The sequence below is a fragment of the Amblyomma mixtum genome, chromosome 2, assembly GCF_055824585.1.
Source record: "Amblyomma mixtum isolate Tamu chromosome 2, ASM5582458v1, whole genome shotgun sequence".
Lineage (NCBI taxonomy): Eukaryota > Metazoa > Arthropoda > Arachnida > Ixodida > Ixodidae > Amblyomma > Amblyomma mixtum.
Window position 1 is genome coordinate 137551996 of NC_143013.1, and position 144179 is coordinate 137696174.

General features: G+C 47.6%; 1 long non-coding RNA gene and 4 pseudogenes across 1 annotated transcript; 4 read left to right on the forward strand and 1 right to left on the reverse strand.

The window, feature by feature from the left end:
• Positions 1–15437: 15437 nt before the first annotated feature.
• On the forward strand, positions 15438–44618 carry LOC149361052 (uncharacterized; annotated as a pseudogene).
• A 1014-nt stretch (positions 44619–45632) lies between these two features.
• On the forward strand, positions 45633–46619 carry LOC149361053 (uncharacterized; annotated as a pseudogene).
• Positions 46620–54836: 8217 nt separating this feature from the next.
• LOC149361054 (uncharacterized) lies at positions 54837–69140 on the forward strand. Its single transcript, XR_016288372.1, has 3 exons — positions 54837–55181; positions 56264–56337; positions 68993–69140. It is a non-coding gene; the product is annotated as an uncharacterized LOC149361054 (long non-coding RNA).
• Positions 69141–73905: 4765 nt separating this feature from the next.
• Positions 73906–81425, forward strand: LOC149361055 (uncharacterized; annotated as a pseudogene).
• A 4126-nt stretch (positions 81426–85551) lies between these two features.
• LOC149361056 (uncharacterized) lies at positions 85552–88181 on the reverse strand (annotated as a pseudogene).
• Between the last annotated feature and the right edge of the window lie 55998 nt (positions 88182–144179).

Consider the following 144179-nt stretch of genomic DNA (forward strand, 5'->3'; position numbering starts at 1 on the left):
CCATGCTACACATGCATATTTTAATACTGGCCTGACATTTGTTAAATATAATGTTTCTTTCAGCACCTGGGGAGAGCCTTTGAAATTCCATTGGAAAAAATACAAAAGACGAGAGGCTTTGGCAGTTATCATGTCAACGTGGGCTGTCCAGTCTAGGGATGCTGTGAGTATAACACCAAGATATTTAACCTGATCAATAGTTTGGATAGTGTCATGGTTTAAAAGGTACGATCCAAGAATTTTGTCTTTTTTTTGTAAATTGCACATGGAAACACTTAGAAACCTTTAGTGCCATGCCCCACTTCAAACACCACTCGCAAACTCTGTCAAGGTCAGCCTGTAATACGCAAAGATCATCAAGACACGTGACAGGGGAATACAAAACGCAATCGTCAGAATACAGTATGACAGTGGATCTGAGGCCGACTGGTATATCATTGATGAATATGAGGAACAGTAATGGTGCGAGCACCGAACCCTGTGGCACTCCAGGTAAAACGTCCACAGGCGAGGATGATGCAGCACTGATTACCACCTGCTGCTTGCGTGTGCTTAAATAATCTTTTAGCCAACCGAACAGATAGACAGGAAGACCAGGGAATGATATTTTTTGCAGAAGAAGGTGGTGCGGCACAACATCAAAGGCCTTCTTAAAATCTAGAAATATAGCGTCTATCTGAAAACAGTCGGTTATCCCGGATGTAATGTCATGAATGAACTCAGTTAGCTGCGTTGCACATGACAGCCCTGATCGAAAGCCATGCTGCACTGATGTGAAAAAACTGTTGTCTTGAAGGTGTTTTACAAGTCCAGAATAGATTATGTGCTCCAGGGTTTTGCAGCAACCAGATGTCAAAGATATGGGGCGGTAACTGGAGACCTGGCTGCGATCACCTTTTTTGGGAACAGTGGTGTAACATTGACTATTTTCCAGTCTTTAGGTAGTTTCGCGGTCTGTAGTGGCTTGTTGAATAAAGTAGCCAGAAAGGACTAACATTCTTGCGGGAAAGAATATATTTACAAATATTTACAAATAGAAAAGAACAGCTGCGAGCGGCACCGAGAACACCGTCCGAATTTCGTTGTCGTCTCCTACTCCTGCCACTCGTGCCATCGCACTTTTTCGTCGTCGTCTACCCGCTTCACGACCCCCGGCTGCTGAAACGCCGTCTCGGCGTTAGGGCGGCGACGTATGAGCGTCGTGATAAGGTTTAAGGCGACAGACGTGGACGATGTCAGTGGTGGCGCCAGAGGACGATGGCGAGGTTTCAAGGGGAGCAATTTCATAGTTCACGTCGGTAACACGGTGCACGACACGGTAAGGGCCACGGTAGTGCGAAAGGAGCTTCTCGGAGAGACCGACGCTGCGAGAGGCCGTCCAGAGAAGGACGAGTGATCCTGGGGTATATTCGACTGCCTGGTGACGGCGGTCGTAGGCTGACTTCTGGGAAACTTGAGAGGCTTGGAGCCTACTACGTGCTATGCGGCGCGCCAGCGTGGCCTGGGAGATGGCGTCCCGAGCGTAAGCAGTGGTGGGGACTGAAGAAGGCGGCACGAGTGTGTCCAAAGGCAAGGTGGGATGCCTACCAAACAAAAGGTAGAAAGGAGAATAGCCTGTTCTCTCATGAAGGGAAGAGTTATATGCAAACGTCACATAAGGCAAGGCTGCGTCCCAATCTCGGTGGTCTGGCGAGACGTACATGGCTAACATGTCGGTGAGCGTGCGGTTGAACCTTTCCGTAAGCCCATTGGTTTGTGGGTGGTAAGCTGTCGCGAGCTGGTGCTGCGTGTCACACGAACGAAGAATGTCGTGAACTACTTTGGATAGAAAATAACGACCGCGGTCGGTGAGCAGTTGACGAGGGGCGCCGTGGTGAAGGATGACGTCTTGCTGAAGAAAATCGGCGACATCGGTAGCGCAGCTGGACGGAAAAGCACGCGTGATGGCGTACCGAGTCGTATAATCAGTTGCGACAGCGATCCACTTGTTGCAGGGAGATGGACGTCGGAAAAGGGCCAAGAAGGTCGAGGCCAACGCGGTGAAAAGGTTCCGGAGGTATGTCGATGGGTTGCAGAAGACCGGCAGTCCTTTTCCGACGTTGACACAGGTCGCAAGCGGCCACGTAACGCTTGATGGAACGATACAGATCAGGCCAAAAGAAGAGGTGCCGCACCCGAGCGTACAGAGGGCAAAACGCATGTCTAGAACACGCTCTGAGCGTGTTTCAGGTGTAACACGCGATAACTAGCGATAAGATTTGGTTAAAAATGGTCTGTATGTAAACATGTGCAGTAAAACTCATAGAATTTCATCGTCATTTTTTGCCTTCTTGGTCGCAGCGGCTTTGGGAGCTCCGGAACACACAGTTTGGTTGTTCTAGACATGTGTTTTGCCCTCTGTACGTGCGGGACACGCCAAGGTGACTGGCTGTCGGCAGATCGTGCAGTTCTTCAAGGACAGAAGAGCGTAGACGTTGTGGTATCATGAGCAGGAGCGGAGGGCATCGGAGCGTAGGTTGCGGCGATACAAAATGCCGTTCTGGAGCCGTTCAGAGACGGAGATCGGTTTGCAGAGCGGATGCCATTCAAGATAGGTCGTAAAGATGAGTCGTGGCGCTGTTCGTTGGCAATATCGGTAAGATCAGAGATAGCTAAGAGGCAGGGCAGGGTCTCAGCGCCCTCTAGGTCAGGTGGTTCCGCAGGGTATCGGGATAAACAGTCAGCGTCCTGGTGATGGCGCCCTGATTTGAACACGACGGAGTATGAGTATTCTTGGAGGCGCAAAGCCCAGCGACCAAGGCGACTGGTGGGATCTTTTAGTGAAGACAGCCAACAGAGAGCGTGGTGATCGGTGACAACAGCGAATGAACGGCCAAACAGGTAGGGTCTGAATTTAGCTACTGCCCAGACAAGGGCGAGACACTCGCGCTCATTAATGGTGTAATTTTGCTCTGCGGCTGAAAGTAGGCGGCTAGCATAAGCGATGACTCGATCATGACCCCGTTGGCGTTGGGCTAGCACGGCGCCGATTCCATATCCGGAGGCGTCGGTGCGAACCTCTTTGGGAGACGACGGGACAAAATGTGCTAAGATGGGTGGAGTTCAGCAAATGGACGAGGGATGAAAATGAGTTCTCTTGAGCAGGGCCCCAGATAAAGGGGGTGTCGTTCTTAAGAAGATCGGTGAGGGGACGAGCGATGCCGGCGAAATCTTTGATAAAACGGCGAAAATACGAGCACAAGCCGACAAAGCTGCGCACATCTTTCGACGACCTTGGAAGAGGAAAGCCCTTCACAGCTTGAATTTTGACGGGATCTGGGCGTACACCAGAAGCGTCAACGAGGTGTCCGAGAATAGTGAGTCGGCGGCGACCGAACTTGCATTTCGACGAGTTCAGCTGAAATCCGGCGTTACGAAACACTGTCAGAATATTGGAGTGGCGCTCGAGGTGCGTGGCAAAAGTAGGCGAGAAAACCACAGCAACGTCTAGGTAACAGAGGCAGGTGGACCATTTAAAGCCGCGAAGAAGGGAATCCATCATTTGTTCGAAGGTAGCCGGGGCGTTACAGAGGCCGAACGGCATGACGTTAAACTGCTATAAGCCATCAGGCGTCACGAAGACTGAGGAATAGCTATGTGTGCGGCAGTTATGATACAATTAGTGAACTTTTCATTTATTTGGTCCATGGTGAGATTTTCTAAAACTATAAGTTCTAAGGTTGCCTTTGCTTAACAAGTGACCAGTCAGCGAGGTGAAGCTTCCAGCACCGTGTCCTTGTGGGGATTATTTCCGGTGGGGATGTTAAAGTGATTAGTATAGGGAGGTGATCGCTTCCATATGGGTTGTCCATGACGTCCCAGTTAAAATCGTTAAAAACAGAAGGCGAACTAAAAGACAAATCTAAGTAGGTCATTTTCCCTGAGGCAGGGGAGCAGTATGTGACTTTTTCTGTATTTAAAAGGCATACACTATTTGTGAGGATAAAATATTCGATTATTTGACCCCTAGAGCCACAGCGCTCACTTCCCCCCCAAAATTACCGACGATTACGTTACTTCCTAATGCGAAATTTGAGCGCAGCAAATAAGCTGTTTCACCTTTTCGATAGATTGAGGCAAAGAAATCGAGCAACACATGTATGCGCTATCACAGAATTTTTTTTTTATTTTTCACACGTATTCCTTTAACAAAGACTCCACTAACAGTTCTTGACAGTCATGAAGGAAGCTTTGTGGTCGGAGAAATAGACTGATATATGTTCGACTTGGTACACCAATGCTTGATTCTCAAAGACGAGATCTATACAAGTGCCTCGCGAGGTTGTCACAGCCGTGGGACGCGTTACGAGCGAGAGGAACGGGATGTTCTCCCGCATAAGTGTTAAGAAATTGCTGTTTGTCTTTATGTCAACATTAAAGTCCCCCACTACTAACATCGGTGTGGATCGATGGACGGTTAATGCGAGTTGCAGGAAGTGCACGACGTCTTTCGTGAGTGCGGTAGGGGCGAAGTAGGCAGCTACTACCAGCAAGCCGTTGGGCAACTTTGCGGCGCACAGTTCGCCAACTTCATGTGACGTGCCAAACATTTCGACTGGTATTGCAGAGAGACCTGTGCGCAAGTAGATAGCGACTCCCGCCGCTCTGTTGTGGTCTCTGCGAGCACCACAGCAGTATAGGAAATCTATGATTTCGAGAGGCTCTTTGGGATCCATCCAGGTTTCAGCAAAGCAAAGTACAGAGGAATGGCGCAGAATGTGATCGTGGTGTACGTCCTTGGCATGTGCGGCAAGGGAGCGTACGTTAAGAATGTGGTTGTTAATGATGAATCAAGTGCTGCCAGCGAATGACGCGTCCATTGGCTGTCTGCGTGTGTTACTGATGTGTGGTTAACATGTTAAGCTTCGCCTGTAAGAGTGGAACGCGACAGCGTCTTGCAACGCTGCCAGGGAGTCCACAGAACGCCATCGCCAATTCGGCTGTACGCTTTGCTGGACGGTAAATTTATTTTCTGAGGAAAGGAAATGTATCTCTCTCGCATATCTGGGTGGACACCTGCACCTCGCCGTAAGGGAAAGGGGGAAGATGGGAGTGAACGAAGACGCCGTATTAGCTAGACGCGCCTTTGTTCATTCCAAACCATTCAGCTGGCATTACGGAGTGGCTAGCGTGCTCGTATCGCACTCCGGAGACCCTGGTTCGATTCCCCAACTCGACCAATTTCGTTCTCGGTTTTATTGATTTATGCGGTCTAACTAGAAAGGTTAATTAGGCTATTTCATATTTATATTATTGTATTTCTATCCATCGTGTTCTGTCATTAACCTGTCAATTGTTGGAACTGTCTAGGATGTTCGACTTAACGTATATGAAACGAGCAACGTCTTACTGAGTGGGGAAGTGCGTGGTGGTGGAGGGAACGCGGCTTCGTACTTATCTGTTTTTTTTTCAGCAGCGTCTCCTTCCGCGGACGCTGTTGTCGCTGCGGCGCGCGTCTTTCTTTTCTTTTCTTCTGACCTCTTCATTCTCCTCTATATTAATTAGGCTAATTGATTAATTAAGCAATTAACCAAACTCAGTCCAACTTAGTTGCAGCATCACTATACGATCCCTTTGATTGGTTGCATGGTTACGAGCCAAAGTACAATTGGCCCCATTTGAAATTCGCGCACTGTGACGTCACGAGCATTTCGACCAATTGAAAAGCGTAACATTGGGGGCGGAGCTGGTTACGAGGCCGACGCCGACGCCGACGACGACGCGATACCCAGGAACGGACGCCAAAGAGCTGCGCTCTAAAAGGGGAGTGAGCGTTAAAATCCCCGACTACTAGATATGGTTCTGGAAGTTCATCAATGAGGCCTTGTAGATCGTGGACTGTTAGTGTGAGATGTGGAGGAATATATACAGAGCAGATTGTAATAGTTTTGTATCTGACAATGCTGACTGGAACTGCCTCAACTTTCGTTTTGAGTCTGATCTCTTGAGCATGGATACCGCTTTGTACGACAATCGCGACGCCTCCCGAGAGTCTATTTGCCTGCTCACGATCGCGTCTAAAACTTTTATAATGCATCAGGATGTTCATATGTTGTGGACCTAGATTGGCTTCCTGGAGACATAAGGCAACAGGTGACATTGACCCTAAAATATTTTTTATGTCATCGTAATTTCTCAATATTCCTCTACAGTTCCACTGAACTAGAAAAGCCATGTTTATGTTTGGGGTATGAACGATTGGGGGTTTACTTATGTTCTGGGGCCGTTATGGTGGCCCTGCCTTTTTTCCGCTCAAGAGAGCTGTACCGCCGCTGTAAAGCAGGCGGTCTGGGAGTTTGGTCCATCACCTCGCAAGAGGTGCTGGACGACCGCGGAGATGCCGCGGGTGTGTGGGTGTCAGGCCTCCCCCGACGGGAGGAAGTCCTGCGGGATGCTGACCCGTGGGCCGGCACTCCCTGGCTTGGGGTTGGCAGAGCAGCTTTCGCTGTCTCTGCCTGGGGCGTGGATGGCCCTGCCACAGGCATGGTGGAAGTGGCCGCGGCAGGTGCCGGAGTTCTGTGTGGTGCTACGCCCCTGCGCACCATATCAGCGAAGTTTGGTTTTGCTGTGAAGGAAAATGTATTGGTAAGCGCAAAACGCCTTCTGGCTTCTTGAAATGAAATGTTTTCTTTGGTCTTTATGGTGATGATTTCTTTCCACTTTTCCAGGACGGACACACCCTGGAGTATGCAGCTTGGTCTCCTTCATAGTTCGCGCAGCGTAGGGCTACGTCACATTCCTCAGAAGGGTGGTCCTTCGAAGCGCATTTAGCGCAGGTTTTGCGGCCGTGGCAACTCTGTGAGCCGTGGCCAAACTTCTGACAGTTAAAACATCGGCGGGGATTGGGTATGTAGTGTCTGACGGTGATTTTGCAAGTATCCAACATCGATCGTTTCGGGCAAACTGCTGGTGTTAAATGTGAGGACTATGTGTTTGGTGTCTATTTCTTTGTTGCCCTTGCGGATTTTGATCCTGTGCACGTCAATTACATTTTGATCAGAGAGTCCTTGAAGCATTTCGGTTTGTTTTAGATGGATGAAGTCAGCCTCTGAGATAACGCCTTTAACTGTGTTAAGAAATCGGTGGGGAGTCACGGAGACAGAGATGTCCCCTATGGAAGCAATGTTTTAGAGTTTCGAGCACTGGATGCTCTTGCGCAGTTCAAAAAGTAGAATACCGCTAGCCGTTTTTGATACCTTATAGCCAGGCCCTAAGGTATCTGTTAAACATTTGGTTACAAGAAATAGGGATATTATTCGGGGTTGCTTTTCGTCACTGTTGCTGTGCATCACAAGAAACTTTGTGAATGTCGGTTTCTTTTTCGAAAAAAAGTTTGCTGCCTCGTTCCGCCCTCTTTTAATAGAGCGATCTGGTTTGGAAAGGGGGGAGGCATAAAAAAATTTAGTTTTTCGGTCATGGTGCCAGCCATCCACAATGGAGTCCAACAAGGGGACGCGACAGGAACTTGAAAGCAAGTGCTGCCCACGCCAGCTGTACACCTAAACTATAACCAAATATAACGCAACTCAGGGTAGTTGGCCACACAAGGTTAACCCTCGCCGCCAGGAAAAAAGGAAAAAACTAAGAAGGGCGAAGTATACAGGAAAGTTGTAAGAAAGGAGATAGGAAAGTGAAAGATGGAGAGGAGAACAGGAAAAGGCGACTGCCGATTTCCCCCGGTCGGGTGAGGCCGGAGATGCCGTCTACAGGAAGCTGGCTCCAAAGTGGTGTGTTGCCTCCGCCGAGGGGCCTTAACGGTCCAAACGCTCGGAATCGGCTCAACCACCAGGATCCCCTTTACCCCGGACACGGCGATGCCACGCACTGCTAAGCGCGGGTGCTAGGGTGCGCGGTGGCGCACTGGTCACCATCATCCCCCTGCGGGATGTCCCTGCGGATGCTCAGGAACCCGTGGTGTCGCAACTCACCATCGTCTGCATGAATCAGACGCCCCTGCGGGGGGAAATGTTTTTAAATATTTCTTTTTTGTGTGGCCAGATGTGAAATTTCTACCACACTGACAGATTATGCTTCATGAAACACACAGGTACAGCTGCGTGCATCTGTCTGTCCAACCGTCCACCCATGACATAAGTTTTAAAGCGAAAGCTTTACTGCTTGCACTTTCAGCCTTTGCCGTGGCGCGGCGGTGCCACCACCACTAGAGTCACTGGAAAAAATTTCAGAGTACCGCAAAGGTCGGAATTTGACTGGCAACACTGAGCGGCCACTGCCATTTACCTTCCAAGCCGACTGCATCGAAGGAAGGTCGCCGTGTTGAAAGAGCTTGATATTCGGTGACATATCGGGTTGAGTGTTCACTGAAGCGCAAATACTTCGTGCTCGGAGACAATGGTTACTCAGAAGAGAAAAAAATATTGTTATTTTGTGCGAAGTAATGCAGCCGGCGGTTGTTTTACTCCGCGGTTGCGTTTACTGCAGGAACTGTACTATGATTGTGAGCAGCATCTTAGCGCTGCTATCGGGAGCTTGTGCACGCCTCTTTTTCCCCTTCCGCGGAGCAAGCTACGAAGGAAACATTTCGCCGCTCCGAGCAGCAAAGAGACAAGCTCGTGCTTTTGGGCAGTGAGCATCGTGGACCGTCATGGGACCGCCGTCTCGTTCAAGCAGGACGAAACTACTTGACATTAGCTTCTTCTTCCCATCCACTCTAGGCTTCTCGAAGTCTTCAGCGCAAAAGGGGTCCTGCAAATGTTTGTTGTACAGTTAGAAGAGTGATGCTGGTCACCCCAACGCTGGGCTGCCCAAGGAGGCTCCCAGGGCTTTTTCGAGTGAAGCCCTGTTTCAAATATGTGGAACAAGAAAAAACATGGAATATAGCTGTAATAATAAGCTGGAACACTCAAATAAAGAGGCGAAGAAAAAGAATACGTTTTAAAGGTTTCTAAGTTTACGCAGTGACACTTAAAATAGCTTATTTGGGATGTAAACACGCATGTCGCCGCAAACACGCAGCTTCAAGGATTGCTAACATTTGACCCATTTCTATTTTTCTACCAGTCCCAACACAACTGAACAGAAAGCGGCCGTTACGTGAACGTAAGACATGCCCGACCATGCTTTTATTGACTGCGATCGTCACGGTCCGCGAAAAACAAGTGCCATGGCTCGAATGACTCGAGGCGCGGAAAGATCGTGCGAGTGCTTGGTGCACGTTAGGACGCGGAATTCTCGCGCGACAAATGTGCCTTCGCGTGCCACAAGCACGGAATAGTCGGAAGAGCCGCGTGTGTTGAGTAACAAGCGCGTACACGTGTACCCGCGTCAAGCGGGCAAGCTGCGAACGATCGCTGCACGACATGCGCGACGGTCTTGCTGTGAACACCTATTTTCTTAGTATCCTATCGCTAACACCGCGTGCACTGCGCTTACATACCTTCTAAAACAGCACCAAAAAGCACAAGCAAGGTGCACTTACCTCGCACAAGCGTGTGTTTTTTTGAAAAATTGAAGTTCTCCCGGCCGATTCTGTCCAACTACGCAGAACGACGCTCTCGGTCATTTTTCCCGGTCGGAATCGAGAAAAAAGTCTTTCCGGACTCGGTTCGGTTGCTGCATCCGAAGGCGCAGCAGCCAGGCATGATTTCTTCAGTATCAAACACGAGAGCGACAGTTGCAACACGAGAAACGTCGGGAACCTGCGCTCTTCTCAGCCGGCCCGACCGGCGCTTGGAAGGTATATGGCACCCCAAGACCACGTGGTACGGTTGGGCCAATGACCGCGTCGGCGGCGCGGGGAAAAGAAATGCGGTGCTCTGAAATTTTTTCCAGTGACTCTAACCACCACCGGCGCCTAACGCCTGCGCTCTCCGCTAGGAGCGCAACAGGTGCTTTGTGACGTCACGCCGAAGAGAAGGGCGACCGACTCGCGCCGTCGCAAGCCGCGGCGGTGCCACCACGGCGTGGCCTCCGCGATCGAAGCGCGCTTTTGAGCAACGGCGCGCGCCGCCGCCGGAGCAGATCGCGGCGGCCACGACCACGACCACGGGCGCATAACTCCTGCGCTCTCCGCTAGGAGCGCGATTGTGGCGTTACGCTTAGGGTGCCTCGATGCCTGCCCGCCGCGCCGCCGTTCAGGGTGGTGACAGCCCCGCGGCGCCGCCATTTTGGTTTGAAGAAGCGCCTCGCGCGCCCGCCGAGCTATGGTTCCAGAGGGCAGGATTCTCATCAATCGCATCGGAAGCTGAAAATTTCTGGCATGTGTGGAATTACGCTTTCGTGCTGAAATGCAGAGCTCATATTCTGTTGTAAAAAAGCACAGTAGTCATGTTGGCAGAGCGCTGCGGTGTTACGAGGAGAGGCGATTGGCGAGTCGGAATGTTAATTGAGTTTTCACTGTCGCAATATTATTGCGTTTGGACGCTGGAAAAATTTTTGACAAAACCGTTTGTGAAATTACACAACGCTTTTCTGTTCACGTGTTGGTAGGCTCCCTCGAAAATTTGAAGCACATGTTTCGTTTACTGCGTTTAACAGCAGTTCACGGCCTTGTATCACAGATTTGAAAGGTTGTGCACTAAAAAGACGTACACAGGAAAAAGATAGAGACGACAGGAAATCTTATCGTTACACAGAATATCTTTTTCCTGTGTACGTCTTTCTAGCGCACAACCTTTCAAATATGAATATGTACCAACTAGCCCGTCAAAAAGCTTTACTATATCAGAGTCCCGGCAGTATTTTTATTTCACAGTGATCCTGTACACGATGAGTCTAGATTACACATAAGCTACAATTTTGAGCTTCCAGTTAGTGTATTGGTGGCATAATAGCACTCTGCATAATCATATCTCTAAGGCAAATGCGGACGTTTAAATGTGTTTTTAATAACAGCGGTCGTTTCATGCACTCAGTGAGGTTTACAGAAAACAGGTAGCTTGCGAAAATTTATATAGACTTTGCAAAATAAATTTTATTCAAGGTTAGCACCAGCGACTGTCTTGCTGCCATATCCGTCACATGAATCATCAGGCTGCATCAGCCAACGCAAATAGATGCGTAGCCTCAGCGTTACAAAGCGCTCAAGTAGTCTTTTGTTTAGAGTGGGGTGGTCACTGCAGTGCACCGAAAAAGGAGGTACACATTCTTCCAAGATGCGCCTCAAAGTTTTCATGGGGCTTTTCAATCGGCATATGTCACTTTCCTCAGAAAACTTTTTGAAGGCACTCTCCCAGCTTTCAACGAGGCTCAGTACTCCGCGACTAACGTAAGTAAGGTTCCTTCCACCACTCACATATTCCTTCATTTGCACAAGAGCATGTTCATCTCCTACTTCTTCTGCAGTAAGCGCCTTTGTGCACACAGCACAAGAAGTTACAATTGACAGCAGTGGCCTCACCAGAAACCCTGCTAGATGGGCCACAATGTTGCTTTCAATATGAGAAAGAGGTTCAAGATCTTCAAAATCAAAATCATTTACGTCAACTGGGACTTCTTGCTGTACGTGCCTAATTTCCGCAGAAAAAATGTCTACCAGGTACTCACTGTCATCAGTGTCATAACTGGTGGATTTTGGCACTTTCAAGAACTGGCTCACGGAAAGAATCTTTATGGCATTTTTCACGTCATATGGACTCGGGACTGGTTTCAGCATTCTTATAACAGAGAATAAGTTCTCCAGGCAGTCCTGTGCAAACCGTCCTGTTAATACAAACTTGTATCCACATTCCTTCAGGAGAAAAATGTGCAGCTGCAAAATAACATTCGTCGACATAACAACACCTGCCTGGCATGGCTTCCATACCTTCTTCACACCAATGCTTAGGCTATTAATTACCTCAACAGTGAGGTTTAGCACTGAAATTGCTTCCCTGTATTTCTCTTCATTCATGAAGCTAAGAGCCACAACTGGGTGGCGAGCTGTCATCAGGGAGTACCACTTTGAGATCAGTTCAAGAAACCACGCAGTTGTCTCAGCCTTAGGTGGTAGTAGCCGCTGCTCGATATAATACCGAATAGCTGCAGGCGACTCTCTAAATAATTGTACAGCTATTCCTACTTTCATTTTTGTAAAGTGCCCAGTGGACACATGCACATGGGTTAAATTAGGTGCAACTTGTAGCTGATCGCTATCTAAGTTCAAAAGAGCCTCAACGTGTTCGACTGTTATTTCAGTTGTCGGTAAGTTGAACCGTGAAACTATCTCGCTACTCAGGTGCATCGGATCTTTCCGAACAAAATGTCCCCTCACGTTCTTCAGCACATGGGCAGGGTCTGGCATAAAATGTAGTGTCTCGTTGCTTATGAAGGGATGCGGCACACTGGACACTGTTACAGCGTTGCGAGAGCTGCTTAAGTTCAGTGACCTCCACATCGCGCGGTTGGAGCTTCCCATGTCAGAAGTGACACACCGCACACGAAGGCCAATGTCTGTGCAGAGCTTGATAAGGTGGAATACGAAGTCCTTGAGCACATCTCCACTGACGTAAGCACCTGTGTAATGAAAAGCAATTACTTGTTTCCAACGGGTATTTGTGCCACCCACCATAAAGACAAGCGCATGCTTTGCTGGCTGGTCAGATGAAGGCAATGTTATCATTCCAAGCAGAGTATCGTTGCCACGGTCAAGTTCTATCCCACTCCGGATTTCCATCTCATCAAGAAATAGTATGCAATCTTTTTCGATATCTTTCATTGAAGATATTTTTGTTTGCATTGCAGACAATATTTCATGCAGCCCGCCAGGCTTGAAAGACAGATGCTGCAATCTTCTACATAGTGTGCGCCGTGATGGCAGGGGGTAGCCTTGCTCTATGAGGAGGTCATAACCTGTACTTCCACAGGCGAACTTGAGTTGCAGTGCCTTTTTTACTGTGTCGGCACTCCACGTGCGGCATGTTCTATCCTGCCTTTCTAGAGCTGTCTTCTGGTCTTCGTTCAGATATTTCAAGTTGGCAGCCAACATTGTGACCTTTGTTTCTAGCTTGGCTGCTTGCCTCGTAGCAGTCCTCATCTTCTTTTTAGCGACAGACAGACTTTCCTTAAGCTGAGAGTTTTTCTTCTGCATGTCCTGGAGAGCTTTCCGCATTTCGCTCGTTGACAGTGAGTCAACATCCAGGATGTCACAGTGCTCCTTCTGTTCCTCTTCTTCTGTGCTATCGCTAATGCAGAGTTCACCTGTGTCTAGCTCCTGATCGTTGGGAGATGAAGGTCCGGGTGAGGCAATATCTGTCGACTGAAATGATTCGGTAGCTGAAGTTGCAGAACCAGCTAAACTTCGTCGCCTCACAGGAGGTTTCCTGCGTTTCGGTTGCGCTGCATGGAGAAATAAAGGCATTCATATTCAATAAGCATAACGCTTGTAATTGGAAGCAACACTGTGACTCACAAGAAATCATTACTTACGTCTAAAATCAAAGAGAGTCGGAACTGCAGTAGACTTCAGCAGCCGCCGCCCGTCTTGTCTGGCATTCTCGTATTGGTCAGGCTCAAAGTGACGCTAGAAAATGTTAACACGGAAGCAATCTTAGAGACAAGCAGGCCACACATGCAAGCACACAGAGTAAGCGGGACAGGCTCTTCTGAACTATCATGCAGAGACACTTATATTCACGAAAGCGTCATTGACACCACCGAGCTGATCACTGCTAACATTTTGGTTATTTACTGGGATGCTGAAACAAATTCGCATCATCGAATTTTCGGCTTATACCACCTCGATTATTCACGTACCGCTATCAGGATCGCAGTGAAGGTGCACTGAGTCGCGACACGTTGCGCGCACTAAGTAGAGCGACATAAGCATGCGCACCTGCAGCTGCAAACAAACAAGACAGAACAGTAAAGGGAAAACTACCGAAGGCACCTAAGTCTCCCTACATAGGCTTTCCAAAAATATATGACTAAATAATGCAGCGTAAACAGCAATTGAATTACAATTAACTAGCAGTAATTAATTGAAACCTCTAATGAGCGCAGCGTAGTTATACTGGACATAAGCTATCCAACGATATAACACTTGCGGCTGTATACTAAACATAGGCTGCACAGCCACCGCGGACACATTCTGTACACGTCACGTATGAAGAAGAAATGCTACGCGTTAAACGACGGCCGACCAACTTAGACAACTTCCCTATCAAACTCCGAGTCACAAGCAAGCTTCGATCACATACCTCGCATATCTTCGATGTGTCAGTCGCTTTCCACTTCTCCCGCTTCACTTGAGCCTCCCACTTCTTTCTTCTCTCAGGGTCTCGGGGAAACCGAAAAGTCCGCAGTCCTTTTTTCCATGAGCCGCTGCACAGCGGAACGCAGCAGCCCGTCATTCTCTTATCTTGTTCACCCACCCACGGGCGAACGATAAGAATACTGTTACACTGCAAGAACGTGTGCGAAAATGTGTTCAATGTCGGTTCGGTTGTTCAACTCGTCGACCGCACGGGAGACACGTGCAACGGGCAGCAACGTCGAACCAAAATGGCGGCGCGTCTGCCGAACGGCGGCGCGGAGCGTTACAAAGGCTGTCACCACCCTGAACGGCGGCGCGGCGGGCAGGCATCGAGGCACCCTAGTTACGCTGAAGAGATTTAGGCTCGACTCACGTCCCTAGAAAGCAGTAGCTGTGCCAACCACCAGCGCCCTAACATTGCTTCGCGGCGATTCCGCCTACCACTAGGGAGGTTCGTCGTAATGCGCGTAAAAGAGAGCGGCGAGCTACAGAGACAGAGGAAGAGCGTGAAACAAGACTCGCTAAGCGACGTGCCCAGTATGCGGCTCGGCGAGAGCATGCGAGCTACATAGATTAGCCAAGTGATCACCTCAGCAGCACCAAGGTATACAACAAGTTTCACACAAGCACCACAACAGCACGACTATCATGTGAGCGAGGGCGTAGCCATGGGTATTGCTTTCGCGATTTCCCGGCTTAACCAAGTTGAGCCACAGCCATTTTTTTTCTTCACTAGAAATACTTTTTGGAAGAACCATTTTGGCTGGAATGACATGGCCATTTTGAGGTGTTCCTCAACATGCTTGGTTTTTTTAATAAAGTTACTCATTTTTCTGAGTAGTACTTAAATTCAACTTGCACGAAGTGATAAATACAATATGCCAAATTTGTAATTATTGTGATTTGAGGTGTGAAATCCCTAGGGCAGTTCTGTTTTTGCAGGATGGTCTTACATAAGGCATGGTGTTGTCAGCACCACCACAGGAACAAGACTTCTTCTCAGCGAAGCACTGGCTGCCCTGCAAAACTGCATATCAAGATCAAAAAAGTCAATCGGAATATAATGAAGAATGACCAGTTCCTCTGCAGGGAAGTCCCTCTGCCTGGTGTAATTAGGTTAACATCAAGCCATAATCACAGTACCGAGTCAGCCGATGCACTCAGACTGCTTCGCGCCAGCCCCGGAACAAAGGCCACATTTCATTCTTACTTTGAAGGCGGAATGACACCCTCTCAGGCTGTGAATCACCATGACAGTCTCCTCACTGTGCAGCCAAATGGGCCACAACTTCTTGCAAGCGGTCTTGTGAACCCGCCTAAAAGGACCGTGTGCTACTGGCACGAACATTGGCGGACCGCCAAGTATGGACCATGCGGGAGTCCACAGGTCCAGCTCCAGGAAAAGATGCCACAATATGCAGCCCAAGGTATGCCAGGTGATTCCTAAAATTCAGTGTAATATGTTTGAACCCTATGCAGCGTGCCAAATTGGTGTCCTTATTGCTGCTCGTACAGAAAAATAAGGGCACCACATGCAGTGCGAGGCATTTCCTTAGTCTTTACAAGCTGAAGCACGAACTTAATAGTGCAACTGCTCTGCAGCCCAGTAGGTTGCTGCAGAGTTTGGCAGCAGCTCTCGGCTGGCATGCTGCGCTCGCTTCAGTGCCGAAGGCAATGTGAAAACCAACTGCACCTTAATATGCACTGTGATTACAATATTTATAGTGCACCGGTGGCAGGATTACACTTCTTATATTAGGCAGTGGCTAGCTACAAAGCACGGTGTGCTGCGTCTCCGATGGAAAGCACATTATGTCTAACAATGCCTAATGAGTGGTGTGCTACCAGTGCACCGGTAAACAGCGCTTCGCTGCAAGTAGCCCGCCGCTAGAGTGAGTGCAATGCATTCTTGCTTTTAGGTTACAGATAAGCTCATCTCTTGCCATTTTGTAGAGATTGAATTATTAAGATATTGCCACAGAAGCAGGTAGGCAGGTTTATATTTGCCACAACGTCCCAGCACCAGCGGAAACGGCCCGGCCGGCTAACCGACTCGCGAGCGAGCTCTCGGGCTAAGAAGAGCGCGTGCCAGCCTCCTGAGCGCGACTACTAGGCGGCGCCAGTAATGGGTTGCGGCATTACCCCTCCCGGCGGAAAAAGCGTCGTCCCGATGCTGCGTGGCGAGGTCAAGCAGAACCGTAGGCTTGACCTAGCGGGCGTGGAATGGCTTCATCCGGACAACGTGTACGACTTCCGACTGTGTTTGCCGTCGGGACGTACGAACAGTTCCTTGCGGAATCACTTCGTAGGTGACGTCGCTGAGTTTGCGCAGCACTTCGTACGGGCCGAAGTAGCGGCGCAGAAGCTTCTCGGAGCGACCCCGCTGGCGAACAGGAACCCACACCCAGACTTGATCGCCAGGGTTGTAAATTACCTCCCTGTGACGAAGGTTATAGCGTTGAGCGTATTTAACTTTCTGCGTCCGGAGTCTCATTCGAGCTAGCTGACGGGCGGCCTCAGCGTGCTCGACGAATTGGTCAGCGCCGGCAACTGATGGGAGGGCGACATCGGGCAGTAACATTGCATCCAGCATGGTAACGGCTTCGCGACCGTACACCAAACGAAACGGTGTGAAGCGGGTCGTTTCCTGGACTGCGGTATTATACGCAAATGTTGCATACGGTAGTACCTGGTCCCAGTTCTTATGGTCTTCGCCGACGTACATTGAAAGCATATCGGCGATGGTCTTATTGAGTCGCTCAGTAAGGCCATTCGTCAGAGGATGGTAAGCTGCTGTTCTGCGATGACAAGTACCACTGAGCCGCATAACTTCCTGGGTTAGAGCTGAAGTAAATGCAGTGCCTCTGTCAGTTAAAACGACCGCAGGGGCACCATGACGAAGGACTACGTTAAAGATGAAAAAGTTCGCAGTATCAGTAGAAGTGCCGCTGGGGAGAGCTTTGGTTTCACAATAGCGGGTGAGGTAATCAGTGGCGACTATAATGTAGCGGTTGCCCAATGATGACGTAGGAAACGGCCCGAGCAAATCCATACCGACTTGGTGAAAGGGTACTCGTGCAGGACCAATAGGCTGCAGTATAGGCCGGCCGGCTTGAGAGGCGGCGTCTTCCGACGTTGGCAATCACGGCACGTCTTAACATAGCTCTGGACAATAGCAGCAAGCTTGGGCCAGTAGTACTTTTGTCGTACGTGAGCCAAGGTCCGTGAGAAACCGAGATGGCCGGCAGAAAGCTCGTCGTGGCATGCCTGCAAAACGTCGGGACGGAGCGGCGTTGGGACCACCAGCAGGTACTGAATGCCTGTGGAAGCATAGTTTTTCTTGTAAAGGACGCCGTCCCGCAAGCAGAACGACGACAGGCCACGCGTAAAAAGGCGAGGTGGCGATGAGGCGGTTCCCTCGAGGTAATCGATGAGGGGCCGCAGTTCAGTGTCATCTCGCTGTTGTTGAGCGAGATCAGGCGTCGTGAGAGCGCCGAGAAAAACGGAGTCATCTGTTTCAAGTGAAGAACACGGGATAGGGGCTCGGGATAGACAGTCAGCGTTACTGTGTTTCTTGCCGGACTTGTACACAATAGTGACGTCGAACTCCTGCAAGCGGAGACTCCAGCGGGCTAACCGGCCAGAAGGATCTTTAAGGTTGGCTAGCCAGCAGAGAGAGTGGTGATCACTGTCCACTCTAAACGGCCGACCATGCAAATACGGCCGAAATTTTGTCACCGCCCACACAATTGCAAGGCACTCCTTTTGGATAGTTGAATAATTCGCTTCGGCACGAGAGAGGGTGCGACTGGCGTAAGCAACGATCCGCTCAGCACCATCTTGCCACTGAACGAGAACTGCTCCGAGGCCAACGTTGCTGGCGTCGGTATGCAATGCTGTATCCGCATCCTCGTCGAAGTGGCCAAGTATGGGCGTTGTTTGAAGGCATGTGCGAAGCTCCTCGAAAGCCCTTTGCTGCTCATCGGCCCAGATGAAAGGTTGGTCGTCCTTTGTTAGACGAGTCAGTGGTTCGGCTAACCGGGAGAAGTCATGGACAAAGCGTCTGTAATATGCACAGAGGCCCAAAAACCGTCGAACCGAACTTTTATCAGTAGGAGTCGGGAAAGCAGCTACGGCAGCCGTCTTCTCTGGATCAGGGCTAATACTCTCAGCGCTGACGACATGGCCCAGAAACTTCAGCTGTTGGAATGCAAAGTGGCATTTTTCCGGTTTTAGTGAGAGACTGGCCGCGCGGATGGCATTTAGGACGGCCATCAAGCGCTTGAGATGCTCGTCGTAAGTCGCAGAGAAAATGACGACGTCGTCAAGGTAGACGAGGCACGTCTGCCTTTTGAGGCCGGCTAGGACAGTGTCCATCATTGTTTGGAAGGTCGCGGGGGTGGAGCACAAACCAAAGGGAAGCACCTTAAATTCGTAGAGGCCGTCAGGAGTAATGAACGCCGTCTTTTCACGATCACGTTCATCGACTTCGATCTGCCAATAGCCACTGCGTAGATCGAGCGATGAAAAGTATCGGGCATGGCGGAGTCAGTCGAACGAGTCGTCGATTCGAGGCAGTGGGTAGACGTCTTGTTCTGTAATTTTGTTGAGCCTCCCGTAGTCGACGCAGAATCTGAGTGTTCCATCCTTTTTAGCGACCAGCACAACAGGCGAGGCCCATGGGCTTGTGGACGGTTGGATCACATCACCGCGAAGCATTTCATCAACTTGCGCCCGAATAGCCTCGCGTTCCTTAGTCGATACTCGGTAGGGGTGTTGGCGGATAGGGCGTTCGGTGGGGTCAACTATACTGCGATGCTTTGCTACTGACGTCTGTCTCACTTTGGACGTGACGGCAAAGCAGTCATGGTAAGAGTCAATAATTGCTTGAAGGCGGCGTTTCCGCTCAAAACGCAAAGCAGGATTCACGTCAGTTCGAACTGTATGGCCAGTGCTCTCGGGAGGGTTCTTGTTGAGCAACGATAGGGCGCAGTGGGCTGAGGGCTCGCCGAGTACATCAAAGTAAGCGATGGCTGCCCCTTGGGGTAAATGGCGGTATTCGGCGCTAAAGTTCGGTAAAAGCTGTTCAGTTCGCTTATTTATTTATTTATTTATTTATTTATTTATTATACCCTCAGGGTACAAATGTACATTATAGAGGGGAGGGGCGGATGCAGAGGCATACACAATTTACACAAAAAGTTATTAGTAAAAAAATATACACAAACTCTGTAAAACCAGTACAAAAACGAAAGTAAGCATACAAATAGAATGAAAAAGAACAAAGGTACAAAGAGTAAACTACGACATCAGTAACGGTGTTAATAAATACAGAAAGATATGGCAAGGAAAACAAATAATAAACAAGGAATGCAGTTCCCAATAAACAAACAGCCGTATTGGGAATATGAACACCATCTATGAACGCCATGATGATGATATGAGCACTAGCTATGAAAAGAAACTGTGTAATGCTGATTTAAAGTTCTCAATTTCAGATATACTTGTTAGTGATGCTGGTAGGTTATTCCAGTCATTGCTTGTCCGAGGAATAAACGAGTATGAATATGCAAGCGTATTTGAGTGTGGAATATGTACCTTTTTGCTGTGGTCACGGCGAGTTGAAATGTATGACGGTGGTTGAACCCAAAGATAGCGCAAGGTTGTGTTATGATGGTATATTTTATGAAAGAGAGTCAGGCGAGATAGCTTTCTTCGTGTCGATAAAAGTGGCAGTTGTAAGTAGGTTTTCATATTAGTAACACTAGCGGTCCTTTGGTAGTTGTTTAAGATAAACCGGGCTGAGCGATTTTGTATTGCCTCAAGAGAATGTATGAGTGTTACGTGACCGGGATCCCAGACAGATGACGCGTATTCAAGTTGTGGACGAATGTAAGTTGTGTACAATAGTAATTTTAATGATGATGGTGCAAGGCGGAAATTACGGCGTATATATCCTAGGGTGCTACTGGCTTTAGAAGTGATATAACTGACATGCGATTTCCAAGATAGATTATTGGTAATAAGAACTCCCAGATACCGGTATGATGTCACCGATTCTAATGAGACGTTATTAAGCATATAAGTGGGACTTATGTGGTTAGTGCGAGATACCCTCATTGATTTGCATTTGTTAATATTTAATTCCATGCACAATGTATTACACCATTCCACAATATTATTGAGGTCATTCTGAATTAAAAAAGCATCTCAAGCATCAGTCAGTTTACGGTATAACACACAGTCGTCTGCAAAAAGACAAATTTTGGAAGAAACGTGAGAAGGTAAGTCATTTATATAAATCAGGAATAAGAGAGGACCTAGAACCGACCCTTGCGGAACGCCGGATTGAACTGGGACCGAGGATGAGTTCACTTCATTAGTGGTTACAAACTGAACGCGGGATGCGAGGAAAGCATTAATCCAGTCAATTATTGCAGGGTCTATGTTTAGGAAGCTTAGTTTATGAAGAAGTAGTGTATGGTTAACTTTGTCAAAAGCTTTGGAGAAATCGAGGAATATGCAATCAATTGAAAAACCACAGTCTAGATAGGCATGCAAATCATTAGTGAAAGAGACTAGCTGAGTTTCACAGGAGAAATTTTTACGGAATCCATGCTGCACACTGGAAAAAAAGTTATCTTCAAGAAAGTTAACTAGATGCGTGTATATAATGTGTTCCATAATTTTACATGGTACGGATGTAAGGGAAATGGGCCTGTAGTTGAGCGGATTATGTGTTGGACTTGACTTGTGGATGGGGATTACTTTTCCAGTTTTCCAATCATGAGGTATACTGCCAGAGTTATACGACTGAGAAAAAATGCACTGTAGTATGATTGAACAGTATTCCACGGTATGTTGCAAAAATTTAACATTGATCTCGTCGACTCCACAAGATAATTTGGGTTTTAATTTGTTTATTATGACTTTGATGCCAGTTGCTTCAAATATTATGGGTTCCATGAGGTGATAATTGGTAGTATTTATAGCTGGCATCTGATTGGTAAGCACAGGGGATGAAAATGACTGAACGAATGTGTCGTTAAGTACTTTGGAACAAAGGTGAGGCTGTACTGATTCCCCGGAACTTGTGAGTAGTGATATGCCGTCCTTATTAGTACTTCCTCGTATAACATTCTAAAAACGTTTTGAATTAGTCTTTAATAATTGTGGAAGAGTAGTGTTCAAAAATGAAAATTTAGCTGACCTTAAGGAAGTATTATAAGACTTTTCCGCTTTTTTGTAGGCTAGCCAAGCTTTCGGTTTTGAAGACTGTTTAGCTGAACGGAATAAACGCTTTTTGTTTTGTTGGATAACCTGTTTAAGTATGTGTTATACCAAGGGGCTTTACTGTTGGTGTAGGCGGTTCGAAGGGGGACGTGTCGGCTGATTAATTCTGAAATTTTTTCTTTGAACATGCGCCAGTTAGTTTCTATGGGCCGATCCTGACAGAGCGGCAAAAAAACATCTAAAAATGAGCAGAGTTCACTGTTGATGGTGGTGTAATCAGCTTTGTTATAATCACGAAATTTTCTTTTCTGTCGGCTAATTTTTGTTTGAGTCACAGTTAGCATGAAGTGTAATATATCATGATCGCTCAGCCCAGGCAGGTGTGAAACCGCGGATAAGTTATCCGCTGATGACGTAAGAATAAAATCAAGCAGTGGTGATGTGTTTTGCGTTACACGTGTGGGAAGACTAACAATCTGTGATAGGCTGAAGTCTGAACAAATGGAAAGAAACAAGTTGGATTCAGCTGACCAAGGGGTAGAAAAGGGATTGTTATGTGACCAGACAATATTCGGAAAATTGAAGTCGCCTAAGAGCAAGATTTCAGCTGCAGGGAAACGGGTGATAATCTGATTTAAGGAATCGTGTAGGTTATCGCAAAATGATGTGTCCGTCGAGGGGGATCGGTAACATGCACCTAGGATTACTTTTTTAAAATTAAGATTTATGCAGCATCAGATTAGCTCTAAATTCGTAGCAATAGGTACTAGAAAGCAGTCAATACACTCATTAACAGCAATTAGGACACCGCCACGAACTCTGCCTGTTCGGTCACTCCGGAAGACAACATACCGCTTTTCACATTTAAACAATTCATTATTCGTTATTTTGCTATTTAGCCAAGTTTCTGCTAATACAATGATATCAGCGTTGCAGTCATCGATCATAGCGCATAACTCATCCTTTTTGGGATAAAGACTACGAATGTTCGAGTACAGGAGAGAGTAGTCGAAGCTTTTCGAAGCGCCTCCCCTCTCGTGGTCCTATCTTTTCGATCGCGCGCGACCAGACCGGAGAGGTCGGTCATGAGCCTCGCTTGAGTTTTCAGTAGTGTTTTCAACTGTGTCTTCAGTTGTGCCTTCAGAGGAATTACCGATTTCGCGGATAGTACCCCGATTTTCGTCATATGTGTAGCATTTTCCACCCAGAAAAAGTTTTTTATACCCAAGTTTGAAAGATGTGCTGCCCTTGGATTTACCATACTCTATTAATTTTTTTCTGATATTGCGCGTGGCTTGGCAGAAGTCTCCACTCATTCCTTTTCCTGTATTCTTCAACAGATCACGTTTTGAAAAGACTCGTTCTTTTGTTTTGTAGTTTTCAAAACTTGCTACAAGCGGACGGGTTTTCCCGGTTACGAAACGCCCAATTCTATGCGCGCGCGAAATGTCTGACTGACTGATATCAGTGTTCATGGTATTGTTTATTAAATCTAGAAGTTGTTCCTCCGACTCAGACCACGTTTCTTCTGCGCTGTCAGATATACCATAGAAAACCAGATTGTTCCGCCGAGATCGGTCTTCTCCGTCATCAAGACGGGATCGAAGTGCGATATTTTCATTCTCGAGGCGCTCTACTGTGGCACGCAAAGCGTTCATGTCCTGCTGCCAGTGCTCGAAAACTGATGTCTGATTTTCCACTTTTTGCAATCTTTCTTTTATATCTGACATCGCTTCTGAAACGGATTGCTGCTGTAGCTTGAGCTCCGACATACTTTCCAACATAGTGTTTTGCGCTACTTCCACTCTTTTGGAACGTTCGTTCATTTCCTTCATGGTTCGTAAAATCTGCGCAAGATCATCAGGACCAGGATTACTCACGACGTCCCCACTGAGAAGGAGTAACAATAAACACAAGGACAAGAACACTGCTTCTGGGCACGGAAGCACGATGACAAAGCGGTCGTCTGACTTCAAGCAGGGAAATGGTAATTTGGAAAAATAACTAACCTGCAGGACGAAGAAAGGTGTGCATAAGCTTTTCATTCTTTCCTTCATCGCGCCTCCGCGCCCACTGACGAGTGAATGCTCGATGCCCGGTTTTATCCGTTCTGAGTGTGATGACGTCGATGTTGCGGCTGCGCAGTGTCGGAGGTCCAGGGGGCGTGTGGTGGATTCGGACTGAGCCGCGAAATCATTTGGCAGCAATGGCGGTTCTGGAGCACAGGCGGCGTCGCAAGATCCGTCCGCCAGTGGAGCATTTTCAACCTGGTGGCCAGCCGCTGGTGTCCCATGCAGCCACAAAAACCACGAGGAACTGCAGGACGAAGAAAGGTGTGCATAAGCTTTTCATTCTTTCCTTCATCGCGCCTCCGTGCCCACTGACGAGTGAATGCTCGATGCCCGGTTTTATCCGTTCTGAGTGTGATGACGTCGATGTTGCGGCTGCGCAGTGTCGGAGGTCCAGGGGGCGTGTGGTGGATTCGGACTGAGCCGCGAAATCATTTGGCAGCAATGGCGGTTCTGGAGCACAGGCGGCGTCGCAAGATCCGTCCGCCAGTGGAGCATTTTCAACCTGGTGGCCAGCCGCTGGTGTCCCAGCCACAAAAACCACGAGGAACTGCAGGACGAAGAAAGGTGTGCATAAGCTTTTCATTCTTTCCTTCATCGCGCCTCCGTGCCCACTGGCGAGTGAATGCTCGATGCCCGGTATTATCCGTTCTGAGTGTGATGACGTCGATGTTGCGGCTGCGCAGTGTCGGAGGTCCAGGGGGCGTGTGGTGGATTCGGACTGAGCCGCGAAATCATTTGGCAGCAATGGCGGTTCTGGAGCACAGGCGGCGTCGCAAGATCCGTCCGCCAGTGAAGCATTTTCAACCTGGTGGCCAGCCGCTGGTGTCCCAGCCACAAAAACCACGAGGAACTGCAGGACGAAGAAAGGTGTGCATAAGCTTTTCATTCTTTCCTTCATCGCGCCTCCGTGCCCACTGACGAGTGAATGCTCGATGCCCGGTTTTATCCGTTCTGAGTGTGATGACGTCGATGTTGCGGCTGCGCAGTGTCGGAGGTCCAGGGGGCGTGTGGTGGATTCGGACTGAGCCGCGAAATCATTTGGCAGCAATGGCGGTTCTGGAGCACAGGCGGCGTCGCAAGATCCGTCCGCCAGTGAAGCATTTTCAACCTGGTGGCCAGCCGCTGGTGTCCCAGCCACAAAAACCACGAGGAACTGCACGACGAAGAAAGGTGTGCATAAGCTTTTCATTCTTTCCTTCATCGCGCCTCCGAACAGACCCCACTAGCGACGCAGACTTGTAGGCTGAACAATAAATTCACATTCATTTCCGCGAGGCCTTGAAGGGCGGGAGGGTTGTCGCAGTGCACTGTAACAAACACGCTGGTGCGTGGAGGTAGTGTGACATGATCATCGCATACCCGGGAAACTGGCCTGCCTGCTGTGTAGTCGTCGGAAACTGCGCGCTGGGTCGAAAAAGTCACCATGAGGTCACGGAGGTCGATGATTGCGCCGTTTTCTCGAAGAAAATCAAGACCGAGGATCAGGTCCTTGGAGCACTCCGCCAGCACAGCAAAGCAACAAGAGAAAGTTACGTGGCAAATCTCGACTCGAGCGGAGCACACCCCTAGCGGCGTCAGTACATGCCCTCCGGGTGTCCTTATCGGCGCGCCGTGCCAAGGAGTCAGGATTTGCGTAGGATTGTAGCAAGACCACGACTAATAACGCAAAAATCAGCGCCGGTATCTACAAGGGCAGTCGTATGGTGGTTGTTAACGACGATCGGTATCTCAGCGGAAAGAAGCTCACCGTCGACGAAGTCCGCCGTATCACGGGTCGTCGGACTGACGGGTCGTTCAGTGCGTCGATTTGCGGCGTCGAAGGTAAGCTTCTGTGATCGTCGGGAGGTCGTCGGTCTCGTTGGTCGTTCGATGCGTCGATTGGGGGCGTCGGAAGAAAACTGCGGCGATCGTCGGAAAGTGGTCGGACTGCTGGTCGGTGCGGGGGGGTCGGAGGTCGGAAAGTTTGATCGAATCGGCGAATGGAGGATGTTGGTCGTAGTGCTCATCGACGGCGGCTCTACCTCCGAGAGTCGCCGTCCTCAGATTTCCCGGCGCGGACTTGGGGACTGCCTGAAGGAAGTACGCCGGTTGGGGGAAAACTGTCTCGGCGATGGCGACCTGGACTGGCGTCGCGGTGGGGACGCAGGTGGGACGTTGGCGCTGAGGTACTGGTCGATGTCCCGAGGTCGTTCACCTTAGCCCGGCCGAGGGGCATCCGGTGAGAATTCACGCGAGCCCATCTGACGGTATGAACAGTAACGCAGTACGTGTCCGGCTTCGCCGCAGTGGAAGCACAGAGGTAGATTGTTCGGCGTACGCCACACGTGTGCTTTGCGAACGGGCGGTCGAGTGTCAGGCGCATCAGCGCGAGCTAGATGTCGGGGTGCAGGACGGACGAGAGGAGCGGGCCTGTAGGGTGCCGGCGGTGCTGGCGCAGGGGTACGCAACACGTCGCTGTAGGACATGACGTGCGGCGCAGACGGCTGGGGGGATGACATTGATGGCACTGCTTGCCGGAGCTCTTCACGTATAACATCCAAGATGCCTCGAACACGCGGGTGTTGCTCGAGAAAGGGCAGCTTTTGCAGTTCTTCACGTACGATGCTTCGGACAAGCTCGCGAAGGGCGCCACTCTCGTTGCCGTTCATCGGCAAGCGGAAGTCCACAGCAGTGATGTTCGCAGAACGATCAAATTGTACGAATCGCTGTTGTAGGGCACGCTCCATACTTGTCGCCTCCTTCTTAAAATCAGCCACAGTACATGGAGGGTCACGTACAAGGCCGACGATGATCTGTTGTTTAACGCCACGCATAAGATGGCGCACCTTCTTTGCCTCCGACATGGACGGATCCGCGCGGTTGAAAAGCCGAGTCATTTCTTCTACGAACATGGCGACACTCTCATTGGGCCGCTGCGCTCGGGACTGTAGAGCCAGTTCAGCCATCTCTTTTCTCGCGTCGTTGCCGAATGTGCTGAGCAGCGTTTGCCGGCAGTCTTGCCAGGTGGTGATGGTAGTCTCGTGGTTTTCAAACCACTTCTTGGCGGCGTCTCCAAGTGAAAAATAAATGTTCCGCAACTTTCGCTCCTCGTCCCACACATTAAACGCAGCGACCCGGTCGTAGTTGGTCAACCAGTCCTCAACATCCTCAAATTTGTCGCCATGGAACGGCGTGGGCATACGCGGAGCATGGAAGAACAGCGGCTGGGCACTCACTGGAAGGTGAATGGGCTGGCTTGGCTCTGTAGTCGTCATGGTTCGCGGAAAGGAAAGAAGGGGACCACACTCGGGGGCTAAGCCTCTCAAGCGGCGGCTGGCCTTGTGCACAGGTGTGTCCACGGTGTGTAGCGGGGCTTCGGAGGCACCCAAAAGCTCTTGGGACATGGGATGCACCCAGCACCTCCACCACAATGTCACAGAAGCAGGTAGGCAGGTTTATATTTGCCACAACGTCCCAGCACCAGCGGGAACGGCCCGGCCGGCTAACCGACTCGCGAGCGAGCTCTCGGGCGAAGAAGAGGGCGTGCCAGCCTCCTGAGCGCGACTACTAGGCGGCGCCAGTAATGGGTAGCGGCAATATCAAACTTTTCGTCCCCGCAGGGAGGCGTCTGCAGCATGCAGACGTTGGTGAGTGGCGACACCACGGGGTTAACCCGAGCATCCGCAGGGACATCCCCGCAGGGGGATGATGGTGAAAAATGCGTCACCACGGACCCGAGCATCCGCGCTTAGCCGTGCGTGGCATCGCCGTGTCCGGGGAAAAGGGGATCCTGGTGGTTGAGCCGATGCCGAGCGTTTGGACCCTTAAGGCCCCTCGGCGGAGGCAACACACCACTTTGGCCCCAGCTTCCTGTAGACGGCACCTCCGGCCTGACCCGACCGGGGGAAATCGGCAGTCGCCTTTTCCTGTCCTCCCCTCTATCTTTCACTTTCCTATTTCCTTTCTTACAACTTTCCTGTATCCTCCTCCCTTCTTAGTTTTTTCCTCTTTTTCCTGGCGGCGAGGGTTAACCGTGTGTGACCAACTACCCTGAGTTGAGTCATATTAGGTTATAGTTAAGGTGTACAGCTGGCGTGGGCAGGACTTGCTCGCAAGTTCCTGTCCCGTCCCCTTGTTGGGCTCCATGGTGGGTGGCTGGCACCGTGGCCGAAACACACACATTTTTATGGCTTCCCTTACTTCAAGTAACGATCGCACTCCAAAAAGAGTGCGGACCGAAGACCTCACAGCCCAGTGCTTCCGAAAAACGAAACAAACTTTCCCCAAATACCACGTCATCCACAGCGAAACTGAAAAAACTGCCAGAAAATTGTCGCCATTCATGGTGTCCAAAAGTCTGACCGATGCTTTGAGCACGGGCTACAAGTTGTCAAAAATGCCTAGCGGTGACCTGCTTCTAGAAATAAAAGACAGCAACCAGCATTCCAAACTGTCCAGCATAGTTTCAATAGGAGACATCCCTGTTACAATAACTGCTCACCGATCCTTAAACACCGTCCGTGGAGTGATATCCGAATTTGACTTTCTCGACCTCACCGAAGATGAAATGCTTGAGGGTCTCAAAGACCAAAACGTCACAAATGTCTTTCGTATCAAAATCAGGAAAGACAACAAAGAACTACCAACCAAACATCTCGTCCTCACTTTCAGCTCCAGCACACTCCCCGAGTACATTGAAGTAGGTTACCTGAAGATCAAAGTCCGACACTATATCCCAAACCCGAGAAGATGTTTCAACTGCCAGCGATATGGCCATGGGTCGCTGAGTTGCCGTGGTCGACAAACCTGCGCAAAATGCGCATCACATGAACATGTGTCTGAAAACTGTGAAGCCGCAGCTCTGTGCTGCGCAAACTGTGAAGGAGATCATCCTGCCTACTCAAGGTCCTGCCCAAGATGGAAAACTGAAAAAGAAATAATTACACTCAAAACAAAAGAAAACATTTCATTCAAAGAAGCTCGTAATCGATTGTCACACAACATCAATACATTCTCCTTCACTGCAGGAACAAATTTTGCTGATGTGGTGCGCAGGGGCGGCACACCACACCGGTTTCCGGCCAATGCCCAGGCAAAGCCTGAGGCACGGCCTTCCCCGTCCCCGGCAGGCGCAGCCAAGGCTGCCCTGCCACCTCTCAAAAAGGGTCTGCCGGCCCCTCAGTCGGCTACCCGTAAGGCTTCCCCCAGTCGGGAGAGGCCTGCAAACCACACACCCGTGGGTTCCCCGCGGGCCTCCAGAGCCTCTAGCGAGGCGATGGACACAACGCAAACCTCGCCTCCGCTTCAGCGGCGGCGCAGCTCACTTGAGCGAAAAAGAAAAGACAAGAGCCCAGTAATGGCACCCCCAAATCCTCTATCGTAACTTCTTTACTACACTTCCATAAATCATCCAACATGGCGTTCCTTATACATTGGAACTGCCGTGGAATACTAAATAATTATTCTGACATAAAAGAACTTCTAAATACACTTTCCCCTGTGGCTTTATGCCTACAGGAGACAAACTTAGGTCCAAAACACCAGAATATCCTTAAGAAGTATCAAGTATTTCGGTGCGACCGAGAGCAAGCAAATAGGCTCTCAGGAGGTGTTGCCATTATTGTGCAGAGTGGTGTTGCAACCCATGAAATCAAGATCAAAACCAAATATGAAGCTGTTGCAGTCACCGTCCTCCATTTTAAAACCATCACCATATGCTCGGTATATCTACAGCCGCATCTATCAGTAACACTGCATGACTTAGAAACACTTTTACAACAGCTACCAGAGCCGTATCTGGTAGTCGGTGATTTTAATGCGCATTCCTCTTATTGGGGCAGCGAACAAACAGATACTAGAGGCCGTATTTTAGAAGATTTTATTCTATGCAACAATGTCTGCTTACTAAATACAGGGAAACAAACGTATTGCAGTCCCAGCACTAGAAAAATGAGCTGTTTAGACCTGTCTTTTAGTTCGCCTTCTATTTTTAATGATTTTAACTGGGATGTTTTAGACAATCCGTATGGAAGCGACCACCTACCAGTTATCATTAACATGTCATCACCACCATCAGTAACCCTGACAAAACCACGCCGCTGGAAGCTTCATTTAGCCGACTGGGAACTTTTCCGAGCTGAGGCCAGCCTCGATAAAATATCCACAGAGTATTCTAGTATAGATGAACTCAACGAAATATTTACCTCATGTATTATTGCTGCAGCACAGTTAGCCATTCCTCAGACTTCGGGAACGGTACGACCAGGCCATAAACCCTGGTACACACAAACATGTAGAGAAGCAAAAAAGAAACAAAATAAAGCCTGGGGGATTTTCCGACGATACCCAACGCAGGAAAACTTTATAAATTTTAAAAAAGCGAAAGCTAATGCCCGGTATATACGCCGCATAGCTGAAAAAGAATCATGGCAAAAGTTTGTGTCATCAATAAAGAGCTCAATTACGTCGAAAAAAATGTGGGAACAAGTGCGTAGATTAAATGGGTGCTTCTCCGCTTTCACAATCCCTTTTGTGACAGACCCCAACAGACAAACAAACATCAAAGAACAGGCAGACATTTTGGGAGAGCACTTCTCTCAAGTTTCTAGTTCCCTCCACTATACCGACTCATTTCTAAAATACAAAAACACTGCTGAAAAACAAAGACTTCCCACGAATAGCAGGTTGAATGAGACATACAACAGTTTAATAACGTTTGAAGAAATCAATAGAGTACTCTGCACCGGAAAGCAAACAGCACCCGGGCCTGATAAAGTCCATTATGAGATGTTAGCCCATCTTTCAGAACCTGCCGTAGAAGCACTTTTAAAGTTTTTTAATAAAATATGGGTCTCCGGGAAGCTACCTGAGGAATGGAAGAAAGCAGTAATTGTACCTTTCCTTAAACCCGGAAAGCCACCAAGTTCCCCCGGTAGTTATAGACCCATAGCGCTCACAAGTTGTCTTGCCAAAACTTTTGAAAGTGTTCTTAATATCCGGTTAATGTTCGTCCTTGAATCCCGTACACTGCTTGATATACATCAATGCGGTTTTAGGAAAGCGTGCTCAACGGCCGATCATCTAGTCCGCCTTGAAAATACAGTACGAGAGGCGTTTATTCACGGACAACACTGCCTGGCAGTTTTTTTCGACATGGAAAAAGCTTACGACACCACATGGAGGTTCGGTATTCTTCGTGACCTTGCAGATCTAGGCATCTGCGGCAGGATGCTAAACTGCATAAAGGATTTCCTCTCTGACCGTTCATTCCAAGTCCGCCTTGGCTCAACACTCTCGAAAAATTTTAGTCAAGAAAATGGAGTGCCCCAGGGGTGTATTCTGAGTACAACTCTCTTTATTGTGAAAATGAATTCTCTTGCGAAAATAATGCCAAAGTCTATTATGTATTCTACATACGTTGATGATCTCCAAATAGCGTACACCTCCACGAACCTCTCAACATGTGAACGACAAATACAGCTGACGTTAAACAAACTGGCAATTTGGGCTGAAAAAAATGGTTTCAAGTTTTCCCCTCAAAAAACAGTCGCCGTTCTTTTTTCACTGAAGAGAGGCTTACAGACCGACCCCACACTCCACTTAAATGAAACAGTGCTGCCTATTAAAAAGGAGCATAAATTTTTGGGCGTAACATTTGACAGAAAACTTACATTCCTACCCCACATAAATAACCTAAAAAAGAAAGCCACTAAATCACTTAACATAATGAAAGTACTGTCTCGAAAACACTGGGGGTCTGATAGAGCATGCCTCCTACACATCTATCGCTCCTTGACACGTTCCATCTTAGACTACGGATGCGTAGTGTACGGATCAGCACGGCCATCTTATCTGAAGAAACTAGACCCTACGCATAACTCAGGCCTTCGCCTTTCATGCGGCGCTTACAGAACATCGCCCATAACCAGCCTCTACGTCGAGACAAATGAACCCCCACTAGAAGTCAGAAGAAACGCCCTTACATGTACATATGTTTTCAAAGTGAGATCCTTGCCAAAACACATCTGTTATTCCATCGTAACAGAGTGCCCTTCTAGAATAATATTCAGGAACAAACCACAAGCTACCAGGCCTCTGATTTTAAGGTTCGAAGAGATATGCCAGAATCTTGGCATAGCTGACACATTACCTAACATGGCTCAAAGACGGGACCCACTTGCCCCATGGAATAATTTTCACACCGACTGCGATCTCACGCTTACACAGTTCCGAAAAACACAAACTCCCTCACAACACATCATCCAAGAATTCCTCGCACTCGAGGAAAGGTACAGTGGCTTTGAAACTTTTTATACTGACGGTTCAAAAACAGCCGATTGTGTTGGAAGTGCCGTAGTACAAGGAAGATGGGAAAAAATAATAAGACTTCCGCAGTATGCATCCATCTTCACTGCTGAATGTTATGCCATCTGGGTTGCGGTAGAGAAAATAGTAAATGAGAACATAAGCAACAGCGTTATTTTCACAGATTCGCTCAGTGTACTCACAGCGCTTCACATCAGAAATGCAGTCACGCCACTACTCGGCGACATCATATATAACATAATAACAGCCACTGCCCACGGACTAAACGTCAAATTCTGTTGGGTCCCTAGCCACGTCGGTATAAAAGGAAATGAAAGAGCAGACGTATGCGCAGCTCAAGCCCGGAACAAACAAATCGAGAAAGTAGATTTACCGTTTAAGGATTACATGAAATTAGTACATTTTAAACTAAGGGATAAATGGCAGGCAACATGGAATAATACAATAAATAATAAACTCCACTTGGTTAAGCCTGTGTTGGGCGAATGGAAAACATGTACTCACCAGGAACGCATTAAGGAAGTCATTTTATGCCGTCTTCGCATAGGACACACACACCTCACACACAACTTCATACTAACAAAACAAGACAAACCTATATGTGATGCATGCGGAGACGACCTCACCGTGAACCATTTGCTATACTCATGTCGAAAGCTCGAAACACTGAGGAAGAAACATTTCACACGGTTTTACAACGAACAAATCCCTTTTCATCCATCACTGGTTTTGGGAGAGAATGCACTTGTCGACTTGTCTTGCACATTTAACTTTTTACAAGAAGCAAATATTCTAAACAAACTATAGGTTACAACAACTCTAACACATAAATTCTAGAAACATGCATTTAACCCCGTGCTTTACAATTTATTGACATACCTCATCTTGCCTTACTTGTTTTTGAAACACCTCAGCCACTGTCTCATTCCTGAGAAGATGGCTGAGGTCCCTATTCCATCGGGTGGGAACCTCGAGATCCTTGTCCAGCCAAGGATGGCTGCTGAGGTTACCGACCCTATTTAAAGCTTTTACCATCAGTCACTTCTACAATTCTCTCATATTTTTACTAGGTTGCAGGAATTAACTTTTTAGGCCATTTACACCGCCGTTCATTTAGACTTTTGTACAACATCCTATATAAAACAATTTTATACCCTGAGCTTGGCGCATGATAGCCTTAGTCGCTTATGCGCCATAAAACAAAACAAAACAAAACACACACAACACACAAACTTTTCGCAAGTCAACTCAAGTTCGACATATCCGGGTTTGACTGTTGTAGTTGTATCCAAGTAGCAGTAGCAGTTTGCTTTATGGGGTTCAACATTCTAAAGCAATTTAAGCTATGGAGGGGTGCAGTAGTAGAGGGCTTCAGATAATTTCGACCACTTGGGGTTCACTGTACGTGCAGTGACATCGTTTCGTACATGGGTCTTTAGCATTTTGCCTTCATTGAAATGCAACCGCTGTGGCCGAGAATGAACCTATGTCTTTCGGGTCAGCAGCCGAGCACCATAACCACTGAGTTACCGTGGCGGCTAAGTAGAAGTAGTAGTAGTAGTAGAAATCTGCAAGCTAACCCAAGACAAAGAAGGAGTGAAAAATAAGAGGAGAAGAATATGAGAGACATCAGGGCTGTCACTAAATGTTTAGCTAATCTGTAGCTTAGTTTGCCCAGGATTTTTCACATACATGTGTGCCATCAGCATGAGCAATATGGTAGCAGCCATGCCTCCTAGGCAAAACTGTGATCCAACATCATTTCTGACACAACCAAGAGAGATGCTTTTCCCAGCGAAAGTTGGAAACATTGTTTAACGCCCTTTCACTTTCTCCGGCCATCAATACTGAATAGCTCACAAATCTGGCTCCTCATTGTGACGCACATCTGGCTAAACTTTCAGTCATACCTAGCATATGTCAAAGTGATAAAATATATTTATTACAGAAAGGAGACAGCAAATATGTTCACTTCAAAATCCCGTAGTGTTCATTAGATTTAATATAACAAGCGCCATATGAATTCTTACTTCAAAAATCGTAGTATCTGTGTTACTGCATTTGTCTCTCCTGAACGACCATTCTGCATGTTCTGTTCCACAGGCACAGATGTCTGCACCATCAGTAAAGCAGATGACTGCTGGGCGACACTCGTGGTCACTCCTATTATGCGTCGCGCTCAGAGCCTGCAGTCAGCGGAAGAAGTCATCTTTGTTGACTCGACAGCTTCGTGTGACACTACAAGGAGCACAGTTACAGTGCTGCTGACAGCCACAAAAGCTGGTGCAGTGCCTGTAGCTGTGCTCATACACAGCTCACAAAGCAGGGAGAGCTACAGCTTGGCTTTCAATCTGCTGAAGCATCGGTGCCCAACATGCTTTGGAAACAGAGAGGTAAGGGTTTCTGAACTAATGTAGGTGCTGGAAACTAGCGACAGTATTTAACGGATGACCATTGTAGATTATGTTGGTTATTTTTCAAGAAAAATCAAATGATGTGACCAGCATATCACATACTGTTGTAGGGTAGTGAGGTGCATGTGCACTGTTATTGGAAGTGGCATGCTCTCTTCAAGGTGTTTAAAAAACATAATCTTATATGAAAATCACTTCCTTTGTTCTCAGCAAATTTAGTTTCTTAATGTCAGTTTTCCCTGTGAAGCTGGTATCGGAAAAGAAGGTCTCACAATGTCAAAGCACATACACACACTGCCCACCTTACTTTTGCACAGGTAAACTTAACAATAGGTAATATTGCTTAAGACGTGGTTAAGCCTTTACTAGCCATGAGTACAAAAGCATGGTAATATTTTAAAGGTTACTTCACAGCTTTCATCCACTGCATTAACTGATAAAAATAACTGTCCAAATGCTGTAACAAACACAGTACAAACGCACTTTAATTTACTGCAGCAAAGAATGCTTATCAATGTCAACTCTTGTTGCAGGCACCTGCTGCTTTTATGCCAGACTCTTCTCGACCTGAGAAGGATGCCCTGCGTGACACCTGTCCCTCTGCACAACAGCTGTTGTGCCATTTTCACATCCTGCAGGCAGAGTGGAGGTGGATCACCTCTTCCCGTAACAAGGTGGACAAAGATGACCGACGCCGCTTCATAGGAGCCTTCCAAAAGGTATTGTCAACTTATTGCTTACTAAGAACCACATAAAAATTAGACCAAATGCTCTGTGAGAAAATTTAAATGATGGAAGCACTACATCTAAGCTATTATACTGTTTGAGTGTCACACATTACACAGAAAAACCTAAACAAGACCAAGGTCTTCTATGTTGGCATGGTGCTCAAACGATACGAACGCTTACCAACTTGTCCAGGTCTCCATTTTTCCCGCACCACATCTGAGCTTATAAAATTAATATTTATTTGTTAGGAAATTGATGTAATCATTAATGATGGTTAAATACTATATGCAGAGTGATGTAGACACTGGGTTCTTATCCAGTCTGAGCCAGAATGCACAGTTTACACTAAAGAAAGAGAATCATTATGCCGCAGCTTACGAGCTCAGTGCATTAATCAGTGAAAGCTGATTGGCGTCTAAACGCTCCATTAGTTTTCGGGAGAGGAAAGGAATATAACTAATTGGCTTCCAGGGTGAGAGCACACCTTAAAGGACTATAGGTACCTGATTTTTGCTTGTGTGTTTTCTTCTTTCAAACAATGCGTTAGGCATTTTTATATATACAGCACCCCGCTGTATTCGGATACGACCGCTGAATAATATATATTGTAGCGTGTCATCGTGGTCCGGCAGCAGAAGACGACTACTGTCTCAGTACGCCTGCCAAGCACGCGCAGACTGGATTTCGTGGCTGCTTAACTGCAAGGCCGGCGCAGCGCTGTTCCGTTCCAGCCTGTCTGAGCGCGTCCAGCCGAATATATTTGTGGAGACCCAACGATGACTGGTGCCTACGATTCGTCTCAACAAATTTGGTGACCCGGACGTGATGCGGTGCCAGCAGAACAAGGCCTCGATGGTGAGGAACCAACGTTCCGAGTCCGATGACCAGAAGCCGGGGAGCTTGAGGGCGGAGACCGCGGACTCATGAGGTGGCAGCGTGCGAGGCGGAGGAGACGCCACAGGAGTGGAGGGATCCATGGCCAGGGCTTACAAGATGGAAGGTAGGCAGGGTCTCGAGCTCCGGGCAGTGGTAGGCCTAGCGAAGCGGCTGATGCAAAGCGCAGGGCAGTAGCAGAGAACGAAGACGCGAAGTCTGGAGTCAAAATTTCAGCGCATCTGTCTGGCCTCGCATCAACGTCGACGTTCGCCCCTGGTCGCGAGCGTGCCTGAGCTGTCAGAAAAGCAAAGTGCATCGACACACTGTGACGCCGCTTGGCACGTTCCCGTCCCTGGACGCCCGCTTCAGCCATCTGCAAGCCGACATTGTCGGCCCCCTTACTCCCTGCGGGAACCACCGCTACCTGTTAACCTGCATTGAAGGGTTCACGAGATGACCTGAAGCGATGCCCCTTCTGGACATAACGGCGGAGTCGATCGCAAGAGCACTCACCACACTGTGGATCAGCCGCTACGGTGTCCCTTGCACCATTACGACTGATCTTGGTCGTCAATCTGACTCCACCTTATTAGCCAACCTATCTCGGCTCCTCGGCGTCAATCACATCAAGACGACCTCCTACCACCCGATTTCCAACGGTGTCATTGAGCGTTTTCACCGGTAGCTAAAAGCTTCACTTCTGGCGTCCGCTTTTCCTTCGCCATGGATTGAGCGCCTACCCTTCGTCCTGCTTGGTCTCCGCACTGCACTTCGCTATACTTTTGTACCTGTGGAGCAGAGCTACGATTCGTCTCCACAATATAATTAGGGTTATTTGTTTTCGGGTTTTCTATTTTCTGAAATTCGAGGGGTAAAAATCGGGCGTTATTTTTCGGCTTGATAACAGGGCAGAAATCGGGTTTTTTTTGTGGAAAATCTCCGAAATTTGGGTTTTATTGGGTGAAATTTGCAAACTAATAATTTATTCCATTTGCTCTAACCGGCGGGTAACAATTAGGGCTATATTTTGGGCTGCTTTCAAAAAAGTATTGCAAAATTTGGCGTTTCTTTGGTAATTAGTTGTTACAGTGAGAGGCAACGGTCAGTTTTGAGAAAATAAACATTTTATTCACGAGGGCTGGTCATCGACGCTCTACACGTCCTTATTAACATACATAATCATCTGCATGCGCAACATAACGGGTTCCATCCGAGACCTGTCTGGTCTCTGCAGGTACCTTAGCTCAGAGAACTTTCGCTCAACGTCACAGCTGTCATTAACGAGGCACAACAATGACAACGCTGCATTTGTTAGCCTTGGGTAACACACAGTTGCGTCGTTCGAATAGTCCATCACTTCAACACCTTCATTTGTGGGGCTTGCTTCCAGCAAGTAGTGGTCAAACTCCTCGCGAAGCGAGCCTACACCGTCCAGCACGGAAATAAAGAGAGGTCGGTAGCCATCAAACTCAGACTCAGCAGCCGCTTCTGGAACGGATCGAGTACAGCTCCCAGTTTCCACAATGTCAACTGGTTTTCTTCTTTGTCTGAAACTGGAGGCACAGCAATTCCTTGGGCACAATTGTTTCAGAAATCGGGAAAAAACGGGTTTTACCCGTTATTTTAGGAACACGTTCGGGGTGCAAAAATCCTATAAAATCGGGTTTTACCCGAAAACGAATACCCCTATATATAATATATTAACACAGGTTAATAAAATCTTAGTTAAAATCAAAAAGCAATGGACTTGGGCGGGGCACGTAATGCAATGTCAAAATAACCGATGGTCGTTAAGTGTAATGGACTTAATTCCAAGAGAAGGCAAGCATACCCGGGGGCGGCACAAAACTGGAGGTGGGTGAATGATAAGAAGTTTGTAGGGATAAGGTGGCCATGGGAGAGGCGTTTGTTCTGCAGGTGGGTACAGTCATATTGATGATGGCGATTGTGATGAAGTCATCTACGAAACAACTGTTTCTTTTTTCCAATAAATGCAACATGGAGTAAGGTCAGGCTTATTGTGTGAAGTGCAACTTGTAGAAGCCATGTCAGCATTCTGCTTTTGGTAGACTGCATTTTCTGGATTCTTGGAAGGCTGCAGATTGAGGAGCTCAACACTTAATATTGCTAAAACTCTGAATAGCAAATATTCCTACCACACTCCTAACATAGATTGAAGCACCACTAGTGGGAAGGAAGCACTGCGCAGTGCACAACTGTACAAGTTGAACAAGTGCGTGTGTGCAGCCTTGGGTGTCCATTTTAGGCCTCCGATGTATTTACAAATGGTCTTGCTAACAATGTTTAGAGTGCTACCAGGCGGTAGCTGATGTGTTCTGCACTTACCATGAAATTTCCTCTTCAGGGTGGTTACGGCAGAATGGGCAGAATGAGGACAAAGAATGAGGCTCATCGTTGTCTGTCTGTCCGCGAAATCTATAGCTGTCAATCAAATGACGTCAACTCGACAAGAAGAAAAATTGTTGTGCACAGCGGAATTCGAACCACCATCCTTCCATTCTGCAGCCAAGCGTGCTAACGCCTCCGCTACTTCTTCCAACGCATATGTAGTTCTCCTTGTCTAGCATAAGGCAGCCCGTTATACCTGTGGAATGGGCAGGGTCACTTTATTTTCATTTTTGTTTTCGGTCCCACAATTATTTTTGTCTACCGTGAGGCCGCTGGAGAGTGTTTGCAGAAAGGCATCAAATCAGACGGATGCCTCCCAAACACCCTCCAGTGTCTCCAGCATTTAAGATTCACAACTTAATTAACATCTTAACATCAGTGACACAAGCAGCAACACCGCGCTAAAGGCTTTCGTCTCACTGCACTTTAGGTCAACAAAGTGGCCCCCTCAATTTTTGCTCCTTTTTTTGTTCTCGCTCGACCAAAAGTGTTGGAACCACCATCAAGTATGCAACAACTAGCTCAGTTAAACACCCTTTTCACGGGCGTTTGCTCAGAAACAGGTATAGTTATACTTCAGGTTGATATTACGACAGCACTTCTTTCACGAAAGAAGGAAACACAACTTTAAACGCCTCAAAATAAATCTAGGCCACTTCACAAAAAGAAAACAATCATCACAAATTGTCTGTTCCTTCGTGGCATGAGAATATCTGCGGCCTCTGCTTACAAGTATTTGGAAGTTCCTTGGGAAGTGGGCACGGCGGACGTGGATTGGCAATGACGCTAACCAGGACCATGTTCTGCGTTCTGCATGGCATTTTCCAGATCGGTGCACCTACGGCAACGAGCGGCTACACGTGCGGGTACAGAAGCGATATCGTCGGCGTCGATCAACTTCATCCGGATTGCAATGTTGGACAGATGACAGCACATTTATTTCCTGGCGACCTGGCTCTGCTAGCGACACCACCTGGTAGTCGCAGTGTGACGTCACCTTGGAACACCACTATAAAAGCAGCACCTCACCATTTCGTCTTCTGTGGGCACGGCGGACGTGGATTGGCAATGACGCTAACCAGGACCCTGTTCTGCGTTCTGCAGGGCATTTTCCAGATCGGTGCACCTACGGCAACGAGCGGCTACACGTGCGGGTACAGAAGCGATATCGTCGGCGTCGATCAACTTCATCCGGATTGCAATGTTGGACAGATGACAGCACATTTATTTCCTGGCGACCTGGCTCTGCTAGCGACACCACCTGGTAGTCGCAGTGTGACGTCACCTTGGAACACCACTATAAAAGCAGCACCTCACCATTTCGTCTTGTGTGGGCACGGCGGACGTGGATTGGCAATGACGCTAACCAGGACCCTGTTCTGCGTTCTGCAGGTTAGTCCCCACAGTAGTTCTTTACGGACTGATTGTCGTGGCATTATTGTCCTGCCGTGCCCACGGAAGTGTCTTGACCTTGCCTATGAATGTCTTCTTGTGTGCAAGTTGCTTCTCAGCGGGGACATTGAAACGAACCCAGGTCCCACGCAGAAGGAGATGTTTGAAGAGTTGCTTGAGGGTCAAGCTGTTATCCGTAACGATATTTCAGACATGAAAGTTCAAATATCTAACATCGAAACATTGATAAACAGCCTTCAACAGACGTACACTCAACTTGACAAAAGGTTATCTGAATCTGCTGCGATGGAAGGGGATCAGGTTCAAACTACTCTGAAGTCTATAGAAAACGTTATTGGCTTCCAGTCAAAGAAACTAACTGATCTCGAAGACAGAAATAGGCGGTCAAACGTAATTATTCATGGCATTTCTGAATGCGACGATGAAACGGAAGCGGCCCTGAAGGAAAAAGTTCTCACCGAGGTAATGAGGGATAAGCTGCAGGTACAGTGCGAATCAATCGGCCGCATTCATAGGCTCGGCCGACAAGGAAGCAAACGACCGGTAATCATCTATCTGCAAGATTTTAACGAAAAGAAACTTATATTTCAAAACTGCAGCAAGCTTAAAGATTCAGGCATGTCTGTACAAAACGATTACTCGCAAGCAACGCTAAAGAAACGGAAGCTCCTGTGGGAAAGTGCGAAAGATGATAAACTGCAGGGTAAAAAAGTACACCTACTTCATGATAAACTTAAGGTCGATAAAGATTTGTTCTTTTGGGATGAGACAATAAACATGCGCGTCAAGATTAACAATCAACGCTCTGAGCAGCCCGAGCCTTGACGCCTTTCCAAAGAATATGACAAGCACTTGCGTATAATCAACTTAAATGCCCGTAGCGTAGTAAACAAAACCGAACCTCTCGAGGTTTCTTTACTAGAACATGACCCACATATTGCCGTCATAACTGAGACGTGGCTGCGGACTGAAATAGCCGACGAGGATGTCTTTCCTAATTGTTACCAAGTTTTTCGCAGGGATCGGCCTTTCAGGGGAGGTGGCGTTGCAGTCCTAATTAAAGGCCACATACAGGCTGTTCTCTTGGAGGAAATTCCCGGCCTTGAATGTTTGTGCTTAAATATCTCATGCTGGGGCCATAACTTCATTCTGATTGCCATTTATAGACCTCCTGATGCCTCAGCTGATTATCTGTTCAAACTGGAAGAGCACATGTCTCGGTTCCAAAGAAGCAAATTACTACTTATTGGTGACCTAAACTTAGCAGGCGTTAATTGGGAGCGTTTTGAATCCCTTCCTCAAAACAGCAATAATTTAAACAATGTACTTAACATGATGTTAACGCATGACCTAATTCAAATAGTCCAGGAACCGACACGTGTGCAAGGAACTAGCAAATCTGTATTGGATTTGGTATTTTTGCCTAGAGGATTACCTGAATACACTGTTGAAGTTGTGGAAGGCATCTCTGACCACCTGCTTGTCAGTGTTCGCTTGCTCATTGTCGCTTGTACTCAATCTAATAACCCTGTGAAACGTTCTTTCAAAGACTACTCACGTGCAGATGATGCATCCATTATAGAACATTTGGAAACATGCCTGATCGATTTTAATGATACTGATTTCAACGCACTTTGGCGCCGCTTTAAAGATATGTGCCACTACTGTATAGATAAGTTTGTGCCGAGCAAACGTAAACTTGTTCATAGAAAAACGCCGTGGATGACGCGTGAAATAATCCACTTGAAGAGAAAGATAAAAAGGTTAAAGAAACGGCGCATGCATTTAGATCATTTAAAGGACTTAAAGGAAGGGCTTGCACGCGCAGTACACTCTTCGAAAGAACACTATTTTAATACAGTGCTTCCAAATTTCATTGTAGAGGAACCAAAAAAGTTTTGGAATTATATAAGCGAAAAAAAGAAACCAGTGTCGCAAATTTTGGTTGATGGTTCTGTAGTTACCGATCACGGGGATATTGCGCATCACTTCAATGAGTACTTTCACAGTGTGTTTTCAAAATCCGGTGCTTGTACATCCAGTGACGCAGTGTTTGACCTCTGTGATGTAAATTTTGTTTCATACCCTGGCGTAGTCTCAATGCTACTGAATTTAAAAACTAAATCATCATGTGGTCCCGACAACCTTCCTAACGTCTTCCTAAAGTGATATGCTGAATCTGTTGCAAAGTTTCTAGTTATTATATTTCGTAATTCATTACTTCATGGACGCCTACCGAGCGACTGGAAGATAGCCAGGGTTGTGCCTATACACAAGAAAGGTGACCGTGCATTATTACAAAATTACCGTCCAATATCACTTACATCATCATGTTGTAAACTAATCGAACATATTATTGCCAACCAGATTAATGAATTTTTAGATGCGCACGCAGTCCTCTCTAATTTCCAGCACGGGTTCAGAAAAGGATACTCAACAATTACACAACTAGTGACAGTTATACATTCACTCGCTTCATGTCTTGATAACAACGGCCAGATTGATGCAATATTTCTTGACTTCAGCAAAGCTTTCGATAGAGTTCCCCATGACAAACTGATATTAAAACTCAGACGCATTGGCCTCCCGGAAATTTTGATCACATGGATATCAAATTATTTAACCAATCGCTACCAATTTGTCGCAGTTAATGAGCAACAATCAGGTTGTCTTCCAGTCGGCTCTGGCGTGCCTCAAGGAAGTGTGCTGGGCCATTATTATTTTTATTGTATATTAATGACATTACCACTGAACTTGATCCGAATGTGCAAATCAGGTTGTTTGCGGATGATTGTGTGCTCTTTCATGAAATAACTTCAATTGACGACCAAATCCATCTTAACTCCTCTCTTGCTAAGATTTTTGAATGGTGTGAAACGTGGGACATGCAACTTAACACTGATAAGACCGTCTTTCTTCGCTTCTCTCGCAAAAAAGCTCCTCTTTCTTTTAACTACAGGCTAGGTTCATCGCCTTTGCTGGAAGAGACTAAATATAAGTATTTGGGTGTCACACTTACTAACACTTTATCATGGAATTTACATATAGATAACATCTGCTCTTCTGCACTCCGCAAACTATACTTCTTAAGACATAAGCTTAAAACTTCTCCCCCTAGCGTAAAATTACTTGCTTACAATTCACTGATTAGACCGAAACTCGAATACGCATGTGTTGTCTGGGACCCGTTTACTAAACACAATATCACCCGCCTAGAAAAGGTACAGAGAAAAGCTGTAAGGTTTATTTACTCTAAATTTTCCCCATATGACTCACCCTCTGAAATAATGCAGGTTAATGGTATTCAATGTCTTGCACAACGAAGAAAAAATTTACGTTTGGAATTTCTTTACTTGCTTTGGAAACAAGAATTAGCTATTAACCCTGCCCCATATCTGTCGCTTTCAACGTCGAGGTATACACGCCACCATCATCCTAATTCTCTGACGCCGTATTTTGCACGAACAGATTTATTCAAGTTTTCATTTTTTCCTCGCACAGTAACGGACTGGAATGATTCTTTATTGCCTTTCGCCACACTTTGATGTTTACTAACTTTGTTATTATTGTTTTGTTTGTCATTTTACCCACCCTGCTTGGACCTGTATAAGGTTTGCAGTATTCAATAAAGAAAGAAAGAAAGAAAGAAAGAAAGAATGCAGAAGACAGTTATTTATCCAACAAAACCAGCTGCAATTTAAACTTGCCCTTATGCAAAGCGCTCATAATCTCGAAGCACTCATAATCTCATTACACTTAAAGGAACTGTATACATGTCTTTCCCTCGGTATTTCTCTCCTTTTGCTGCACACTGGCTCACTTTTCTTTCCACTGCCTCATTCATTTGCTCGTAAAATGCATGGCTTGCGTTAACAGCTTGGTACATGATATCAACAGTTTATTATAATGCATTCTGTGCTTTTCTGTTCTGTAGTTTTCCCTCAAACAACAATGCACCAGTGTGGGTGCTGCAGGCAATGTGTGCGTGCGCACGTGCGTGTATGCATGTGTGAACCCTTACAAAACAGCAAAACCAGTTGCAAATACTCGTTCAGAAACGAAATCCTAACAACTGATCTAGAACTTAATTATGGGCTGCTAGCAAAATGGCTTCAGAAGGAATTTCAGAATTTGAGTTTAGCTCTTTTTTTAAAAAACCAAACTTTTCTGTGCCAAAGTACCTGCTCATGCATGAGTGAGGCAAAAAAAAAGAAACTATTGCGCATCATTAATTCATTAAACATGGTTAATACACTCCGATTGTTCTCATTTGTGTCATAGGTCCTGTATTCCAAGACCAAGAGGGAACATGCAGAAGCGAAATCAGCGCTTCACTCATTGCCTCACCAGGGCTACGTGCAAAGAGTTGACTCGCTCTTGAAGGCTGAGGAGGAATGGGTGGCTACGTAGCGGGCAGGCATAGTTACAAGAGGCCAGAACATGTAAAATTACAGCGAGGCATCGATCAGAATTTTGAAGGACATTGTCCTGTGTAGAACAAAAGCATACAACGCAGTAGCCTTGGTTGAATTCATAACAACAACATGGGAGAATTATTTTGAAACAAGAATTCTTCGCCATGCTCACAACAGAGAAGCGGTGCACCGAAATAACATTGACCGTCTTCTAGACAAGGTGCCAAGCATGCCTACCGAGGCTATTGTGAAAAGACATGATGAAGTGTACAGCGTCCCAAACTCGGCTGGGAATGGGATGTATGAAGTGCATGCGGACATTGGGGTGTGTAGCTGTTGGGCAGGGAGTCAAGGGGCCTTCTGCAAACACCAGGCACTTGTGCAGAGGGCCTTTGGAGGGCACTTTCCTAACAGCCCACTGCTAACACCTGCCGACTGTGTCCAGCTGGGTCAGCTGGCACTTGGTGAGAGGTGCCCACCACTGGGGTTTTTTTATGCCCATGACGGAAAACCTACAAGGTGATGTACCTGCAGGCACTTCTGTGCCTTCACCTTCTGCCAGTTTGCAAGAAACAGAAACCCACCGAGGCCCCAGCTGCTGTGATCAGCCGATGGATACATCGGACGAGACAGCTCCCGAGTCATTTTCAAAGCCAGAGGTACAGCAGACCCTTTCATTCTACTTAATTGCGTCAAAAGTGAACAAGAACAAAAAACTTTTGTAGGCAAAACAGCACAACCATGCTGCAAGATACCTTGTTTTGCATGCCGAAATAGCTGTCATAACTGGGGATGTATGGAATCAGACTTCATTAACCTTTTGCAGGACCTTGAAGAAAAATACAAGGCTCTGGAGCAGCACCTGCGACGTATACACAGACTCGCTGAAGGCAACCCATCATACGCCGCTTTACTCGATTCCGTGAATGCACAGCTCGACAGTGTGAATAGAAGCAGTGCTGCATATGCACTGATGCTAAGAACAAGCGCCTCAACAACACCAGACAGGCGGCGAGGCCAGAAGATAAAGGTGCAACCGACGAGCCTGGCAAGGCGCCGACCAGGTCTGGCAAGAGGCTCAGCACGCGTTCCCTCCGGGCGCCCATCCCAATCAGGGGCACCAAGGAAGCTGAAACGGAAGCACGCACTGAGCTGCAATGTTCGCGACAATGTCCCTAGTGCCAAGTGCTACTCGGATGGATGCACATCACCAGCCAGCCATTGCCTGTCAAGGAGCTTGCAGTAGACAACCTCAGTGAACCAAGATGGCTTCAATAATTCTTTGTGGGTGTGGCAGAATCCACAATTTCCTACCTTGACCAGCACCAAATGGGGACATCACAGTTCGCCAGTGTGCTCAAAAGAGCATGTTTTTTCCTGTGTCAACATAACTGTACTTGTAACGAAAGAAGGAGGCCATCATTCTAGCCGCATTGCCATTGCTCAGAGCGAGATCCTGCTGACCTGGAAAGAGCAGAGACTCTGTCGCCGCCGTGGTTTCGCCGCAGCCTCAGCGCTCATCAAAGCCCCCGTTACATTTGGTGGGGGTTTGGTTTAACATCCTCGTACTGCTCTGAACGTTCGCAGCCGCGCGCTACCGACCCTCGCTATGCCCGAAGACGCCAACCACCAAGCCGTGCAGGTGGGCTCCCCAGTCCTCTGTTCTGGCTTCCTCCGGCAGAGGGACCCAGCCCTCTCCAGCGGTACTGACGATCATGACGCTGAAGAATGGCTCACATCATATAGGCGGGTGAGCACACATAACAAGTGGGACGATACTACCAAGTTGAACGTCATCTTTTATTTGACCGGCGTTGCCAACCTGTGGTTTTCAAAACCATGAAGCAGACTTCTCCACGTGGACTGCTTTCAAGGCGAACCCCACCGAAGCATACGGACATCCTGCTGTGCACAAGCTGCACGCCGAACACCGCTTGCACGAGCGCTCTCAGCAGTCGGGTGAGACGTTCACAAGCTACACTGAAGATGTGGTAAACCTGTGCTCGCGCATCAACGCTCACAAGTCCGAGGCTGACAAGATAAGGCATATTTATATTAAAGGCATCGAGGATGACACCTTTCAGATGCTGCTGTCGCGAGATCTCCGCACCATGCCAGCATGCCACAAATGCATGCCACAAAGCATGCCACAAATGCGCTGGCGGGTCATGCTCACGACACTGGCCACCAGATTGACTGGGGCAATGCCTCCATCTTATCTAAGGAGAGAAACCTGACGACGCGCCTTCTGCTGGAATCGCTATTCATCCAGACAACACAAGCAACATTAAACAAGAACGCTGGCCCCATGCCAGGCATCTACGCCCGATCTTTACGTCACATTCTCCGGATATAAATTCGCCACCGCTCTTGTCCTGCTCACTGTGAACAAGAAACCCGTACGGGTTTCGAAACGTCTTTCTTTTTCGACTATGGTCAGTGACTGCTACTTCACTTCATTGCACCATTGCCGAAGTCGTAAGTCTCTGCCAGAGCTACGACGAGCTGCGCAAGCAGAGGCTAATCACTCTCCAGCAAGCAGCGCCTGTCGAGTCGCTTGCCAGCCTGTCGGCTGCACCCTACCACTCCCAAACTCCCAACACTTGGCACACATCAAAGATTTCGTGCGTGAGGAAACTGCACATCAACTATCGCTTCTGCCATTCCATTCAGTGGAACCTCCGTACCTCGCGCCCAACCTTCACACTGTCATCAGTGAACAAGTGGCTGAGGCCCTTTCACCAGTCATTCCGCCTGCACCAGCACAGCCACCCGCACCTGTCGCTGTGTGACGTTCCCGCCTGTCGGGGGTCAGTCACAATGCAACACAGTTGTTTGTTGCTATCTACGGGTTCTGCTGAAGCGAGGAGAATTGAATCAACACACAACGCCTCCGAGTCAACCTAATTTATTCGCACTCTCTGCCTGAAGGTGTAACTGCGAGTTCCGCTCACCGCTGTCTTGTATCAGGCGTCGCGGTGCAGTCCGGTCAACGGGTGCCTCGCTCTCGGCTGCTCTGGCAGGGTGGCGCTCAGGCTGGTGGCGGTCCCACGTTTCGGTGACTATGACGGGTGGTGGCGTCAGGCTTCTTGGGCGTCTCAGCTGGCGGTACTCTGACGGGTTGTGGCGTCCGGCTTCTGGGGCGTCTCGGCTGGCGGTACTCTGACGGGTTGTGGCGTCCGGCTTCTTGGGCGTCTCGGCTGGCGGTCAATTTGCAACGGATGCCCTCGGGTCCGGCCTCACCGACTACAGACCAGCGCGATCTGCTTCCGTCCCCCTCGCCCGTCTCTGCCCGTTCTCCTTTGTATCTCTGTCCCCAACGCGTCTCTGTGAGGACTCCCTTTCTTTCCTTCGGTGTCCTCCTCGCCTCCTCTGCTGGGAGCCCTCTTGGTGCTAACTTGCCGGCCTCCCAAGCCACCTCGAGCCGTTAGTAAGGCCGTTGCGTTGCAAGACACTGCTGGCCTGTGGGCCCAAGAACTCCGGGAAACTGTTTGTGCCGCGAGCGTTCCGGCCTACCCTCGGCGCCGCAGGGTGCCGGCCTCTTCGCGAACGCGGGGCTCATGTTCCACCGAAGACGCACTCCTCCCGGACTTGACATGTTTATGAGGGTCACGGCTGTCCTCTTTCTTCTCGCATCGGAACCCGGGGTGGTCTGTTCCAAGAACCGCGGCTTGGACACGCGACCACGGCATTCGAAAACTTGGCGGTCAACGTACAAAGGGAGTCCTCCTTTAGCAGCGGAAGAGAGCAGCTGCCCGGGGAGACAGTCTGTTTTCCAAGGGCCTGGGGCCCTCTTTTCTTTTGGGTTAACTTCCCTTAATAAAGACCCAACTCCTAGCCTTCTCCGAGTCCACAGCCCGTACCTCGCAACAAGGCCGTCTGCAGGCGCGCATGCGTGCACACACAAACGCACAAACGTGTCTGTCTCTGCGCCAAAGGGGGGGAAGTTGGGGACGCGCTGTAAAACGGGCCGCAGGGATGCGTGTGGTCGCGCTGGGCGCCCCGCGCGGCCTCTCCTCCTTAGCCCTCTGGCTACTTCGCACGTGTTTGTGTTGCGCCCGCCCCATTCCACACAACCGCCTTCGCTGACGGGGCAGAGCGATAATTTTGAAGGCAGACACAGTGTCTCTGGTGCTAGTCGGTGGAGAGTTCTTTTGGGCCATGCCTAGGCCTCCCGTACACAGACCTTCACAGCTGTACCCCTGACTTAAGCTGCTGCCGTCACACGGCTGCGGCCGCCTAACTGCCACCCAACCTACGCTCCACCTCAAGCATCTGCAGTGCCTCAATCCCCTCACGTTCTGACAATTCGGCAATCCTTGCTGTACTAGTGGCCACAGGCCTATTTGCCACTCTTGCAGATTGCCTGGTCATGTGGCCTGGCTTTGCCGTCATCGTGTGCCAATCTCCCAAGTTGCCGGTTACTGGCCTCCTCCCAGTGAATACTCACCGCCAGCCGAACTGCCGCAGAGTCGCCCTCTTTCACCTGATCGCACTACCTTCTGTACCCGGCCCTCAACTTCTCCTCGTCGCCGCTCCCTTTCTCCCATGCGTCGGCACCCGGGTCTTTCACAAAAGGAAAATTAGATGCAGCAGTTCCTGAGGTGAGAACTGCGCCACCGGCAAATGTCCAAAGCCTCAATCATCTCCCGCAAATCTGATCGCCGACCATAGAGGGTGTTCCTGTTCTGGCTTAGAAGAACGTCAATTTGGGCTAGATGGTGCATTATTTGAGACAGAAATGGTATTTGAGACTTCAAAAAGAGAGCTGAAATTACTGTTCATAGACAACAATCCGTTCATATGATGGGGTATTTCTAGCATTCTGCATATGTACGCTATACCCTTCCTTGAGCAACGCTTTTCTGTTCATGCGCATTGTTTTTCTTTGTCTTTTTCCTTTACTTATGTAACGTTCTTGTTTTTTCTGGCTTTTTCCGGCATGTACTTTCGCTTATCACCGGTGTCTCATACAGTTCAATTAGAATTTTTTTGTTTTATGTTCCTTGTACAAGGCGATCTGACTTTGTGTCGTGTCCGGTCGCTGTGTTCAATGCAGCGAAAGACGCACACGGTACTTTAAGACTGTTTATTTAAATCTGATGAGGGTGCGACCAGCGTCGACCGAGGCAGGAGCCGAACTGGCCGCCCGAAAAAAGGAGGGAGCGGAGAAGCGTGCACGGGAGGGAGTGGCTTCCCAAAATAGGAGGAGGGTGCGGGGGCGCACCGTGGGGGGGGGGGGCATCTGGCGACAGCGCGCGAAGAGGGGGCAAGTGGCCGTTAGCACGGAACACTGCACTGGTAAGACACACACAAAAGCAACAAGGGGACACAACACTTCCTTCCCCCTTAGAAAGTTGCCTGGTATTGTGCAGGGGGTCGGCGCTCACGCGTGGAGGCGCGCTGGCTTTGTGCGCTCGGAGGAGAAAAACTTGTAGGCTGGCTGTTGTACGCTGTGTCTTCTAGGTCTGCCCTGGGCGAAGTCTCATCTTCCGGGGAGAGGTGCCACGCTATGTGGGTCGATGGTGCACGTGTTCTCTCCGCTGGCGGACAGCTCTCAGACGGCGTCGTAAATCTACGCAGCTGGTTGAGGTGTCGGCGTGCTACTGTGCCATGTATGTTGACGAGCCAAGAGCGCAGGCCTATGCGTCTGACAATCGTAGCTTCCTCCCAGCGTGGCTTTTCGAGAAACTGGCGGGCGAGGACGCGCTGCCCCTCATTAAGCGTACCGCAGCGTGGAATTAGTTTTTCTTCCCAGAACGTCTCTGCCTTTGGCTCGAGGAGGATGGCTGTGAGCTGGGTTCGCATTTCGCGCTCGAACATCTTTTTCGCTGGGGTCTGGCCCGTTGTGCTCTGTACCGTCGTGTGCTGCTTGAAGAGAAAGCGCGCAAGGCGGCGCTGCAGCGAGCCTGTCTGATCTCTTTCAAGGGCGCGTTTTAGCTCGGCCACGTAGCGCTCAGCTTGTCCGTTTGTCGCTGGGTGGTAGGGGGCCGATGTAACTGATGAGATCCCGCTGTCGCGATAAAACTTGAGGATCTCCGCAGACACAAATGGTGTTCCGTTGTCCAATACTACCTTGCGTGGCAGGCCGAACGTTGCGAATAGTGATCGGAGTTTGTCAATGACTGCTGCCGAAGTCGTCTGTCCCATTTGCCTTATCTCAAGCCACTTTGTGTCGGCGTCTACGACCACAAGGAAAGTGCAGCCCTCAATTGGTCCTCCAAAATCAATGTGCAAGGTGTGCCAGGGTGTGTCTGGCTTTTCCCATTCTGGGACAGGAGCTTTCGGCGGGGCGCTCCGGCTGTTCTGGCAAGGCTTGCATTCTCGCACCACTGTTTCGATGTCGTTGTCAATGCCAGGCCACCACATGTAGCTTCTGGCACACTTTTTCATTGCAACGATGCCTCGATGTCCAGCGTGGATGAGAGACATAGCTTGTGTGCGTAGTTCTCTCCGAATCACAACTCGGGACCCAAATATGATGCAGCCGCGATGAGTGCTCCACTCAGTAGCTCGCCTGCGGTAAGCATCGAAGTTGTCCCCTTTGAGTTTGTGGGCGTTGCCTTGTTGAACAGCTGTGTAAACTAGCCGGAGAGCTGCGCACTTCTGCGTATATGCTGCAACTGTGCCTGCTGTAAGCGGAGGTTCCGGCAGTGCTTCGAACATCAGAACGTCTCCTGGTGGAAATGGTTCGTCAACAGTTGCGTCTAGTGGCAGGCGGCTTAGCGCATCGGCGTTTTGATGTTTATTCCCATGGCGGTAGACCAGATCGTAGTCGTACGCTCAGAGTTTGATGCACCAACGTGTCATTCGCGGAGACAAAGTTGGTGGCATAGGCTTTTGTGGTCCGAGAATGCCCTACAGCGGTCGGTGATCGGTTATAATTGTCACCTTTCGGCCAGCAATGTACTGGTGAAAGTGTGTCGCCGCGTAGACGATGGCTAGCCCTTCTTTGTCAAGTTGCGCATAGTTGCGTTCTGCTTGCCACAACGTACGTGAGGCGAAGGCGATGGGGGCCTCCCTTCCTTGGTCGTCAGTTTGCGACAGAACCGCGCCGACTCCGTACGGAGATGCGTCGCAAGCCAAAAGCAGAGGCTTCCGTTCGTCGTAGTGGCGGAGGACTGTACATCTTCGAATGAGGTCTTTCAGGGCGTCGAATGACTGCTGATGGCGTGGCGACCATGTCCATGTCACATCTTTCCGAAGGAGTTCGTATAAGTCGTTGGCCACAGTAGCTCTTTGTTCCAAGAACCGGTCGTAGAACGTCAAGAGTCCGAGAAAAGCCTGTAGCTCCTGCTTGTTTGTTGGTGCTCGTGCTTCTGTGATCGCTCGCACTTTGTCCTCGGTAGGGCGAATGCCTTCCGCATCAATTCGGTGTCCCAGAAATAGCACCTGGCTCCGCAAAACAGCATTTCGATTTGCTTATGCACAAATTAGCGTTTGCTAGCCTTCCGAGAACGAGCTCTAGGCGCGCTGCATGCTCTTCAGAAGAAGTGCCACTGATGATGACATCGTCAAGGTAGACACAAACTCCAGGAATGCTCTGAAGCACTGTCTCCATGAATTTTTGAAATATGGCCGGGGCTGCAGCTACGCCAAAAGGCAGTCGCTTGACTTTGTATAAGCCTTTCAGAGTGTTAATGGCCAATAATTCAGCAGTTGATTCGCTCACCTTGAGCTGCTGATACGCCTGGGTCAGGTCCAATGTGCTGAAGACTCTTGCGCCACGTAGTACACTGAATACTTCTTCAGGTGTCGATAGCGGGTACGAAGACGCTTTAGTCGCAAGATTGGCGGTGCTCCGGTAGTCTCCGCAGAGGCGTATGGTTCCGTTCTTCTTGCGAACTACGACAAGTGGTGTGACCCATTCTGAATGTTGCGTCAGCTCGATGACACCTTGCTGCTCCAGTTTGTCCAACTCTTTTTCAAATGAAGCTCGGAGAGCAAACGGCACCGGCCTGGCCTTCAGAAATTTAGGTTGCGCGTTGTCCAACAACTCGAGTGTGACTGGGGGCCCTTCGTTTCCTAGAATTTATTCCGAGAATGCTCTTTCGTATTTCTCTTGCAGTTGCTCAACCATGTTGTGGCTCGGCGTCTGGTGTATGCCGCATATCATCACGCCTAATGGAGAAAACCAGTTTCTCCCTAGAAGGCTTGATCCCGAGCTCTTCACAACAAGCAGAGGTAGCGTATGGGTCTGGCCGTTGTGATTAACCTGCACGTTGGCAGAGCCCAATAGTGGCAGATTCTGTCCTGACCACGTTCGCAGGTGCGTGTCGTCTTGTTGCAAGGCTGGTGCGTCAGATGGCCATGAAGTTCGGAACGTGTCCTCACTGATTAGAGTACAGGCCGCGCCGGAGTCCACCTCCCTGTTGAAAATTCCAGCAAAAGTCACGTTGGAGAAAACGGTGGGCCGAATGGAAGTGTTGGTTTCCATGTTGGAGAAAACGTTGGGCTGATTGGAAGTGTTGGTTTCCACGCTGGGTGCTGGTGGAGCGAATGGGAGAGATGCTGGATGCACTAATGGCGACTTTGGGCCACCCTGGATTGAGTGGAAATTGTGGTGGCTGCACTGGCACTTTCAGTAAACAATATTGGGCTGAATGGAAACCACGCTGGACACTTCAGTGAACACGATGGGACGGGATGGGCTTGGTGGTATCCATCGTGATTATCTCGGTGGGCCTGGCAGGCAACACTGGACTATGTGGAAACCACGGTGGAAGCCTATGGATGTGTACAGTCGCGAGCAAAAATATTAGCACAGATCACTGGCGATCAGAATTCGTATATCTCACCACGCGGCGCTGCGGTAGGCAGAACTGCCTAACGGGCCGTTTCCATGTTTGCAGCCTAGGGGGGGGGGGGACGGCAAGAAGTAAGCTTTATCAGGCGTGCACCGCCCGAGCGTTGAAGTGCCGACCCTACGTGACTGTGCTTGCGGAATTTATTTTGGCTCGGTTATCATGAGCACAGATGGCTTCTTTTTATTACTGTTTTTTATGTCCGCGATGGTTTGTCAAAAGGAACTCGCGGGAACAATAGATGATAGCGCTGCTTTTAGTCAGCAGTTTTGCTGTCCGTGGCAGTCCGCAGTAATTTTACTGTCCGTGGCAGACCCCCTTAATACTGTAGAATGGGAACGGCCCGGCACTCCCGTTATCAGCCTCTCCGCCACCCGCAGTGCCAGGCGTTGTCATTCCGGCGCTCTGGTGTTCCGTCATGTGTGCTAATCTTTTTTACCCACGACTGTACCTACTTGTTTGGCATGGCACAAACCATGGCTGTATTTGAATGGCCGATGCTGGGCAGCAGATACTGCATGCATGTGCCTATATGGTTGACAAAATGAAACTCATCAATGCACTAACAATCTCAGTGGGTCAAATCCATCAAACGTACAGTCTTTGTGAAAAGTAACCAGGCTGCATGGTTTGCTTCTAGCTCGTACAGTGGATCCCTCACAGCTTCCCTAAAGCTGGAATGGTAGCTAAAGGTAAGGACTGAGGGTCTTATTACCTTCCAACACGTTTTGATCCTTAGGAATAACACAAGGGCTCCACTATACAAGCTAGAAGCAAACCATGCAGCCTGGTTACTTTTGACAAAGACTGTACACTTGGCACTTTATGCTGTTAGAATAAAAACTGCAAGACAAATTTCTCTTTTTTACACGTGCATTTGTTGACTTGACAGTTTCAGAAAATTTTTTAAAAAGTAACGACTTATATACTTGGGCTTAGATTCTCATTAGCAAAATATTTGAGAAAAAGTTTAACTTGATTGTTCACAAAATAATAAATTGCAGGTTTGCAGAGCCCTGCATGCCTGAATCCGAACACTCAATTTCATTCAGAAAATTTTATTGAGCGTGCATTTCAAGACATACTAATTCAATTAATAAATTGTTAACCACATAGCTGGCCACACAGCTTCTTTGTAGAAGGGTTACGAATACAAATATATACACAGAATATTTCGACAAGGCTGCACTCTTATACATGCACCTTGGTACACAATTACCAGTACAAAACTGTTTTTCAAAATAGAAATGCAGATATATATAAACACAATATGAGGATATAAATTACACAGCATATTTCATACTAAGAATTGATTTGGTTTTCACGTTGGATGAGAGAACTCCACTATAAAAAATGCACACCTTCACTGTAGTCTCAAGAAAGCATATACCATGAAGGTTGTTCTCTCGACGCGCGTTTCAACGCTGCCGCCTCTCACGTCGTGCTGCCGATCAAACAGCGTCACCATGTTTTTACGACAACCTACTCTCTACGACTGCTACGTTGGGTATTTTGTTAGCCTTGCTGATCTCCCATCAATATAAAAAAAAACCCCATACAAACAGAAATCGGCATGTAATTTCGTGAATGAGCAAAGCAGCAAGCCATACTGCCGTGAGAACTCAGGCATTTTTCAACCGCAGCGCAAGCAACAGGTCGTTAATTCGCGCGTTTCTACCAGTGGTAATTGCTCGCAATCGCTGCAATTTCTGTGGATGCTGATACGGCTGAATACCCAATAAAAATACCAAAAATAAAATAAAAAGTAGGATACAAGCTTTTTCACAACGAAACCGAAACAAAAACTGGTTGTCACCGCCAGGTGGCTGCCGGTAGCTGTTTTTCTGTATAACCCTCATGGCGGTTCGGGTGCTGCGTCGCGTGCATCGCGCTTCGGCGCTTGCTACAATTGGCTACTTGGATTGTGAGCCGTCGTGAACTGTGTTGTGGTTTGCGCGTGTTTGTTCTTGCTCAAGGGTGCACAATCGCGTAGTGCTGTCGGCGTAGCCTATTCGAGGCAAAGTGTCATTTTTCTCGTCTCTCTAACTTTTCAGTCTGTGCGCTTCTTTGTGTAGTCCAGGATCGGTGTCCAGGCACAAAGACGCGCGGGCAGTGTCGCGGTGGAAATGTTCCAAATAAGGCCCGGAATATTTTCTTCTGTGTGACTACGTGGTAGAGAGTGCCGGCTACGTAGCACTCGTGCTGAACTCTCACTGGTTGGTGTAGTGCCCGTGACACGAAGGCAAACAGCGTTCTGCACGACTACGCAATCATCTGAAAAGGTAAGCAGTACTCGTGCATTATCCGAAGCATATAATGCTGGAACGGTGACCTGTCGTACTGCTGCAGTATTCGTGTTCAATGCTATAAAAAGCGTTTAAGGCGCTTTTGTTGTCGCCGCGGTGAGTTGCTCTGCCAAGAATTGTCGCTGTCGGTACTTGTTTTGGCAAAGGGGATGCGACCGTGCGTGCGCTAGCTTTGTATGATTTTGGTATGCGCATGTTTGCGCGTTTTGTTTCTTGTTGAGCACAGATTTGTCCTCGTATATGCCTCGTTGTACGCGTTTCTGCCCATGCTTGTTCACACCACCGCGCACGTTTCAAGGACCGGCACTTTGGCTGTGCGTAAAATGTATGATTGTCTTTCAAGATAGCGTTAGCACTTTGAGGGGGATTGAAACACTTTTTATTCGCCGCGGTTTTTGCTTGGCCCTAGACTGTTGAACCTTAGGTCGTGGGGTCGATCCTGATGGCAGTAGCCGCATTTCGATTTAGGTGAAATGAAAAAAAGAATGCCCCTGTGCTGTGCGATGTCAGCTCACGTTAAGAAATTCTAGGTGGTCTAAATTAATCCGGAACCCTTCAATACGATCAGTGCCCATTTTCCGCATCTGAATTCAAACCCCACTATAAAGAAAGCACTGTCTCAGGTTGCAGTTACCAACGAAAGTTAATTTCCTTCCGTCAGGATCTAATTTTTAAATGAGTATGTGAAGATTTTTTTTTTATGGTACCGATAGCGTTTCTGGCTACCCAGAGTATAGGATCTTGCATTTCGATCACTCTGCTGTTTGAAAATTGGTTTCTGAGGAAAACAAGTGACGCAATAATTGTCTAAGTTATTACGATGTTTATCTACGCTTTCGAACGCAGATTTGTTTTGCTCATAGCAAGATTCCTTTACTAGTGCTAGGGGAACTGATGCATTTTAAACAGGGTAGTTTTCCTTTGTATTGAGGCGTATACTTGGGCAAGTATATTTTTCCTGGTCTTTTTACATTCATGTGATATTCACTGTTGGACCGAGTTCGCATGCTTGTTTTTGTACTCTTGTCATAGTGATAATGGGAAATTGGTATCCGCAGGTGGCACATCTGTCTTCCTGTCCGAGTCAATGGCATGGATTTAGTGGCCACCAGATGAAGTCAAAAGCTGTGTTGTAAGTTGTTACTGCATTGTGCTTTGTTCTTGTGGTTGCCATGAAATGTTCTCTTACTTTCATTGCTCTTTTCCTTAATGCTACTGCTTGGAGCAGTTTGGATAGCTCTGGCCTGATATGTTTACATGTTTATATGAGTAATATTAGTTGGCTGTCAGAATGGGCCGGTTGCAGGCCATTTGAAGTTTTACATTCAATATTGCTCGTCTTTTAACCCTTGCATTGTATGCATGAAGTGCGAAATGTCTGCATGTTTTTGGCTGCATTATGTGATACTATTTGACTACGAATATTAACATTATGATGCATGTGTGTTAACTTAAATATGTGTTTTTATGCCACTCATCGCAGGTCACAGATGTAAAAGAAAAAGTGCACACATGAGAACTGGTTTCATTACTGCTGCCTTGTTTTTGCTAAGCATGGAGAGCTGAGCTAATTGGTTCTGGGTAGAATTATGAGACATCATTCCAGTGTACAAAAACACATGAACGAAGAGAGTAGACTCCATAGACCCCATACTTCAACTGAGGTTGATTCCACAACATGAGCTTTTTACATGCAAAGTGGTACTAGTGACCCCTGTGGCTGAAAAGTGTTTCCTCGACCAGGTAACAATTATTCAAGGTTGCAAAAACAAAAACATAGGCGTAAGGTTAGCTTGTCACTCAAGTTGAATGCATTGGCGTGACTAAACATTGCCTACCTGACTGACCCAACACACATTTTCGTTGAGATAATCTATTTCTTTTTCTGCCTGCCTGCTCCAGTCGCCTTACTTCGGCATTGACGCTGTCACGACTCTGTGACAGCATCAATGCGCAAGTAAGGAGACTGGAGCAGGCAGTTTTCACAGGAGAAATTGTAGCCTTAGTGGTAGAAAGCCAGGTTCGAGAGATGAAGTGTGCTGGGCAGCGCAAGCCGGAAGACAACGCACATTCGCAACAGTGACCTGTCATTGTGCCCTATTGCCATCAGGTGTCACACCGCCTCAAGAAGGCCAGTGACAAACACGATGTACATGTCGTATTTTCAGCTTGGGAAAGCTGGGATGCATGTGCCACCTGATAAATGACGTTACGAAAAAGCCTGCCTACAAAACTAAGCACACCAAACCCCTCGTTAAACATGAGGTTGACATGGTGTACAGCATCCTCCTTGCTGTGGCAAACATTACATTAGACAGACGAGGCTTGCATCAATGAACGCTTGCTTGAACATTGCCGGACAGCTGATTCATTAAGTGGCAGAGGTCATTTAGCTGAGCACATTCGCCTTTGCTCGCACAAGCGAGCATGCAAGGCGTTTTTGAAAGAAACACATGCCTTGTGCAAGTTTAGCACTTGAAAGGGCTGGGCAATTTTTTAAGCCTTTTGTATCTCTGCTGAAAAAGAATTACGTCAGCAGCCCTTCTGCAGCGCTCCAGAAAAAGAAATAGATTATCTGGAGGCAAATATGTTTGTTGGGTCAGCCAGGTAGGTGATGCATAGGCGTGCCGATGTGTTGAATGTGAGTGGCAAGATACCTTTACCCCTATGTTTTTTTTGTGTTTTGGTTTTTGCCGTCCTGAATAATTGTTGTCTGGTGGCGGAAATACTTTTCAGCCCCAGGGATCACTAGTACCCCTTTGCACATAAAAAGCCTGTGTTGTGGAATAAACCTCAGTTGAAAAATGGTGTCCATGGAGTCTACTCTCTTCATCCGTGTGATTTTGTGTGCCGGAATGATGTCTCATAATTCTCCCTTGTTTTCAGTGAATAAGGAGGGCTTCTGGTGTCTCTTTTTTGTATGTGATGGTTATAACAAAGTGGCTACCTATAAACTGTCATTTTGGGCTTAATTGAAGGATCCTTGGGAATTTGTTTGACAGCATATTCCATGGGCACTTTCTTGAGAGAAATCAGTTATTTGTTACCCATTTCACTGCATTAACCATTGCTTCTCATCATGTCTCGAAAGTCATTGATAAGCACAAGCTTTCGAGTACCTGAGGGCTGTGTGAGAAGCCTTCTGACATACTTTAAACTACTGAGGGAATCTGAAGACAGATTTTACCAATAATTGTTAGCCAATCCAAACCTCTTGGTTCTATCCCTGACAACCTGAAGCTGACCTGTCAATAATTAAGGCTGGAAACCGTTCTGATCCCCAAACTGTTCTCCTATTTTATTGATGTGCATTTTGCATGAACTGTTAGAGCACGAAGTGAGTCCGCATATTACTTGCCACCATAATTCAAACTAATATTTCTATACCAGTCATCACGGCTCCTATTCTCTTTACTAATGTGCAATCCAACTTTTTGAATTCACAACAGATTTTCACCCAAATTTAGATTCTTTATTTTAGGCAAGTGTCATCGACTTGAATTTCTCCAAAGCTTTTCATGTTTGTCATTAAAACCTTTTAGCTACACTCTCATGCTTGAGCCTTCATTCTTTGATATTAGTGTAGATTCATTGCTTCCTGTTCTACGGCTGGCCTTAAAAAACTATTGTACTTCTTCTCTTATGAAGCCCAGCATATCAATATGCAAAATCATAAGGCGTCCCTCATCCTGAGTCACTTTGGGATGTTAAACCCCCATAAACCAAACCAAGCACATTACTAAAGTACATTAATATTAGCCATTCAATAACAGTCTTTGTCTTTATGTCCCAACCTTGTCTTTATGACTTCATTATTCAGAAGGATGCCCCAACTATCTCAGCTACTCTGACTGTATTGACTTTTGCAAGACGGATGAACGGTCTTGTTTGTAATTCATCGTGTCAAAACAGCGCAAAGAGAAAGATGAGGAAGGAATGCGACGGTGCAAGTGCTCACTTTCAAGAAGGTTTATTGGAAAGCACATCAAAATATATACACTGTGGCCTAAAAAAAGAATGAAGAAAGGGCGCCTTGTAACATTCACTTTGGATCTGTCAAAAACAAAGCGAAAGTTGAATATGAAGCATTTAAGAGCATGAACTCTTTCTTAGGGAGCGATAAAGAAGGTGTGTTAACACATTGATTGCGTTTTTTCTACAATTTCAGTGGCCTCGATCATCTCATGCACAAACTTTTCTGTGTCTGTCTAGCACAATGCAGCACAAGAAATTACGCCTCACAGCATAAAGGATGTGGCAAACGATCGCAGTCGCGACAATGAAGCATCAGATTCCCCCTGCTAGCTTTGTTCACATCGTAACGGTGGTCTTTTGACCTCTCATTGGCACCTCTGCTAGTTTCTTGCTGAAGTTGATACATTAGCCAGATGGTTCAACTTTAGATTATTACATAGTTTCTTGGCTCTGGACATTGCTATTAACAAATCAGCTGTTGTGTGACACTTGAACTCAGAATTAACTGCCTCCGTTGCCTTGGACAGAAAGACGCCTTTAGACATGACCACAAAACCACCTTCTTTATCGGCAGTTGAATGCGATAGGGCGCACCGTCTTAAACCCGTTACAGTTCAGCCTGCGGGCAAGTTCCTGGCATGGTTCAAACCACGACACCCCATCAACCAACGCCCCCTGAAACACACCTGTCACGCTCAGGTCCAGGCACAGGAAGGCAAGACGTCAAAGTATGGCAAACAGCTCCAGAATAGTCCTCTTCGAAGGAACAATGGCAAATTTTGGCCCGTATATGCTTCAAGCAGCAGACGAGGCAGGAACTCAGTGTCGACATTGTGCACCTTGTTTTCAGACACTCGTGCCTTGGCTTCTCTGCTCCGGGCTAGTGAGCGCAAAGTGGCTGCAAAGTGGCATTCCAGATGGCTTTCACCTGGTCAACGGTGCGTGACACCGTCAACCAGCCACTCCCTGGCTTGTTTTCAGGCACAAGAGTTTGACAACAAGGTGCACACCTTCAGCTTTGAGTCGCTGCCTCGTCTGGTCCTTGAAGTGCTTATGGACCAAAATTTTCCGTTCCTCCGAAGAGAACTATTGTGGAGATGCTTGCCATGGTTTGACGAGTTGCCTTTTCCACGCACAGACCTGAGTGTGACAGGTGTGTTTCGGGATGTTTTGATGCAGTGTCACGGTTTGAACCCTCTTTAGGAACTTGCCCACAGGCCGAACTGTGTCGTATTTAAGAGGGTGGGCCCTCTTTCTTTCAACTGCTGATAAACGGTGGTTTTGTGGTCGTATCGAAAGGCGCCTTTCAGTCCAAGGCCACAGATGCAGTGTATTCTGAATTTGAGTGCCACTTACTATCTGATTTGTTAAAAGCAAAGTCCAGTGCCAAGAAACATTAACAATCTAGAGTTTAACCATCAGGCTAATGCCATCAACTTCAGTAAGAAAAATTGTCCAGCTATCTTCTTTACCTCAAAGACCCATAAAGGTGACTGCTCCTTGAGGGTTGTAGTTTAAGAGAATGGAACCTGTCAGAAACAAATCGCCTTCTCTTTGCAACATAAAATTAAGTTGCTGAGCATTGATGACTCCTCTCGTGTAAGATCTGCAGAGAAAGTAACGCAGTTTCTACACAATAACTCTCGCACCAGTTTCATGGGGTGCTATGTTGACATCAAGGATTTATATTACGCCATCCCTCAATCAGGATCAATAATGTGTTGAAGAATTCATTAACCTAAATGAAGCAGTGGCATTCCAAACGTCTCAGGCGTTTTGGTGAATAATTTTGTCGCACTTTTAAGCTCATACCTTCAGTCCACCTTTATTACATTTCAGAATAGCTTGTTTTTGCAAAAAAAACTATTAGCGCCGCTGTTACGTGGCTTATTGCAGGATCTCCAATCCTGACGAAGCATTGTCTAAGGTGAGAGAGGAGTTCTGTCAAAGCCTCAGTCCACTTTGAATCACCACTGAAATTATAGAGGATAATATGTCATCACATTTATTGGATCTCAATCTTGGGTGGTTACACTTGTTGGGCTTACGAGCCAAGGGAAAACAAGCTACTTTTACCATTTTCTTCGGTTCAGTCTAAGCTGGTCAAGAGGTGTCACTAACCTTTGCTTCAAAAATTCCTTAATGAAATCCTGTTTGATTGCTATGACATCCAGTTATGCCCAGCTCATATGCCGTTTGTCCTTTACTGGATATTCAGAACCTTTGTCAGTGTCTTTAGCCAATTGCTTTAAGCAGAAGTTGAAACATTCCTTTTGTGCCCCCGTCGAGACTGTAACTCCCAAAAGGAAGTTTGTACGTACCTTTCTCTACATCCACAATTGGTCGCACCGGTTAAATAGGCAGTCGAGTTGGCGTCGATATTGTTTTTCTAACCCTATGAAGTTTCAGTACCTGTAGTCAACCGAGATTATCCATCAGAGTCTCTTCGTGCACTGCACAGAAGACATAGTGTGTTAGAACGCCTTGAAATGCGGCTATGTTTACATTGGGAAAACAGGCAAGTGTGTCACTGAGAGGTTTAAAAGACCACCACGACGATGTGAACAAAGCTTGCGGGAGAACTTTGATGATTCACTGTCGCAGTTGCAATTCTTTGCCAGATCCTAAACGCTGTGAACCGTAATTCATGTTCTGCATTTTGCCTGACAGACACAGAAAAGTTTGTGCGTGAGATAATCGAGGCCACTGAAATTTAAAAAAAAACCGCAATCACTGTGTTAGCACACCTTCTTTATCGCTTCCTAAGGAAGAGTTCATGCTCTTAAATGCTTCTTTGTCAGTTTTTGTTTTGTTTTACACTCATGCAATGTGGTTGACACAAGGTGCCCGTTGTTCGTTGTTTTTTTAGGCCACAGTGTATATATTTTGACGTGGTTTCCAATACACATTGGCGATAGTCAGCACTCATGCCATCATATTTATTCCTTCGTTGTCCTTGTCTTGTCTGCATTGTTTTGTCACAACGTATTGACCTCCTTTCCCACCTCTAGGGTTAATGGTATGGAGAAACCTTAACCAGATGCAGCCCCACATACTTGGAGCATGTCACGATACATGCTGCTGGCACGACAAGGGCACTCGGGTTTATGGAGATGTCATGATCTGTGTGCTCTTGCCATGCTGCGCAGTTTATGCATAAAAAGTTTATTGATTCCAAACTGAAGTATTCCCTAGCTCTTTCAATTTTGCACCAAACTGTTTGATGCTACGCCACCAACTCCCTTTAATCCAACAGCGACACTTGGTACAGCATATGTGTAATCAGTCATCTCATTTGACCACCAGACATCACTGCATAAAAGGGGAGATCGCTCGTTTAGGTGTGTTCCATATACTCTACAATACTTTTCCACAACTTAATGTTAAATGTTGCTGCCCCGCTTCAGACCAGGATGCCATCACAACTAAATCAAGAAATTTTTCCTGTTCCCATTGAAGAATAAATCAAATCAAAGTCTATTTCCCATCTAGCACTACAGATGGAGGAATCGTAGAAAAAAGCTGCCCTTGGGCAGCTTGACGAGTCTACAATGCTAATTATTGACAGGGAGGCAACACAAGAGTTTATACAATTTTAAAAAACAAGCACATCAAGGAAGCACCGGAGAATACATGAAACAGCAATATGTATACATAATGAAACTTAAACAATTTTATGCAAAAACAAATTATGTAGTTCATGACGTGAAAAAGAAAACAAATCGAGGTTAATGTGGATATACCTATTTAGAAGAGATGGAAGTGTGTACTGAAGGCATTCCCTACCAAGATTTAGTCGAGGTGTTGTCACTGTCCATTCTTCGCCACGTCTTGTTGGATAGACTGATTCTTTTTTCCTTAGTTCTGCAAAATTTTTAAGATTTGTTTCATTCTTCTTGATTTCTGTTTTAAAAGTAACACTGAGGTGATATTTATAAAGATTGTGCTTTAATAACTCTGGAATGACAAAAGAAAGCTGCACTGGGATGTCTGAACGGTAAATTATATGCATTTCGGACATATCTTTTTGCATTAAATGAATACGTTCAAGGTTAGTGAATGTTGTAGTGCCCCACACCAACTGGCAATAGTTTAAATGCGAGTTGAATATTGAATTGTATACCAGCATCTTAGTTTTTGTGGGAAGTATGTATTTTAGACGGCCTATAACACCAGTGATTTGAGCTATTTTTTCAAGATATAATTGACATGATAATCCCATGACATACTGGCAGAAAATATGACCCCAAGGCATTTAAACTGCTCAACAATTTCTACAGCCCACGAGTTTAATATAATATTATCGTGCAGTGGGATAACTTTATTTTTCGGCCTAAATATGACAGCTTTGGTCTTACTCTCATTTATTTGCATCAGGTTAACTGCAGACCAGACCTCAAGAGCTTTCATTGTGGCATTACATTGTTTGATAAGTTCATGAACATTTTCACCCGAAAAAAATACGCTCGTATCGTCTGCATAGATAAAAAACTTTGTATTATCGCTAATGTTGACAATATCGTTTAGGTAAATATTGAAGAGTAGAGGCCCTAGCGTACTGCCTTGGGGGACACCGTAGAAGAGCGGCTTCGGTTCAGACTGTATACCATTTATGTACACCACTTGCTGTCTAAACGACAAATAAGAACTTAACAATGAGAGCGCTTTTCCTCGGATACCATAGTAGTGTAATTTATTTAGTAAGATTTTATGATTTACCAGGTCAAAAGCCTTTGAGAAGTCTACAAATACACCAATGACAATAGATTTGTTTTCAAGTTGCTTTATTATATATTCCTTTTGTTGGAGTAATGCAAGTTCAGTGGATTTGCTTTTGCAGAAGCCAAACTGAAATGGTGTTAGCAAGTTAAATTTATGGATGAAATTTGACATTCTTAGATACAGCATTTTCTCAAATGCTTTCGAAAACACTGGCAAAATAGAGATTGGTCTGTAGTTGGCGAGGGCGTTGCGATCTCCTTTTTTGTAAAGAAGAACAACTTTTGCTAATTGCATTTTTTCCGTAAAAACTGCAGTTTCTAAACAGATGTTAAAGTTGTGAGCAAGTATGGGAGCAATTATGTCAACTACATGCTTGACTGGCCGTATTTGGATATCATCAATGTCACAGCTACTGCTATTGTTAAGATTTGTTATCACCGACACTACTTCGTCTACCGTGACTGGGTGCAGAAAAATTGTTTCATCATTCTGAATTCGAACATATCTGCAAGCGTCAGATCCGGCAGCACGTGTTATAGCACGGGTAGCCAAGCTCGTTAAAAAAGTATTGAATACATTAGCCAGTTCGACGCCAGAAACTTCCTTTCCATCAATATTTAGTTTTGTTAATGCAGTGCGTGAACTGTCCCGCTGCAGAAGTGTATTTAATCTCGACCATAGTACACCATTTCGAGCATTCTTAACATCTAGAAGTGACACGTGATAGGCTGTTCGTGCAGACCGCAGTATTTTAGTCAATTTGTTCCTATATTTCTTAAATACCGCAAGGTCCTCAACCTTCCGGCTGCTCAACAATTTTCTGTACAGCTTGTCTTTCATTTGTATTTCTCCGCGAAGCTCTGGCGTTACCCATGGCTTGCGGATTCTGCGACTTTTCACACGTGTTACAAGAGGAAAGCAGTCGTGATATATCTGTTTAAAGCAATCGACAAACGTATTATAGGCAACATTTGCATCATGAAGTTCAGCTATCTTACTCCAATATACTTTCATGAGCGCATCCCTAAACGATTTCAATGATGATTCTGTAATAGCTTGGTATGTGATTGATGTGGACTTACTTCCTATTGTACTAGCGTTCTCAATGCAAGCAAACACAGGAAGATGGTCACTAACACAACAAGATAAAACACCAGAAAAAGCATTCAGGTGCATAGAGTTAGTAATAATTAAATCGAGAACAGAATGGCCTTCGCTTGTGACTCTACCTCACCACATTTTCATTGCATGTGGTTCCTCAAAATTATGGAAATAAGTGATATCGCTTATAGCATTGACACTGGTTTCTTTTACCTTTTCTTTGCTGCTGTTTTTATTTTTTGCAACTGATGTATCAATGGATTGTATGCCTCTTTTCGTAGTGTATCGTCTGCGACATCTCAGCTGTGCTACTGCAGTCAACCTTCTGATGTTACCTTTATATTGTCTCTCTTATTAATACCCCACTAAAAGCCTTCAGAGGACAAAAAACGATGGCTTTTTTATTTTGCTCATTATGGCACACGTCAGGCTTATGTTTAGGGATATAGGAGAGGCCTTTGTCTTGCAGTGGTGCTAGTTATGCTGCTGATGATGGTACTTAATGACGAGCATATGATATATTGAGTAAGAACCTCAAATTATTTTTCTTTTTGAGTGCGAATAGCTTCAGTGGTTCTTGATTTAGGCTCACTTTATTCCTGTGGCCACAATACGGAGTTTACTTTTTTAGCACTCTAATACTGGCAAGAATAAAAACTTGTGGATCCCAATTCTTTCAGTAAAGTTTCACAGGTTCTTTCGTCTTCCCTTATTGCACCAGGGGTGCTACCGCCAGAGACGGTTGGTTTCAACTGGAAGACTGAAGCTCTTCGCACCAGGGGTGCCCCGTCAGAGACGGTCTCAAGATGTGTTGACACGCAGGGACAAAGAAAGGCAATAACTGAGGTTTATGTACAGCAATTTACAATAGATACAAGTTAAGGGACTCGAGACAAATTAAACGGCAAAAGGACAAACAACAACAAAAAGGTGGATCTGGCTAATACTAGGGGAGGCCCCTACTCGGCGTTGCCGAAGATGCGTTGCATCTCACCTTAGCGCAGAACCCCCGCTTCCAGCTCCGGGGTCCGGTTTTAAAGCCCTAAAGGCCCGGCCCACATTTCGTAGCTTCCAATCATGTTGTGCTCCCAACATGATTGGTTCTTCAAGGGCATAGCCAGCCCTCCGGCTTCAACAAGGTAAAACCACCCTCTCTACCACTAAATAAACATAAAAACAAACACAAATACACATTCGTGCCAGAACGTGCGCGAATCGGTTCTGCGGGGCGGGTGGACACCCGTACTTCCCGGCGCGTTCGCGAGCGACCGCGTTCCAATGACCCCCGCGAACGCTACCGATACCTTACACGCCCTTTCCAAGATTCTACAAAGGGCTCAAATGGCACTTTTAGAATTACAAACAAAAGGGATCGGTGTCTGACACGAAACTACCCTTCGGGTGACATAACATAAACAAAACGTACACATTCATATGCGCGTTTCACACCTGTAAAACCAGCACATTCACCGAAGTCCAAGCTGTCGCGCTGCGACCAGTTGCACCCACAAAACCAAAAACAACAAAATGCACACGGGCACCAACACAACATCACGCAAAATGCACACTTAAATACACACAGTGGCATGCCTGCCGTGCGCCGTAACACAGCGTCCAAGTTGGTGCGTTGCACCCAGTTCACCAGCATGCACACCCGCGTCCTGCTCGACACACACACCGACACTCGCAACTAGAGCGTTCAGTAGCACTCGCACGACGTCCGTAAGTGGCCACGTGAGCCTCCTTAGTCGCACCGAGCGTCCTTGTGTGCGTTCGAGCCACTACGCGTCTCAACACAATTAACGCCTAACTGCCACTCGGCTCATTAGGCTGGTGCCACAACAGGGCAAGAATTCAAAAATTGCTGCCCTCCAGGATCGAAAACAACGTCCTGATCCTCGATAAGTCTTAATCTTTGACCCCACGACGCACCTGAGGGCCCGCTCTCTCTGGCGCGCCGGTACGAGCCGCGCGCTGCATAAGGAGCATAGCCCCTGCCCTGTCTAACCGTACCACTGACGCCGGTTTTGCTACTCTTGATCTGGCATACTGCAGCACGGAACGTACTTCTACATGCGCTGACTTTCCACGTGAAGGCCACGCACCTGCCTCCAGCTACTCTGCTTCGCTTGGGGCCATTTGCACCTTTACTGCACGGGAAAACTTCGACATTGCCGCTCCATGCTTGATCGGCGCTTTCCGGCTTCGTGGCATAGTCTGAGGCTGCATGAGCTCCCTCGCAGTCGCTTGACCCTAATTTGCCTTGTGGCAAGTCGCCACGCATCTCGTCCACGAAGGACCTGGTGGGACACACGTCGGGTGCGTTAAACTGCGCGTTGCTCTGCCCGGTCGGCCCAGCAAGCCCGCCTCCGTTCTCTGGCTCGCATGGAACGCTCTTTCCATCAATGACGCTACGGGGCTAGACTTTCTCCTGTCACTAGCTCCGCGATCTGACATCTGTCGTCGCTGGCCGTTCTCTGCTGCGCTAAATGCTCTTTTCCGCAGCTTGCTTGAGACCGCGTTTTTGGAATTGTGAGACTCACTTCCAACAATCCTGAGCACGCGTCCGCGTCCCTGGTGTCATTTGGGATTGAGCTAACCTGGGCGGCCGTGTCGTCGGAGTGCGAGATCACCGCCTCTAATACCGCGACGCTGCGTTCCATCAGGATGCTTTCTTGAACTGCGACCTCCTAGACTGTTTGAGCTGAGCGAGCTCGAGCTGTAGCTGCTGGCGCCTTGCTTCCAACGCCTGCAAATCCGGAGGTTTTTCCTCGCATAGCGGCGCCTTTCCTCCATTCACTTTATCAAGCTCTGCCTGATAATAAGCTAAGCGCGCCTTCGCCAATTCTAATCGGTACTTCACATCAAGTGAGGGCCGGCTTGGATAGCTTTCCATACCGCCTTCCGTACCCCTCAGCTGTCCTACCGGCTCGAACACAGGGACGTGAACAATGCGACCAAGGAAACTCACGGTTTCGATGCGTCGATCCGCATTGCCAGCTCCTTGGCGTCGGAGTCCACCGCCACTTTCCCCGGACGCTGCGATGAGCTGTCGCACGCCGCTGGTCCGCCGCTGGTCCGCCGCCGGTGACCAAGTTATCGACGCGCTGCTTTTCTGGACCGTATGCAGTCCCGCGTCGCTGGACTACTGCTGTGGTCCTTGCATCCTTGCCGCCGTCTCTCCACAGGTCCTGTCTCGAACGCTGACCTGTTGCCTTGTCGTCGCCTTTCTCCCTGCCTTCAAGTCTTCTTCCTGCGCCGTCTTCCGATGGCCGCAGGATCCTGTCGACTGCGCCAGTAAAGTTTCACAGGTTCTTTCGTCTTCCCTTATTGCACCAGGGGTGCTACCGCCAGAGACGGTTGGTTTCAACTGGAAGACTGAAGCTCTTCGCACCAGGGGTGCCCCGTCAGAGACGGTCTCAAGATGTGTTGACACGCAGGGATAAAGAAAGGCAATAACTGAGGTTTATGTACAGCAATTTACAATAGATACAAGTTAAGGGACTCGAGACAAATTAAACGGCAAAAGGACAAACAACAACAAAAAGGTGGATCTGGCTAATACTAGGGGAGGCCCCTACTCGGCGTTGCCGAAGATGCGTTGCATCTCACCTTAGCGCAGAACCCCCGCTTCCAGCTCCGGGGTCCGGTTTTAAAGCCCTAAAGGCCCGGCCCACATTCGGTAACTTCCAATCATGTTGCGCTCTTAACATGGTTGGTTCATCCAGGGCATGGCCAGCCCTCCAGCTTCCGTAAGGTAGAGCGCTCTCTCCACCACAAAATAAAACAAAAACACAAATATACATTCGTGCCAGAACGTGCTCTAATCGGTTCCGCGGGGCGGGTGGACACCCGTACTTCCCGGCGCGTTCGCGAGCGGCCGCGTTCCAAGAAAGGAGACGCTCCGCTTTGAGTGCCCCCAACCGCGTTCCAATGACCCCCGCGAACGCTACCGATACCTTACACTTTCATTTCAATCTTTTCTGCAGAGTGCATCGCCCAGTTTTCCCAAGCCCTCATGCACCGGTGGTACATCAACAAGGCTGTTTCATGGGGCCCAGCTGCATTGACAAGTGGCTAAAGAAGAGCAAGAGGAGCATGAACACAAAATAAAACTGGCTGTAGGAGCTTCATCTATTTTGAAATTTGCTGTCTCATTGCGACAGACATAACATTGCAGCATGGCCCCTGCCCCAACATCTCCCAGTCATTCCAACATGCCCAGTATTCCAACATGCCCAGTCATTCCAACATGCCCAGTCATTCCAACGTGCCCAGTCATTCCAACATGCCCAGTCATTCCAACGTATTTTCCATTACCATAATCCAACAAGGTTTCCAGTGTTGGTTTCCAATATTTACATCATTGCCTTTTTTTCCAATAGGGCTCGAACTTAACCAGCTGGTGATGTACGCTTACTTCTGTAAAAATCTTCGGTCGCGTGCGGAGATTCATGGTGTTCAAGTCGTACAACACAGATGGTGCTGCTGATGTTGTTTCATGGAGATCAGATCGCGCTGTATTCTATGAGGCGTCGACGCTGTGATTAGGCTGAGACTTTATCTTGGCAAGTCTCCGCTTCGTAATGCAAGCTCTTTCGATATGCCCTCGCTTGTGGCAAAAATGACACGTGGCTGACTGGAATCGACATCCCTGGGGGTTGTGCTGGTCGTCACACCACCAGCAGCGTTGTGCTTTTTTAACCGATTTTACAACAACAGAAGGTTTGCGCACCTGGTTGCTTGTTTGGTGTACCGGCTCGGTGTTCCGGCGAATCTCTCTCTGCTGGTGACCGGCGCTCTCCGCTCGAACGGCGACGTCGTAAGCTGTGTTGAATGTGAGGTCCTTCTCAGCGAACAGGCGCTGCTGCAGTGACTCGTCACTCAGTCCGCACACAAATCTGTCCCGCAACATCACGTCCAAGGGAAGCATGGTGGTGTTAGCAGAAGAAGCTGCGTCCATTTTCTGCCCAGTAGCTGTTGTGGTCAGCGTTCCAAAATTGCAGTCGGCAGCGAGCTTCTTGAGCGCGGCTACGTAGGCGCTCACAGTTTCTCCTCCCAGTTGATCTCGTCGTTGGAAGCGATCCCGGCTGTAGACCTCGGATGACCTTGGGTCGTAGTGCTTTTGCAGCGCTTTTACGTTGTCGTCGTAAGACACTGCCGCTGGTGTGCTTGGCTGAATACGGGCGCAGACAGTGTCGTAGGTCTGCTCCCCGCACAGCGTCAGCAGGTTGGCCCTCTTCAAGGCTGGGTCTGTGATATTGTTAGCTTCAAAGTAGAACTGAAAGCGTCCAACCCACGATGACCACGATGAGCCGTTGAATTCTGGTATTTGATTGGGAAACCCTCGCGTAGCCATGGCTTGTCAATAGCGTTGCGTAGCGCGGGTCGAATCCACTTTCTCGTCGCCACTGTCGTGTCCGGTCGCTGTGTTCAATGCAGTGAAAGACGCACACGGTACTTTAAGACTTTGTTTATTTAAAGCTGATGAGGGTGCGACCAGCGTCGACCGAGGGAGGAGCCGAACTGGCCGCCCGAAGAAAGGAGGGAGCGGAGAAGCGTCCACGGGAGGGAGTGGCTTCCCAAAACAGGAGGAGGGTGCGGGGGCGCACCGTGGGGGGGGGGGGGGGGCATCTGGCGACAGCGCGCGAAGAGGGGCAAGTGGCCGTCAGCACGGAACACTGCATTGGTAACACACACACAAAAGCCACAAGGGGACACAACACTTTGTAAACAAAGCATTTCTGTATTTTGATTTGTGCTGTTCTTATGCCGCTCTGCCAGTATTTTATTTTATTTTTTTTCTTCTCCTCTCTTCTTTTGTTTCTTGAATTTTTTGTACTTTGGGGAGCTGGGAACTAGTCAAGGTGAATTTTCAGCTTTTCTTCCCGCACTCCCTCACTTCATGAGTGAAATAAAGAATTTATTATTTATTATTATTATTAGCGCTGCAATAAGACGTACACAAGAAAGACTGACACAGGACAGCGCGTGTCCTGTGTCAGTCTTTCTTGTGTACGTCTTATTGCAGCGCTATTACCATTTCTTTCCTGTTCTGGCAATTGTCAACCCCGGTGCTGCTGTTTCTGCCATGGTGCCACTGCCTGTCGAGGACGTGAGTCAAAAAACCAGAGAGGTGTACGTCTCCCAAAACAATGTTTACTACAACAATCCATAACAACTACAAAACTAAAAAACAGAGTTACATCACATAGATAAACTTGCAAAAATCAGGCAGAGTTTCCACACGCAGGTGGTTTTCCAAACAACGTCAAATAGTACTAATTAGAGTGTTTTCAGTTCATGTAGCAATCGAATGAATGATAATGAAAACAGTCCAATCGGTACTTAAGGTGGATGATGAATGTCGCTGGAGGAGACCTCGCCGGGGCCTGCGGTGCGTAGCCGTAGGAGCGTCTCGACGGTCCGTATCGTTGCCGGGGTGCGTCGGCCTGGGAGGGCGGCCTCAGAGCGTGTTTCCTTCACCGGCATCAAAACTCGAGTCCCTTTGTCTCCCCTCGGGGCGGCCGCACGGAGGGGACGCCGTGGCATACCGTCCTCCTCGCCCCGCGGGTGCGTTGCGCCCATGTATCTTCGCGGCCGTGGATTGACACGCACTTGCGGTTCCCGGAGCTGCGCGCCCACGCCGTCTGGTTTTCTTCGGTCTGCGTGTAAACGATTATTGCTTCCGCGCAAACGCGCGCACTTTGCACCGTCTGCGTCGCTCCTTCCCTGCGGCTACGTCTGCTTCGTCCGGTGCGTGCCACACTTTTTATCTTCGTTTCCTTTCTTGGCGGGGCGCCTCGCACTCAGCCGTGACACAAGGCCACCACCTTTAGGCGCTCCTCGTGAAAAGTGACGACCCCGCTTTCTGGATTCTTGCTGTGCACCGCAAGCGCGCAGGCATTACGCCATTAGCGACGTGCAAGGCTCGCGTCAATGTTCAGGAGATCCCCTACATGATTAAATTCATCATTCCGCCCAACTGTTGTCATAAAATCATCTTGTGGTCGGACTTCCTGTTACGCCAAAACGCACTCATCGATGGCGCTCATGCTGAACTTGAGTTCTTTGCGCTCACTAGTTCTTCGTCGCCTGATGCCCCTTCTGTCCTACCAAAGCCGTCGTTGCTGAAGACACTGAACTGCCTTCCTGCTCTTCTGTTCTTGTGCACATCACTTCTGACCTTGTTCGCGACGGCAACATACTTTTTACACCATCGCCTCTTTTTGTGCCGCAGGTACCTGCCCATACCTTGTGCCGTCCTCACCCTGTCAGCTGGCCTTAGCGCGTTGTTCATGACCAATCTGTTAACATATGCTTCCGCTGTGCATCGCGGAGAGGGCCTCAGCACCGTCCTTATCATTGATTTCATTCTCTATTGCGATGAGACTGACGCTTTGCTGTCCCTCGACGTAGATGCCCTCATCACTTCGTTCAACACTTCCTGCCCTTTACACTTCGTCTCCAGACGTTTTCCTTCCCCCCATCAACGCCTCTCCTCTCCCTGCACCTCAATGCACTCGACTTCTCGCACTGCTTCATCACTTTCGTTCGTTCTTAGATTTACACCAATACACTTAAACCCGCACGTCGACTGTCGCCCATATCATGTCTGCGCCAGTGAGCGCTAAGTTATTCAAGAACAAGTTGACACCATGCTTAGAGCGACGTGATTCAGGACTCACACCTGAATAAGTTCACGCGAAAGGATGTTTACCCTCTTCAACGCATTGATGTTGCTCTGGACTGCCTTCAAGGACCGGAACTTTTCTCTTCTCTCGATTTATGCTCTGGGTACTGGCAGGTCCCCATGGCAGCCGATGATCGCCCTAAAACCGCATTTCTGACCCCTGATGACCTGTATGAATTTAACGTCATGCCTTTTGGCCTCTGTAATGCTCCGGCTACTTTTGAGCGCATGATGGACACCATTCTGCGCGGCCTGAAGTGGAAGTCGTGCCTCGGTTATCTCGACGACATCGTGATCTTTTCGCCGGACTTTGCGACTCATCTGTCCCGGCTGAAGCACATCTTAACCTGCCTGACGGACAGTGCCCTTCAGCTGAACTTAAAGAAGTGTCGATTTCCTGCTCGTGAACTGAGAATTTTAGGCCACGCTATGTCAAAAGAGGGCGTTCACCCCGACACCACCAGACTTTGTGCTGCGACTGCGTTTCCAAAACCGACTTGCATTAAGGAACTGTGCAGCTTCCTAGGCCTCTGTTCATTTTTTTTAATGTTTTATTTTCAACTTTGCAGCCATTGTTTTTTGTTTATGAACACTGTCAACCCTCATTTGAGGGTCATTACAGGGATGGAAAGTGACGGGAGAAAAAAAAATGCATATATAACTATGAATGAACAAGCTTCTTCGAGCATACAATACAAGAGAGCATTGACACGCAACATAGTTTACACCACTGTAGAGCCACCTGCTATCAAAGCCACCTGTAGAGCCACCTGCCCCTTTAACTGAGCTTCTCAGCAGCAACGCGGATTTTTCGAGTTGGTCGCCTGCCTGCGACGACGCCTACAACACCTTGCGAAGTCTCCTCATGGCACCACCCAGCTTGCGTCACTTCAACCCGGAAGCCCCAACCGAAGTACACACGGATGCCAGTGGCATTGGCCTTGGGGCTGTGCTCGCCGAACGCAAGTCTGCATTCGAGTAATATGTGGTTGCTGATGCCAGCCGCACCCTCACGAAAGCCGAATCCAACTACTCCGCGACGGAAACGGGTGCTTGGCCATTGTCTGGGCCCTTGGCAAGTTTCGACTTTATCTCCGTGGCCGTCGTTTTCACGTGGTCACCAACCAATATGCCCTATGTTGGCTTTCTTCGCTAAAAGATCTCTCCGGTCACCTTGCTCGACGGGCTCTCCGTCTACAAGAATATAGCATGCGTGTTGTATATTGGTCGGGCTGCAAGCACCAGGAGACTGATGCCCTGTCCTGCTTCCCGCTACCGGCCGAGCTTGTCAGCTTTTCTGCCCTCGACTCCACTGCGCCTTCACTCACCACCTGCAACATGCCTTCTGAGCAGCGTAAAGATGAATGGATTGCCTCTCTTCTTGACTTCGTCTCCGCCCCATCTACGGCTCCAGCGTCCCACGCGCAAAAATATATATATTGTAGGGTTTAACATCCCAAAACAACCTGCTGGTACAAGGGTTGCCTTAGTGGAGGGCTCCGGACTACATTAAAACACCTAAAGAAGACTGAAGAGACGTACACTTAGTGCAATGTTACCATGCTGCATCGAGAACTTTTGCATAGACTGTCAGAAGCAAAAGGCCAAGGGCTATCCCCAGCTACTTCCTGCGCAGTAGCTCATGTTATCAGAAGCGTCACACATTTTAGGTAAAGAGAGCTAAGTGATCAACAACTCACAGCGAGACTAACACTGTTATTGCTTCGGGTTGTTGATCAATCTGGCCTTACCATGGCATCTGCTAGGTTAGCTTAAATGTAGAGTGACTGCCCAGGCAGGCAGTTGTCCCTGGTTCTATTGCCAGGCTAAGATGAATTTTCCTTCAGCTGCAAAGCTTCTGAGAAAGCTGTCTAGCTTTGTTCTGCAACCGTATAACTGCAATCAAGTAAAAAAAATCATGAGTAATTACTGCCTCATTGAAATGCACTTTGCCTTGGGTGTATTTCTTAATGAACTGCATTTTAAATGTGCATTCCAAGGGCATCTTCCATTCCCCAACATTCTCCTTGCCCCAAAAGAGATAGCGATCTGAAACTCAAAACAAAACAAGGGGCTCCATGCTGACACTGTCAATAGGAATTTTCTATTCAGTCTTAGAGAATATATGCATCCTGTTGTAACCATACTTTTGATACAGCATTGTGTACACAGACTTAGGACACAAATCAAACACACTCTCACTTTACAGTTCTTCAATTCAGTGACTCTCACGATGAATGTTCATGTTTACTGTTTGGTTATGGGAGGGTTTCTGCTGTAGTGCTGCCTGCATTACCTACCCCTTTTCAATTTCCTATTTTTCTTGCGCCAGGGCTGTGTAGTCTGATTGCACCTGTTTCAGTGAATAGGTATATTTAGCAGGCCAATAGCTGCAGTCCACAGAGTGTTTGAAGTTACTTTCCTTGCAATGGAATGAAATGTAGCAGGAAGCTTTTATATAACTAGTTTCTTATGCTGCAAACCTGTTGGACCCAACATGTACTTTCTGGCAGTTTGTCGGGGTTATCTTTGTGCATTTATGAATTACACTGAAACTTAGGATAAGGTTGGATAATGCTTTGGGCAACATGCATGGAAGCAACTTCCCATTTCTGTGCAGCGGCTACAATCCTAGCAGGATGACCTAGAGGATGAACTAACACGTGCTGACATTTGAGTTTAGGTTGCCTCTTGCGCTTTCTACAAAGTGTATGCTTGCTGCACCAATCAACCAATCTGCTCTTGGGCCTCAAGATCACCTTGTTAGCATTCCCATCAAGCAACGCTTTCAGAACAGCTGTTGGTAAAGCAGCCCGGTCAGTGTTTTTGTGTCTAGTGTGTTAAAACGCTTCAGCAAGTTTCCTCTTTGAGACAGTTCTGTGCATTTGTGAAAGGCAGGCTTGATTCTGCATTTTAAACTAAAAGAGCGTGCAGAACTGCAACAACTTACTGTTGCAGAAAAAGTGTTTCAAATATGTAATGCCTCTATCCTGGCACGAGTTTATTCTCTAGGCAAGCTTGAGATAAACGGCGGTTCAGTGCCGACTTATGCGCCCTCATGCAAAGTTAGCAATAAGTGTACCAAAAGTACAAGGCATTTCATTCTCCGGAGTAATTCGAATATGTGAAACATAATGGTGAAGACAATAGCTCTATACCTGGATTGAAAATTGATCACATTCTAGAGTTTAGTTTTTATTCGTTATTCTCAGCAATCACTGTCCGGAACTCGCTACTAACAATCATCCAATCATCCAGTAGAGAAGCATCATTCCATAGAAACTTGAAAAAGTGTGTACTTTTTAATTATCTTCATTTGCCATGACAATGAACGTTGCATTTATTGTGTATGGTTTTTATTGCTTGAGTGCTTTTTTATAGTATCGTGTTCTTTTTTTTGCAGTGTTCCTTAATGTGTTTGTAAAATTGAGCGTGCTTAATCAAATTTTTTGTTGTGATTGTTAATTTCCAATGCTCCTGTTTTCCAATATGTAGTTGCTATCTACAATATTTATATCATGTGTCATACACCAGGTGCCCCAGCTAAAAGTAACCAAGCTTTTAAAAAAACACGGAATGTCCTAGCCACGTGACACCAACCGAGGGTTGTTTAGAGTCGTGTGACCTAGTCATACCTTAGCACGACGGGGGGGTGCCTCAATACACTCACACTCACGGCCACTCACCCTCATATCCACTCACTCGTACTCACACTCACAACCACTCACTCGTACTCACACTCACAACCACTCACTCGTACTCACACTCACAACCACTCACTCACACTCATGACCACTCGCACTCACGACTTACTAACACTTATGAATGCTCATCCTCACAACGACTCACTTGCTCTCACAACCGCTCACTCACGTCCACTCACACTCACAACCATTCACCTACGCTCATTTCCACTTACATCATAAGCGTTCACTGAGCCCTAGCATAGCCCGAGTCTCACAGATGTGATGGCGAGCCGCTAGGTGCTCTTCGCTCTCATAATCTGGCCAATTCTCACAGTTTCGATGCTCAAAGAAAATGGTCACTTATCACACATCTTCTATGGCCCGAACCAACATTACGCACGTGTGCTTCCGTGGTTGCTGCTGAGACAGTGAGCGTCAGCTAAGATGCTTAGACACATTTCTGAACGCTAAGTAGCAATAAGGAGTTTGCCTTGATAATGACTTGTCCATGAGTATGTATTACCGCATTAGAAGCATGTGGTAAATATGAACACTTTTCGCGGCGTGAGAAATTGAGAGTGTTTTTGAAAAGGTCGAGCGAGTTCCTCACGCAATGGAAAACAACAGCCTTTTTAACTTAATCTGGGCTGGCTTCATCTAGCCAGAGCAGGTATGCATGGCCGATATGTCGACATGTCTGCATTGTAGTATGTTGTCTGTGATGCACATAGTCCCTGTCTGAGGGAGTCTCGAGAAACCAGCGCGGTGTCCTCACTGGAGGACGGTGCGTGCAGAGACCATGAGCGCATCTTCGTAGGCATAGGGAGTGCTAACACTGCGCCTATAGTTCTTTTTGTGTAATTAGACTTAAGTATTTATTACATAAGTCTAATTAGCTAACTTCTGCATTGTTGAATTGAGGAACAAAGTGTCAATGTTGTACACTGACTCAAAAAACCGCTAGCAGCGCTGTTTCCATCAAGGTACGATATACGCAGCTTTACTTATTGGCCTTAAAAGAAAGCTATCAAGTGACAAGCTGCTGGGTCACACCTCGGCCTCAATGTGCAAGCAAAGGCTCATCGGGGAGAGCACTTCAGTAAAAATGCATTTTGTTCCCTAAGACGCGTCTTAGGATGTTTAAGTAGCACCATTGTCACATAGACGCTCTTTTATTGTGCGAGCTAGGGTTTAAGGCCGGAAAAAAACTACTTTATGTTAACGGTATGTTGGCGCAAATGTTGCAGTCAACTGTTTTTCAAAGTAATCGACAATTTTTTCATTGCCACTTTGTTCCCCAGGGGAATAATTAAAAAGTTAGTTAATTAGACATCCCTAATTAGTTAACCTTGAAGAACGTAAAGTACTGCAGACTAGGTAACGCGACTCTAAACAACCCTCAGTTTGTCTCACGCGGCTAGGGCATTCCGTGTTTTTTAAAACATTGATTACTTTTAGCTGGGATACCTGGTATACAATTAATAGCGGGAGGTCCTCCCGACAGTTTCTACTTGAGGCCTCCTTCTCTACTAATCAATTTATTTACGTCATAGCTACACTAGTTTTTGAATAAGCAATAATAATAAATAACAATAATGTATGTCAGCAAAACTTTTCAGTGGTTATTCGTCATCTGCATGCCGTCTTGCTCGCATACTGTTAGATTCACACTGCCTGCTGAGCTAGACCACATGCTCGAGGTCAGATTTTGTGTTAACGGGATTCGTATATTATTGCAAGATTATGTTAACTAGGCCAAGGTATGTGGTCCTCATGATATTCCTCCAGTGTAAGGGCCGTTTCACATGCATGCGATTCTCGCCTGCGACGCTGCGAATTCGGTCGATCTGCGACTGGAGAAGGCCGTCGGTCTAGCCGCAGACGGCCTGCGACCAAGTTCCGTCCGGTTGGAATTCAGTCGCAGCGTCGCTCTGCGACTGACCAATGGGCAGCGCCGAGACGGCACGTGACGTGACGTTACGCGCCGTCTCGGCGTGGGGTCATGTGGGAGCTGTTCCCGCGGCGTAAGCAAAATTGTTTATTCTATTCAGAAGGTGCGAAATATTGCCTTGCATCTAAAAACACGCGGGTCATAACATCATCAACACATTCCGTGCAGCGGTTCCGTCCGGTTGGAATCCTTACACAGCGTCATGTGATCGCGCTGCGACTGACCAATGGGAAGCATCATGACGTCATGTCACGTGCGGTCACGTGTAGCAGAACGGATGCAGCGGCAAACACAAAGTGTGTGTTTGGTTGTTGAGCGCGCACGTGGGCACAAGAACATGTCTGCTCCTCGAGGTGTTGAAGGCACGCGCGCGTGTTTTAAGGAACTTCTCATCGATGAAGTGGAGAGGCGGCCACTTTTGTGGAACGCGAAATCGAGTGAGTACAGAAAGAATGCAAACAAAACTGGGCTGTGGGAGGAGGTTAGAGACGCCTTGCGATCAATCGACCCCAACGGTGAGTACCACTTCTTTTGGTCCATTTTTATTTTAGTATGTTTTTTCTTAGCGCTGTTAATTGTAATGTCGAAGTTCTGATCATGAGTGATTGCGCCGCCCTTTGTTTGACAATAAACGATAGCCGGCTCGGAAGGTCGACGCAGGCAACATGTTCAATGCACGCTGTATATGTACGCAGCTGCACGTGCGGATTCTCGGCGTTTTAAACAGTGGTACTCTGCACTGCATTGTTTAACGAGAACATAAAAACAGCAATGAACCATAGTATACTGTGCTCTGCTCAAAAAAAAAATATTGAAAACGTCTTTTGCTCGCATATTTTTTCAGGCCTCATAATTGTTTACACACTGCGAAGGCCAACCACGTGCACAGAGTGGGCTCTCATTTCAGTAAAATTTCTAATCCTTAAACAAGAAAACTGACACTAAGCGTAATGACGCCCAGTCTTGTTCACGAATTGGGACTACACGCGTGTGCCCGGTTAAGTACCGTAAATTTTGCCGCTCAACGCGAGACGAATGCCTCCGAGTTTGTGTTACGGGTTCCGGTGGCGGCGAAATAGAAAATTAGTCGCGTGCTGTGGACTGTCGGTTCGCTATAAAGGCACTCAAGTGACCGGAATCATTCTAGACCTTTGAAGTTACTGTGGCAGTTTTGCCAACATTTGTGCGCTCAAACCCGTGTGCGCACATTTGTGTGCGAAATAGCCTTATCCCGGCACCAAACCCGTCCATGTTTTGTCTTGTGCTGTCACTATTTATTGTGGTATGCATTTTCACTCGCTGAAGTGAAGGCACGTTCAGGGGAATATCAGTGAATATTCATTCAAAATATGAAGGAACCAAGCACTCGCCGAAACCTAGAAACGGATATGGGAATGTTTCTTAGTCATACTTGGCTCATTTTGCTGCTTTTAATGGAGTGTAGTTCTGTCAGTTTTGTTTTACACAAACAACTTGGGAACGCACTAGACAATTTCTGGAGCATGTGGGAAAGCGTTCATACTTCAAATCAGATAATTAGTTTCATTTGTAGCTAACTTTCATACATTTTTCAGTTACAGTTGATTGTGCCCAGGAGAGATGGAGAAATTTGAAAGACACATATAGAAAGAAGCTCAGAGACCTCGAATGTGATTCAAGGAGTGGCGCTGGAGCGTTACCGAAGAGCACGTGCTGGGTGCACCTTGAAAGGATGCGATTTTTAAAAGACCAGATGGAAGTACCTCAGTAAGTATTACTCCGGTGCAACTTTCCCACCCACATTTTATTTTACTTGTTTGCGATAGTTTCAAGGGGAAACATTGTGGGAATACACATGAATCCCCTGCCCGATAGTAACGGCCGCGCGTAATTATCACGCGATGCTATGCGCGCGCCGTTCGGGAGGTTTTGCGAGGGAGGGCACTCTAGCCACCCCCGCGCCCATTCGCTCCCCGCCGCGACGCCGCCGCGGAGACTTTCCCTCTTTCCCCTCTTAAAACGTAGAGACCTCCTCTCCACAGCACGGGATGAGACGCGTTTCTCTAGAGGCTCGCTTGTCTTCTGGCGGGAGCCGTGCACACGCACTGATCAGAGATCTGCCACGGAGACCGCTGCCCTTATCGCCCGGCCATCGCGTGTGACTTGACCGCCGCGGGCCGTGAGCGAGGAACCACGCGAGGTGAGCGGAACCTTCTTCCCCCACATTTTTGCGTGCGTTCTTTCCTTTGTGTTTTTCACCCCCGTACGCGAGCGGAACACTCTCCCTCGTTACGGCGGTTGTATTGTTGCTGCTGCATTGTATTGCTCGGGAGCAATAAACGCTCATCCGAGTAGCATACTCGTGTTTGTCCCCTCTGGCCCTAACCCGCCGTGGTTGCGACTCACCGCACCGCGGCTTGGGGGTCACAGCTCTAACTGCTAGGGCTGGCACGCTGGTGCTAGAGAGCGACAACTGCTTCTAGTCCTTTGAGCGTTACTACAAGAATAACCCCCATAACATTTAGGCATCATTTTCACAGAAAAAAATGAATGTTGCATGTACTGCTTCTCAGGGTGTATTTTTCACCCACCACAATAACTGTTCAGTGTGATGCCTCAATTTAGTTTGAGCAGTTTCATTGCAGCTGTGATTTCGTGAATGCCAGGTTTGTGACATAGTGATCAGTAGAGTCACAGGTGTGTTCGCAGTGCTGCTGTGAAAATCTATCACTACATTCTCTTAGTGATCAATGTTTACGTAATGTGACCATCCTGCAGAGGACACAGCAGCATGGAGGTGGTGGCCGTGCAAGAAGCGCTCGAAGACCACCCACGACTAGGGTCTCCAGCTGTAGATTCAGCACCAGCAGAGTCTTTCCAGGACATTTTTTCGTGCCCTGAAGTGCCGCAGCCCAGCACCTCTCAGTCTGTGGCTGTGGATGAAGATGAAGGCACGACGAGCCAGTCTGCAGGGAATGGCCCGCCGCAGCCCAAAAAGCGGAGGAAAGCTCGGGAAGAGCTCGATGTTGTGAATGCACAGCTTGCGACTGTTCGCAGTGCATTACTGGCGCACAGGCCAGCAGATGCCGATGAACGCTTCTTGCTGTCGTTAAAGTCATATGTGGCAACTGTGCCAAGCAATATGAGACACCATATGCAAATGGAACTTCTCAACATTGTAGGGCAGTACAGTCAGGGAGTATATCCGACTCACCTGATGATAAATCCAGAATAAATAAGTAATAAGGGTGTAATTACTCATTGAGATCGACCCAAGCACAGCCACACGGCTACAAAGGAAAGCTATGCAGCTTTCCTTTGTAGCCGTATGGCTGCGCTTGGGTGGATGTCAGTGAGTAATTACACCCTTATTACTTATTTATTACGTTATTTATTTATTACCCTTATTACTTATTATTTATTACTTGTTTTACTACTTGATGATAACGACAGAATAAATAAGTAATAAGGGTGTAATTACTGACTGACATCAACACAAGCGCAGCCATACGGCTACAAAGGAAAGCTGTAAAGCTTTCCTTTGTAGCCGTATGGCTGCGCTCAGGTGGATTCCAATGAGTAATTACTCCCTTATTACAAATTTACTCCACCTTGGGGTATTCTCCTAAACATTTGATCAGAATAAATAAGTGTGAAGAGAGGCGGTATGTATGGCACCACATTTATTTCACTGTGCTGCAATTCTGAAAAGAAAAGATGGAACAAAGAAGCCATGGCAAGTTATTGCCTTGTAGGGCTCACAGAACAATGGTATGAATGTGCTTTACTCAGTGCCATGTGTTCAGGGGGAACAGCTGAAACAGGCTTTGTTTTTTTCGCGTATTATGCCTGTGTTGCAACCTATTTCAGACAATATTATCTGCACTGGAAAAGAGAGAAAAACACAGTAGCACTTTCTCTTTTTGGTACAAAAGACGCATGAATGAGACCTGATGACCACACGTGGCACACTGATGACAAAGACAAGGAAAACTGAGCTACCAGGACATTACAGTCACAAATATCTTGTTTCAATTGCTTAAAAAGAGAAGAGACTTCCCACTGCATTTACGTAGCCTAGCCATGGTTTCTGATTATGCTATTGAGGAGCACAATGAGATGTTGCTCACATTTAACTAGGGTGTGCTTTTTGCAGTGTTTGTTTATTTCCGTGGAATAGTGGGGGATATTTCGAGGCATTTATTTCTTTCTGACAAAAGAAAACAAACACTATTTTCGGTCTAATTGTACAGTGCAACTTCACTGTCATCAGAGGTAAGCTGCCCATGGCTCTTTGCATTGGAGCCCTTGATGACAGTGGACATTATTAACGAAATGCTGTAAAATTCCTTTCGTTGCTTTGCTCCCACAACAACAAAGGATAAGATGATCTGCCTGCACCGCTAGCATTCAGGACATCATTGTTGGCTAGGCAGTGCTCATAAAGAGCCCCTTTATGGTCTGCTGCCCAAGAGTTTGGTTTTTGGTGGTCGACATGCGCGTTTTGTTAACAAATATACCTCATGGGCGGCTTGACAAGCTTGCATATCCTTATAGACAGAGGCAATGACACACTCAACACAAGTGTTACGGGAATACAAGGAATAGGCAAACACTGGATAGAGAATAGATACAACTCCACAAGTGTAATCTATATGCATACAAATATTCACAAAACAAACAAATCGTCGCTCCCTTCACACATGTCAGACAAATAATGCGAACATGCATAAGTACACATTATATACGAGGGGGGACCCAAAAGAAACCGGATTTTTTGTATAAAAACTTTATTTATTAACTCTTGCACAAAATTCCTTCAGTCACCTTCAAAGTAATCTCCATGAAATGCAATGCACTTGTCAAGTCTTTTTTCCCAGTGTTTGAAGCATCTCTGGAACTCTTCAACTTTGATATCGTCCAGTGCCCTTTGCGAAGCTGTTTGTACGGCCTCCACATCACCAAAACGCATCCCTTTTAGGCTTTTCTTCATTCTAGGAAAGAGAAAAAAGTCGCACGGTGCTAGGTCTGGTGAATATGGAGGGTGGGGAACGACAGCCCATCCCCGAGAGGCCAAATAGTGGGTCACTCGTAAGGCCGTGTGTGCGGGGGCGTTGTCGTGATGAAGGAACCAGTCACCTGATCGCCAAAGTTCCGGGCGTTTCCTCCGCACATCCTCTCGCAGACGTCTTCAAACTTCCAAATAAAAGTGCTGGTTAACAGTCTGGCCAGGGGGAACAAATTCTTGGTGCACAATTCCGCGAACATCGAAAAAGACAATGATCATTGTCTTCACATTGGACTTCAACTGTCTTGCTTTTTTTGGTCTCGGAGAGTTGGGAGACTTCCACTGGCTTGACGCTTGCTTAGTTTCTGGGTCATAACCGTAACACCAACTGTCATCGGTTTGGTTTAGGTTTGGTTTATGGGGTTTAACGTCCCAAAGCGACTAAGGCTATGAGAGACGCCGTAGTGGAGGGCTCCGGAAATTTCGACCACCTGGGGTTCTTTAACGTGCACTGACATTGCACAGTACACGGGCCTCGAATTTCTCCCCCAAAGAAATTCAGCCGCCGCGGCCGGGATCGAACCCGCGTCTTTCGGGCCAGCAGCCGAGCACCATAGCCACTGAGCCACCGCAGCGGCCCAACTGTCATCACCTGTAATGACTTTTGTCAAGAAGTTTGGATCACTTTCAATCTCATTTGTTAAATCCCGGCTCAAATTCAATCGAATGTTCTTTTGATCCTGTGTGAGAATGCGAGGAACAAATTTTTCAGAAACACGTCTCATTTGCAACTCCTCAGTCAAAATTCGCTGACACGAGCTCCAACTCACACCTGTCTCTTCTGAAATTTGGTCGATCATGGAACGACGATCTTCGTTCATTTTTTCACGGATTTTTTCAACGTTTTCATCGTTTCGAGACGTTGAAGGACGCCCAGAACGAGCATGGTCTTCGACACTCATCTCACCACGTTTGAAGCGCCCAAACCACTCGAACACTTATGTGCGGCTCATAGCATCCTCTTTAAAAGCCTGTTGCAACATTTGGTAAGCTTCTGTTGCCGATTTTTCAAGCAGGAAACAAAACTTCAAACACACTCTTTGTCCTTTTAAATTTGCCATAAAGATTTCGCAGGCGGAACAAATAACTGCAAGCGAAACACAACAGTACGCTGAAATGTTTACCTTCAAATTGATGTCGTCTGCACAGCTGTTTCGTGAAGGTCTCTACTAACCCCATCTAGCGGTAGAACTCTCTACTACGTCTACGAATGGCAGCGCGCTCTCAGTTCGGTTTTTTTGGGTCCCCCCTCGTACACTATATACACAAGCACATCTACCATTGTGCTATACAGCAGTCACAATGAATGAGTACTGAGCAAGCAGACGTCTACAAAGCAACCAACACAGGTCCCACATTTGAACACAGGGCTGAGACAAAAATGTAGCCATGTTATTGGCATTGATCATAGCCATAGCTTAAAAAATGAAAGTTCAAGAAAGCACCATGGCGTTACTCCTGATAAAAGGATCACATTGAGAAAGTGTGCACACCAGTGCTCCTTATTGCCCTTGTACAGACACGAGATTGCTGTGATGAACTCTACACTTCAAAACACAGACTGCCACGGTGGCTCAGTGGTTATGGTGCTCGGCTGCTGACCCAAAAGGTGCAGGTTCGATCTCAGTCGTGGCGGTCGAAATTCGATGGGGGCCAAATTCTAGAGGCCCATGTACTGTGCGATGTCAGTGAACATTAAAGAACCCCAGGAGGCCGAAATTAACTGAGCCCTTCACTATGGTGTCCCTTGATCACCTGAGTTGCTTTGAGACGTTAAACCCCCAATAAACCTTTTAGAAAACCTTGCTGCACAAGTGACAAAATATTATTTTCAGCAAGATAGAAACTGTGTTCAAGTAACTTGTAACAGGAAGAGGAGATAAAAATTGGTCGATAGTTAAAGAGTCAGGTTGTCCACCTTTTACTGGTACGATGCCGGCCATCCACCAGTACATCACTCGAAAGTATAAAACCCGAGAGAGAGATCCTCATTAAAAAGGTTTATGGGGGTTTAACGTCCCAAAGCAACTCGGGCTATGAGAGACACCATAGTGAAAGGGCTCTGGAAATTTAAACCACCTGGGGTTCTCTTAACATGTAATGACATTGCACAGTAGATGGGCCTCTAGAATTTCGCCTCCATCGAAATTTTATTGTTAATACGATCTTATTTATGGCCGCAACCCGGCAGATGCACGCTGCCATGATACAGCACCGGCATCACTAGAAAAATAAGAGCAAAAAATGTTTCGCGCTTCAGCTGCTGCCCTAGAGAAATTATGGCCAGCAGGAGGCTGCAGGCCCAGCATCGCTAAGCCTCCATCAGCTGCCAGCGTAGAGCGCCATTGTCCTTCGGTTACGTTACCGAAGTGGTCCTCGTGGTCCACGTACTGCCCATCGATGTAGTAGGCTTCCTTGGTGAGGAAGTTGTGCAATGCACATGTTGCCAACACCACAAAATCCGCATTTTCCGGCTTAAGGTTGATGACACGCCGAAAAATGCGGAAACGCGAGGCCATCACACCAAATGCACTTTCGACGCACCTCCTGGAAATAAATAGCATATATTAATAGATGTTCTCAGAACAGCATTTCAGACCATAATTTACCTTGCCCGGCTCAGGCGATAATTGAAGACTCTTTCTTCTTCTTCCTGGCACCTGCCAGAGTAGGGCCTGAGGAAATCAGGTGGAAGCTGAAAGGCTTCGTCCCCAATAAACACGTGGGGTGCGACAACTGCAGAGCCGGGAAGTTGCTTGGGGGCTGCCAAGCCAAGAACACCTCGCTCCAGGCACTTTCCGAACCTGCATGCACTTAGAGTGCCGCCGTCACTCTGCCGACTGTAGCCACCGACGTCAACCATAATAAATTTAAGGTTGCTGTCGGCAACCGCCATCAGCACAATGGAGTATGTGCCCTGCAAGGAACCAAAACAATAAGCATTCTTGCTGAAACCTAACAAAGCACTGGTAGTACCTTGTAGTTGTAGTACAGGCTTCCAGAATTGGGTGGCGCCTGTATTTGTACATGCTTTCCATCCACTGCGCCCACGCAGTGGGGAAAATTCCACTTTTGGTGAAAACCATTCGCAATTTCGCACCACTTTTCAGTTGTTGGCATCTGAAATAAAAATTTGCCATGCCATCAGATGCACATTTATGTGCATCTGATGGGTGGTGTAAGATCTGGGGTGGTGTAAGAGATCAGATTGTTACATGGAGGCAGTGATGGTATATTTATAAATTCAAGTGCTAATGGAGATTTCAACGGTATATTGAACACAGACCTCAAGTTAACACAGCAAGACTAAACATTTTTCTTGCACTAGCATTATAACGACACTGTTCATCTGCATTACACAAGTTCATTAATGCTGTTTTATTTAATACTTTCAGTGTATCTTAATATTTGTATTTTTTAAAAAAGTGAATAGACATGCAATGCGTAAACACTCATAGCTGCATTGGCTTCTGGCACTTCCCATAGCAACACTGTAGAACTCAAAACAAAACTGCTGTACGAGACTAAACAAAAGCAGAGTAGACAGGACGAGCGTTGCATTCCGGTTTCTCAGTTAAAAGCCTACGCTCATCTGGCACTCTTTAGTTTGTTTTTATTCACACCATGCCCACTGACCCCTCATCACACATTTCTGGGAGCTTTTGTACAACTGGAACCACTGAATTATGTCTGCAGTCATTACGTGCCAATTTCCTCACGAAATGAAGGAAGAAAGCAAGGGTCATGTGGCCATCATCCCCCCCAAAATATGCATGCATGATCACTAAAGCATATACAGTCTTCAGGTATACATGCCATTAAGCATACCTTTAAGCATAGAGGTTCCAACACCTTCCACAGGGGCCGACATGTGAAGTGAATGATCCCGGCTACTGTGGAGATGCCTACCCTGAAGGACAAGGCCACCTCCTGCATATGCATCCCCGATGCCAAGTACCTAAAAGACAAAAGTGGAAGAGAAGGTGAAGAAAGTTAATGCAAGATTTATGGCACTGAGCAGTCCCTCCAAATTTAGAAAAACTTTCTACATTCTTTTTCTCAAAACTGTGTCGCTCCAATGAAATAGCCTACCGAAGCGATTGTCAAAAACACAGTTTTTGCCCCGATATTGCAGCTCAGTTTTACGAATGCCATGTGGCAACAAGGTAAGAGACATGACCGCTTGCCCGTTCTGGTATGTGCGGTGACTTTTCAGACTTCCGAGTCCACAACTACTGATTGCAGGAATGACAGAATTATTGGGATGCGAACAAGAATCTAACATCATAAATCGGCCGCAGACGTATAGACACCCCACGAACTTGCACGCAGTAAAGCCACTAACCTGAGGGTGATCGCGAGCCTCATTCGTGAAGGAAGTGGCTCACGTGTCACGTAATCTTTTGTGAGTGCATCCTCCAACAGCGCATAGAGTTCCTCGAAACGCTCCGGCCTCATCCGGTAGAACTTCCGAAAGTAATCTTGGTCTCCCGAGATCAGCAGTGGCATCTGCACACCACGATTATGGCTAGACTCAGCAAGCAGCAAATATGCGAAAAAACACAAAAGGCGACATTAAAAGTTATCAACTCAAGGCTGTGTAAAATTCAGACTCCGCCTTCCTGTTCTCCCAGACTGGCCGCACCCACCAACGCCACGGTGTCGGCAGGCCCTCCAACAACTTCTTCTCGAGGAGGCAGTACTCCTCGAGCAACAGGAGCAGGCGATTTTCGGCATCGAAGGAAGCGGAAAGCGCCGGCGTGTCGACGTCTTCTGCTTCACAGACGCTGTCTGGGTCCATGGCAATCAGCAACTTTTTTTTCTCGAGGAGGTAGTACTCCTCGAGTATCAAAAGGCGCTAGCCTTCGGGATCGTACATTCCGACTGTCGCCATTGCCAAATTGAGGAGAGAGCCCGAGCAGCGCCAGCCCAAGCGTTATGTCGACGCCTTGGTGGCCCGCGTTATTTTCACGTCTCAAGGGTTTCATTCAGCGCACCACCGTACTTTTTGAATAATTAAAAACTGTTTACTTTACTAAAAACATATGAAATGTTACCTGGTATCTAAAAGTACGCATGAATAACATAATATAAACACATTCCATGTTGCATAACAGTCGTGTTTATTCACGGGTTGCATAAGCAGACATCTAGCAACCCTGCTTGTCACGCCGACCGAATTCGTTGCATGTGAAGGCACTGACCGAAAATCGCACTGCGGCGTCACCGACTAGGACGACTATTTTCGTTCTAATCGCAACATGTGAAACGGGCCTAACTCACAGATTGTGTATGATTCACCAACTTTGCTACAAGCTTTGCAAACTGTTCACATCACCTTGCAAGAAAGTGCTGTAGTGACTTGGGTAGGTACAGAGTTAATGATATTACTTTAAGAACAGGCAAGACATTTATGTTTAGGAGTGCTTTTTATCTCAGGCCTACAATCGAGAAAGCCTGTGAATTACATTGGGAACAAGGCAGCCATCGGTTCTGGCTTTATTACAGTAGAGATTCGGTCATTTGCCAAGTGATTTCAGAATACAGCTGAGAGCCATGTATGATCAATACTTGAATATGAATGTGTTTCATGGGGCTTGCATACATGGGCACTTATAAGTAAATTGAAAAAATTCACAACAGTGCAGCTTGATTTCCACCAGGAAATTAAAGGCAGGAACTTAGAATGACATAGAGCAAACACGAACTTAAATACAACCAACAGAATGACCCTGGAAAAAATCTTAGACTAAAATCTTTCTATAATATTTACTACTCTAAATCTGGCATAAACTATGAGAAATATGCCCAACCAACAACTGATTTACATATTGAAACATTTCAAGGTAAGAGAGCTATTCTTAAAGGGTGATGTTTTCCATTCTGCTGTTTGTTACGAGTCCTAGAGTGGAACAGCTTAGTGCAAGTACTGTTCATACATTATTCAATGGTGCTTTCTGCCATAATTTCAATGTTTCCTTTTTTAACATTTTCAGCTCTTTTCTGTAATGCCCTATGGGGTGGTGCAAGTAACTCTAAATAAAAAAATAAATGTTGCTGTTCAGAAAAGTAGCCACTTTTATTTATTCTGAAGACACTATATAAGCTCCAAGCCATCAAAGGGGGCCCCACTGTACACAACAACAAAAGAGTCATTACGCATTGGGGAAGAGGAACAAGAACATATACCAAGGTTAGAAAGCTGGTCTCTAAATGAGAGAACCTTGCAGTTTCAGAAGCACTATCACCTATGTTCACCTAGCACTATCACTATCACCTATCACCAATATTTGGACGCCACATCCACATCAGATTAGACACAGATGAGTGGATGCAATATTAATAATGTCGACTGTTTGCACTCTCAACAGTTTAGTTAGGGGAGCACTACTACTTTGTGTTGGCGTTTCACAATACCTGTGTCCAATGTTGAGATAAGACAACAGGTATATGCCATCATGAAACTGTTTGCAACAGTGTCTAAAGGAAATAATCTTATTGCCCAATGCACTGTGCTAGATTACCTGACACTTTGTCACTTCAGCACCTTCATTTCAGCTTTGCCTAATCAGTCATGCGACAACGGTCATCCGTAACTGCAGCTTTCATGAGAGGTGTGAGATAGACATGAACGTTTGACGACTCAGCGATTTGAAAAAAATGTGCCAGAACCCAAGACAAAAAATGGGCACAATAGAGAGAAGTAAGCCAAGGTGGTGGTCAAAGGAAGAATCTCGCAGGATGGCAAGGAAGGAGGCCGAACTTATACTCAGTGGAGTTTCCTTTCTAAATAAGCCATTGAATGAGGCTTTCCCTCATAGGACCTTTGAGGCGATCAAAGGAAAGAGAAGACAGACTGACTACAAGGAAATGGTGGTCATGTCGAGAAGAAACTTCAAACTCAAGATGATATGCCTCAACAGGAAATCCATTATGAAAACTTCTTGCCTGGCTTCGACCAGGCCTCTATGCTAGAAGAACCCAGTTACAAGAGGAAATGGCCACTGTTCCGGGGAGAGCACAAGGAAAAAGCCGTCCAGAGTTGGACGATGAAATCAAAGACGAGCTTTCCCAACTTAAAACAAGACAGTGCCCCAGAACTTACAGTGGAGCCTGCCTATGGGAATTGGCTGAACGTGTTCTGGCAGACGAAGACATTTCAACTAGATTCAACAACTACCTGCGTGAGCACTTCTATAAGAACAGACGCAAAATACAGAAGAAAGTGGTCTCTGGGAAATCGAAGAAACCAGAAGGAAGAAGGAAGTGGAGAAGAAGGGAATTTGCCACAACCCCGGACCGGTTTTATAAAGACCAGTCGAGCTGTGCTCGCGAGAACCTGGACGGAAAGAAGATGCATCAGCTCTCAGACGCAAAAACTTATTTGTCTGATTGGACTACGATTTTTGAGGCCCCTTCTGTCGACTCAGTGCAAGTTCCCGAGGGAGACCCAATGGCACTGTGATTCTGTGTGTTACTATTGTGACAGCCTCAGAAGTGAAGGCCGCAATACTACCAGCTAAAACATCCGCTGGGCCAGATGGTTTGAGCGGGCGCGACCTCAGGGCGGTGCCTCTGGCGGTCCTTCGTGTAGTGATGAACCTACTCATGCTCCTGAGGCATGTTCCTGTCTGCCTCCGTAATGCAAGGACGATACTTCTCCCAAAAGGTGCGTGTGCCAAAACCGCAACTGAATTTCGTCCAATCTCGATAGCACCAGCTATCTTGAGAATGCACCATAAGGTGCTTGCAGCACGTATCCTAGCCCATGTGGCTTTGGATCACAGGCAAAGATTGGTTTGGTTTTATGGGGTTTAACGTCCCAAAGCGACTAAGGCTATGAGAGACGCCGTAGTGGAGGGCTCCGGAAATTCCGACCACCTGGGGTTCTTTAACGTGCACTGACATCACACAGTACACGGGCCTCTAGAATTTCTCCTCCAAAGAAATTCAACCGCCGCAGCCGGGATCGAATCCGCATCTTTCGGGTCAGCAGCCGAGCACCATAGCCACTGAGCCACCGCGGCGGCCGATCACAGGCAAAGAGCTTTCCTACCAGCAGATGGGTGTTGTGAAAACACTATACTGCTTGCCACAGCCCTACATGAAGCAAAGCGAAAATGTCGGCCATTATACATGGCTTCCATCGACATCGCCAAAGCATTCGATGCGGTACAGCTCGATGCCATTTTGCGAGGGTTGGCTATAAAAGGCAGCAGTCAATACCTACTGGATTACATCAAAGAGTTCTATCAGACTGCGCAGACAGTGCTGCAATTTGAAGGAGAGGAGCGCATGGTTCAGCCTGCACGGGGGATGCGCCAGGGGGATCCACTGTCGTAACATGGACATGGCTTCACATGAAGGCAGACGACAAGCGCGGGTTCGCACGCTTGAGAGGCAGTATGGATATAAAGAGGGCGTCTACTACGTGGACAGCACAGGGCCATCGCCCACGGGATTCTTCACGGCTGCCGTAGTCCACCGGGGAATGAATGTCGATGGCCTATCTTTTCGGGCCCCAAATTCAACGCGAGCGGAGGAAGTCGCAATAGCTCTCGCTGCCGCCGATCCAAAATCAAGAACAGTTATAACGGACTCTCGCCGGGCCTGTGAACATTATCTTGCAGGCGAAATATCCCCTCTTGCCTCCCAAATTCTAAGACGCGCTCCCGCCGATCCAACTCGCACAAAAGTGATCTGGGCTCCTGGCCACCAGGGTATACGAGGCAATGAGGCCGCTGATGCGGCCGCCCGAGCGCTCACACACCGGGCTCCTCATCCTAGCTCTCCTGGCTCAGAAGCTCATAAACCGCTTCTGCGGTTCCGCGAAATCCTAATTCATTATTGCGACAGCCACCGTCTCTACCCAGTACCTGCCAAGGGGCTGAGTAAGGCGGAGGAGCGAACTCTGCGGCACCTGCAGAGAGGAACTCTTCTCTGTCCTGCCAAAGCAAAACACTTCGATCCGAACACAGATGGGTGCTGCCCGCACTGTGGAGAGGTCTGCGATATCTTTCGCATGGTGTGAGCATGTACTCGGAATCCTCACCTTCCCCCTTCCGCCACCCCCACCCGAGAGGCACGGGAGACTGCCCTCCTCAACAGCTCCACGCTGGAGTCACAAAGGGCTCTAGTAGAGCGGGCGCGAGACGGGGCCTCGTCGTGCGGTGTCCCGGACTAAGGATACCGACCATGTAGCAGGGCTTCTTGACCCTCAAACTCTCTTTGCAAATTACAGTTTTTCACCACCACCAGCACCTGTCGCCGTGCCTCCTTAATCTCGTTCTTGATGAATGGCTGTCCGAAGAAAATCAGGGAATCCATTTTGAGAGTGATTCATGGACCCTGGATTCCATGGCTTTCGCAGACGATATGGTGGTGCTGGCGTCGACATCTATGGGACTGCAGCAAAGGCTGGATGACCTCACCGGGTTTCTAAAGAAAAGAGAAATGAAAGTGAATGCAGCCAAGAGCCTGTCTGTCTCTCTCCAACCATCACGCAGGGATAAGAAGATCAAACTAAGACACGACGCCGCATTCCACACTGACGGCACAGCCATACCATCAGCCAAAACAAGCACTTCATGGAAATATCTAGGCATACACTACGCTCTTTTTGGACAGCACAGTCCTTCGTTCAAGAAGGAACTGGACGAGCTCACTGGACGAGTGACAGAGGCTCCACTGAGACCTCAACAATGCCGTGTCATCCTGAAGTACTACCTCATTCCAAGACTTTACCATCGTCTAGTCCTAGGACAAGTTACAGCCAAATCGCTCGAAAGACTAGACTGACAGATCAGGAAAGCAGTCAGAGGATGGATACATCTCCCTCATGATTTACCCCTCGGTGAATTCTATGCACCAATCAACGAGGGTAGACTGGAAATACAATGCCTACGGACCAGCGTGCCTGGATTGCAGAGAAGACTTGAAATTGAGAGACTCTGACCATCCAGCATGCAGACAAGCGGTCGACCTGCCCCTGATTAAGGCGCGACTCAAGAAAGCTGGCCAAATCATCATCATCATCATCATCATCATCATCATCAGCCTGACTACACCCACTGCAGGGCAAAGGCCTCTCCCATGTCTCTCCAATTACCCCTGTCCTTTGCTAGTTGCCGCCACTGTATCCCCGCAAACTTCTTAATCTCATCCGCCCACCTAACTTTCTGTCGTCCCCTACTACGTTTGCTTTCTCTTGGAATCCACTCCGTTACCCTTAAGGACCAGCGGTTATCTTGCCTTCGCATTACATGCCCTGCCCAAGCCCACTTCTTCCTCTTGATTTCAACTAGGATGTCATTAACCCGCGTTTGTTCCCTCACCCACTCCGCCCTCTTCCGATCTCTTAACGTTACACCTATCATTTTCCTTTCCATAGCTCGCTGCGTTGTTCTTCGCGCGTTGTTCGCTGCGCTGAAGAACGCTAACATTATCTTAATTCATAAGAAAGGAGACGTCAAGGACTTGAAGAATTACAGACCGATCAGCTTATTGTCCGTTGCCTACAAGGTATTTACTAAGGTAATCGCTAATAGAGTCAGGACAACCTTGGACTTTAGTCAACGAAATGATCAGGCAGGCTTTCGTAAAGGATACTCGACAATAGACCACATTCACACTATCAATCAGGTGATAGAGAAATGCGCAGAATATAACCAACCCCTATATATAGCCTTCATTGATTACGAGAAAGCATTCGACTCAGTGGAAACCTCAGCTGTCATGCCGGCATTGCGGAATCAGGGTGTGGAAGAGTGCTATGTGAAAATATTGGAAGATATTTATAACGATTGCACAGCTACTATAGTTCTCCATAAAGTCAGCAATAAAATTTCAATACGGAAAGGTGTCAGGCAGGGAGACACGATCTCGCCAATGCTCTTCACTGCGTGCTTACAGGAGGTATTCCGGGGACTGGAATGGGAAGAGTTGGGGATAAGAGTTAATGGAGAATACCTGAGTAATTTGCGATTCGCTGATGACATTGCCTTGCTAAGCCACTCAGGACAAGAACTGCAAAGCATGATCAATCAGCTAGACAGGCAGAGTAGAACGGTGGGGCTAAGAATTAACATGCAGAAAACCAAAGTAATGTTCAATAGCCTTGCAAGGGAACAGCAGTTCGCAATTGGTAGCGAGGTGCTAGAAGTAGTAAGAGAATATGTCTACTTAGGGCAGGTAGTGACCGCAGATCCGGATCATGAGAGGGAAATAACTAGAAGAATAAGAATGGGGTGGAGCGCGTATGGCAGGTTCTCTCAGATCATGAATGGTAGCTTACCAATATCCATGAAGAGAAAAGTATATAACAGCTGTATCCTACCGGTACTCACCTATGGGGCAGAAACGTGGAGGCTAACAAAGAGGGTTCAGCTTAAGTTAAGACCAAATCACAATGTACCAAAAAGAAGACATCTCTACCAAGGCAAAGACAAAGAGTTTTTGGAAAAACACCCTCCACAAGAGTGTCGATGGCTTCGGGTTACGAGGAGCACACAACTGCCCCGCTTCCTCCTCATGGATTGGGGAAGGAACCCGGTTGCTCAAAGGAAGAGGTTTCGTACACCTCTTGAAATTACTTCTCAATGCCATGCCTAACCGAACAAGAACCAAAAGGGGCCGGGATCTCGCAAAGAACTGCAGAGCGCGATGCCGCTCTGAGAAGACTCTCGGACATTATGCAAGAATCTGACACCATGACGTAGTTGTCACGTACATGGCCAACAGACTGAAAGAGCTAGACTGGAATGTCAAGGTGGAGCCACACTATAAGACGTCTCGAGGAAAGCAAAAGCCGGACCTGGTCCTCAAAAGGGAGGGCCAATCGGTCATTGTGGACGCACAGATCGTGGGACACCGCATCACCCTCCAGGAGGCTCACAATCAAAAAGTGGAAAAATACTCCAACCCTGACCTCCTCTCCAAGATCTCAGCAGGACCCGTCACCGTCAGCTGGGCTAGCCTGACCTTCCCAAGCTGCTGGGCGAAAGAGAGTGTGCAGAGTCTGGTTCAACTAGGCCTCTCAAGCAAGGACTTCAAAATGATGACCCTGCGTTGTCTGCAGGGAGGATATCGAGCATTCTTCCTCCATCAGAAGATGACGGCCCCGGCCCGAAGTGGCGACTTCGCCGTCTGACCCATCAGCCCACTCTGCGAAAGCAGAACAACGGGGTAGTACTGCCCTTAGAAAAGTGTTCAGACCTTAGTGGTCATCACGATATTGTTGAGACGAGCACAAGGAAAAAAAAATAGCAAGTCTAAGGGCTGAGCCCTGGGGTTCGATAGGATGCTGGATACGAGGGGGATGCTATTCGCATTGAGGGGGACGGAAGAAATGGAGAATTGTGTTGCATAAGCTCTCTCTCTTCAGCCGGGCTCGGTTGGCATGAGCCTATAACACAAGCCGAAGGCTGGCTGAGATTGGTTTCTTAAGAACAGGGGTGAGCTCTCACCCGAGGCGACCCTATTAAAATAGGGCTAATCTGTGCTCCCTAAAGGGTGTACGGCGCCTCGGGGCTGGCTGTGCTTGATGTGTGGTGATCCGCGGCCCCAACCAGTTTGTTGAAGGGTTTGTCCCTCAGCGTGGGCTTAAAGGGTTCAATGCCCTACTCCGAACGCTGAAAGTAGTTGCGCACTCCTGTAATCCAGTGAATAGGAGGCGACGCTAATGAGGATCCCGTAAAGGGAGTGGTGACCCTATCCCAGGGCTTGAAGCGAGAGAATTCATACGTCGCAGCAGCCTAGGGATAGTCTCCAGCAGATTCGCTGCAGGGAAATCCCCGCTGACTAAAGTCATCAGGGGTCGGGGCGTCCCTGTGTAACCCGAGCCCGAAGATCACTCGGGTGCGCTGCTTGGGTCTGTCTTCGTTCCCCCTCCGGGAAGGGAAACCAGGGCCACCTCTGGGAAACGCTGAGGCCTTCGACCATCTCAGTAGGCTAAGAGATCGAGGACAAAGCAAAAGCAGAGCTGGCGCTTGCGTACCTTTACAGTCTATGTGTAGTACCGTCGTGAGACTGCTACGGGTGTGAGATGAAGCCCACACTCGTACAGTGTGGTATGTAGGCAGTAGGTCCTGGCTTTCCAGGGCCGACATCAAATCCAAGATGCTTAGCAAATGTTCGTAGAAACGGGCTCTCGCTTGCAGTGGGCACAAAGAGAGTACCCGAAGTCAAGCGCTTCGGCGTCTGGCAGGGGTGCACACCCCAGAGGCGCACCACCGGTAGTAGCGACCCCGCCTGCGCGTAGCTCGTGGGTTGGACCCACACACGATCAACGGGGTGGCAGTAGTTCGTCAGTCCGCCACGCTCGTTGGGAGGGCTTTCGAGCCCGAGGACGACCAAACCTAAATTGGTACAGGAGAAGACTCTAGTGAGAGGACGCACCATGCACTTGCACTTGGGAAGTGGCCTGGCCCTGGCCTAGTCTGTGTATGGCCGGGGGAAAACTCTTTGGCAGGCCGAAAACTTCTTTGGGGTTCGATGGACTGCCGCCTCCTCGTGGCGGACCCCGGGCAACGCGAAAGCGGCTAAGAGCAGTCCACAGCAGGCATTGTCAAGCCCTTACCCTGAACGGAACGTTCGTACTTTGTATTTCTTTCGGGAATCCGGCTAAGGCCGACGGCGACCCTACGCTCAGGAGTAGTGCGTCTTCACTGATTGTGTCTTGTAGCTTCGGTTACGCGGGCTTTGCCCGTTTTGGTTATTGGAGAGGGGGGACGTCTTGTCCTGGGCTGGCGCAGTTTGCTGTGCCGAAACTTCCTGGAATATTCCCCCTCGCATTACAAACTTGATCGCGCCACGGGTCATGATGCACCCTGAGCCTGCTCTAAAGCCATCTACTTGACCGCACTACAGGCAAAGCTGTGCCCTGGTATTTCACTAAACACAGCTGTCACATTCTAGAGTGCACTTGGGGTTTGGTGAGCCCGGGATAGCGGCTGCCCCTGGGACGCCAGGGAAGAGAGGGCGAGTTATCGTTAAAACATTAAGTTGGGCTAGTTGGTAACGGCTTGAAGGAATCATATTCTTAGCGGTAAGAAACAGACACAACACCAAGATGTATCTTGTGTGTATCTTGGTGTTGTGTCTGTTTCTTACCGCTAAGAATATGATTCCTTCAAGCGAGTTATCGTCTACAGGTTCGCTGCAGACCCGGGCTTTGCCCAAAGCAGCGCCCCTGGGGCACCGGGGCAGGGAGGCTCTGCCTCTGTGGGTTCGCTTGTTGGCCCAGGCTTCTGCCCATAACAGCGCCCTCAGCTTGCCGAGGAGGGAGCTTGCTCCTTGCGGGTTCGATGGCTAGCCCAGGTTTCTGCCCACAAAAGCGGCAAGTGGTATCCCTCCCAGGTGCACAAGGTTGGGACACGCATTGGTTAGGGATCTGCAATAATTTCTTGGCCAAGCATTATTTTTACTTTTTAGATTTTGCTTTTCTCCTTTCTTCTCTCTTTTCTTTTCCTTTTTTTCTTTTTTTGCATTTTTATTTATTTTTTTTTTCGAGGGCCAGGATAGCCGCCCCGGTTGATGGTTGGGACTGGCTTGAGTTAGGGATCTGCAATGGTTTCTTGGCCAAGCATTATTTTTAATTTTTAGATTTTCTTCTGCTTTCTTCTCTCTTTTCCTCTTTTTTCCTCCTTTTCCTGTTTTAATTTTATTTTATTTTTATTTTTGGGGGTGGCCAGGATCGCCGCCCCGGTTGACGGTTGGGACTCGCTTGATTTAAGGATCTGCAATAGTTTTTTGGCCAAGCATTATTTTTACTTTTTAGATTTTCTTCTTCTACTTTCTTCTCTTTTTTCTTTTTCCCTTTTTTCCTTCTTTTTAAAATTTTTATCTTAAATTTTTTTACGGGGGCCACGATCGCCGCCTCGGTTGACGCGCTTCAAAATGGCTGCATACGTCCATGGCTTCGTTGTTTGGAAGCACACCGGTGCTCGAGGTGTGCGTACTTGCAAGATTTGTGGGACTCGAGTCACCTCAAGGGTCAAACTTGAAGTGCACTACATCGAGGCGCACTCAGTTACGATGAATTGGAAATGTTTGACGTGCGAAAGCTCGATGGTAGTTCGCAGGTGGTTCCTTCACAATCTACAAAGTGCCGGCAGAAATGGGAACGTGCTGCTGCTCGCTCTGCTTCTACTCAAGCTGCGGCCACTTTTAGTGTCTCATCCGCGATTGCTTTAGGTACTGATGATGGAGTGCCCTCCCAGTCTCTTAGCTCGTTGCCGGGCAGCTCCCTGCCTGCGGCTACAAGTGCTGCGAGTGTTGCAACTCCCCTGTCTCATGGTTCGGCTGTTGGGTCTGATGGTGGCGAATGTGCTGTAGTTGGCATAAGAGATGTTTCCGCTTCTGATGTAGCGCGTGGTACCAATATTGTCCAAACGGATGTTGCTCCCAGTTCTTATGTTTGCGAGCCGGCTAGGGGGTCCCCACTCTCCATGCCCCGTGAAGATGGAGATGTCGTCGGTTCTACTGCTCCACGGACCGAGGAATCCGCTACTCAAGGTCGCTGGGATATCCAAGAAATGAAGAAGCTTGCTCTCCGGGAGTTTGCCTCGGCGCACATGGTGCCCATCGTCCCTGCTTTAGCAGCGCAACATTCAGGACGAACGGAGGAGTCTATCGACCATATCCATCGCACTCCCCGGTACCAATCTCTGCTCGAGCAACTGCGTGCATCACACGAGGAAGTGATGGTTCTGGATCCTTTGGCCATTAGCACAGGCCACCAGCCCCTGTACTCCTACTGCAGGTGGGCAAATTCGGACTTCGCTGCGCTGGCAATGGCTGAGGCTGCCTTGGTGGGTACCCGGCGAGTTAACGAAGATCTCCACTCGAAGTTTCCCACACGATTCGTTCAAGCCGTCGCACAGATCGGAAGAGATGCGAGATACAAGGATGCTCTTGACTTGGCTGTTCAAGCAAATGTTGTACAGCCCGTGCTGCCACCGCTTGTGCAGGTTTCACAGTGCTGCCAACAGCTGCCTTTAGAGTTAACTGGGGTCCAGCAACTGCTTACTGCTGTGGGCTTTGAGAGCCCGGGCCTAGCATCAGCGATCTTAACTAGTCCTCTTTCCACGTCGGATGTAAATGTGATACCTGACTTTTACAAAGTGCGACGAAGACCTCTAAGGGTATCCCAAAGCTTGAGGGCACTACCAGGAAGCAGCGAAGGAAGTTGCGCTACCTAGAGCACCAGGGGCTTTATAAATTGGGGCCAGCTGTCTTGGGCAATGCTCCGCTCATTGGCGGTGACTCTTCGGGCTGCCCTCTGCCAGATCTGCAGGACCTGTACGATTCTATTTTTGCTGTACAGTCAGAGCCAGTTGAGCATCCGGTCGAGTCGTCGGTGAAACTGGACGTCCCGGATGTTCTTATCGCCCTGACAGAGGTTGAGATTGCGATCAAGTCTTTGCAAGCGAAGTCAGCAGCCGGACCTGATAACATCACTGTGCCAGAGCTGAGGAAGGTTCCTGCATCCGTGCTGCTGTTAATTTTGAACAACTGCTTTGCTTTCGCAACCATCCCACTGGAGATGCGAACTGCCAGGACGCTATTCATTCCCAAACGCACCAACCCGAAAGGCCCAAGCCAGTTCCAACCTATCACAATCTCACCAATTTCGTACCACCTGTACGCAAAGATTCTGCTGCTGCGTCTGTCTCGGGACAACAGATTTCATCGGTTGCAGGCTGGGTTCTCGGAAGACAGCAGCACCTCTTCCAATTTTATTTTGCTGCAGGCTATCATGAAGACTTTTAAGAATAAGCGCCGGCCACTCCTTCCTGTATAGTACCTCCAACACTCTCGGAGTGGAGGCTGAGGCCAGCAAACTTGACCGAATGGTGGCGTTGAAGGTGAAGGCTGCATTGCATCTACCAAAGAGCTTCCCCAACACGCACCTGTGGATGCCATGACGCTGTGGGGGCCTTGGCCTGATTCAGATACAAAGAGTTGCTCAGGTGGTTCAGCTGAAGGCCTTTGCACGCCTTCAAAGATTCGGGGACTCCCGAGTCGATCAACTGTTCACACTTGGCCTCGACAAGAACTTCGCGAGACTGGCTCGGGTGTTTGACGTCCCTGAAGGAACTACCGGGAAGGCGGAGGTGGCTGCTGCTGTGAAGAGAGGTTCCCTGTAGTGGTGAAAGAGACTGGAGGGAAACTACACGAACAAAGACCTCTTCGCTCACAAAACCCAGTTCACTGCCGACACGTGGCTGACGCACGATTCGAAACTTATGAGAGACTGTGACCGGATCCGAGCCCTTCGAATGCGTACTAACATCTATCCCACGCGTGGGCTGTCGAATCGTCATTCTACTGATCCGGCCGAACGCTTGTGCCGCCGATTAAAGGCCGCACCAGAAACTGTATCACATTCTGCAAGAATGCCACGCAATGGACTTCCCACGTACTGCTCGCCACAATTTCCTGGCACAGAACGTAGATCGAATGATCCACCAACGAAATCCAAGCGTCAAGGTTGAACGGGAGCACTTGCATGTGGCACCTTCTGGGGCACGGCTGAAGCCGGACATGGTTGTGGAAGATGGTAACGACGTCCACATTGTGGACTTTGCGGTGACATGGGGCACCAATGTGGTGGTTTTAAAGAGGATGTGCGAGCACAAACGTGCCAAGTACGACTGTTTGAGGGCTCGGTTCCCCAACAATAAAGTTTACGTCTGGGGCATGGCTTTTGGGGCCCGCTCCATGCTTTGCAACGCCACTGTTGGAGCGGGCCAGGCACTGGGGCTGACAAGACCAGACCTCGGCTGGCTGTCTGCCAAGGCACTGCTGGGCAGTATTATTCTCCTTGGTAGATTCCGCAGTCGGGTTGTGTAGGAAGTTTTCTTAGCGAAAGTTGACCAGTCTTTAGACATAGTGTTTAATGGGGTTGTGGTTTTAAAAGTTTTTAGGTACGTAGACGATTTTTTAGTGCTCTTAAAAAAGCAGACTTCCTTCACCTACCCCTCTACAGTAGGTGAAGCTTTAAATGCTTTTAACAAACATGGACTTGGGCTCACGTTCACCCATGAACTTCCTGACACTTACGTCTTACAATTTTTAGATCTAAAACTAACCTTTCATGACAGACATGTTTACTGGGACTATTACCTGCGCGCGAAGAAAGATATTTCGCCTTATGATTCTATGAACTCAAAGATGGTGAAAAGAGCAATATCGTCGCATTGCTTGGAGTCTTCTTTGAAAAAAGTCGTGCCCGCATCGGTTGCAGGCTAGCTTCCAGAATCAGGTGAGCTGGCTTTCGGCGGCCGGGTTCCCCTGCTCAGTGTTGACTGCTGTCTGCGAGACCCTTCTAAAAAAACTTAAGCAAGGAACACGAAGAAACTCCGGAGAGGATCGTTGCAGGTCACAGAAGCCGTTGGTGGTGCCTTACTTGCACAAAACTGCTCACAACATGAAGAAAATGGCCAACAGGCATGGGGTGAGTGTCGTTTTTTCCGCCCCCAACAAGCTGAAAAAGCTGTGTCCCCGTATTTGCAGCGATTTGCAGCGCAATCGCTGTCGATAGACTTGGAGGCCACCAAACAGGCCCTTTTCGAGGCTGGAGTCGAGAATGAGGGTCTGGCATCAGCCTTAACCGTTAGGCCCCTCTCCGTGACAGACCTCAGATACCAGTATAAAGCGACCTAAATGAAAGCTAAGTACCTAAATGAAAAGAACAGACACAGGTACAGGTCAACCATGGCAAAAACAAGAGTAGTCGTCGCAGAGCACGTTTTCGTGAACACCAACGGCTTTACGCTCTTGGGCCGAAGGTTCTTGGAGGTGACCTCTTACTTGATGGCACAAAAGCCAGCTGCTCAATGAACGACTTACATTCCCTTTACGATGGCATTTTCGGCAGTCCATCAGCCCTTATATCTTCTCCTCTCATTACGGAGAAAAAGCTTGAGGTCGACGAGGCTTTCTTTTCTGAGGGTGACGTGGACCAGGTCCTCCATAAGATGTCAAAGCACTCTACTCCCAGTCCGGATAGAGTATAGGTTAAAGAAATTAGGAACACCCCTTCCAATAATTTAGCAGCAATACTAAATAACTGGTTTGCTTTTGGGGCTCTACGTCAAGAGATGAAAGAAAGCCGTACAGTTTTCATCCCTAAGTGTCCACATCCTAAGGGTCTCTCGGACTTCTGCCCAATTTCAATTTCCCCGATCTTGTATCGGTTGTTTTCCAAACCTACTTTGTCCCGTCTGCAAATTTCTAGTAACTTTAATTCTTTCCTATCTGGCTTCGCGGACGACCGGTCCTCCTCTTCCAACTTGATCCCCCTCAAAGCTTTAATGAAATTCTTCTGTCTGGAGTCTGGATTTGAAGAATGCCTTTCATTCTGTCTCTCACCACGCCATTTTTTCCGCACTCAAGGGACACAAGGTGCCCCTAAAGATTCAGTTGCTTTTGCTAGAAATGTGCACCAAAAGCTGCACAAAGTTCTGGTGCTCCGACACCTCTGATAATGTTAAGGTGTGTCTCAGAAGAGGCATCATGCAAGGGGATCCCTTATCCCCTTTCCTTTTCAATTTAGTTTTAGATCTCCTCCTTGACCATCTGAATTTGTCGGGCTCTGGTGTCCACCTTATTGATTCTTCCATATCAGCATTTGCTTTTGTCGACGACCTTCTCTTGGTTTCTGATACGTATGAGGGCTTAAAAACCCTCATCGATCTCACATCCGAATACTTGAACAACGTGAACCTATAAATAAATCCTACAAAAACGCAGTATTTTGGTTGGCGCCCTGATCACCAGTGCAAGTGGTTCATATACGGCCTCCCCTCCATCAAGATAAATAATGTCCAAATTCATAGCAAGCAACCTAATGAACCGATTAAATACCTTGGTCTTTCTTTATTTGTCAATAAGCCTCCAAAAGTAGTCTCTGAAAAGGCTGCTGCACTGCTTGAGCTGATGGCCCGGGCCTCACTCAAGCCATTCCAGAAAATCCATTGTTGGCGGCAGCTTGTGCTGCCTGCATTTTTATATGGCGCTTCCAACAATCTTCTCGTCCAAACGAAAGCATGTCGTATGGTTCAGCTCAAAGTCGACAAGAGACTCCATCTTCCGTCTGGCTTCCCCAACTCCCACATTTGGTTGCTTCCAAGTGTGGGTGCCTGGGGTTCCTTCACCTTGAGCGTGTTGCTCAAGTTGGTCATTTTAAACCTCTAGCTTGACGCCATACTTCAACCAAGGCAAAGTACCGAACCCATGAAAGGTTGCTTGCGCCGTCGAAGGAGCGGTGCGACTCCTCGACCGAGACGTTCAAGATGAAGTAAGGACGAAGGCGATAGGTGTGCTGTCTCGTATGAAGAAGACGTCACCAGACTACTCCGCCTCAAGACGAACGCAAGGCAATTCGTAGCATACAGGCCAACGATGAAATTGCAATTCTTCCTGCGGATAAAGGCAATGTCACTGTAATCCTTGAACGCTCTTCGTAGCGGGAAAAAATGGAAACCTTGATGCAGGACGACAATACCTATCGCCGACTACCATAAGACCCCACATCAAAGGTGCAGACGTCTCTTCAGAAAATGCTTGCAAAAATCTTCGAGGACCTTCCACCATCCATGAAACGCCTCTACTATCAGCTGCTATGTACGAACGGCTCGGCAGCCGCCATTTACGGGCTTCCAAAGGTTCACAAAGAAGGCACCCCTCTACGCCCAATAGTAGACTTCAGGAGGTCTCCTGTGCACTCGTTGTCACAGTACCTTCACGGTGTTTTGGCTCCACTGGTTGGAAAGACAGAAACGAACGGCAAGAACTCGTCCGATTTTATCAACAAGGTAAAAGCCATCGTGCCTGAAGACAACAACATGCTCGTGTCTTTCGACATCTGCTCACTATTCACCAGCGTTCCGGTCAATCTGGTCGTTGAAGCTTGCAGGCAACGCCTTGAAGATGAAGACTCGTGGCAAGATCGGACCCCTTTCGACGCAGCAGAGCTATGCGAGCTGTTGCGCTTCTGTCTCGCTAACACCTATTTTACGTATAATGGCACCTTTTACCAACAAACTTTCGGCACAGCAATGGGAGCAGCAATTTCGGTGACAGCATCGAACATCACGATGGAACTCATCAAAAAGAAAGCCCTAACTACCTTCCAGCCGCGACCAAAAATATTTCTAAGATACGTGGACGACTGTTTTTGTGTCCCGGAGCGCAAGCACATGACCCTTTTCCTGGACCATCTGAACGCCATTGAATCCTCAATCAAGTTCACTGTTGAGGAGGAAACCGACGGCTGCCTGCCATTTCTGGACACCACGGTAACCCGTACTCCGACTGGCCTTTCATTTAATGTTTACCGCAAACCTACGCACTCTGGAAGATACTTACATTTCAGTTCTGTGCACCCAGTCGCTCACAAACGGTCTGCGGTTGTCTCCCTGATAAACCGTGCCAGACAAGTCTGCAGTAAAGGTGGCAATCTAAAGATCGAAATGAAAATAACAGAATCCGATCTGCGAAGAAACGGCTATTCTCTTTCCTTCATCACGAACACCGAAAGAAGAATGCCAGTGAATCAGCCTGCCTCCGAAGAAATCGAGAGCACAGAAAAACCAAAATAAAAACGAGCTGCTGTCCCATACGTAGCGGGAATTAGCGAAGCGCTTGCACGTATTTTCCGCAAGCATGGTGTCAACATCGCGCACGTCCCCGCTGGCAAGGTACGAACAGAACTAGTGAATGTGAAGGACAGGCTCCCTCGTGAAAGGTTTCCAGGCGTAGTGTATGAAATTGGCTGCGCCGATTGCTCATCAAAATATATTGGTAAGACAAAGGACTTTAGGAGACGCCTGAGAGAGCACCAGAACGACGTCCGAAACCAGAAAGTAACATCTAACGCCATCGCCAAGCATGTGCAAGAATCCGGCCACGAGATTAACTGGGATCAAGTAAAGATATTGACAACAGAAAAGATCACATCAGCACGGCAGAATCTTTAGTCGCTTATCATGGTTTGGTTTATGGGGTTTAACGTCCCAAAGCGACTAAGGCTATGAGAGACGCCGTAGTGGAGGGCTCCGGAAATTTCGACCACCTGGGGTTTTTTAACGTGCACTGACAACGCACAGTACACGGGCCTCTAGAATTTCTCCTCCAAAGAAATTCTAGCCGCCGCGGCCGGGATCGAACCCGCGTAAAAAAAAAGAAATCCTAGCCGCCGCGGCCGGGATCGAACCCGCGTCTTTTGGGTCAGCAGCCGAGCACCATAACCGCTAAGCCACCGCGGCTTTTTTTTTTTTTATTTATTGCCTGACTTCGGAAAGAACCAACACAGTACACAAATACCACACAGTACACAGTACACAGTGCAACACAGTACACAGTACCAAGAACACAGTACACAAATACACTTACAGAGCGCAATGAGCAATAATTAACAACACTATCCGCCCGGGGGTGCGTGGCTTCATCATATTAAAACTCCTTAAGCGTCACCAAAGGCTCGACTCTTTCGAGCCACTCGGGAGCTTCAGGAGCAAGTTTCTGAACTTCAATATACTTATGCATGCACTCCCGAAAATAGATCCGTGCTGGCCGTGCATCAGGATCGCAATGATATCCTGCCATTCTGGAGCGCCAAATACAATGGAGGCCCATTAGCATAATGAGGTCGAATGGTGTCCCATCCTCACTCTCTACAGGCAAGTACCGAATACCATGAGCGTCGAGCGGAAATTCCTTTTTTAAAGTCCGTTGCAAAATGTCCCAAAAGTATACCCCCTCCCAACAGTGCAAAAAAACGTGGTCTATTGTTTCTGGTTGTTTACAAATTAAACAATGTGATCCCCAAGGTAGAAATAACTGCTTCCTTTCCAAGAATTCCTTTACTGGTAGTGTTCCGGTATGTAATTTAAAGAAAAAAGTTTTTGCACTTGGCGGCACCTGCATCGCCTTCACACGCTTAAGTACGTCGCGTCCCTGGCCTCCATTGTATAAGGCCCTGTACATAGGTTGTGGAAGAACTACATCGCACAAATCTTTATACAACTTCTTCCTGCTAACAGAAGATAAATATTCATACGAAAATCGAACAGACAGGAATCGAACACTCACGACAACCTCTCTAAAGTAACCAAAAATACGTCCCGAGAACCTTTCGGTTGTGACAACAAAGTCCGGCAGTGCATTTCCGAGCCTTAATTTGCACACAGTGCGCAAAAACGGATCGCTTACATCGCGCACAAAACAAAATCTGCTTACAATCTGCCGCAGAAATAAGTGTCCCAGACTCAGGCCGCCATCCTTCACCCGCCTAAACAAATTGGTCCGGCTACAGCGTTCCCAGTCCGCAGCCCACACAAAAACGGCAAAGATCCGGTGCAGTCTCTGTACGTTCATCCTTGCACAATGCAACACTTGCATCACGTACCACAGCCTAGACATAAAAAACAGATTGCACACCGTGGCCCTTGCGAAAATTGAAAGGTGTCGCCCTTCCCACCTTTCCACCTTTTCACGCGTGGCTTGCGTCTGTGCTTTCCAGTACGAATCGCTATCGCGATAACCGTCCAATGGAACGCCTAAGTACTTTACTGGGGTCGTCACCCAGGACACGTTTGCAAAATTGCCGGGCTTCGTTGGCCATTCTCCGTGCCAAAGCCCCAGGGACTTTGACCAATTCACTTTACTACCGGTGATCTTGGTGAATTCTTTTACGCATGCCACGGCCTCGGTTATACCCTCCCGGTTCACTGTGAACACCGCGACATCATCCGCATAAGCCAGCAGCTTAACTTCTGCTGCCTGTAGCTGGAATCCTCGAATTTTTTCACTTTCCATGATATTCAAACACAACGCTTCAATGTAAATGCAGAATAGAAGAGGGCTGAGGGGACAACCCTGGCGCACCGAACGCTGCAGGCTAATGGGGGCCCCCAAACTCTTATTTACAATTAATCTTGTCGTGCAGCTCCGGTACGCCAAGGCCACTCCCTCACAAATAATGGACCCTAAATTCACATGGTCGAGTATGCAGAACAGGATATCGTGCGAAACACAATCGAATGCCTTCTCAATATCTAGCTGAAGGATGGCTACACAGCTATTTGTGTAATCACAACATTCCAGCACACACCTCGCTTTATGAATATTGGAAACAATAGAGCGTCCCTTGATCCCACACGTCTGGTGGGGACCGACTATATCCTGAATTACTGACTGTAGTCTACAGGCTAAAATCTTCATGAAAACTTTATAATCCACGTTTGTGAGGGCGATAGGACGATATGCTGTGACCTGCTTTAACTTTTCTGCGTCGGCGAGTCGCTTATCATACAGACATCGTATAACACACTAAACAGGAATGACGGGACTCTACATCCTATCTATGCTAAATCATTAAAAACGCTACTGAGTGCTACAAAAGGACGGATCCGTGCGCCGATTGCTTCATAGTGAACAAGGGAGCCGTAGCGCTCCCGAAAAGTCTTTCCATCTTTATTGACTTTGGCCAGTGACCAGCAATCCTCATCACTCCTGACGTTTAGAGAGTTAGATGCTGCAGCCCACCAGGGCCAGCAAGCTGTGCTCCTTTAGGTCTGAACGTTCCCGCTTCCCCGCAAAGGAGTGCTGTGAGGACTCCCACGGCGATATGAATGTCCAGTCGATAATGCCGAATTCTACATATGTGAGCATTAACCCCACGCGATCGCACCATACCTTAAGGCGGAGCTCAAGTGTACCCTTCAATTTTTTTAGGCACGTTATTCCAATTAGTGATTAGCTTTAAGATTACACAACAAGAAAAGTCTCACCAACTAACTCTTTTTTCATGCTGCAGAGAACTGTGTGGTAGTCAAGACTGTGAAAGTCAAGCTTCACTGCAGCCTTAAGGTTTGTCCGACCAGAGTGGCTAACTTAAAGCTCGCTGTTTTAAAATTCGTCAGGATCATGCGCATGTATGATAGTGCCAATTAAAAAGTGTCAAGAGTGTGCGAGCTTTGTGTCAAATTATTGATCTACTTGCGTGCTTCTTTGTGTAGGCTTCACAGTTCAGGAGTTCAAGGCAGACCTTATACACCTGAAGAGCAGCCTGTCCTCCCTGCTTTCTCGGGAGATTAAATAGTTAATAAAGTAAGAGTGCATGAAAAACCTTGTATCTTTGCATGTTTCGCAGCACATGCCGCATTCACTAACTTTCGCAGTCACTCACTTCAGTCCATAAACTGTTGTAAAGGAGCTAAGGTGTGAAGAGTATTTCTACTTACCTCTCCATGTTCCCCTAAGAATGCACTGTTCAATTATTTATCAGAACTCTTAAGTAATACTTGCAGAGGTTCCGTAAATACACTGTAGGCTGTATTGAGATCTATTGAATCTCCTGAGGGAGTTGCAAAAGCAATTCATTAAAATATTTCTGTAGCAGTGCTTCTATGTGTTTCTAAAGAATGTGGTGGCCAATTAGTTATTGAAACTCATTCGGTAATACTTATACTTCCAAGTTTATGAATGATGGCATTGTCACTTCATGTATTCGCGCCGCTCTAAACAAGTCGTGCTTCCATTTGATTGAGGAAAGTGTGAGCGGCCAAATTGCGAGGCTTAGGGAGACAGGTTTCCGAGAAGTCACGATTTGAAGGCTATGTGAAAGAATGGTGTCAAAAATGAAGTCTAACCATATGCTTGAAGCAGCCAAGCACCAGAAGGTCGCGGTTATTCCTTACATCCACTCGGTATCTCACATTCTGAAGAAAGTGGGCCGTAAATTTGAAGTTCGTGTTTTATTTTCGTCTCAAAGGAAATTGAGTAATATTTGCCCCCTGTACAAGGAAGGCGTGAGTCCCTACTTGGTAGGAGGGCCGAAGGTGAATGTGTCATGAACAATGCTGAAAGGAGGGTCGATTGCGTAAAAGGGGTTATATACAGAATCTCCCTGTATTCCGGTGCATGGCATGTAGGACAGACAGGACATTGCTTAAACCACAGCCTGAGGGAACTTTTTAATTCGTTGGACAACGCAGGCGGATTACATTTATCTCTGCATTGCAGACAACGTGAACACGCCTGAACGCAAAGATCAGACGGTATGAGAATTCGTAGAAGCATATCACATTGATACGGGGGTTCCGCGTGCGTCGCAAAACCGCCGTTGTCATCGTTCAACCGTGAATTTGCCTTTGAGAAGGTTTGGTTTGGTTTATGGGGTTTAACGTCCCAAAGCGACTAAGGCTATGAGAGACGCCGTAGTGGAGGGCTCCGGAAATTTCGACCACCTGGGGATCTTTAACGTGCACTGACATTGCACAGTACACGGGCCTTTAGAATTTCTCCTCCAAAGAAATTCTAGCCGCCGCGGCCGGGATCGAACCCGCGTCTTTTGGGTCAGCAGCCAAGCACCATAACCGCTGAGCCACCGCGGCGGCACTTGCCTTTGAGAAGTTGAAGGAAGATTAAGATAGGATAAATAGGTTTTTATGTGAGTTTTGGTGGGGTTATGTATAAATGTTGTTTGTGAAAATAAATCTCCAGTTGAAAGTGAGCGCTCTTGTTGTGTGTGTAAACGCCGTCGTCTTTTTCGTGCTTTTAAAAAAATGAATAACAAAAGCTCGCCCAGCTTTCTGTTCTTCTTAATGCTTATAGAGGTTCAACAACTACACGCTGTATTGAGGTAAGCTTAACGAGCTTCTGTTGGATCTCTTTAGAGAGCTGAAAAAAAAACACTCGTTAAAGTAATTCTATAGCAGTACCTCCTCGTGTTTCTATAGGAATGTAGTGGCCAGTTATTGAAACTCGGTAGGTAATAGTTATAGAGGTTCACTAGGCGCACCATAGGCTCTATTGAGGAAAGGTAAAAGTTTCTTTTGGATCTCTCTCAATAGCTGCAAAGCACACTCATTAAAGTGTTTCTATAACACTACCTCCACTACCTCTTCGTGTTCCTATAAAAATATGGCGGCCAATTATTTATTGAATCTCATTCGGTAGTACTTATAGATTCAGTAACTATACTGTAGGCTGTATTGAAGGAAGCTAATACCCCTGTTACACGGGCGTTTTCAACGGCAGTTCAGTTGACCGTCAGTTGAATTGAACGGCAGTTAGGAGTGTTCCACGGCAGCGCTAACTGCCGTTCAAATCTCAACGGCAGTTGAGTTAGACTGAGATCGGGGGCCCCAGTTGAATGGCCAACTGACAAGATGGCGTCCAACGGATAAAAAATTTTCCCGTAGTGAATTGTCTTGGCTCAGTGTACTGCGGCATGCGAAAAGCAGCAAACTAAGAAACACTCCAAAGAAAACTGGAGCCGCGTTAAACACACGTATAAAAATAAACAAAACAACGTGGAGGTTTACCTACTTATTAATAAGTGTTCTGTCTTGTGATCACATGACCGCGTGATCACGTGATATAAGACTACCACGCGAAAGTGTGAACAGCGCATTAGCAGCATGGAAGCGACCGGACCATGTACGGCAGCGGCGCAGCGCGGCCCCGTCGTGGCCAGGCGCTCCATGTGGACTGAAGCTATGACAAATCTGCTAATTGATCTCTGGGAAGATTACCTCACACAGCTTCAGCTTCGCGCGGAGAATTATAATGCGTAAGTATATTCCGAGATGACAGCGTTTTAACGAGCTCATTGCCAGCGTGAGCTACCTAGTGAAAGTCAAACAAGTGCGGGAGAAGCTGGAGAATTTGAACCAACAGTACAGGTAAGTGACTGCATGTTAATAATTAATTAATACAAAACTTTACTGCTTAAAGCGTTTTGTAGCGAAAGCAACATTAGGCTAGCAGAAGCGCATTTCACGGTGCCCAGCGCCGTACCACGTGCGGCACTTGGTCGCTCAGCAGGTGCGCCGACTTTTATCTGCGCCGCTTCTTAATTTAATGTATGTGTATGTCTTTCTGATCGGGGGCCTCGGCAGCTCGCGCCAGACAGCCTGCCGAGACGCCCCGAAAAACGAGAAGCCAGACTATCAAGCCGTTCGCAAACAATCAGTGTGGTCACTTCTAAATCCAAGCATAACCGCGCTTTAGCTCGTGACTTGGTTCAAGGATTGTTAAACTGCAATTTTTTTTTCACCTGGCTTGGACACACAATAATATGCGGATTTCAAGAGAAAGTCTGTTGGGAAATTTTTCTGCCGACATTAGTCTCTGAAAACTTGATTTTACTCAGTGAATATCAATTTTAAAGCAATTAATGTTCCACAGTTGTTCCTGCATTGCTCGCCGTAAAAAAAATCTAAACGTCCATTTTCGTGGTGCACCAAAAGAGCGACATAGTTCTGTACATTACCACTCAATACCTTGAATTAGACGAAATGTTGCTACCACATTTGTGAGGCAACTGCTGTTTATTCTCCTCTTTATTTACAGAAAGCGCGTGAGGTGTGCAACCGGTTCCGGGGCCATCCAGTGGCATTACTTCTATCGGCTTCACAGATTTCTGGGGTCACTCCCATGCAATGACGGAAGCTTTTTAGAGGAATGTTTCCAGGTGTGTCAATTACGATATGTTCCGTGAATTGAAGATTATGATGTGATTTTTAAATCAAACAAACCGCTTTAATCTTGGAAATATGCAGTAGATTTGCTTCATTGGATTAAAACTTTAAGAGTATTGCAATACCATAATAAAGATACCGATGCTGCAAGCAGAAGCTTGAGCCATATAGCATAGAATGTTGCCTTGGCAGCAATAAATACACATGCATGATGAGAAATAGATTGGTATTATTGGTACTATTGCATGCTTGTCTTGCGGTATGGTGATCGTGTCGTATGGCACCATACCCTGTATGGCCTTACAGTCAACAGAAAAAACTGTCTGCAAAATATTTGTTAACTGAACAACTACAGATAGCAAGAGTGCAAAGGAGTCAACGAATGATTTACTGGTGAAGGTATAATTTTCTGCAAGTGCCATTTCCTTTATTAATGGAATAAGGCCATGAAAGAAGTTGCAGTAAAAAGCAATGTGACACAACAGCCCAAGTAAGTCTACTGTGTTGCTTCTGCCAATGTTACTCTTTTAGGTGGAACTGGTAACTGAAATGACAGCCGGTGCAGAAGTGGTGGCGTCGCGTAGAAGGAGAGGTGGCGGAGACGACTGCTCTGGGCACCGATGAGATGCATGAAAGTGGGAGCCCATCATTGGCAGGGAGGAACGCTTCAGACGGGCCTGCGATAGCAGTGAATGGGAGACACAGTCACCACAAAGAAGAGCGCAAGAGAGGCTCTCCATTGGACAGGCTCATGAATGCATATGAAACTGAGTCAAAAAGAGCAGCTCTGCTATCTCAAGAAGAACTGAAAATACCAAGAAAAGCAAACCGTTTGCAGCAAGAGGCGAACAACATACAAAGATAGTAGCTGAAAGTTGTATCCAGATATTCTCAAAGCCCAGATGAATAAAGTGTCAAGGTGTGAGCACGTCTCTTTTTTTTTATTTTTGTTGCTGGCAGTCTATTACTGCACAGCAACATAAAACAGTTTTTCCTGCAAGATGATGCACAACCACTTGTTATCTAAATTTTATAAGGCCTGAAAAGATTCCAAAACAGAGAGTGGTGAAACTTACGCATTCATGGCCAGGAGATGTCTTGCCAGAGCACCTCGAACTCTCTCAGCGGGTACACTTGTAGTGCTGCTGACATTCACTGGCTGTGGGAGCTCACTGCAAAGTTCCTCACTCCAGTAGCTGTCACATTCGTCGCGCATTTGCTCGCAAATGTTGTGAAGTGTGCAGCACGTTTTCACAATGCGATTGGCATTGCAATTGTCACATTCTAATCCCTTCAAAATCCGGAACCTTGCCTTCAATCTTCCGAAAGCATTTTCGACCACACGCCTTGCTTTCGAAAGAGTGCAATTGAAGATGCTGACAGCTTCACCCTCTGTGTGCCGGTGAGGGTGCGGCTTCATTAGATGACGCAGTAGGCGAAAAGCTTGGTCACATAATATGACAGCTCCAACCTCTTCTCCTCCAATCGCATTTGTTGGCACAGAAAAGTAACCTGCGTCAGCTAACTTTGGTATCAGAGTGCGATTATAAATATTGGAAGCATGGTTTTTGCCAGGAGATGCCACAATCATGTGCATAAACTTATAAGTATGATCAAAAAGTGCCAGGAAGATGATGCTGTACCACCCCTTGCAGTTGTAGTAATCTTGAGCATTCTCTTTAGGCGGTGAAACTTTGATGTGGCACCCGTCAAGGGCACCAAACCCTTGTGAAAAACCAGTCACCGCTGCAAACTGTCGGATGTGCTCTTGCATTACATGTCTTGTCGACACGTTGATCCCAACACGCTCAAGTTCTTCAACAAAAATGTTACAGAATTCTCTGAATATGATGTTCACAGAAGGGCGGCTGACTACAAAAGATTGGCCACAGTCTTTCCTTCTGACGAAGTAGCGAGCCTGTAGAGAGAGATCGCGATGCGTTTTTCCAAGGAGATGGCCCTGCTCATATTCCTGTCGACTCTCTGAAGCCGCCTGCAGCAACACACAACATAGGCGAACGTCTGCCTTGAGACACGAAAGTTGGCCTTAAAATCTTGCTCCGACACCGTTGGCACGATGGTGTCGAACCATGACGGCGGCCGATGCAGTGACCACACACGTGGTTCCTTCGCCCACATGTGCATAGTGCATGCCACGAGGAAGCGGCACCGCTTCTCCGCTGCTTGCCTCTTCTTTTTGATAGTGGCTGTTCTTTGCAGTAGAGCGCAGGTCGCATCTTTTGGCCGAAACCAAAGTCTGCTGCTGAACCAGAACAAGCAGCAGCTGCACACCACTAACTGCAAAACGATGGAAGAGCTGAGGGAAGCGAGTCGTCAGACTCGTCTGGGATTTTTGGCAATCGGTTAAGGCGACGAAGCAGAGCCAGAGCCCAGGAGCATTGCAAGCGGCCCCTTGGATCCCACTTCTGGAGAAGTGGGGGTGCACAGTGCAGGGAACGCCGGCAGCCACTGAGCTCGTGGGTAGAGAGAGAACCAAACGCGAAAAGCAGAGAACAAAGAATCGACATCATCCAGCATAAAATGATCGGAATTCGGAACTCGAATTGAAAATGGTTTAGGCAAGAACCCCACTGGGAGGTTACTGATCTGGCGGATCAAAGCAGTGGGGGCATAAGGCGCGGTCAAAGATGACAGTCTGTTGCAGAAGTGCTAGTTAATACAAAAATTCTAGATAGCGGGAGACGTACGAGTATGAAGCCATTATATAAGTGGATCAGGTTCATTGAGTGCCATGAGAATTACAGACCAATAGAAGTAAGCCTGGTCGTTAACAGAGTACCTACGCATGGGGAAAAGTTTCGTCTGCGAGCGTGAGTGGAGATGAATGGTGCATTTGGGAAGCTACAGAATGATTTCCGGGCGGGTCCGCGCATAGAGGACAGTTTATTTGCCCTGGCGCAATGCATAAAGATTGCGCAGCAGACGGGGAACGCTTGAGACTATGTGGATCGAGACCTGCTGTGGAGCCTCATGCAGGATTTTGGCCTGGAGGAGCCAAGCATCGAACTATTTCAAGAGCTTTACGCTTACGTCATGGCGCGCGTGTAGGTGTCTTATGTCGCACCAGCTGTTCACTTCTACGTCGCAGGGATCACAGAACAGTTGGAGGTGTCTGGGCATGGATATTCTTGAGCATTTGGAGGCCGGAAGTAGAGTCAAGCGATGTTTACTAGGGCACCAGACCAGCTGCAAATACTGGAAAACATTTGCGCTACGCGAATGCGCGTGTGGTGCCCGTGGTGCCGGGAAGAATTACTTCCAGACGTGAGCCATCGTAAGCAAGGTGCGGCGAGGGCTGGCTCGGCGGAAGCAGCGGCGACGGCGGCGCTGTGGGTCGCCGGACAGAGTGGTGCGGCGAAAGGCCGAGCTATTGCTGCTAATTGAAAGACGACTACTTCCTCGATAGAGCGTTCGTGCTTCGGACATGCGGCGGGGGAATACGAGGACGTTCGTTCACCTGCTGAGAAGGAACGAGCAGAAGACTTGCTGCAGTGATCAAAGCGACACATCAGTGTTTGATGACTGTCTCTTCCCCTTCCCATATCCCGAGCTGCGAGAGAGCGAGACAGCCCAGCACCGCCCCCTGCCGTGGGCGGTACCACCAGCGTCCAAAACTGCACATCCGATTGGGCCTCGTTCTTCGAAGTTTATTCCCCAGTCAGGGATCTGGGGAATACGAACCTTATTTAAGGGGATGTTGTGTTATCGGCGCACTCCCTACTCGGCTGTAAATATGTAAAAACCGTCTGTACAGTTTTCTCCTTGATGGAGTTCGACATCGTCCTTCGGAGCCGGGACCTGCGGGGCTGAACGACCCACCCAACTCCATGGCTCCTTCGTGCCCAACACCGTCCAAGCGCGTGGTGATGGCATCGGGCTAGGAAAGCTTGCAGACCTTGGACAACTGGCAGCTGCAGAAAAATCCGACAGAGAGGATGTATTCCGCCAAATACCTAAGAATCTGGTTGTCCTAAGAGTGCGAACTGAGTGAACTGGGGTGGGGCGAAGGGGGTGAACGAAGTGTTACAACGGTATGTTGGGTCGCCGGTCGCTCCGGGCTTTTAAACGCAACGAGGTGACGAGAGCCCCGGTAGTTAGGTGTCTTCGCCAGCTCTGGCATGTTCAAATAAAATTCTGTGGATCTCCGCCGGCACCCGGAAGTTTCTCGAACGAGAGCACAGTGCGGTGGGCCGGGTAGCCCTAGAAATGCTCAAGGTTGTCCGAGGGGAGGTTGGATGGTACTGGTCAGTTAGAGGAAGAAACTCAGACTGAAAGTCAAGGAAAGAGAGACAACTGAGTGACTTCTCTCGGCAAGGACGAAGAAGCCATCTTTGGCGTTATACGGCGCACATTAGGCAGAGATTAGCCCAGCTCCGTCCTATGATCATTCCTTGGGGAGGAGGCTCTGACTTAAGACCGGTCGCCCTCAGTCGTGCTTGGCTTAGCAGGCAGCATCAATACGGCTACTTCTGAAGGCGAGACCGAGTCATCCGAAGGTGTGATTGGCGTACAGCCCCTGCATTCTTGCTTGCAGTGTACAAAATGGTTAGACTTTTTCTGGTTTCAAGGAGCAGTGCAGCCAGTGTGACGCAAGTGGGCATCGGGAAGTGGGGCAGAAGTTGACGGACAGAGTGAGGTGTCACCTCATTGGCGTTTCGGCTGCAGCAGTGGCAAGAACTTCTAAAAGTATTTCTCCTTTAGTTTCATTATGTTCAATGTTTTTTATTCATGAAATCAAATTCTTCGGTGTTTATATTTAATCACCAGATCTAACTCTTCTCTGATAGCCTTTTCAAAAGGGTATGACCATATCACCACCGCCAAACATGTTCCACGTTACTGACGCGCCGCAACCAGAGCACGGGAAGTAGCCTGCTGAGCTTGGCCCCACTAGCAGAGGCGGCAGCGTTCGCGCACCACCAGGCGCTCTCTGACCGCGAAGGTGTCGATAAACCAATTTTTTCACGATACCTTGGGAAGGGGGATGACGTTCATGTTCTGGGAGACGAAGACGTTGTTGAAAAAGTGGGGAGGTACGTTGGATTAGGTTTTCGGAGCATGTGGAGATGGGAGTGAGCAGAATAAATAAAAAAGTGCCGGTTGGGAGTTCATGGAAAACGCTAAACCTGCCGACTAACTCCAAAGTGCAGCGAAGATAGTCACTGGTCCGTGTTTTCTCAAAGGCTCCTCTTTTAGGGAACTGTGGATAGGTTGAAAAGAAATAGTTAGGCTTGGCTGGGTATCATCAGGAGCCCGGGCGTTTCGTCCGCGGGCTACGCATGAACGCGCCGATTACCTGCGATACCCCTGGGGCCAAGGACTTGGGCAGTGTTGAATTGGTAGCCGGTGTACGACAGAGCACTTTCTAAAGCCCCTGCTATCCTATAGCATAGGCAGCTAGGAGCAGTGGTGTGCGAAACGGGAATTTCTAAATAAGTAAGGGTTCGGACGAAAAATGCGCAGAGAAAAGGGGAGAGCCTATAGTATTTCTTTTAAGGACAGGGACGCAGCGCTTGCTCGAAAAATAGCGTACTGTTCTTGGCACGCAGTGTCCGTTGATCTTCTTGATGTCACAGCGCAAAACATCGGGACAAGAGACAAGCGCTGACTTACAACTGGTTTTTATTTCGAATAAACATTGCTTCTTATACCTTCTTCACCCTCTCAAAAAGCACATGCGTCGCAACCATATCGTTCAAGCGTCCACAAAAAAGCATAAGACAAATAATCACAGATATTTATAATCACATTTTTAACATGTCAAATTCTTTCTTAGTCAAAGCAACAGACGGCGTGCTGACACAATCGTCGCGCAGGCTCGCTATCGAAGCTGCCTCGATTATTTCCCGGACTAACTGGTCTTTGTGATTAGCCAAAGCTTTGCATTTTTGGAAAACCGGTGCACAACTAGTTGAAGGGCAATCTCTGCAATGGATTCCCAGGTTCCTGCAAGCTTGCTCGAAATTATTTTTGTGTTCTAGCAGCCTTTCATTCATGCACCTGCCAGTCTGCCCAATGTACTGTTTACCGCAAGTCACTGGCAACGAATAAACAAGGCCTTCGGTGCACTCCACAAAGGGGGTTCGATGCTTTATCGTGCATCCCTGCTTCTTTTTGGTCGGATCGGAGTTGACTCCTCTGCACAGACTTTTGAGTTTATTAGGAGCAGTCATCACTACATTCACGCCAGCTTTTCGACCTATGCCTTTCAGGCGATGGGAAATATTGTGAAGATACGGAATTGCTACTACCGGCCTCCTTTCTTTCTGTTTCTGTGCATCATCTTGCTGCTCGGGCCTAGCCTGCATCAGGTGCTTGTTCATCTGCTTGGCAACAGATACCAACAGGTGCGAGGGGTAACCCGAGTTGCCTGGCGAAGAAAGCTCACATTCATTTTGTGAACACAGGATTTCCTCAAGGCATTCGTGAAGCACAAGTTCACAATAGCCCTCTTGGTCAGCTTAGAGTGAGCGGATTGGAAGGGCATTGGTGCTTTCTCCGCTCTGGGCTCATAGGCCCAGCAGGCGTGCCCTCTAGTGAACTCAAGTCTCAGGTCTAAAAACCTGAGTGACCCTTGAGCAGGAAGCTCGTGCGTGATAATAAGTGGCTGCAAAGCCTGCGCAAAGCGACCCACCTCCTCCATTACTGCTTCTAGCGTATTCGCCCTTTGGCCATCACAAAGAACTAGGTAGTCATCAACGTACCTAAATACCTTTTTAACACTAGTACCAGCAAGGGTTACGTTCAGGAACCTGTCTTTTAGCACCAAGTACAAATCACTGAGTAGAGGCGCGATACATGAACCAATGCAAACACCGCGTTTCTGGAGAAACACTTTTTCCTCCCAACAGACGTAAGTTGACCTGAGGTACACTGCTAATAGCTCCAGGAACCCTCTAATAGACATTCCGCAGGCGTTTTGAAATGCAACAGCACCATGCGTATCTATGCATTCTTCTACAGACACCATCAGCTCGTCATGCGGTATGGAATAATACAAATCTTTTACATCAACTGAGCATGCGGCAAAGGCACTGCTAGAATTGTCAGTGTTAAAAATCTAGCTATATCGTCCGAAGATTTCACCTGAAATGGGTCGTCAATTGTTAGTAGTTTTAATTTTGCTTGCAAGAAGACACCAAGAATCGTTTGCCACGTCCCTCCCTCAGAAATTATTACCCTCAAGGGCCAGTCTGGTTTGTGAGTTTTTACAGTGAAAAACGCGTCCAAGTTAGACTTCTTGCAAGTTTTTATGCCTCGAAGGAGGTAGTCAAGTTTAAGTTCTTTGCATATGCTTCATAGCAGTTACCTTTGCTTTCCTAACAGCTGATGTCTTGTGCTCGTCAAAAACAGAGCTGATGGTCTCTAACGCCTTAGTTTTGTACAAGTCCTTGGAAATCACAGCAAAGCCCCCCTCTTTGTCAGAGGTCAGGAACGCAAGGGAATTGTCTTTCAAGTACCTTACAGTACGTCCCACTGGGAGATTCCTCTCGCAGAGCTGGTAGCGGCCAACGACGTCGGCTCCGTCTGAAATACACCTTGCACTTTCCGCCTCCGGGCTTGCCTTGGCAACGCGCCGCACCATGGCAAGAAGCTCTGGTGTTGTCTTCTTCGGTTGGATGGCAAACTTAGGCCCAAGGCTAAGCACCTCGCGGACCGGTTGTGGCAGAACATCCACACCAAGCGTGTGGATCTTGTTTTCTTGGCTTTGTTCGGTCATGCCTCTTCTCCTTTCATTGTAGTCAGCGCGCAGCCTTGACAAAATGGAGCGCCACATGAACTCGCTCGTCCTGTCTATAACGCGGGACCAATCCCGCCATTGTCGCCAGTCAGTGGATAGACGCAGGCGAAGGCAGCCCCTGTAGAGTTGGGCTTGATGGTTCCACTCTGATTTAAGAATCTTCAGGCATCTTTGGCCATGGCTCTCAGAAGGAGCATGCCCTCCAAAGAGCGCCAGCACATCTGGTGGTAAAAACTTTTTCCGGATGCAAAACGACATGGTCCGTGCTCGGCACACGGCGTTGAGGATGAGGGAAATGAGAGTTTGGAAGTCGAGAGTGAAACACTGAAAAGAGCCCGAGGTACTAGAAATGAAATCAGCCAGGACAGCAGCTTGGGCATGTTGGTTATTCATTCTTGATGGAACAGCGCAAAACATCGGGACAAGAGACAAGCGCTGACTTACAACTGGTTTTTATTTCGAAGAAACATTGCTTCTTATACCTTCTTCACCCTCTCAAAAAGCACATGCGTCGCAACCATATCGTTCAAGCGTCCACAAAAAAGCATAAGACAAATAATCACAGATATTTATAATCACATTTTTAACATGTCAAATTCTTTCTTACTCAAAGCAACAGACGGCGTGCTGACACAATCGTCGCGCAGACTCGCTATCGAAGCTGCCTCGATTATTTCCGGACAAACTGGTCTTTGTGATTAGCCAAAGCTTAGCATTTTTGGAAAACCGGTGCACAACTAGTTGAAGGGCAATCTCTGCAATGGATTCCCAGGTTCCTGCAAGCTTGCTCGAAATTATTTGTGTTCTAGCAGCCTTTCATTCATGCACCTGCCAGTCTGCCCAACGTACTGTTTACCACAAGTCACTCGCAACGAATAGACAGGTTCCTGAACGTAACCCTTGCTGGTACTAGTGTTAAAAAGGTATTTAGGTACGTTGATGACTACCTAGTTCTTTGTGATGGCCAAAGGGCGAATACGCTAGAAGCAGTAATGGAGGAGGTGGGTCGCTTTGCGCAGGCTTTGCAGCCACTTATTATCACGCACGAGCTTCCTGCTCAAGGGTCACTCAGGTTTTTAGACCTGAGACTTGAGTTCACTAGAGGGCACGCCTGCTGGGCCTATTAGCCCAGAGCAGAGAAAGCACCAATGCCCTTCCAATCAGCTCACTCTAAGCTGACCAAGAGGGCTATTGTGAACTTGTGCTTCACGAATGCCTTGAGGAAATCCTGTGTTCACAAAATGAATGTGAGCTTTCTTCGCCAGGCGGAACGGCTTGGCAACTCGGGTTACCCCTCGCACCTGTTGGTATCTGTTGCCAAGCAGATGAAAAAGCACCTGATGCAGGCTAGGCCCGAGCAGCAAGATGATGCACAGAAACAGAAAGAAAGGAGGCCGGTAGTAGCAATTCCGTATCTTCACAATATTTCCCATCGCCTGAAAGGCATAGGTCGAAAAGCTGGCGTGAATGTAGTGATGACTGCTCCTAATAAACTCAAAAGTCTGTGCAGACGAGTCAACTCCGATCCGACCAAAAAGAAGCAGGGATGCACGATAAAGCATCGAACCCCCTTTGTGGAGTGCACCGAAGGCCTTGTTTATTCGTTGCCAGTGACTTGCGGTAAACAGTACATTGGGCAGACTGGCAGGTGCATGAATGAAAGGCTGCTGGAACACAAAAATAATTTCGAGCAAGCTTGCAGGAACCTGGGAATCCATTGCAGAGATTGCCCTTCAACTAGTTGTGCACCGGTTTTCCTAAAATGTAAAGCTTTGGCTAATCACAAAGACCAGTTAGTCCGGGAAATAATCGAGGCAGCTTCGATAGCGAGTCTGCGCGACGATTGTGTCAGCACGCCGTCAGTTGCTTTGACTAAGAAAGAATTTGACATGTTAAAAATGTGATTATAAATATCTGTGATTATTTGTCTTATGCTTTTTTGTGGACGCTTGAACGATATGGTTGCGACGCATGTGCTTTTTGAGAGGGTGAAGAAGGTATAAGAAGCAATGTTTCTTCGAAATAAAAACCAGTTGTAAGTCAGCGCTTGTCTCTTGTCCCGATGTTTTGCGCTGTTCCATCAAGAATGAATAACCAACATGCCCAAGCTGCTGTCCTGGCCGTTGATCTTCATGTGCAAGCGGGGACCTGAAATAGCATGTGTTGCCAACACGGTGCGCGAGACTATCTGGGTTCGTGTTGCAGTCGGTTACAAGTCTGTTTAGTGCTGCGACGCGGCTGCTGGTAGATTCTTCTGGAAGGCGGCTGTGCTGCTCCATCAAATAACAACTGTAGGGCTCCGACAGGCCGGACTCGAAATTCAGTCACAGTGCCTTTAAGAAGCCAGCCTCAACAATCAAGACCAGGTCTTAGCCCGTTTCCCATTGCAATCCTGCTGCCGCCGCAGCGGAAAACCTGTTTTGAGTCGCTGCGGAGTCTCCAGCAGCTCGAGCGACGAGGTTTCAACAAGAAACTTTTTCGCTGCGACGTGTCGCTCAAACCTTCAATTCGCTCAGCCGCTTGGATTAGAACTAGCCTTTACGCGGCGACCAGAGCGCGGGCCGTATCAAACGTGTCTGGTTCGCACGACGTGAGCAGTAGTGTCTCCTTTTCCCTTTCGCTTTTGATGCCGCATACCTCGAACGAGCTCTTCACCATTGGATCCAGGACGCCCTGTTTGCAGCGTAAAAGGGATGAGGTGAAGGATGCTGTCGACAAACTCATGGTATCGGGAAGTTAATTTTGCAGAAATTTATAGAAATATTAACATCATCGGTGGTGGAAAGGGGCTAAGCATTGATCTGTATTACCAACAACTGACAGAGGAAAAAAAGTTTAGAAATGGCTAATAACATACGTTTTAAAGAAGGTCGGGTCGCTTCAGCAGCCATCCTTGGCTGGGCAAGGATGTTGAACCTCCATACCTACAAATAAAAACATCAGCCTTTATCTCCTGAGTGCGAGGATGGATGAGATCTATAAAAAAAAAACGAAGCAAAGACTTCGCTTAAAAAGCTGAACACCCAAGACCTCTTAACAAAAATTCATCTTCACCGAAGAGTAAGATTTTGGAGCAAAGGAATGTATTCATTGAAACCAGATTTAAACACTTTTCTCTTAGTTTTTCGACTTTCACTTATGATAACAAAATGTGATTTACTGCTAATTCATCTCCACGTTTTTCACAAGGAGGTTTCTCTGGTTTTGTCAGAGTAGACTCACGAGAAGGTGCGTGTGTGTGATCTGTACGAAGCAGAAAGAGAATTACTTCCTTAAAACGTTCCTGGCGTGTGCAACACTTCAAGTGTACTTTGTTATTAACTTCGTTGTGCCAAGCTAACTGCCATTTTGTTCTTATTTTACCATGTACTAAGTGCATGCAATCATTAAAGGGCATGTTTTAATTTATTTACTTGCTTCTCACGGTGTTGAGCAGCGCAAAGTTTTTCTCTCTCGTTGCCTTTAATTCCGAAATGACTTGGTACCCACCACAGTTTTGTTTTATCCTTGAGCTATGGTTGTTAGGTTGTGTATGATGCCGCCAAGCAACGAAGTGATCGCCTTTCCAGATTGAAGGGCTGTAAGTACGCTTAGCGAGTCTGTAAATAATGCTGTTTGCAAGGTTCTCGTTTACTATTTTTTCCACGAACAAACAGATGGCGTAGCATTCAACACTGAAGATAGATGCACACTGTAGAAGTCTCAATATTTAATTCCAATGCTCTTCTACCACTAGAATTCGCATGCAAACAGCTGTTTTCGAACCATGCGTAAAAAAAGCTGTGAAATAACTACTTTTTCAACAGTGCAAGAAATTCTTTTAAGATTTGTTACTGCGATGTTTGTTCATTTCTTTTGGGACTGCGTAGGAGCGAAATCAGAGACTGCAAGGAAATCGTACCATGGAGGCAGTGGACCTCGTCTTCGAGCATTGCCAGGTAATGCGCCTAGTACGCCGAGGTTTTTGCACATCTTTTCAAATAATAAGAGCAGTGTACTGGTATGTTCCGGTTTGTTGTTAAAAGGTGTTCTAGATAGGCACATTGTAGCTATGGGGTAACATAGATGTTTCGGTAGCCAACGCATATTTAGATTGTACGAGCACGTGAGTATGGCTCTTGCATCTGTTAGTGATGGTTCCTTGGTTTCTACGTAAAGAGTGCATACTGGTGACGTCCAATATGCTTCCACAATCGTCCATAATCAAAGGTAGCGCGTACCACAGATTGGTAGATATGTGAAAGTCATGTCCTATTGCAACCTCTTCGTTTTCGTGAGAGTACTTTTAGTATATTCAGCTACTGAGAAGCTTTCTTTTTGATGCTATTTATGCGTGACAGGAATGCGGGTTTTTTGTGAAATGTGTTTCCTGAAAATTTGTGGTCATTTGTGGACTGGTAATGTGACGATTCAGTAAAACTGGGATCGGAGTGCAGTCCTCTTATAAGCGAGAACAGAAATGCTGCTGACTTTTGAGTGGAAAACAAACCCATTTTTATCTCCCCAAGTCTTTAGTTTGTTTGCTGTCAGCTGTATTTGCCTCTCGCACGATGTAACGCTAGAGGATGTGCAAGCAATCTGAAGGTCGTCGACATAGACTCAATGCATGATGGACTGTGGAATTATTTTTCCTATAGCATTAATTTTTACTATGAAGAGCATAGTACTTAAAATGTATACCTGCGGCACACCGTTCTCTTGAGTGAAGTTCTTAGGGCGACACCGAGACGTACTCGAAATGAATAGGCCTGAAAGCAGCCTGGTCCATAGCGCACTCGCAGCCACCAGACGTGAGGAGATGCGGACAGGTCAGTCCAGACCTGACAACAAACCTCTGGAGCTGCGTCAAAAGCGCACTGCAGCAGAAAAAAAAGACTCACGCAGGTCGCACCAGGCTGCGGATCGGACTGTTTATAATCGAGTGGACGCAGCAGCGCCGCAACACGCCAACAAACTACCGCCGGTAGTGGGCTTCCCTCTCTAAAAGGATGGAATACTCGCGGAGGCTCTTTACAACACTGCAGCGCATCACCGCACAAAAGGGGACTCGTGTCGGCAAGAAAAATGGGAGGGAACAATGTAGAAGAATAAACGCCAAAAGAAACCTGAGGAGAAACGACCGGAAGGAGCATGAGCCAGAAAAAGGTGCTCGCACTGCCGAGACCAAAAGGGAGGCATGACGAGAAACTGGAATGCCGGTGAAAGAATGGGGTAAAAACCATCTAAAGAAGGACGGTTTAAGTTCATGTAAAAGCACCAAGAAGTGCGCCACCTACTAAAACAAATGACAAAAAAACAATCAAAAGAGAACACGGTAAGAGGGAAAAAGAAATGAACGAACACAAGCGAAGGTTAGACAAGGCATGTATCACGTTACGAAACGTTGCTACTGCTACCACGTGACCACAACCATATCCGAAAACCATGCCATGTAAGCGATGTCCGAGAACTGCGTCACGACGCAGTTCGTAGGTTGTTTTCGGACAGCTAGCAACCTCTGACAAAATGGCTACAGCATCAGTTGGCGGAACCTCATTTCAACCCCGAGCTTTTGATCGAGCTTTTGAAGCTGCACAGATTCCTACATGACAACAGGCAACGGCATTTTAAAGACACCAAATCAAGGAAGACAGGAGGGTTGTGCTCGGGAAAGAATTTGGCATAACAGGTGGCTCCACTTTCGACTGCTGTATTTTCGTTGTTTCCAGAAAGTGATCATGAAACCACTTCAGGCGAGGGCGCAGCCAAGATATTTATGAATATTAAGCACTACTGGCGCTGGCTAAGAAACCTGAAATATACTGCAAAGAAGTCGGGCGTCCGACGCCCCTCGTATTACATGGCGTTGTTTCGGCATTATGGAAAGCTTCGCGGTGCAGCGCGTTGGAACGTGAAAAGGCCGAGGGCGGGTTCGCAGGAAGCTATGCGCAACATTAATACACGGTACTTTTTGTTTCAGGTTAAAATCAAATTTCGCGCTGCCAGAGCTGCGCTACGATGACACCTAAGTGTAATTATCTGCCTGAAAGCTCACAGAACCCCTGACATTGGGCGCTTCTGTGCACAGAGTGGATTCGGTGCATGATTTTCAGCAGTAGTCCTATGGATTTTAATGCGGCCAGAACGTATGCGGACATCGCGGGCACAGAACGAGATGGTAAAAAAAATTATACTTAAACGGCACCTTGCTACAAAATTTGCAGCCGGCTGTTTTTGAAGGTAATCTACAACTGTCGTGTAAGCACTTATTGACAGCTTTCTGCTGCAGTGCGCTAACATTTCATCCTTGTTTGCGAGTAAACTTTCAACGGCTAGAAAGCATGTAATCACGAAAATGTGATCACATGTGATCACAATGCAAAAAAATGTGATCACGACGCATTTGAAAAGCACATTTTTTTTTTTCGACGGAAAGTTCCCAACTCGTCTAACGACGAAGACGTCGCAAGGGTAACTGGAGCGTTCATGAATGCAATGCGCAGAATGGCACAAAGGGTCGAACCCTACCGCTGCCACCTTTCTTTTTCGTGTCCGAAACTGCGAAAACTGACGACACATCAACAAGACAAGCTCATGAAAAAATGTGGACCGGGATTGCTTGATATGGAGTGTGAATGTGATGAATAAAAATGGAAAATAATGTCCTTCGTCTCTTCGTTTATAACGGGCGCACACAGCGAAGTATCCGTCAGTGCCTTTACGCCGCCATTTAAGATTAAAAGAGCATGCACACCTAATTCTGGATCCATGTGCTCTCTATAATGATGCGGAAGACTACCACGCATGAATGACCACGTGATATTATAATCAAATTTCTCTGCCATAGTGTTTCGGTTTCAACAGCCGAATGACGACTGTGATGTACACGTGACATAGGTGATACGAGGCATGAAAGAAACTGCAATATAATCGCTGCATCTACATTCTTTGTCATTCCGTCTCTTGTGGCTGGCTGCCTGCAGGCTCCGTGCACTGCGGTTCGACCAGCGCCCGTGGCGCCATCTGGATAAAAGAGGAGGCGAAAGCTGGACGCCGTTCTGTCGTTCAGTGGGCTATCAGCAAGGCGAGCGGCAGGGAGTTTCCACAGAAGGCGAATACAAAGTTCGCTAATTATGGGTAACTCGACCTACTGCTGTGTTTACCAATGCCATAACAGCTGCAGGCAAAGTGCCGAAGATAAAATTTTAGCGCTTTCATTTGAGATCGTACCAAACGGAAAACAGGGGGCGCTGGATTCAAGCAGTGCGGCGTGCAAGGTGAGGACGCCCTTTTTTTTTTTGTGGGGATGGTTCTGTCTAGAAAAAATTAAGTTTTTACTGTTTTCATCATGCCGTACCAGCTCCGACGGAAAATGTTGCCAGCCGATGCGGCTTGAAAAAAAAATATGCAACGCGCACTTTCCAGGCAGTGAGAAAGTAGCTTTCCTTGCACTCTCTTCGTTCCTACCATATTTCCTCCGTCTTATGGGAAAGGTGATGGAATGATGCCTAGTGAAAAAACTGAATAGATACCTCAGGTAACCACCACTGCAGGAAAGAGAATGGCGGTGTACGACCTTAGTCATACATTCGTCTGTTCAATCTGATGAATAGAGCACCTGTTTGCTCTGGCACATGACAACGCGCATTGTGTCCTTTTGGTTTGAAGGTCTAAGCGTCGTGCAGCAGACAGGGCGACTGCAGACAGTTCGGACGATGATGCAGAGGAAAGTGCTTCCCCATTCCACGAACAGGAATGCTCACCAGACTCAGAATACAAGGCATGCACCATTGCTTTCCTTTGTAGGTGTAGTAACACTAAATGGAATAAAGATTTTCGACATTCCAGACACCAGAGTTCCCACAGAACTAATTCCATCATGCGCCACGACATCATTCGAATGTGCTTCATCCACACTAACTTCGAGGCACTCACAATAAATGAAAGGTAGCAGTCTCACTAGCATTCTTCACAGGTGTCTGAAAAGTGGACCCCTACAGTGAAAGTTTAAGGGTGCAACCGTACAAGGCGGGCATTTACTCCATTCCTTCACGACCATCTTAGTTGTTCAGCATTGGTATTGTCAGGCTGGCCGGTGTTTTTTGATTGGCTGGACACACAGTCCGTACTAAGCTCTTTTATGATCGCAAAACAGATTAAAAACCTGTCCTCTTCAAATGTTGGACGCATTTATTTTGTTAAGAAATATGAAAATAAGCAGCAAAAGGAGAACGAAAGGAGAAAATAACACCAGGAACAATATTTGGCCCCAATTTATCAGGGAGGGAAGAATACTTTACAAAAAATTGGCTGGGGCTTAGCTAAGGTTAAGCATGGATATCTCGAAGCGAAAAGCTGCGGTGATGCTTATGGTTATGCTTTATGATTTATGAGTAGTAGTAGCAAAATGATCAGCCACAAACATTGTGATTGTCTTTGCTGTGTCGTTTAGCGAGACGTTCTTCTCGTTGTTCGGGTGTCTCGGACGCTCGTTGAGCTTTCAGCCTTTCATTTCTTCGCTCCTTTTCAGCCAACTACCATGGTATCACTTCTGTATCGGTAGTATGTTGAATGCGCATGCCTATTCTCTGGCAAAGCAGTTATATAGCCGGCCTCCGCGATAAACACGCGCTTGCGGCGAACGTCAAACGATGATGCATAGCGCGCGGCAGCGTGAGCCTGTTCTATGGGCAAGGGTGCCTTATATACCCCTCCTTTCAAATGCGCACTGCGCACGGCTGCGGCGAAAGGTCAAACGGTGGCGAGGAGGAGAAGCGGCGGCGCACATGCGCAGTAGCCTGCGCAGTGCGTGACGTCACTCGTGCTACGACATACGCCGGCTCACGCGAAGCGCGGTGTTGAATAGGGGACCGCAGCTTCGCAGGGGGCGCTTCGGAGGCCAGTGAAATGCGCCCTCTCCGGCCGACTCTGCATTTTTGACGGGGCAAACCGGTCACCCGTCCCATTGAGTAGCTGCGCGAGCAGCGCGCTTTCTCCTGAAAAAAAGCCAGTTCTGCACGTACTTTGAACGTGTCGGCCAGCGTGCAAATCTCTTTGTGCAGTCGCGAGCTTTTTTGGCTTTTTCCCCTCGTGCTTGAACGCTGACGAGCTTCAGAGGATTAGCAAAATGTACAGGGGCACTAGAAAGAAATGCGAACAGCACGGCGCCCACGCGCTGTGTAGTCGGAATTTATCTTTAATGCGTTTTTATCTTGGTAGTAACAAAAAGATGCTACAGTGGTACAATATTGTGTCACGGATGTCTCTAGCGTATTTGTGTTGGGAGCCAAGTATAAGCGTGACGAAAATAAATTCCAACAGCGGAGCGCCTAGGCACCGCGCTGATCGCATTTCTTTCTGTAGCGGCAGTACGCTCTGAGATGTAGGTTAAAAGAAACAGAGGACAGTGAATTTTTTTTTCGCTGCGCAAACTTAAAACAAAAGAACTGCTAGTGGATCAGGCCCACTCCGTGAAGCAGATGGTTGACGAAAAAGCCCGTACCGTAACGGCGACATGTGTATCGCAAGTAAATGACGAGGTGAATACCATTTTTTTGGACCAGCTTTCTTCGCAAGATACTTAATTTCGTTGGGTGGCTGAGCAGTTCGGTGCATGCAGGTTTGTTGGCCAAATAATAAGTATTTTGTTAAAGGTGCACTGAAGAGGATTCTGAACTTGTCTTTTTGCCGCGGGAACTCGATCTACACGTTCCTAGCATTCTTAGAAACTGCAACTTATTGCCCTGTATGGCCGATTTCCCTAATTAAATCGAATTAACGTCCGGCTCCCGCCTTTTTTTTTTTTGAATTCTGCCTCGTACGATGGGCGGAGTAGACCAACGCGTGAAGTTCCTTTCAGCCAGCTCCATGGAGGCTTTGCTTTCGCTTTATTTGGTTTTTGAGGTTTCCATGAATAAATAGTTTCATTCGCAGATAATATAACCGCAAAATAAGCCCGCAGAAATAAAAATACGCGCGGACTATTTGCTACTACGGACTACTACGTATTACTCCGCCGATGGGTGAAAGGCACTCCACGCGTTCGTCGACTCCGCCCACCGTACGAGGCAGAATTAAAAAAAAAGGGCGGGAGCCGGACGTTAATTCGATTTAATTAGGGAAATTGGCCACACAGGGCAATAAGTCGCAGTTTCTAAGAATGCTAGGAACGTGTAGATCGAGTTCCCGCGGCAAAAATACAAGTTCAGATTCCTCTTCAGTGCACCTTTAAGTGTTTTGCTGAATAATAATGGAAATAATTTTCATTTTAACTTAAAATAAAGTGGCCTTAAAGCGACACGCGAGGCTGAAGAGGAAAACGAAAACACGCATGAAATGCGCCTACCAGCTGCTTCTATATACGGCAAAGAGAAAAAATGCTCTAGTTTGGTGAATCGTTACAAAGGAGATAGTTAGTTAGTTATATGGGGTTTTATGGCGCATACGCAACCATGGCTATCATGCGCCAAACACAAGGTTAGATGACGTTATGTCAAGTGTACAGAGGTTACATTATAATAGATTTAAAACATTGGCTTTCTTTAATAAGATATGTTCTTCCATCTTTTCCAAAACGTGTGTTCTATTTCGTCACCGAAATCGTGCAACGCGAGAGATAGCTGAAGCCTGTCATACGCAGAAACGGGGCATACATGTGTTAGTGACCCTTCGGTTGGCTTGTCTAGTAGAGAGATAAGTTTTTTGAAAGAGTGATTGAAAACTGCGCGTTAATCTTTTCCGGCACATCGTTCGGCATGTGGTGTGCGATTACTCTGGGTTTGTTTTGGGTTTTGTTGTATATATAGAAGCTTCCGGATAAAAATTCTTCTAGTTGCGAGTAAGCGCTGTGGCCCCCCTGTGTCATTGTTTGTCAGCGCCTGGATTTTTCATAATGAATGTGTACCAACTAGCTCAGCTTTCTGCCTCGTCTCGTTGGCAACGCTGCGCCAGGCGAAAATTCAGCCCGTCTACAGTCTCCGCTCCGACGCGGCACAGCGGCAGCGCGTGGAGAACCGCATGCGCAGAACGTCCGACACGCCATCTGTCGTGGATTAGAAAAGCAGCCCTGCCCCGACGAGAGGAGGAACCGGTGCCCAAGACGGCAACATAGGGACAAAAGCCATCTTCCTTCCCGTTCCTGCGTAGCCCATGCTGCAGAGCCCCAGGAGACTGAGGAGTGCAAAATTTCCGCAAACGTCCAAAGAAACCTATAAACTGACATTACCCATCTCCCTGGGCGCTCCAGCGACGATGCTGTTTTCTGTTTTCTTCGCTGGGTGAAGTCGGATTCCGAATAAGAGACCTCGGATTGCACACAAAGCAACCTTATGTGAGTAGGTTAGACCAGCTGCGAAGTCTCTTCATTTTTTTTTCGGGGGGGGGGGGGGGGGGCAGGAATAGCGGAGTGTTAACCGCAACCCTCGTGAAGTTCCCACCACCTTACTTATAGGACGAAGGGTGCCCATCTGCCATTTATTTCGTCTGGCTCGATCAAGCCACATACTTCCTAGCTGCCAGCAACGCCACGAAAGCTTTGTCCTCCCTCATTCCTGAAACCCCGCTCCTACCCACAAGAACCTTTCACCGAAGGATTGAAGCAGCGCAAAGTGGGTGTGGAACAAATGTACAGGGAAGGAAGCGCGGTTGCGGACACTGTGAGGCTTGTGACCACAAGATTAACTTCGAGGGTATCATTTGCTGGACACTGAGCCGCGCCCGCGCAGAAGGTTCTCACTTGAGTCATGGCGTATTCAGCAGACACGGGGCGATGTTGACCGCTCCCAAGGAACTGTTTCCCCCTCTTACATCCGCGGTTTCTGTTCAGTGGCCCGGCGGATGACTAACCGAACGATTAACACGACAAGCTGCAACTAGCCCGCAGTCAGATATGATAAAGAAACCGAGTTGGTTCCGAAACGCTGTGTTTTTCGTTCTAGAGCGCAGCTCTTTGGCGCCCGTTCCTGTGTTTCGCGGCGTCGCCGTTGTCCCTCGTAACCAGCTCCTCAGCCGGGGCAGCGCGCTGCTCTAGGCGTCATTTCTCCTGCACGCCCAAGCCGAAACGCATAGCTGCCGCCGTTCGTCACTGCGTGTGCCCCCGCCCTCTTCCTTCGTGGCGGCGACCCGGCAATAGGACGCGGTGTTCTCCGGTCGCCGAAGCACGGGCTCGGCATCAGCGGATCACGGTGCGTGCATCCCAAGCCGAAACGTAGAGCCAAGTTCACTTGACTCGCCAGCAGCGGCATCGGGCAGTCGCTGCAATCTCATCGCCGCGCAACGTTCCTAGGCGCCCAAACGCTGCCTCCCGCGAGCTCCCGATAAAGTAATTGCTCGTTTCGCTCATACCCCGATGCCACCCCCGTGCGACGGCAATGAGAGCGCCGGAACGGTGTCAGCGGATGTCGATATGCGCGCCGCCAGAGCCTCAACGCATAGCCGCCGCCGTTCGCCACTGCGAACCGCCTGCCCATATAAATAATTTATTCTGTACCGGTTCTTTCTGAGCCATGAGCAAGGCAACCGGTGGAAGTCCCTCGTGTCAACCTTGAGGAATACTTGCAGACACCTTGTCTTTAAGAACGAGGCATGGGTACAGCAAGCCGAGCATATATCCATCTATTTCTCCGTCCGCAAAGCTTCCTTATCGACAATCAAAAACCGTTTGTGCAGTGTTTCTTGAAGAATGAATAGTTAGTTAGTTATATGCGGTTTTATGGCGCATAAGCAACTATGGCTATCATGCGCCAAACACAAGGTTAGATGATGTTATCTCAAGTGTATAAAGGTTACATTATAATAGGTTTAAAACATTGGTTTCTTCAGAAACTTACAAACAAGTGAAAACTCGACAAGTGTCTGCTAGCCTAAAAGCAATGCGGGATGAAATGGAATCTGTTGATTGTAAAATACAGTAAAAACTTTCTCCTAAGTTGTTCGAGATGGGAACAAGAAATTAAAATGTGATTAACTGTGAGCTCCTCACCACACATTTCACACACAGGTTTGTCTTTTTTTGTTAATAAGAAGTTATGGGTGATGTGTGTGTGACCTATGCGTAAACGACATAAAATTACATCGATAAAACGCTCTTTATGGCGGCCTGATTTCCATTCTTTTAAAATGGGCTTTATGGTATGCAGCTTGTTGTGTCCTTCATTTTCCCAAGAAGCTTGCCACTTGGCTCTTAGTCTGCTATGCACTAACTTCATGTAATCCCTAGGAGGCAAATTCACATTTTTTATTTCCATGGTTCTGGCATGAACAGCACACATGTCGGCTCTCTCATTGTCCCTAATACCAACGCGACTGGGAACCCAGCAGAATTTTATAACATGTTTTTGTGCTGTGACCTTTACTATATTGTGTATGATGCTCCCTATCAGTGGCTCCATGGCATTTTTGGAGTTTATTGCTGTAAGGACGCTCAGTGAATCTGTATAAATGATGCTGTTTTTGATGTTTTCATTTGTTATTTTCTGTACCGTGTGGGAATCCTGGCTTTCTGCCGTCGCCTTTGCGCGGCTGTGCCGGCCGCCCGCGTTGTTTCTCCTCTTTCCCTTGCTCCCGCCTCAGGCGGTGGAGAGGCGGCTGGGTGACTAATCACTGTCATTTAGCCACAGCTCCGCCCCGGCTCCCCAAGGGCCTTTGCCATTGGCGCCTTTTGGCGGGAATTCGGGACCCCGCTTTGGGCGGCCGCGCGCCGCGCGACCGTCCGAGCGGGGGCCCAGAGAGAGAGATCCCTCCGAGACAGCGTAAGGTGCGTACGTTCTGTTTGTCCGTGCCGGCCTTTGCCGTTCGGACCAGTGCTTACTCGAGCTCGCCCGCACGTGTCCTCTGACCTGCAGCGGCTCGAGCCTGTCCAGCGGGGTCCAGCGACCTCCGACAGGCGTACCTTGCGTTTATTGCCCACTCTCTCGCAACCGGCCCAACGGTCGACACGAGAGAGAGATCACAGCACTGCCGCGGGGACATTCTCCTGCAGCGGCGTGCTAGCGGCGCGCATTGCTCGAGTCGCTTCGTGCGCGCAGCGGAGCCTTGCTCCTCGCGCGCCCCCGGGACGGGGTGACTATTGAGTGTGTGTGTATCAGCTGGAGGACGATGTGAATAAACGTCTCCTTTGTGAACTTGGAGGCCTATTTCTTTGCGGCGAATCGCTCTCCTCCCAGCGGAGGCTGAGTGCACTGCATCGGTGTCCCAGTGTGTGTGTGGTGACGGCTGATCGGGGCCCTTGGCTCGCGCGAAGCTCGAACCCGCGGTGGGTGGTGGCCTGTGTCCACTTAGAAACCCACAACCGCAACACTTATGGCATAACACTCAGCGGTGAACACTGTAGCACATGAGGGCAGTCGCACTGGATTTTCATTTTTTCCTTGTATTACTGCGCTTCCTACATGAGCATGAGTTTTTGACCCGTCAGTATAAAAAGCAGTGTAATTTCTGTATTTTTCTTGTAGTGCTAGATATTCTTGTATTATACTGTCGTGTGGTGTACAGGTTTTGCTGAGGCGTGTTAGTGTGACGTCACACGCTGTGGGGAGAGTGTACCACGGTGGTAGCGCTTCGTGTCTTGGGGCAATATTTTTGATTTCGTTTAGTATGTTCAGAGTTTGACATTTTTCTTCGAAGCGCAAGAGCAACGGCTTAATCGCATGGGGCTTGTTGTTGAAGAGTATTCGGGATGGGCATTTCGTCACAATTGGGTAACAGAGATGTTTGGGCTGAGAAAGGATTTTGAGGATGGATGTACAAGTTAGTGCAGTTCTTCGATCTTCTAAGGAAGGTTCATTAGTTTCCACATACAGACTTGCTATTGGTGAAGTTCTGTAAGCACCGGAAGACAACCTGAAACCAAGATTGTGGACAGGATCCAGTCGTTTTATGTAGGACGGTCTTGCTGAGCCATGTACTATGGACCCATAGTCTAACTTAGAGTGAACCAGAGAACGATATATATGTAACAGGGAAGCTCTATCAGACCCCCAGCGTTTTCTTGATAGTATTTTCAGCACATTAAGGGCTTGGGAAGCTTTTTTCTTTAAGCTGTTTATATGTGGCAAGAAAGTGAGCTTTTTATCGAAAGTTATCCCTAGGAATTTATGCTCTTGTTTGACAGGTAGTGGGGTTCGGTTTAAATGTAGTGTGGGGTCGGCCTGTAGGCCTCGTCTCAAAGAGAACAGAACCGCTACTGTTTTCTGAGGGGAAAATCTAAATCCGTTTCTATCTGCCAAGGTAGCCAGTTTATTTATTGTTATTTGTATCTGTCGCTCACAGGTAGGTATGCTGGATGACGTGAATGCTATTTGGAGGTCGTCTACGTAAACTGAGTACATTATGGATTTTGGGATTACTTTTCCTATGCAGTTCATTTTGATGATGAATAAGGTTGTGCTGAGGATGCACCCCTAGGGTACGCCAGTTTCTTGAATAAATGTGTTGGAGAAGGTTGCACCTAGGCGGACTCTGAATGTACGGTTGCTTAGGAAGTCGCTCAAACAGCCCAGCATCCTGCCGCGGATACCTAGGTCCGCTAGGTCACGGAGGATACCGAACCTCCACGTGGTATCGTAAGCCTTCTCCAGGTCGAAGAAGACCCCGATACAGTGTTGGTTGTGGATGAACGCTTCCCGAACTGTGTTCTCAAAGCGAACGAGGTGATCGGTTGTGGAACATGTCTTTTTAAAACCCCACTGGTGTATATCTAATAGTTGCTGGGACTGAAGTATGAAGGTTAGTCTGATGTTTAGTATGCTTTCGAATTATTTTGCTATACAGCTATTGAGTGCTATTGGCCTTTAACTGGTGGGACTAGTTGGTGGTTTGCCAGGTTTTAGGAAGGGTACTATGATTGCTTCTTTCCATACTTGGGGGATTTCTCCACTCATCCATATTTTATTGAAAAATTTTAGGAGAGCCTCTATGGCAGTCTCAGAGAGGTGAGCAAGCATGGCATAATGTATATTGTCTAGGCCTGGTGCTGTCATTTTACCGGATGTTAGTACAGTGTTTAGTTCCTGCATGGTAATAAGCTGATTGTAGTCTTCATGTATGCATGTTCCAAAGGGCAGGCTCTGTTTTCTACTATTGTTTTGTGCTTTTGAAATGTTTGTGTGTAGTTGGATGAGCTTGAAACTGTGGAAAAATGCTCACCCAATACGTTGGCCTGTTCTTCTAATGTTGTTTGAGTACCGGGTGTTGATAGCATTGGAAATGTGAATGGGGTAAAATTTCCAGTGAATTTCCGCACCTGCTCCCACATTTTCTTTGATGATATTGAGCTGTTTATGGAGGATATGTACTGTTGCCATAATGACCTTTCTGCTTTGCGTCTAATGTATTGTGCTTTGGCTCTAGCCCTTTTGAAGATGAGCAAGTTTCCTGCATTGGGATATCTGCGAAGGTTGCCCCAAGCCTTGTTTTGCTGCTTTTTAGCCAATGAGCATTCAGTTGACCACCAAACTTTATGTGTTTTTCGTGCAATTTCAGACGTTTGTGGGATGGCTTCTATTGCAGCAGATATTAAGCACGTGACAAATTTTTCATTTATTTCTTCTATAGTAAGGGTTTCGGCATATTTTTTTTTCTAGTGTGGCCTTCGTTCTGAAAAGTGCCCAGTCGGCGAGGTGAATTTTCCATCGCCGTGGCTTCTTAGAGAGGATGACTGTAGTTGATGTCAGCTTTAAAACCGTAGACAAGTGATCACTTCCCCGAGGGTCGTCTAAAACATCCCAAATAAAATCATTAAAAACCGATGGAGATGCAAATGCTAAATCGAGGCAGGTCATTTTTCCAGAGCTGGGGCAACAGTACGTGACTTTTCTCGTATTCATTAAACATATGTTATTCGAAAGAATAAAATCCTCGATGAGCTGACCCCTGGAATCAGTATGCTCACTTCCCCAGAATGTGGCGTGTGCGTTAAAATCCCCAATTATCACATATGGCTCAGGCAACTGCTCTTGAAGTTCTTCTAGATCACGCATGACAATTGTGTTGTGTGGTGGTATGTACACAGAGCATATTGTTATCGTTTTATGGCTAATAATGTTTACTGCGACCGCTTCTAAGTTTGTCTTCAATGATATCTCTCTTGCAGGGACATCGCTTTCCGTTATGATAGCGACGCCTCCCGAGAGTCGGCTAGCTTGCACTCGGTCTTTCCGGAAAATATTATATTTTTTAAAGATGTTTGAGTGCTGTGGCCCAAGGTTTGTTTCCTGCAGGCACACAGCTGTAGGTGCCATTGTTTTCAGCATTTCGGTTATGTCTGTGTAGTTTCTGTGTAGACCTCTACAGTTCCATTGTATTATATACGCCATTGTGATAAGCTGGGGATTGGGGAAAGTTATCTATTCTCAGGAGCAGTGATTCGTGGTTTCCCTTTCTTCTCTAGGGAATCTCGCCGCCGCTGCAGCGGTGGCGAGCCAGGAGTTGAATCCATCGCCACTTTCGTGGCGCTGGATTTCCGCGGAGACGCCGCGGGTGCGTGTGTTTTAGATGTTGGCGGACTTTCGCTGACATCCATTTCCTCCTCGGTGGACGTGGAGGATGCTTCTTGGTTGCGATGGCCCGTGGCCTTCGCATTAGTCTTTTTTGTTGGCACCGCTGAACCAGTCCCTGCTCCAGCGGCAGAGTCTCTTGGGCCAGCAGTTGCCTTCTTAGAGGGGTCGGGCGACAGGTCCAGTTCAGCTGAGCTGTTCTGGGTGTCTGTCGCCGAGGATGCCGCTGCTGAAAGTGAGGCCTGAGGGCCTCCGGCGAGTATCGCGTGGTCTTCCCGCGAAATTTTTCAGCCCTGTGGACTGTGTCACCGACTTCTGTGGTGGGGACTTGGTTGTCGTCCCCAGGTCCTTCGGATCGACCTGTGTGCCGACGGAAACTGAAGGCGGCGACGGTCCCCGCGTCACCGCTTCAGAGTATGTCCCTTTCTGTTGGAAAGAGACGCGTTTTTTTGCTTCAAGGTAGGACAGGTTTTCTGTGGTCTTCAAAGTTATGATTTGTTTGCTGTTTTCCAGACTGGGCACGACCTGGAGTACGCGCCATGTGCGCCATTGCAGTTGATGCATTTTGGTGTGCGTTCGCATCTTTCCTCTGTATGTGCGTCTTCTGCGCATATGACACAAGTTGGTTTACCGCGAGAAGCCAACATGCTGTATCCAAAGCGCTGGCACTTGAAACATCGTCTCGGGTTCGGTATGTATGGGCGGACTTTACAATGGAGGTATGCGGCGTGGATGGTGTCAGGCAGAGTTGGGGTATTGAAGGTTAAGACAATGTGTTTTGTCTTGATTTCAACATTGTTTCTCCTGATGGTTATTCGTCTGGCTGCTATAACTCCTTGTTGAGATAGTTCTTCTACAGAGTACCGATACGGAAATGGATGGAGTTCATATTCAGATATGACGCCCTTTGAGTGGTTCAGGGTGCGGTGCGGGGTTACCTGTACACTTGTTTCTCCAAGATTCTGTAACGACATCAGTTTGGTGCTCTGTTCTTTTGTGTTAATTTCTACAAGGAGATCTCCGGTTCGCTGTTTTTTTGCTTTGTAGTCTTTGCCTACACACCTTTTTAGGGTGTTGGCGATCACAAATGCAGACAAGTTTGCTACAGGTTCGTCTGTATTTGATTGAACCATGAAAAACTTTGGAAACGTTTCTGGTTTCTGTGGCATCAATTTTTTCGCATCGGTGCGACCCCTTTTTGGGGGCCGATCAGATTTTTTGCAAATTTTTCCATACAGCATGTACTGGCTAAGGGTTCCTCATACTTTCTCGCCTCTGATTCACCCTTATACACAGAGGAAGGTCCCGGGACTCCCCGCCTGGTAGACAGGCGAGGAGCCCATCGGCCGAGGATTGACTACTTCCTCGACCGCCACCGTTCAAGGTTTCTTCCCTCCACCTTTCAACCTATCGCCACGGTACGAATGACAGCTTCGGTATGGGGGCTAAGGCTCCGTGGTGGCGCCAAGCACCAACACCTCGTTACACAAGGTGCCCTTGCGGGACTTAGACAATGCCTTCGATAAGGAAAATTCTGTTCAAAATTCAAACAACGATATCACGGGCATTATTCAAACTACACAAGAAGAACTAATGCGAATGGAGGGTGCATCAAAACAATGTCTTTCTGGCCTCCGCAAGTCCATTCAGGATTTTGAAGTAAAATGCCTGAAACTGCAGAAACAAAGAAAATCCTGTCACCACAGGTCGAAAAAGGGTCGGAGAAGGTTCGAAAAGCACCGACAAGAGATTCTGCAGGCAGCATGGTAGTGCAAGTGCTACAGGAAATTCCAGAAAGCTGTTGGCTGAACTTACGCCATTTTGGTGTAGAAGACCTTCGACGGGTACTACACAAAATCACTATCTGACATGCATCTGTGCGGCGCGAGGTAGCGCAAGACAATACAGCAGTAATGGTGAAACTGACTATCAGGATCTTTCTTCCCCCCGACAAGAAAAGCATCCGTGCAATCGAAGCGCTCTTGACAACCACTTGGTGAGTAACTTTTTTTGGAAAAAAATGTCTTCAGCTGTCCCTAATTTACCCTCTCTTCCGTGTCATGAATTCGTGCACGGAAAAACTAGACGAAAACACTGCTGTGTTCAAAACCCCAGTAGAAGCAGCTGGCGCTTAGATGTCTTATGTGCACGAACATGAAAACACCATTGCGGAGTTCGCAGTGAACAGAAGTATGATAGGAGAAGAGCTCAGGTCGCAGCCAATATGAGTTAAAATGAAGGAGATGGCTGTGTTGCAAGCAAACGAACAAGCTGTACAACTCTGTCTTTTCTCCTAATGGATAGCAGCCGGACGCTGTAGAGCTGCACATTCACCACCTGCTCGCAGTCATCCAGGTTTCTGACAATTTTCAAACTAGAGAAAGTCTGAATAGTTTGTTTCAAGAAGTTAACAGTGTTGTGAAAAGGGGCAGTGCCAGTTTGGAAGGACAGAAAGTTCCCGTCATAGTCTGTCTGGGCCCCGATTTGAAATTCTAGCTCATGGTTTAAGGAATGCAATCGGCGTCTTCTAGGCACCCATGTCATTTCTGTCGTACAAATTTAAAGCAACGAAGCAGCAGACCTGGGGTGAATACAGAGGAGCTTAATAAGTCGTCTCTTCTGCGCACTCTCAAAAGCATGAGAAAGGATGACCCTGCCGAAGAACACAGAATGAAAGCAGTGCGCCTATCGAACCTGCTTTTGTGGTTCCAGACATTTTACACAAGTGCACTAGAGTCGTTAATCACCCGATTGATGGATTCTTTGTTCAAGCGATGGACAAAGACAACCGCGATAAAGCTATCAACTTAAACACTAAGGGCACTGAAGCGGAAGCCATTGTGCGGGCATTTAACAGCTGTGGCGTAAGGCCTGAATTGTGGCAACAAGGAAGAAAAGTTGACAGCATTCAAGGAAACGCCTGCGAGCGGCTGCTAAAAATTCTGCCAGAGAAGCTTAGTGGAATACTCAACCCTTAAACGGAACACAAAATCATCGCACTTTGCAAAATACTACGTCACGTTTTTGATCACTTTGAACATAACACGACCAGCGGAAGCATCGAAAAAGAAACTACAATATTTCATAAAATGAACTTAGAACTTGGAGAAAGAGGGCATAAGGGTAAAAGGGCTGAGAAAGTGACTCCATATATGCATATTCTAGCCTGTCATGTGTCAAAGAAACGCTAAGAAATCAAGTGTTTAGCATGGTTTTCCAGTGAAGGCTTTTAGAAAAAGAATGGCATTCTGAAATGTTTGCATCTTGCAATAAATCGATTATTGCCGCCGATGCGCTGAAGCTAGCAAAATACACTGAGAATAGCGGACATGTAACGAGTCACGCGTACAGGGTTGAGGTTGCGGGTATGACTGAAGGGACAGGCTCAGAGAGGGCCCGAAGCGCTCCCAAAATAGAGCGCCAGGATACACTTCCCGCTTGCATAGGGATGTGGACAGGGTTGAACTGCGGACCGAATTGAAAGCCACTGGCATTTCAACCGCAGTAAAATCAGTGCCCAAACTGCGTGAAATGCTTCGCAAAGAAAGCGAAAAGTGATGTGTTCAGCGGCCGACTTGAGTTCTAATAGCAAAAAGTTCTCTTGCATGTTCGCGACGTTGCACAATTCTGTCCCATACAAAAATGGACATGGAATCTCTGTTGAGTTCTCATGGGTTTCTAATGGACTCACCAGGATGTCGACAGAAACTCCGATTTTGTAGACAGGCCTCTATGTAAACCACACAATGTGTTTGATGCTGCTTTACATCAGAAATTTAGTCCATACAAACTCGTCCAAGATACTGACGTGTTTTCACCACAGAAACTCATCCAATATATATTCCTCAGACATTTTTATGTCATTTCACTACACAAATTCAGTCTACACGAACACATCAAAGTTCTTCATGTAATTTCATTGCAGAAATTCATTCAAGACGAATTGCCATAATATTCTTGATGTGGCTTCAATACAGACATTCAATCCGCATAAACTCATTGAAGTTATTGACGCTTCACTCCAGAAATTCATTCAATACGAATTGCTAAAATATTCTTGATGTGGCTTAACTACAGACATTCAGCCCACATAATTTCATCGAAATTATTGATGTTGGTTCACTCCAGAAATTCATTCAATACAAATTGCTTGAACGTTGTTGATGTGGCTTCACTGCAGAAATCTAGTCCGCAATAAGTCGTCAAAGTTCTTGATGTAGCTCCGCTAGTGAAACTCTTTCCATTCCTAGAGAAATTCAGTCGAAGCAAGCTGCTCAAATATGTTGATGCAGTTCCCCAACAGAAGCTCATTCAATACAAATTTCTCGAATAACATAACAGAGAAAACCGCACAGCCACACGCCTGGGAGGAATTATTCAGCATAATTGAATAAGAAATGCATATACTTTCGGAAGAGAGCTATCGACAGGCTGCTGATGCACATGTCATATATTTAGTTGGTATTTGATTCGGAAATGAGCCTTGATATCTCGTTTTTGTACCTGGCAATGATTGCGGTCCGAATCAAAACCACTTCACAGTTTTCGCACTCATCACAGTGTACGGCTGCCAGGTGGCTTCGCCGTGATTTATTCTCTCTACCTTTTTGAGCTAACTTATTGGGTCGCTGATGCGGAAAAGTGGCAGCGTGACGTCGAAATTTTATTTAGTGCACCAACGCTACACCAAACTTCTTCTGGCGCTCAATTTTTCCAATAATATTTTAGTGTAACGCATTACTTCACGAGCTATGTAACCGGCTCAACAAGTTTGTGTGAAGCTTGACCTTGACAGTGATCGACCTGGCCCATGCAGAAATGTAATGAATACAAATAAATATTGCCGACACTTGTTGAATCCGCGGTGGTGGTGGTAGATTCATGAGCTTTGCTGGCCATTTCACGAGCGCCCTAAGACATGTTTTCGTATCTATACTTAGTTTATCACTGTACGTTGAAAGTCTTGCTACTTTTTCTTCTTCGTTCACTCGTTTGCTCACCTCCACCTAGTTTGTATCAGTCTAAAACGAATCCTCACGCCCGCTTCGCTCGTAGCCTTTTCCAAGCTTTGTGAGACTTATCGCTCGTACTGTACGAACGCTGTTTTCTTTCTGACTGTTTGGTCAAATCTGGTGCGATTGTTCTTTTGAATCCTGCATTTGGCAAGGAAGCTTGCGGACTATGCTACGTTTAACAAAATAGGTATCCTGCCTGCCGCGATCACGCTCTTGACAGTTCTTCGATTATGCACCTTAAAGTGCAGAATCAAGGATCTTCAGGGACGGCCAGTATACACTCAATACAGATGCATGGTCGTTCGGAGTCACGACTTTTAGATTTAAAACGCTGAGATTGAGTGGCAAGCTCTTCAGTCAAATGTGAATCATTAAGTCCGGTATAAACAGAACATTCAAATGAAAAAAAAACTGGACACACCGCGAATTTTACTGAAGAATGAGCAGCATTACTTTATTAATAAATTAACAAGAGTCAAAAGACGTCCATGTCTTTCATTGAATAAAATTGATGCTGACAATAGCCATTCGATTAAAATTTCCGTGAACGCGGGAACATTTTAAATAAACCTTATTCCACACTACAAATTCACGCGTGCAAGCCGATCATTGAGGTAAAGTCCCCAGTGCATGGAGCAAGTAGCATAAAGATCAAAAAGTGAATGGTGGCAATTTTTTTTTTACTCGGCGAGTTTTTTTCTATTCTAAATGAACATCGAGGAAACAGTACAGCGTTGTGTTGCTTCATTCAGTTACGACTGCCTACATGTGGTAATGAGAGAACACTGCTGTCCCACACATGCACATGCACGCACGCACGCTCGCATGACGCCATAAGGCTGTACGGCAAACGGCGAAACACAATCTTGAACGTAAATTGTTTTTTTAAGAAAATAAATCATGCATTGCCTCACGTGGACACCTCAAAATAACCGCGCCTTAAGGAAAAAGTTGCAGAATCTGGGAAAGCATACGATTGAAGGCACATATGTCATCGGTTGGAATCCTTGTCGCAAGATATATATCTCCAAATTGACTAGCACTATAAGGTATATACCGTGCGATTTCAGCGCACGTTAAAGAACCCCAGGTGGTCGAAATTTCCGGAGCCCCTCACTACGGCGTTCCTCGTAGCCTCAGTCGCTTTAGGACGTTAAAGCTCAAAAACCAACCAACATATAACCCGCTGGAGTAACGTGTTGTGACGACCCCACATAATGCGCAGGTCCACACGGGACGGAGAGGCAAGAAGACACCGTATGGCTCAGTTTAAACAAAATGATGTAATCAATAATTATACATTGTACATCATAGGCTGGGGTGTCCGAGCTTACGTGACGACGCCGTCATGGGGGCGATGGAGGGGCTCCGGAGTTGCGATCCGTCGGTAGCTGGCAGAAGCTGCGCGCCGTCCGGCTTCGGCGCTGAAGGACCCTTTTTCGTGAACGATCTCGTCCTCTCCGTGCCTTTCGTCCCCACTCGCCAGCTATATCTGCTCCGCCGGCCACGCCCGATCTCCTGTCTCCCAGGCTGGATTGTTTCTTTCTTCCTCCTTTCCACGGCGGCGCCGCGGCACCCCCGACCTCCCTCGTTGGAATGTCGTTTGTCTCCCGCGGCAGCTTTCTTCTCTTGTCGGGTTGTCAGCCTCTCCTGTGTCCCTGTACGGCCAGGCAGCCTAATTGGGCTGGCTTTCCCTCCCGCCGGCGCCTTTGTACCATTGTACCCCTACAGTGGCTTGCCGCCGCTGGGGGCTCCGTCAACGCGGCGCCGCCGAACGCGGACCGTACCCCTTCAGTGGCTTTGCCGCCGCTGGGGGCTCCGTCTATGCTGCGCTGCCGAACGCGGACCGTTTAAGGGGAGACAAGGGAGTAGGACGGTTGAGCACAGAGAAGATTCCGCCGAAGATATGGGCCCTGGTAGCTCACGCACGAAACGTCACAGTGTTGGACCAGCGTATAAACCTGTATGCGCACTCACAGTGGGAGTATCAACGTCGTAATTGAATAAGCGTAGAAAATTTCATGCCATATTTGTCGATATTTAAGCATGCTCTACTGT